Raw genomic sequence first — 124,378 nt, 5'->3', positions numbered from 1 at the left:
CCTCTCTTTTGTTTTAAAGTTTTGATCTCAACCGACCATCATAATCAATTTCTAGATGTTGGTCAAGATATGAGGCAGAATTAAAACTGTATCTATTGTATCCTTCATCTCTAGTTTGATGGGATAAATGCGTTCAACATAGTCGCCAAATTTTGAATTATTTAGTGAGAGAACATTAACTATATAGTGGAAAGTAAAGTTAAAGGATATTGCTAAATTCTTATCTTTCTGCCTTAGAAGTTCCTGTATGAAGTCAGCCTCATAATAAAAAGGGACAAGTCGACTAAAAGAGGGAATGCCAACAGTCTGTTGTAAACACGTTTTCTGACTACAATGCATGAAAATTGCACTTTCCATTTTCCAAATTCCAACTTCAGTACACTTAAAACAGTCAAAATCAGTATACCACAATAATTATACCTATCAAAAGAGTTTGTCTAGCTTGTTTCGTCCATATATAAATAAAATATTATACCAAGGAGCCTGAATCACTCATTTGTAAAAAAAAAATTGTCAATTAAAATTGTATCTTTGAAATATATATATTTCATTCCTGCTCATGAAACAAGACTGGCCTTTAAAAGCAGATACACTGGTTCATAATATTTCAATGAAACTTTAGGCTAGGTGAATTTATAGAATAAATCCTGTCTAACTAGACTTAAGTAAAGTTAATCTGGCAGCATACCACATTTATACTTCAGAGATCTATTATTTTCATAAAAAAAGACTAAGCCAATTCGAGTCAAGCTTGAAATGAAGTTAAGAAACTAAGTGAAATATTAACAAAAATAAAGGTGTCAGACTGAACTTTTCATTTTAGGTATTAAAATTGATTTAGAATGGTAATTATCTTTACACCTTTTTATTTGGTACACAAAACATATCAAAAACCTTACAAAATAAAATATAAAATCAATTTGTGCAATAAAAGTCCCACATTAATGCTTTTGTGACAGAAAAAAATATTGAATTTAGACATATACAGATTGGAATTGACAAGTAATCAACATTATTATTTACAAGTTTTATACTTTTAATCAAATTGAATTGTTAGTTCCTCAATAATGAATGATGCCCATACTATAATTTTTACATTGAATTATGCAACATAAACAATGGAAAATCTGCAGCAGACTTCATCATTGAAAGACTTTAGTAGGAACTGTGTTCTTTATTCTGCAGAAACACTTCTAATTAATTTTTATTTGCCAATTTGACAAATTCCCTGTCAGCGTAACATAAATTCAGCATGTTTAATACTATGAAATAGAGATTAAAAGGTCAATAATGGCCAGCTCACGAACCCCTTGGTGTCGACCGTACAAGGGCTGTACAGCCAGTCTAGGTCGTTAAAAACTTCCATTGTCGAACCTCTTGCTCCAACTTTTATCTATGATCATCTATTGAGTCTGGGGTGGAGGCATTTACTTCTAAGGGAAACAAAGTCACCGTTGTAGATCATATAACTAAGGAGATGTGGTATGAGTTCCAATAAGACATCTCTTCATTATATGGTGTTTTACCTAGAGGAATCTATAGGACTGGTGGTAACCACTAGAGATCGGAGTCCTCATCGTAGTCGAGCGCACCCTACCATGTGAGAGGTTGGAACTCACAACCTCTATTCGGTTGTATTGTCAAACGTTGAAGTCACAAGCTGATATTAGAGCTTTATACTGATGTTTAAAACAACTTTTAAAACCCTTGACATCATCATTTACCTGTCTTTTTTCAAGGATACTTTTTTTCGCGGGACGTCTCAATTATATTTTTTCATGTTCGTTTAGTATTGAAAGGGACATAATTCTACTTGAAAATAAACTAACGTGGGTTATCTCCCTTACGTTGTACAAAGCAGAGACATATGTCTCTGTACAAAGTAAGATGAAATTAAACGAGCATTTAAAATACGTAAAATCTGCTCTGAAAACATATGTTGACAAAACTGATTGCCCCTTATCATAAATGCATTTGAATTCTGAAGTTGTTTGTAAGGCATGTATTTAACATTTATTCTCATATAAGATCAAAATAAGTATCTGGAACCATTACACAAAAACAGAGACATATTATAAAATTGTATTATATATGTCTCTGACACAAATAAGTATTAGTCTCATTATACTTATATCCCAGTAGGTATTGAAGAACAGACCTATATATCTAAATGTGAAAACTTTGCCAAATTTAGATAAGGTGGTATGGTATTAGCGCTACTAACTTTTAACAAGGTCACCACCAGAGTTTGAATCCACGTTTTATCTAATATACAACTTAAATATTCATTTACAAATTGTCTGAATTCTGATTTCAATTTTGAGCTTGGTTTGAATAATTGTCAATTTATTAAAGATTGTGTGCTCAAACTAACAACTGTGTGAAAATGTGGGTTTGATCCCTCTTTATGGTTTTTGCTCATTTTATGTCAAGTACTCTGCATTTAAAGAACTAAGAATGTTTTGCTCAGAGTCAGAAAAATGTATTTTGGTTGGGCAAGGTGTCTTGGGATAAATACAAAACAATATTGAAGCATTAAATATTAAGGTTGGAGTCATTCCTGAATACTGTTGGACCATTTCAGTTATTATAAAAACATAAATTTTAAGCTTTAAGGTTCCCCAAAGAGTACATAAATTGGTGAAAAAAACTTAAATAATTATTAGTGATCTTTACTTTATTTTAAGTATATAATTGTAAGTCTGATAATGCCTTTAATATAATCTTTTCCTCTCAAGAAAATAAAATCTCCTAAATTTAATCCATAATAAGACACAACTCATGAACTGTAATAGCTATCATGCATAAAAGTCACTTGCTTTTCAACAGAGTATAAAATTGTTGGAGCACTTTGACCATCAGTTGCATACAAACCAACTGTCTTTCAATTTTATGAGAAACAATTGGTTTTTTTTTTATTAAGTGAGTAATTATAGAACTCATCCATAGAAAATGTTCACAGAAAAACCATCATCACCTTCAAAGCTTCTTAGAATATATTTGTGTGATTAATTTCCAGCTATTTGCAAGGCTGACTGTTCTGTTTGTCCAAACTTTGTGTATACAGATAGAATGAACAGATAGGATTGAATATTTACACTTTACACAAAATATAATGCAGTTTCCTAAACAAAACAAATTTGCTGAGACTAGTGCAATAGATGGTCTTGAATTTCAACGTCATGTGGTCTGTGGTGGAGAGTTGTCTCATTTGCAATTATTATTATACCACTTTCCTATTTTCATGTGAACGTCAAGTGTGAGCTTTTAGTAAAGGCCTTACTGTGACTTTGAACTGATTGATTAATTAGTTTTATTGATGTAATGTGTTTTCTCATTTGGAATTATACCTTTTTCTTTTTTTTTTTTCATATTAACAGTCATGTGTGAGCTTTAAGTGAAGGCCAAACTGTGACTGAAATTATTGATTGATTGGTGTTAAACACCAATTTCTGCTTTATTAGTGGTTAGTTTGTTTTGGTGCAGGAGTGCAGGGAGAGAACCACCAACCTTCAACAGGAATACAGACCATCCTAGTCAATCAAGGGAGACAACCACCAACCTTCAACAGGAATACAGACCATCCTAGTCAATCAAGGGAGACAACCACCAACCTTCAACAGGAATACAGACCATCCTAGTCAATCAAGGGAGAGAACCACCAACCTTCAACAGGAATACAGACCATCCTAGTCAATCAAGGGAGACAACCACCAACCTTCAACAGGAATACAGACCATCCTAGTCAATCAAGGGAGACAACCACCAACCTTCAACAGGAATACAGACCATCCTAGTCAATCAAGGGAGAGAACCACCAACCACAGACCATCCTAGTCAATCAAGGGAGACAACCACCAACCTTCAACAGGAATACAGACCATCCTAGTCAATCAAGGGAGACAACCACCAACCTTCAACAGGAATACAGACCATCCTAGTCAATCAAGGGAGACAACCACCAACCTTCAACAGGAATACAGACCATCCTAGTCAATCAAGGGAGACAACCACCAACCTTCAACAGGAATACAGACCATCTTAGTCAATCAAGATTAGAGTTGAATGCACCTGCTATATTCAGGATACAAATTCACAACTTCAGTGTTGACCCTCTAATGATACAGTAGTTGGATTCCTTAAACAACTCAGCCACCAAGGCCCACTTAGAATGAAGAACAACAGTATAATATCAATGTTCTTTGCTTTCTATTTTTACAAGTTTGTGTAGGGATTTTGTGTAATAAATAAATACAGGTGCAACATTTATTTTTTTCAAATAAGGACACATATACAAAGTTTGTCTCTAGTGCTTTGTGAAACACATGAAGAAGTTTCCCAATCCTTGCAATGTATACTCTCATATTAGAGTCCTAGCTTATTTATTCTTTTAGACATCTCTTATGTATACCTTTTCACTATTTCTTTTTGCTCAGGTTGTTTTTTATTCAGTCCATCTAAATTATTTGCTCTTTTTCCTGCCAAGTTATCTTAAAAATATCTTGATGTCTCATGTGTTGGAACAACATTGTCAGATAAACATCAACAATATTGTTGGACCTTTGCCAGTAATAGTCTGTTATATTTTGTAAGCCTGTATCTGTTTTCTTCAATGCAAAGATGTATTGTGATCTATATTTAGCAAAGAAGTCCACTCTAACTAGTACTTAGGAACGTTTTGAACTTGTTTTGAGTTGTGAGCTTTGCTAGATGTTAAATCTTTGTATTGTCAATAAGAGTTCTTCTTTTAAAGTTCTTCTGAGGAAGGTATTTAAATACAGCTTTGACTAGGAACCTGATGTTCAGTGGTTGTTGTTTGTTCATGTGATTCATAAGTGTTTCTCATTTTTTATAATTCCAGTAGATTTAACCATTAGTTTTCCTGTTTGAATGGTTATACCCTAGTTATTTTAGGATTCTTTACAGCTTGCTGTTCAGTGTGAGCCAAGGCTCTGTTTTGAAGACTAATGGTTATTTCTACAAATTGTGACTTGGACAGAGAGTTGTCTCATTGGCACTCATACCACATTTTCTTATATCTACATGGGTTAGCATAATATAAATGATTGATAGTTACTGCAGCAGTTATTAAAATACAAAAACAGTTTTGAAATATCCCATTTTATTTTTTGCCATTATTAATGTACATTGTTTTATTTCAACAATCTCTTACTACTCAGGACCAGAACACAAAATATTTACATTTATACTTGCTAATCTTATGTTACAAAACAGCACTATATTTGCATATACATGTATAACAATGGTTATTTTTACAAATATGCGCCAAGAAATATTATTTTTTGCAATTTACAATAAATATTGCACAGACTTTGGGGGAAATTATTTCCCATCACAAATGAAATCATGTGGACTCTTTGTAAGCTTCCATTGTACACACAATGATAAATCAATGATATTTTTTTTTACAATTTCTATAAATAGCATGATGAGATTCTGAACTCATATTTTTCATAATAAAACTTTCTTGGTTGATGAAACATTCATTTGTTCACAATGGATTCAGAGGAAGTTACAAGCTTTTTTCATAATATATCAAACTAACTCAGCACTACAAAGTTTTCAATAACCAAGCACACATATTTCACAACCATCTGAGATGAAGTCCAGTCTTAAGATTGAATTTTGTATAGATATCCATGTGTATAATACATTTGTGACTAAATACAGTGGATTTTTTTTTTTGGCTTGGAGAAGACAGAGTCAAAGGATGTGTTGCCTTTAACTTTTTTTACCTAAAATAAATACACAATCAAAGTAACTGTGAGCACTTAACTTAAGGATAAAGATTGCTTCTATTTTATAATTTCATGAATTTAAAATAAAACATTAAATTGTAATTAGATATGAAAATAATAAATTCAAGTTGGAGTTATCTTCCTTTGTTCGTAATTGTACATTTGAAGTTTTATAACATAAATTACTTATGCAATTTTTAATGAAGAAAAGTCTTCTTGCCTAACCCTAAGAATAACAGGTCGTTAATGAATTGTATGACATTAAGTGGATCAGATCTAAAGAATGATCATTTCACTGCACTATTTTGTTTGAAATATCAAAGGTAGTGATTAACCTTGGAAGATGCACTATTTTGTTTGAAATATCAAAGGTAGTGATTAACCTTGGAAGATGCACTATTTTGTTTGAAATATCAAAGGTAGTGATTAACCTTGGAAGATTTAGATATCAAGTCAGTACCATACTATTTTGATAGCATTTCATGCAAATCTTTTTATGAAAAAATTTGTAAGGGTTCCGCGGAACCCAGTGTCTCGCCTACTTTTGCTGTTAATCACACACTCATGAAAAATGATGAAAAAAATCAATAAAATTATTCCTCTCGATACTATCTTTTGATTGTCAGAAGCTTCTGTCCAAGTTTGGTAAAAATCCAGGCTAGTTTAAGAATCTTAAAAATGTTTTAAATACTTCAACTGCAGACTGTATGTAATGTTAACTGGAAGAAAAACTAAGTCCATTTATAAGTAAAATACGAGAAAAACGGAATTTTATTTTTACAAAATTTACATCTGGATACTATCTTCTGATCATAAACAAGCTTCTGGCCAAGTTTCTTACAATTCCAGGATAGTTTAAGAAAGTTATTAAAACTTTAAAAACTTCAACCACAGAGTGAATGTAATGTTTCCTGGCAGAAAAACTAAGTCCATTTATAAGTAAAATACGGAAAAAATGGAATTTTATTTTTACAAAATTTACTTCTGGATACTATCTCCTGATCATAAACAAGCTTCTGGCCAAGTTTTGTACATTTCCAGGATAGTTTAAGAAAGTTATCAAAATTTTAAAAACTTTAACCACAGAGTGAATGTAATGTTTCCTGGCAGAAAAAACTAAGTCCATTTATAAGTAAAATACGGAAAAAATGGAATTTTATTTTTACAAAATTTACTTCTGGATACTATCTCCTGATCATAAACAAGCTTCTGTCAAAGTTTCGTACAATTCAAGGATAGTTTAAGAAAGTTATTAAAATTTCAAAAACTTTAACCACAGAGTGAATATTTGTGGACGCCGCCGACGACGACGATGACACCGAAATGTAGGATCGCTATGTCTCGCTTTTTCGACTAAAGTCGAAGGCTCGACAAAAAGGAATTCTTAATTAAGTCAAAAATAACACAACAAATAAACAAACAAACATAAAAGATGAAATTGAACAGAGCAATTTTTGTGATTGATAAAAGTTCCATATACTTATGACCTTGGAAACATATGTTCTATCTGAAGACTGGACTCTTTACAATCATCATTACATACACAAAATCATAACTTTTACAACTTAATAGTGTTTATCATTCTCAAAATTACGACCAACACTACGTATGCAAAGTTGTTATTCAGTCCTCCACAAAATTGGTTATATATATTCCAACAATAAAGCTTCACTCTATTCCTTATCATAGGAATATTCAGTGAATGATTAATCTGACATTAAATTTCGATTTATCAAATGTTCATTGCACTTTAATATATATGCTCACACTAAGCAACTCCGAACACATTAAAATACTATAAATAGCACTTATGCAATGGCAGTTCTAATATGATGGATATGTTTGAATGAGATTTTAGTAATTTATATCTGAATTATCCACAGATGTTAAAAATCAAAATGATAGTACTTTTTATCTGAGATCCAGACAATGGCTAACGAAAATCTAAATTTTACAATGATATATATCAATATTCTGACATATGTTGAGTAAATGTTTAAAAAAAACCAATTACAGTAATAATCTAGTGTTTGAAAATCATCTGGTGAATGAATATCACTGCTATAGCACCTCATTCAAGACATGATTGGTGACATATGTTTGAAAGCACACAGATAAGCTCACAAAATCTTAATTCTAACATTCAGCACACATATAAATTATAAGTACACACTTATAGTACACACTTATTACTTGAGGTACATTATCTGAAAGCCCACATTTATATATAGCTGATTATTATCTTCAACTAAGGAATATTAAAACCTGGACTTCCTAACAAGCAAATTAGACTTTACAGATGTTTTCTTAAAATTATACTGTATTACTAAATAAAGTCAAGTTTGGTTTTCTTAATAAAATAGTCAGTATTTCAGCTTTTGTATGATGAACATACTTAAGATGCATATATTATAACACGATATAATTATGCCATTGGTTTAATTGTCATTTTTTTCAGCTGAACTTAACATGAACTAGTCTTAAATTCTGCGATTTCTGTTGTTAAGATTGTGGATCTCAATGGTCCAATCATTCCATTATGATTTTGTTGAGAAACACTGCGTAGCTGAGATAAAGCAGTCATCAGTTTGGCATTAGCATTGTCCAGAGTTTGTATTCTCCTCTCCTGTGCCTCAATGACACGTTGTTTCTGACGAACCAATGATTGCATCTCCTCTTGATCAGCCTTTAGTTCCTTTTCAACAGTCATTAATCTGGAAATTAAAGATCCCAACAATAAGTATAAGTAAACATCAATTTTAATTTATATTGTGTAAATTGTTTATTTTACTTTGATGAAACAATGTAATAACTAAATGATCAACAGTTTAATCGCCTCCTATATGGATAATTATAACAAACCTATTTTTAACTTGTTGTTTTGTGTCTAAGTTTCTGTCTCACTGACATTTACATGTATATACATCCCTCCTTTCCTCCACATTTGTTTTTTTTTACTTTTTTCTTTTAGCATGAAAAGATTTTTCTTGCAGTTTTTAATATTTATCCTTTACGGTTATATCATAGCTAACTAAAACCACAAATAATATTTTTTTCCCTTCAAATTTACATTATTGTCAAATGCTCTTACTTTGATGAAGTAACAAAAGATTTAATAGTTTCTGATTATATATGTCATTTTTTTAAAATGACACTAACTACAAATGCTATTAAAAAAAAGCAACAACATCGAACAATTAACCTTGATACAAACAAAATACAGCACTTGTTTTGTTCTTGGTCCTCTTTTTTTTTTTTTTTTTTTTATCTTATCTTAATAACAGTTATTAATCTGTATACTGATTACATATAGACAATCGAAAATAAAATACATGTAATTCCTAATCCAAATGTTCTTGTTACACAGAAAGCAAATATAAGTGTTCAGCATAATATTTACAATAAATAGTTTTAGTGATACATGTAGTAATTTAAGGATATAAAACTAGGTGACAATATTAACAAGAATCTACATATAGTATTTATGAGTTTTGTAAATAATGGTCAAAACATTCTATTTAATATTTAAAGAAGGGATTATTTTATCAATGAATATAGGTGCATTTTCAAGACCTCTCACAGATAAAAGAAAATCTTTCCTTTACAGCAGAAATAGTGGGGACAAATTCTATAAACAAGGAGAACATGTAAAGTACTATTTCTTTATTTAAACATATTTCACTCCAAAAAAAATCATAACTTATTAAAGTTTAAGGATGGACTACTGGAAGAAATGATTTGTGCTATCTCTATTTGCTAATATATTCTAAGTAGATGTAACTACATTGTACATGTATCTGTGCATCATACTGTAGGTATTACATTCAGGATTTAGGAGTATAAAGTTCAGGAATGAAAGAAATCTTACATAAGGAATTCATATATTTTAATATATTTTTACTTCTAATTTCATCTTTTTTATTTAAAAAAAATCAATCTTTAATAATTTAATATAATAAACTATCCAAGATAAATTGTTTTGAATATGAAACGTATAAATTTAAATGCTCCAAACTGCAAAAGACATACTTTTAAGATATTTAATTTAAAAAGTAATTCAATTAAAGTTCCTAACAATAAGATATGTATGTGTTAATATTATTGTTGAATATTTCTCTTTATATTAAAGGCATTTTTTTCTGATTACTATAACCCAAAAGTATTACAAGGAAGCATCAGAAAGCTTATATTAAATAAGCATGCTAACCAGGGGAAACTGTGCTTTGAGTCTTCTAGAATATTGCTAAATTTTAGAACCTTACATCCAAATAACTATTTTAATAAATATTATTTAACAATGAAACTATGTGGTTCTTTTTATCTTTTCACATTTGCTAAATATGATAAATTAAAATAAACACAAACAAAATTCAAAATCAAAATATTTGGAAAATCAAGTTATTAAAAAAAATCAAGAAAAAAAGTTCCTGCCAAAAAATTGAAAAAAAAAAAAATAACAAAATATACATAAGAAACTTTAAAGTTCCATGCAGAAATTACTCCATGCCTGAAGAGTTGACAAGTAGTGTTCAAAGAAATAACTAATGATTCAGTTCATGCTTAATTACAACTTAATTAGAAAATTACCATTTTATATACTCGATACAACTGAAATAATATAATGATAATCATTTTATTTACAATTCTCATTGGTACATTTAGGAATTTTGGGTGTCTTTGGATTATCTCCCTTAGCATAGTTTTGTATCAACATGTTTTCTATCTTCAAGAACGTATGCATTCTTTCGTTAAAACTTATTATAAAACCATGCACAGTGTAAATCAAAAAAGGGGTTTCAGTATATTTATCAATATGCTTTATATTCCTTACATCGACAATGAATATAATGAGTAAAACTTAGGAATGGTCCTGAAGTATCATTCTCCTAACCAAACAACCTAGTGCCCTTATGCTCATTAAAATATGTAATATTTTATGCTGCTATTACAAAGCAACAAATTTTGGAACAAAAAGCATTGTGCAAGAAAAAAAAAGACATCTACAGAAAATACTACAGTGGTTCTACTTAAGCCAGGCATGAATTCCAAAAAATGAATTTTCACCACAGATAAATGACGTCGTTGTAATTCCATGCTGAGTCATCTAACCTTTGTATAATCTGTTTCATCTGATCGTCCTTTTGTACTTGTTGTTTACGAAGTCTTTCTTCACTTTCCGACAGTCTATATTGCCAATCATCAACTAACTGTGCTGTTCCTGTTTCGTGTTCCTTCAACCTGTCCTCCGCTTGCTGAAGCCGATCTTGTGCTTCGTTCAATTGTTGTCGTAATGTTTCAACTTCACTCTCATACTGTGAAAATAATTATACAACTTGAGTTTTAATTCCTATTACATTACTGTTTTAATATGTTAGATTATATAAACAGTGACCTATAGCTGTAAGAGAATTGTCTCATTGGCAATCATACAACATCTTCTTTTTTACCGGTATATCTTTTTTTAATTTCTAGAAATACAATCAAATCATTTTTTACATTTGATAAGAGAAATTATCCACATTCATGGCATTAGGAAAATAAAATGTATCACAAGTTGAAATGAATGAAATAATAATGGCACAAGAAGGGCCATGTTTCTTTTTGAATTATTTGACCTAATATACAAATACAACTAAGCAAACCATTTAAATAAATAATATAGAAAGAATGTCCATCATGTTCTACAGATATAATGATTACTTCTTCAGCTGTCAAAATTAATATAAACCTCTATAACATTAATAATGAACTGCTTAATATGAGGGTATTATTTTACTGAAATTGGGTTGAATTCCATAGCAAAAAAACCCAAATGCATTTGGTATACAAGAATAATCATGATAATGTAATGAATAATATTGGTAACTATTGCAGTATTTAGATATTACACAATTGAATGTAATCAAGTTATATATACCTCCTGTTTTGTTTTTTCTTGCTCCTGTATTTTCCTTTGTACAGACTTAATTCCCATATGTACAGCATTATTAGGAGAGAGTTTCTGTGAACCTCGATCAGAATCTTCTGTGTAAGATCTATCGCCAAAAGAGTATTTCCGTGAACCTTTGTCAGAATTGTCTGTGTAATATTTATCACTATATTTACTACCATGACTAGAATTACTAGTAATATCACTATTACTATAAGCATGACTTGGTCCATATTTGATATGAGACGAAATGTGTGAATCTGTAGCAGTCCTACGAATTGGATCATTATATCTTTGTCTCATGTGCGAAAAATCCATACTGCCAGTATGTGAGAGTTCTTTAGGCCTGGATGGAGCCCGACTCAATGAGTAATGATTACTAGTATTATTTGATGGAGTAACATTGCTATTGCGAACATCATCACTATTTTGAGATGACACAGATGAATGTAAATCTAATGAAAATTTCACTGGATCATTTGATGACTGTACAGAATTCGATCGTGTACATCTAGATGAATCAGCTGTTGACATTGCCGAACTAGAACGAGTCATTTTATACAATTCTTGTTCTAAAGATTCACTACTACTTGAACTGGATAATTTAGGGGCAAGATTGCGTAATGGATCATTACGCTGGGGACTAAATAAATCTCTGTCTGAGGATTTCACAGGACTTCTATGTTTAACAGTGTCCTCTTCACTACTAGCGGACCCAGAACTGGATCCCTGTCTGATGACATTAGGACTAGACATTGAATGCTTTGCACTATTGAACTGGTGTCTATACACTGGATTTGAGAATGATAACGGTTGGAGAGGAGCCTGAGATGAATGAGATTTAGTAAAGTCCTGTGTAGTGTTAGGATCAATAGGTGAACTGGATTGACTATATCCGAAAGACTGGTAACCAGAAGATGCTATAGTAGATATTTGACTTATAGATATTTCACTCCCATTCATATTATGATCCGAGTCCATTGATGAATTATGTACATCCTCATCAGCGAAATGTAACAAATCAATATAGTCTCCTTGATGGCTTTCTGCCACGTTAACAATTTCACTCCAAGATTCATTCACTCTTTGTTCATTTGATACACTTTTCACTGATACATTCGACACATCAAACTTAGAATTTTTATAAAATCCAAAATCATCTTCTGTCTCTACATTATTTTCGGAATCAAACACACCCAATCTGGATCCTCTCCTCCCACTTAACACAGGAATATCCTCCTCTCCACAAAGTTTTAACATTTCCCGTACAATTTCTGTCGGTGAGGTGCTAGCTTGAGGAGGCATATTGACTAGATTGTCATATATTTGGGATTTCCTGTTCTGTTTTGGTGGTGGAATTACCATACCAACATCTGGATTTTCCAAGGCAGTTTTCAATTTACTTAAAATGCTTGGCAGTTTTCCTAAGCTGGCTACGGATTCCTGAAACAGACAAGAAAAAAATATATACTTGTATCATATATGGCGACAATTTAATCCTATATAATAAGAACCCTTATTGAAGCATATGTCAATCTGATTTTGAATTACCAGGTACTAAAAGAACAATAAAACACATTGAGTCATGTACATTTATACCAAGTCAGGAATATGACAGTTGTTATCCATTTGTTTGGTGTGTTTGAGGTTTGGATTTTGCCATTTTATCAGTTTTTTTTTTTGTTTTGACACCTCCTCTGAGTTGAGTATTTATCTGGTTATTTTACTTTTCGTCAGCATTAAGTTTTATCCCTATAAATACCTTTATTAAAGCAAATGTCAATCTAATGTTAAACACTACAAGGAACTAAGGTAACAATAAAACACATTATGTCATGCACATTTAGTTGTGATGGTCTTAATAAACAGGTGAAGATATCTTACCTGAGGGCACTTTTCTAGAGATTCTGTTAATAGACTGTGTAAAACAGACAATTGTTTACCCAGGTCAATGTACCCATCAAACTCTAGAAACTGGTTTCCTCCATTGGTATCTGTTGACTAAAATAAAACCAAAACATATCATTTATCAAATCATCTAGGTTTTGTATGTCACATGTATTTAAATGTGATGATGCTGTGCCTTTTTTTTCTCTCCCAGTTTTTTGTTTGTCATACTACTTTTTATTGTCATCAAGCAAACCTAATTACATGTATTGTATGGCTTCAATACTTCAAGTTTCATAAAATATTGGGTCATGTGTTGGAGAATTCCATAGCGAAATAAGGAATGTACACTGAATACACTTGTATTGGTCATAAAATGAAGACAAGAGGACTTTTTTCATCTTGTTATCCGTAGCAAATCAATAGAAAATATCCATCATATTTTGTATTGGAATAACTGGTTTAAATTAACCATAAAAACTAGCGATAACCACCTACATTCCTAATTAATATATCTAAATCTTTATTGCAGAAAATAAGCAGATATGGAATTATTGCCACTGAGAAATCTATACACAAGAGTCAAAAGGACGAGAATATAAAGAATAATAGGCCATTATACAACCTTCGACCATGATCAAAAATCAATACTGTATAATAAGTCATCTAATGCCAACATGACAAATGTGAAACAATTCAAAAGAGAAAACTAAGCACTAAATTTACACTAAAAACAAAGAGCAAACAGCAACCCCCCAATAGTATAAAAAACTTACTGATATCTGTTGGAGGAACTGATTCATACTTTCACTATGCCGTTCAATAAAATCATTCATAAATGTCATATATTCTTCTTTGGCTCCGAATCTGAAATTTATAAAGAGAAAATTATACAAGTAATCAGACTTAATAAATAACTCTCATCTCAGAATTTGGATGATCAATCATGTACTTCATCCCTATATCTAATGTCATTACTCTGTATACATATTACTAATTAGCAAATAATATTGCTAATAAAATATATTACAAGAAAAAAACAGTCAATAAAATACTTGAGTACTTACTTGGTAAAATTGGCAAGAGTTTGGATTGTCTTGGCGAGTAGAACAAGATTCCTGGCAGCTTTATCTGGAGGGTATTCTGAAATACAAAACATTTCATAAGTCTATCATCTTCCTGTAATCAAAATTAAATGCATTAACGTAAACTTTTGTTCTTATCTTTTGTATAATTATATTTGGTTTTTATTTCTCCCCTTTTAAACCCCTGTTTACATGTTTACAAATGTCAAATTAATTTTGAAAATATAAATCATTTATAACTCAACAATCATTTATATTTTTTTGTTACAAAAACTGCTATACATGCAGTCAAATTATGTTAATATCATTTATAAATATGAAATATTAAATGTAGTCACGATCTATATAAAGTCATGTTTTTGGCATAAACAGGATGTTTGAAAATAATATTGTAATAATATTACCAATAACACAATCCCTGAATTCTTAATTCATCGCAGGTACTTCTCCTTAAAAAAATATCTTTAATGTTTCTTTCTGACATTATGACATAATAATACCGAAAATAACCATAATTTTCTAATTTATCAATTTTATTTGTAATAGGCAGGAAACTAGAGAAAAGTGCCATGTTTCTCATTTCTATTTATAAGACTAATCTAGTACAGACAAATTTATTCAATAATTAGTGTGAATGTTTATTATTTATTTCTTGTTATTCAAGATTGAGGGGGATCAGAGGGGTCCTGATCCCGAAATCCTGGGCTTAAAAACATGAAATCCTGAGGTCTCAAATTTGAAGAAATTTAAATCTGGACATCCTGAAAATTTGAAAAAAGAATTCCTGGATCCCAAAAGGCTCAATCCTGAAATCCCAAGCTTAAAAACACTTGATCCCGAAGTCCTGAAAAAAATTTCTATCTCCCTCAATATTGAGAAGATGAATGTTGATAACTTGAATTACCTTGTATTAAATTAAATAAACTAGGGGACATTATAGCTGGACACAGGAATCTCAGAAATAATGAGGCACTAATTAAATTCTCTGCTGTATTCTCTCTCTCCATCTCTAAACAACGAGTTTGAAAACTGGTGAAAACATCTCTCAGTTCACTGTCAAAATAATACATATTATATTTAACACCAATATTTCTTATTTCAATCATTATAAAATTCAACAATACATGTATGTATTCAACACCAACATTACTTATTCTTATCATCTCTAACTTAATAATACATATATATTATACATATCTAACACTAAAATTTCTTATTCAAGTAAATCTCAAAGACTTTATTTTCATTCTTTTGTCGATAACAAAAAGAAAACAAAATTTTTTTTTTTTTTTTGATAATACTGTTGTTATCATACAAATGGATATACTCTTAGGGTTTAATAGGTCTATGAGTTCAAAAATTTCCAGAAAAATGTAGAAATATAGATAAAACAATATTAAATAAAACTGGACTCAAAGAATTCCCCATAAAATTGCATTGAGGTGAGTGTTTTATGGATCTGTGTTGAAGGCCTCACTGTGATTTTAAAATGAAGAACAGCAATAAAAGTGCTGTTCCAATTGTTTTTTGTGTGTTATTATGTTGTGCAAGTTCTGATTTTGTGTCATGTATAGATGCCCCCTATTTTTTTTTTTTTGTATCAATCATGATTGAACAGGAAAGATATCCTATTGACGTACCTTGGGAAATAGCAGTGTGAATTGATAATTTTGGCGAAGACCATTTCACTGTACATGTCCAGTATACTTTGATTACTCTGTAGGAACTGTGGAGCCACTTTAGTGGGATCTACCTCACAATCATCTCCTGATTCTATCAAAGACTTCACAAACTCTGTCATCGTATTTTGTAAATACTAAGAAAAAAACAAATCAATTAAATTTATTCTTTAGAATGTTAAATAAATCTATTTTCTCTCCTATTAATCATTTCAAATATTACTTCATATTGTGTGTTAAACTGGAATTTGTTCATTTTTATTATTTTTGTAGCTATCAAGACTTTCGTTGATACTGATTATTTCTAATTACGGTACTAACCTTTTCACCAACAAGTTTCATGTAAGCCTCCATTGCTTTAGTTCCAATAGAGTTTCCTCTCATTGTTAAGTGCTTATTATCTGGAGAGAAGAAAAAAGATTTAATTGATTGGTCTTAACCAACTATAAATAGGAATAAATTACATATATCTTGTAAAAATGTAAATATTTCTTCTAATTCAGCTAAAAATTTTAATTGTTGATTTTACTTTCAGTAACATTTTCAATAAGTTAGTAAGCATTCAAACAACATCATTTAATATCTCCAGTAATGATATCCAAAGTACTCTTACCAAGTCTTGATACTTCTGCCATTATTATGTCCGTAAGGAAATCCTTAGCTTTACCAAGTTTCTGTAGGACATGAGCTAAACAAGTAGCTATATCTTCTTTATCTTTTACACTTATCACAGGTTCTAATACTTCACATAACTGACAATAATCTGTACTCAAATACTGGAAGAAAAACAACACATAATTTAAATAATCAACATGTCAAAAAATATCTGAGTTATCTCCCATTGATAGGTAAATGTATATTATTTCATCCTGATATTTGAAACACAGTAATACCTGCAAGAATTATTCATGATATACATCTCTATGGACATAATATACTTGATGTGATATATATTATGAAAATAAATCAGTTAATAACTGTAATATTCTGTTTATGACTATGATCACTTATGATTTAAAAGATGTTCTTTTGTTCTAATTTTTTAATGGTTATGGCCTTCTGCTTATGGACCAACCCCGCCAGGGCTGTATAGTTGGTCATGGTCGTATAAAACTTCCATCATAATCTGCTTATAGACCAACCCTGCCAGGACCGTATAGTCAGTTATGGTCATATAAAACTTCCATCATAATCTGCTTATAGACCAACCCTGCCAGGGCTGTATAGTTGGTCATGGTCATATAAAACTTCCATCATAATCTGCTTATAGACCAACCCCGCCAGGGCTGTATAGTTGGTCATGGTCGTATAAAACTTCCATCATAATCTGCTTATAGACCAACCCTGCCAGGGCCGTATAGTCAGTTATGGTCATATAAAACTTCCATCATAATCTGCTTATAGACCAACCCTGCCAGGGCTGTATAGTCAGTCATGGTCGTATAAAACTTCCATCATAATCTACTTATAGACCAACCCTGCCAGGGCTGTATAGTCAGTTATGGTCGTATAAAACTTCCATCATAATCTGCTTATAGACCAACCCTGCCAGGGCTGTATAGTCAGTTATGGTCGTATAAAACGTCCATCATCATCTGCTTATGGTGATATTTTCAGAGCAAAACATATGACCATCTAAAAACATCAAAATATGAAATTTTATATAAGAAAATAACATTTTTTTACCTGAGAGAAGTCTTTATACATATCAACAGGTAATATCTGTACGGTGTGATATCTAGCTTTTATTCTTATTAAAGGATTTTCACTTTTGTTTTCTTTCCCAACTCGTCCTACAGTTCCTGATGTTGAGTTGAACCATTTCTCAACATATGTACGGCCTGTAATTTCTGAGGCTGGGATGTTTACATAACCTTCAAATAAAACAGTTCTAAATTTACTTTTTATATGAATTCATTCTAATTACAACATAAGATTTCATATTTCTGTTTGAGAAAATTCATTTTCTATAATTATTAAATGTGGTTTTGACGTCCTACAGTGCATTAAAAAAAAGATGAAAAACATTGATTAATTGATGCATCTTTCATCAATTTTAAATGTATATCAAAGTTATTATTACGTGTCTTTTTTTCTTAGCAAGCCATTTTAATGACAAGTTTCCATGATGTTTTGAATTAAATGATAAATTGTAGCTGAAGGCAAGTTTAAATAAAACGTAATATCTAATTATAACCACAAGTGTACTAGATTAACTAAAGGGACATAACTATATATGTCAAGTATTTTTGTGTTGTCATTGTCTATTTTTTAATGCTATACATATTTTGATTTCACGACAGGTATTTCTTTGTACCTAGCAGGATAAAATCTATCTAACCTATAGTTATCAAAAGTACCAGGATTATAATTTTATACGCCAGACGCGCGTTTCGTCTACATAAGACTCATCAGTGACGCTCAGATAAAAATAGTTAAAAAGCCAAACAAATACAAAGTTGAAGAGCATTGAAGACCCAAAATTCCAAAAATTTGTGCCAAATACGGCTAAGGTAATCTACTCCTGGGGTAAGAAAATCCTTAGTTTTTTGAAAAATTCACATTTTTGTAAACAGAAAATTTATAAAAATGACCATATAATTGATATTCATGTCAACACCGAAGTGCTGACTACTGGGCTGGTGATACCCTCGGGGACGAAACGTCCACCAGCAGTGGCATCGACCCAGTGGTGTAAATAGTTATCAAAAGTACCAGGATTATAATTTTATACGCCAGACGTATATAAGGAATTTGTGTATGTATTTATCAGGAAAAAAATATCTGTCTAAACTATATTGGGATCTTGTGTATATTCTAGCATGACAAAATGTCTGTCTAACCTAGATGGGGGATCTTGTGTATGTTCTAGCATGAAAAATATCTGTCTATCTATATTGGGATTTTGTGTATGTATAGTGGGACAAAATGTCTGTCTATCTATATTGGGATTTTGTGTATGTATAGTGGGACAAAATGTCTGTCTATCTATATTGGGATTTTGTTTATGTATAGTGGGACAAAATATCTGTCTATCTATATTGGGATTTTGTGTATGTATAGTGGGACAAAATGTCTGTCTATCTATATTGGGATTTTGTGTATGTATAGTGGGACAAAATATCTATCTATATTGGGATTTTGTGTATGTATAGTGGGACAAAATATCTGTCTATCTATACTGGGATTTTGTGTATGTATAGTGGGACAAAATATCTATCTATATTGGGATTTTGTTTATGTATAGTGGGACAAAATATCTGTCTATCTATATTGGGATTTTGTTTATGTATAGTGGGACAAAATGTCTGTCTATCTATATTGGGATTTTGTTTATGTATAGTGGGACAAAATATCTGTCTATCTATATTGGGATTTTGTTTATGTATAGTGGGACAAAATATCTGTCTATCTATATTGGGATTTTGTTTAGTATAGTGGGACAAAATGTCTGTCTATCTATATTGGGATTTTGTGTATGTATAGTGGGACAAAATATCTGTCTTACTCTATATTAGGACAAATATGTATTACCTATAAACTGATTTTTGTCTTTCTTTTTCTTTTTGTCAGCTTCTCTGTACAAGTTTACTGTAACAATCTGTGTGTCCCTCAAATTACTGGGGAAAAAAATTTAAAAAGTTTATTAACACAAAAAATTCAAGTTAACTTATTAGATCAAACCTTCAGAAATCAACATTAACAAATCACTATAGTTTGAACAAATCCACCAGAAAAAAAAGGTCCAGACGTGTAGCACCCTGACACTTTTGATGTGAGTGTTTAGTGTGCCAATAAGCTTTTATTGTGGGTGTTTGTATGTCAAGTGAAGTTCTACATACAGTGAGTGTAACAAAATGATTTTGGCGATGTACCAACCAACATTACAAGTATCTGTAACAGTTTACACTCTTTATAGTATATAACTATCAAGTTACACATTATTAGTGCTTTGCAATCCTTTCATTCATAGCTACACAAGATGGTCTATTACTGGGTTTATATTAATTTATAAAGGAAGCCAATATATCTTAATACATTGCCCAACATCATATTGTCGAAGATTTAATTTTTAAATAAGCACCAGAATGGAATGGATAGGGCCAAACCTCGTCTTTGTAACCATATGTCATCATATTATTTTGCAAATATATAATAGGTATATGTATAAACATGACAAATGTTCTATTTTTATATATAGTCTTCTTGTATAGTCATTGACCTACTCCATATTTATCTAGTTCTATAATTATCCATATGTAAATACCTTGCTTTATTAAGACTTTTACATCATGTTTATATTGGTTCCCCATGCTTGGAATCACAATGAGTGATCTATCTATGTATATATCAACAATCTCTCTATTCTTGTTTACCTTGCTAAGTTATCTATTGCAACATTTTAATCCTATTTCATACATGAAGTTCAAATCTTGTGACATAACCAAAGTTATGTAAAGAGGGTTCATTTAAATAATATTTGATACCTTGATATATATCTTCAGAAATGATAATGGCTATCAATATAATAATTATTCTTCTATTACAGCATATTGATTCAGAATAATGTACCAGGATTTGTGGAGTGTACTGTAAATAAGATCTCAGACATGCATCCTTCAGTTATATCATATACACTTTACATTAATGAGCCTCTAATAGCCTTCTTGAAAGAGGCAATTTGTTTACAGAAATAGTTGCATCACTTACAAACTATATTTTTTTCTTCCTTGGCAACATGATGTGAACTGTATAGACAGAATATTTTGCTCATTTTCACTTTGTTGTACATGGTGTGTGTGGATTGGCATGTTTAAAGGTTACCAGTCTATCTCTGTTTATCCACAACACAGGATGTGGATTCTTTTTCATTGTACTGTGGATTCAGAATTTGGGCGAAAATCATTCAAAAATACATTTTCTCTCTATCCACAAAAATTTGTGATTAGGAAAATAAATGAATCCACAGGATTTCTTTTCACACTGTATACTTACTTAAATTCAAAGTGTTCTCCCCAAAACAACATTTCAGATTTCATTTTACTGGAAGTTTTGGCATACAATGTTCTATCTAAACATATTTCACAGAAATACCTAAAAAAAAAAAAAAAAAAAGTTACGATATATTCAAATATAATTAATTAATTTTTACTGGGAAATTGCTGTACATGTACTATTTTGTTTTCAATCAATGTCTTTGAAAGGTCTCAAATTGGTAGCATCATCCTCAGGAGTGTATTCTTTTTTCTCGTTATAAAATATTTTCAAGTCTGTTTTTTAGTTTCCCAGGTGAATCATGCCTTCTAGCAAAACATTATCAAATTGCCATTTCTGACAGCTGTAAAAACTGACCAGAACATGTGGTTTAACCTTAATCTTAGCTTTGATCTGACATACACAATATCTAGTTGATACTATTTTATTAGAAATGTGTTCCTTTTTTTTAAAAGGCTTCATTTTTTTCTCTAACATTTGAAAGGTTCAAAAAAATTCCTTTTTATTTATTTATAAAATGACATTTTAATAACCTTTATCAAATAATTTTTATTTGAACCAATAAAAGTAATCTAGATTAACAATGATTAAGAATAATTGTAATTTATATGTCATTTTCAATTTATTTTTTGCTACTGTTTTATTTCTTAGATGTAAAAGCAGATGTCAGTATCACAACAGGTTGGAATACTTCATTTATCAAACATTTTCTCTGAAGTTTTCTCTGATAAGTAAGCAAAGGATAATCATAAAATGTAAACATCCTGTAAAACCATTAAAATAATTTTGTCATTTCTTTGAATACAAGCCAGATTTCGGGATCTTCCTTTCCATTTTTTAGCAATTAGCCAACTTTATAGTCAATCATTTTAAAGAAACCTGCATCAACTTTCAATAATGTTACTTTAAATATTTCAAAAGCAGAATTATTTACTAAAATAGTTTTATCTTCATTTTTTTTACTGACAAAAAAAACTAAGAATAAGTGAAACTTTTCAAAACTTGTTCTGTAAGGCCGAAAAATCTTCTGCAAAATTTTCATTTTTTAAATTTTCAAAAGTAATGAGATGATTTTTTTATGCACAGAAATAGTCAGTAAATCTGACAGGTTCACATATCTGATGTTAGTACGCTTAGGGTAACCCTGAAAAAAAGATTTATTGTTACAAAGGTAAAAGTTAAACTAAGTAGTTATTTTGCCAACTATGTGAAAGGTTACATTGTAGGGGGGTCATTTCTCATGTTTAAATTGACAGGTCATAAATCGGATGGACGCAGGTCACTTTGCACCACCCTATAATAGTCCTAAAAGATTACATTTCATGTCATTTTGATGAAAACTAATCTTCTTTTTGTACCTACTGATATTAAATCCATACAAAGAAACAGCTTGCTGCTCAGCTGAGTTTGGTATCCACATAGGACTTAAAGTCAAACATTAGAGATAGTTTGACATTGACAACAATACTAAACCACAGCAAGTTATCATTGCTGCTATGTATGGTATAATGAGATACTACCCAGCCAAAGATATGTGATCTCACAAAAAGTATTCCATTAATGTTTTTAAAATATCTTTTTTTAAATTCCTAGTTAAAGTAAACTCAATCTGAGAACAGAGTACTTTTTTCATATTTTTTGTCATTGTAAATTGTATGCTTTCTTCTTATCACTTATAAATTTGTCATACTATGTTTTGTTTATTTCGTCCCAAATCATGTGACCTGAGTTATAATATGTCAATACAATTTTGAAGTTGAAGTTAATTTTATAAATTTATAAAGCCTGTACTTCCGTTTCAGTATATACAGCAAGATTTAATCTCAATATGAAATTCTGAAGTCATCAGCAATTTAAAAGTGGGCTGTTTTCAACAAAACAGTCATATACTCTTTAACCTAAGATTTTTTATAAACAACACCAGTTAATAGGTACATCAAAGGAAATTGCTGATTATTTATCAGAGTACTTGTTATAAGTATACTGGTGTAAAGGTCATAAAGAGTATATGTTGTACATGATAACAGAGATGTTATAAGTATACTGGTGTAAAGGTCATAAAGAGTATATGTTGTGCATGATAACAGGAATGTTATACAGTACACAGAACTATGTAAACCATGTACTACATGTTTTCTGTGATAAGTACATACAAGAAAATATCACATGGATTTAGCATTATCTTATCTTTCGCAAGACATACCAATCTGAACAATAGTTATGCTATTGTTCAGATTGGTATGTCTTGCGAAAGATAAGATAATGCTAAATCCATGTGATATTTTCTTGTATGTACTTATCACAGAAAACATGTAGTACATGGTTTACATAGTTCTGTGTACTGTATAACATTCCTGTTATCATGCACAACATATACTCTTTATGACCTTTACACCAGTATACTTATAACATCTCTGTTATCATGTACATATAATGCCTACTATTGACTAACTTTCGCTGGCTATTAGCACAGCCATCTTGAATGCGGGTTGAAATTTTTAAATGTTCATTAAAAAATCATCTTTCAACAGAATATTATGAACAAAATGTACGGTTCATGAAATTATTCTAACATGTTTTATTTCAATATTATTATGATACACAAGACATGCCTGTACACAATTTTCCTAATTACTAAACCTGAATTATGATAATATATATATTTGTTTATAAATGATTTCATCTTGACTCTTGCCATAAAGCTTAAGATACCAATACTCACTTCTTTTTAGATGGTACATTTTTAGCTTCCTTAATCCATAGTTTTAGAGAGTTGTCTGTTCTCCGTATATGTTCCTGGTTTGGATGGACTGATTTCCTCAAGCTAAAATTGAAATAAATGATTTAAAAAAAAACAAATTATACCATTCTATATTTCACTATGTAATGCAAAAGTTTCATATATTGATAAAGTTCGTTGGGATAAGGCATAAAAAATAGTTGTATAAATAGGTAAAAGCAAACATCATTGCTAAAAAAAATCTTTATACAGAGAAATCTGACTAAACCGATTCCTGTATAAACAGAAAACCTGTATAAACCAAACATTGTTGTTAGCACCATCATATCAAATTATGTGTGTTGTGAACCTGATAAAACCGAACATCGGCCAAAACCAAACAAAATCTTAAGTCCAGAAGAGGTTCAGTTTAAACAGGTTTCACTGTATCCAGTTGCATTGACATGGAGTAAGAATCAGTTTCCCATGATTTGGAGATCTTACAATATCAGTGTGGAATGTTGAGAAAATGTGTGTGAAGTAACTCAGAGCGCATTTGTTTCTAACCTAAACGATGTAAACGATTACGCGCGTAGTCGTTTAATTCATTTGTTTCTTACATTTTTTGGTCAACGTTGACATCGTTCACGTAAACGATGTACGCGCAAAATAGTTGCGTAGTCGTTGATCGTTTATCGTTGAGACGTGTAAACGATATATTTGTTTCTGCATCTGTCGTTTAAATAATTACGAGCACGTGTTGTTTTCGCAAAGTCCTGGTTATTTATTTCCCGGACTTTTACCTGTTTGTTTACAGTGCGTGAGTGTAATCTATTTCTGTCTGACTACGCGGGGTCGATAAAGTGTATTAAACGATGTATTTGTTTCTAGCAGCTCAACGTTTACTAAACGATAGTCATCGATGACAAAATTTCGGGTTAGAAACAAATGCACTCTCAGTATTAAAGTTTTCCTTTGTGTTTAAAATCACAAAATATCAACAAATTTTCAAGCCAAACAACCAACTACTCTCTTTTTTCAGCATTTATTGGCTTTAATAAGCAATAAACTAGGTCCATGACCATGTTAATGTGCTTTCTCATGACAAATTTACTTTAATATTTTTAATTAAAGTTATCATTAGTAATGGTGTTGCAACAATCATGTTTCCTGTATCTCTACATTTTATAAACAAAGAAAGATATAGACCAATTTCACAGAAATATCATTTGATCATGTTGATAAGTCAAATGTTACTGACCATGTACATAGTATCAGATTTCTGATAAAGATCTGATCTACTGGACACACAACATATGGTCTGCAGATAAGTACCATAATAACAAACACAAAGGCTAAATGATAAATTTTATTTGTAATTGAGGACCTATTATTGGCAAAGTTAAGTCCTCCTCTAGGCTGTTGCATATGAACACCCAAATACAGGAGTCACCAAGGGCAGGTGCTTAAAGAACACTCCAGCAATGAATATTTAAGCACTTTACAATGCATTTGAACAACTTAATTTATGTCTTGTCTTAATTCTCGGTTAATGACTGCTTCTAAAACTTTATCCTAGCTATAGAAACCTCCACAGTGGAAGTGAAGAAACTTCAAAAGTTTAAAATTCTACTTTATTTCACTTAAGTTTGACCAATGAAAAAACTTGATAATTATGGTTCCATAAAGTCTAAGGGTGTATTTTCATTTTCAAGTAAAACAAAACAAAAGTGTCAATTCACAATGATAATTAATTTGTTTTGTGTTTTATGGTCAATGGTGTGTCAGTGGGGGAGTATAAAAATGTCTTAAAACCAATAACATCCCCATCAGCATGTTCACATTGTGGTTTTCTTCAGTATTGTTGTCACAAAAAAACAAATCTGTGTTTATCTCAAATATCATAACATTATATATTCTGAATTTTATAACTGCTGCAGGGTTAAGTCGAGTTAAACATGTCCTCTAACAGTAAATAAATGTCTTACGATAATGTCTTACGATACGCCAACACTCATCAGATTTACACGATCAAGCGACTGTCAACTTGTCAAGTACATTTTCGTAACAGTACGAAATGTGAACATACAACTATATCATTGTTTCAGTACTGCAAAACAGGAAATATTAAAACAAGGAAATTTTTGAATTTGCATTTTACAATATGACCAACTTTTGTATAACTTTGTGTGCAAGGTAACCTATGGTCAGTTGCAAAGGTACACACACAAGTTTTGGAAACTACTCAACATCACAGAAAAAATTAAGAATCATCTGCAGATTAATATACCAATTATTTTACAATAGACAATCTGATAATTAACAGTTTTGAGGGTTTCAATTTTCTTGTTTTGTGAAAATTGTTGTTTCAATTATCAATTTGAGGTTCTAAATTTTTAGATGTATTGGTGGAACCGTACATTTTGTAGTTGAAAGGAACCAAAAAATCTACCCTTATTAGATCCACTTGAACAATTTTACTCTAGTTCTTTAAAAAAAAAAGATGCCTCATGATTGACTCTATCAGATACAGAGTCTACTCATCAAAAGTGTATTACAGGGGTACAAAAAAGAATTGTTATCTGAATTTGAACCTTTTTCACCTTATTTCATTTACCATTCATAGACTTACTACATGAATTAAGACATTGTTTTCACTTATGTTAAGTGCTACTGATATGCAGACCAATAAATGATAGTTTATAGAACTATCTTAGCAAAAAATATACTTATGGAGAATTCTGCTGGTCAATATCTAAATAATGATATATGGACTCAGCATATTTTTTAATATTTCAAATTCTGACATGTGCTCTCGCTTTTCAGAAAGATTAAAAATGTACATATCAGACTGGATTACCAACATCTTATCAAAAGGTATAAAAGTAAACAAATAAAATATAAATCCTTGGTTATAGAATCATTTTGACGTCTAGATAATAATAAATTGACACATACCTTCCTATCCATTTCTCACGTTCCTCTGCAGTCCGGCAGGAGATGTATTTACTTCCGTTCGCTGTCGAGACTTGGAAACAATGATCCTGACCAAGAATGCTGGAGTGTAGAGGTTGAATTTCTAGATCCGAGGCCGTCAGGTCGATGGCGTGCATGTTGACGTGGCTTGTTAGGAGGGACTCATGGGATCGAGACGATCTGATCCGTGAGTTGATCAGGTTCCTGAAAGGATAAGTTACAATGTCAAACCAGTCTTCCACTTTGTCATGAAAACTTGCTGGGAGACTCAGCAATCGATTAAATCCTGGCAACATTTTCCTCTTTTTTATTTTCATCAGATCAAATACAAAGCTACATTTCTAATCATACAAATTTAATGCCTATTGTTGCACTAATTTGATTTCCTATGATGCCAACAGATTATCAATATTGTCTGTTGTAATTCTAGTTACATTCCAAGCACACTACAATTATATAACTAAGCCAATTTTTGTCAACATCCAACAAGAAAATTTCTGATGAATGTCCATGTCTATGAATTCATTATAATTATCCAAATTCTTGTATATCTACAAATTTACATTCAGTTTATTCATATGAAGGATATACATAATTGAGGTCCAGTTCACAAAGAAATGACCAATATCACATATCAATGAATGTTTTATCACATTCCAATGTAAAGGAACATAATATAAGAAAATAGGAAATCATCGAGTCAATAATTATCATTTAGTGGCCATTAAAACACAATCCCAATGTATTTCCAGGTGTTGATTTACATATATCTGTCCTGTAGGGCACACTCATTAATATGTAAGATCAACATGCATGGACCTTAAGATATGTTCATTTGCAAGTTAATCTGACAAGTTCAGCAACTTAACCATATACTGTTGAATAACAATTGAGACACTTAATATAAGTGTAGAGTACACTATTTTTCAATTGTCTTAACAGGAAAATCCAGAATTATAACTTCCTTGATCTGAAATTTGTACACGGCTACATATTTTTTCTAATCCATCAGAAAGCCCATTTATCCTTAAACTAGCAACATTAGAAAACAATTCTCCACTTAATAAGATACATATTTAGCAGAAATGTGCTAAAACGTCAAATGAGACAATTGATCATTTATCGCTATTTTTTTTCTAACGTTAATGACGTATATAACAAATATCACATATATTCCATTTATAGTAAAAACTGACACAAAATATCAACACAAACGAGAATTATTTGTCTCCATTCATCTCTATATAAATAGGATCTATCTGTATCCTAGGTCTAACTTCTAAATGAGATCTAATTAAAGAGTCTGGGTAATTGGTGCTAATCCCACCTTATATCATGATTCATAATAATAATGGTTTCCCCCAATGATTCAAACAATTCTATATTGTTTCAGCACAGAGACTTTTATGAATCAACTTTATAGCATTAATATTAAGGATAATTAGCAATTTTCAAAAGTTCAGGTAAATTTCAAACCAGGTGAGTCAAATATTGCTGTTAATTTCGCATGGTTTAATGATATATTTCCTCTAATCTTCAGTTTATGGAGAAATCTTCTGTGCAAGATAAATATTTCAGATTGTCATAAAGCAAAAACTTCGCCAATATTGATATTTCCTATTTTCTTGCTGAAATTGACATTAAATCAATTTTGTGTTCAGGTAAATTTTTAATGATGATATATTTCAATTTCCTGTCAGTTGTGTGATTTTGACATTAATTTTTCAAAAGTTTAAAAATCATTTCAAATTATGAATGAAATCTTCAATATATGTCCCAAGGCAAACTGTAAGTTATCAAATTTCTTCAATGAATAAAAATGTCAATTTAAAATTGATTATAGTACACACTCGACACTATTCATCCACAGGTACAAGATCAAAATCGAAAGAAACTTTGACTGAACTCAATATGCAGAACATTTCTAGTTACAATTACATGGGTGGATCCATCTCCTTCAAGTTAATGATCAAAAGACATTAATGCAGGTGCAATCTGTAAACATACAGATACATCAAACTATTTATAGAATCAACTAAGACACGTTTTCAAATAATTCATTTTTGTTCCTGTACAAGATGAAATGTTCATGAATGAAAATGTTACAAATAGTTTTTTTTCCTATTTGTAACTCTCAATGATCTGAAACTGATGCCAAATTTATATTTCCCTGTATTTTATCTGTTTTCACAGGGAAGAATATAAAGTCAGTTTCCATGACATCTAAAAATACAGAAACTGACATATTTCTAAAAACAATTAGATTGATTTGCACCAGAAACATTCATATTAAGGGGGTATCAAGGATATTCAGAAGTGTTTATATCTAATGACCTACAAAAAATCTACATGACAAAATTTTAGCTGGATTGCAATGTTTTACACTGCTGATACAAAAAACATGCATTTTAGTCCAAAAATAAATACAAATTTGACTTAAAGTCATCCTAATTATGCCCCATTAGTAACCTCATTTTCAGAAAAGTTAATTAAGCATAAATAATTACATTAATTGAAGCTGTTATATCAAGGTCTGTTGTGTTTATCTGATTCCCACCTTCTTACATCTGGTAAAAGTTATCTTCTCTTGTAATGGAGGTATTGACAATTAATTTACATAAATTCAGTTCAATAATAGGCAAAAAAATTTGATAAGGCCAATTAAAATTAATTGATAGATTTTCATCCCCGCCCGCCCCTCTGAAATCGTCCCGCCCCGAATTTTTTTATTTTATAAAATTTACGATTTCCGGATTTCGTTCATTCCCGTTACCGGTAACCGTTACAATTTCGTTTCATCCTCAAAGCTTCCTGTTTCAAAAATTTCGGTTTTGTACCTCAAGTTAATCTAACAAAAAGGATTAAGTCGACCTTTCCGCCGCTCTAGACTATGATGACAACATCATCTTCCGAGAGTAAAGATTGATAACGAGAATGACGTGAAATATTGGTGTTAAGAGAAACACGCTGTTTCCAAGACTGCAAATCGCGGTATGTCACAAATTTATGTGATTAGAAAACTGCGGACTTTTTAGCTCACCTGGCCCGAAGGGCCAAGTGAGCTTTTCCCATCACTTTGCGTCCGGCGTCCGTCGTCCTGCGTCCGTCGTCGTTAACTTTTACAAAAATCTTCTCCTCTGAAACTACTGGGCCAAATCAAACCAAACTTGGCCACAATCATCATTGGGGTATCTAGTTTAAAAAATGTGTGGCGTGACCCGGTCAACCAACCAAGATGGCCGCCACGGCTAAAAATAGAACATAGGGGTAAAATGCAGTTTTTGGCTTATAACTCAAAAACCAAAGCATTTAGAGCAAATCTGACAGGGGTAAAAATGTTTATCAGGTCAAGATCTATCTGCCCTGAAATTTTCAGATGAATCGGTCAATCGGTTGTTGGGTTGCTGCCCCTGAATTGGTAATTTTGAGGAAATTTTGCTGTTTTTGGTTATTATCTTGAATATTATTATAGATAGAGATAAACTGTAAACAGCAATAATGTTCAGCAAAGTAAGATCTACAAATAAGTCAACATGACCAAAATGGTCAGTTGACCCGTTTAGGAGTTATTGCCCTTATAGTCAATTTTAACCATTTTTCATAAATTAAATTAATCTTTTACAAAAATCTTCTCCTCTGAAACTACTGGGCCAAATTAATCCAAACTTGGCCACAATCATCTTTGGGGTATCTAGTTTAAAAAATGTGTGGCGTGACCTGGTCAACCAACCAAGATGGCCGCCACCGCTAAAAATAGAACATAGGGGTAAAATGCAGTTTTTGGCTTATAACTCAAAAAGCAAAGCATTTTGAGGAAATCTGACATGGGATAAAAATGTTTATCAGGTCAAGATCTATCTGCCCTGAAATTTTCAGATGAATCGGTCAATCGGTTGTTGGGTTGCTGCCCCTGAATTGGTAATTTTGAGGAAATTTTGCTGTTTTTGGTTATTATCTTGAATATTATTATAGATAGAGATAAATTGTAAACAGCAATAATGTTCAGCAAAGTAAGATCTACAAATAAGTCAACATGACCAAAATGGTCAGTTGACCCCTTTAGGAGTTATTGCCCTTTATAGTCAATCTTTAACCATTTTTCATAAATCTAAGTAATCTTTTACAAAATCTCCACTGAAACTACTAGGCCACAATCATCTTTGGGGTATCTAGTTTGAAAAATGTGTCCGATGACCTGGCCATTCAACCAAGATGGCCGCCACGGCTAAAAATAGAACATAGGGGTAAAATGCAGTTTTTGGCTTATAACTATGAATTCAAAGCATCTAGAGCAAATCTGACAAGAAGTTAAATTGTTAATCAAGTCAATATCTATCTGCCCTGAATTTTTCAGATGAATTGGACAACTGGTTGTTGGGTTGCTGCCCTCCAATTGGTAATTTTTAAAGAAATTTTGCCGTTTTTGGTTATCTTGAATACTATTATAGATAGCGATAAACTGTAAACAGCAATAATGTTCAGCAAAGTAAGATCTACAAATAAGTCAACATGACCTAAATGGTCAATTGACCCCTTAAGGAGTTATTGCCCTTTATAGTCAATTTTTAACAATTTTCATTAATTTGGTAAATATATGTAAATTTTTACCAAATATAGTTCTCTGTTACTAATGGGCAAAGTTCATTATAGATATAATTGTAAGAAGCAAAATCGTTCAGTAAAGTAAGAACTTCAAACACATCACCATCACCAAAATACAATTTTGTCATGAATCCATTTGTGTCCTTTGTTTAATATGCACATAGACCAAGGTGAGCGACACAGGCTCTTTAGAGCCTCTAGTTTATTTATGCAATGACTTTGTCTCAGGAAATTTAAACTGTAAATGATACCCAAAAGCGCAAGATTCGTGGAAACCATTGATACAGAAAACATGACTGGATTATAGATATTGAAATACAAGCACGAACTTGTCAGATTTATGACCGTTTATTGAAATTAAAAAGTCGACTAACATATGCATTTTATTTATGCAAGCCCTTTGATTTTACCAATGGCTGTCTTTTTATGTTGACAAACAGCAAATGTCCCAATACACCCAAAAAGAGTCATTAAACAACAACTTTTTTTTATTATTAAGTTCATGTTTTACATGATAATTATATTTTCATCTTGCATATAAAGTACCAACCCTATTATTTTCAACACTCTCTGAGTTTTCATTTTATTCTGTACTCATAATAATTGTGTTGCATACCAATGCATTTGCTTCATTTCATGGGAATACAAGCCATTGTTTAGAAACCCAAATACATTTGGTGTAGGTAGTCAAACTGAAGAGAGTATTTCTCACACGTTTTTGTTGTTAAGTTTTTAAAGCCGCAATTAGATATATTTATTTAAGGATTTGAAAAATTATGTAAGATTCCTCATACTTGTGTATATAAAAAAGAAGATGTGGTATGATTGCCAATGAGACAACTATATATATATATATATATATATATATATATATATATCCACAAAAGACCAAAATGACACAGACATTAACAACTATAGGTCACTGTACGGCCTTAACAATACATGATTTAAGCTTATTATTACACTTACATATCATATATGAAGAACTCGTCACAAAACATGCAAAAGGGTTTCATATGAAATAAAATTTAAAAAATAAAATCCTCCCACCCGCCCCATTTTTTTCAAAAATTTGGATGAAAATCTACTAATTAATTTTAGTTGGCCTAATACCCAATTTTTGAAAAAGCATCACTGCTGCTTAGCTTTGAATAATGAAACATTAATAATAATAAAATCTGGGGATATCAAAACATAATAAATTTCATCAAATTAAACAATGGTCAATAAAAATTGCAAAGGCATATACCTCAGTTATTTGACACAGGAAAAAGGAAATATTCAGCATCCATATCAACTTCCTGTACGATTACGAAGGACAGATACGCAGGAAATATTTCACAGAATTATGTATTTAAAAGCAAATTTATCCTGTGTGACTGCAGTTCACTCAAACCATGTATCAATGGTCAGATTGACTTAAAAAAAGATCAGCCAGGGGGTCAGACTTCAAATACTGAAATAATTACCCTCCCCATTCAAAATCATAACAATGAAATTTTTTAACCTGATGACTAATGTTTGATTGTAATCTATCAGATTGGAACTTCAATACAATAGACTTAATTCTAGGGTTATTATAAACAAAGGAAAATAATAGGGGTACATTGCCAGTTAATTAGGCCTGTCATCAAACCGCACATTGTCATTTAGTGCACTCATAGAATTCAAGTGGCCACTGAATAAATGGAGGCAGATGTCAAAATCCATATGGAAAATGTCACAACATCAAGTTTCAACATCTGTATTATGTTGTCAAGGATTATGGAGGACAGAATATATCAAAGGATATCTTGATCATATGATGTACTTAAAGACTAAGCTATACAGCAATGTATGCTCTAAGCTGCTGTCAGAGCAAGGCATGGGTTCCCATAGACAGGTTGTGGAAGATCCTCTTTATTGAGTTATCTTCATTATGTTAATTATACACTAAAAGAGGCATCACTTTTCAGTGCTAACAACATAAACTTGGGATTTCCAGATATTTGCTGTCATATAGTGCAAACTGCCAGATAAATAAGAATATTTTGCCCAAAGACACCATGACTAAAATACCATCTGGATAAAAATTAAAAGTCTTCGAAAAATCATAATTTTTGGAGGTCATTTTCTTTGAATTCAGTACACATTTGAGCTGTGGTCTTATTGATAAATTTGTTACAATTTATACAGATCTTTTTAAGACATTAACAGCCATTATAAAAATTACATAATCGATGTAAATGAAATCAAATTTTGAGTATACTATTTACATGTAAATGAAGATCTTCCCCAACCTGACTGAGGGATAGAATAATAAATTGATTTTTTTCTACACAAACACAATAATAGTACATCAACATTTGAATAATTTAAAATTTTACTTACAGAACTCTGGAGACAGGCTGTGTCAGTTCCGTCAAGATCATTTTACAATGAATATAGTACAAACAATAATATTCAAAGGTAATTCAGTTCAATTGTCTTAATTTGTTCCTCAAAGAAGTGGCTCTGAAGAATTCAAACTTATAAAATTATAAGTACACATAAGTGTATACTTGATCTAGAGCCATATCAGTCATCGCAATATATATTCTGTCTAGTGAAGGTGTCACTGTTTCAATATGCAGCAAATTTAAATAAACTGATTTAAATTCTGATAAAAGCAGGAAATGTTTCGGTCATTTCAATAATACACAAAAACATGGCTTCCAAAGTCCATGAACTTTATATGTGTCCCTACAAGGTTGAATTTCTAGTTGTAATTGTCCTAGGAATTGTGATAGCTTTACAGATCTTTACAATCCAACTATGAAAAATACTTAATAGGGGGAAATGTTGTTAATAAATTCAAATATCCAGACATCATGTCCACTGAAACTGGAGAAAAATAATGAATTTCCTGTATAAAAAGACACAGTGGCTACATGAATTCATTCAAAAGAAAAGATATAAAATGCACTGTGCTTTGTTCCTATAAATTCCAACTTGTCAAATCAAACAGAGCAGATAGTCCAAGTATAACAAAATCTATGTGCACAAATTTGACTATTCTTAAAATGTTCTATTTTACATACAATGTGAATGATACTGTATCTATGATTAAATTATCCATGAAATCCTAAATTGTATTAACACTCTACAACTTGATCCTTGATCCTGGAAAGAGATTCCTAGAATTAATCCCCTTCACAATAGTAGTGACCAGTAATCAAAGTTTTCACACATTTTCTTCAGACACCAACTGGTGACAATTATTTGATGAAATGTGGTCTATAAACTGTCAGAAACATTACTGGACTGAGTCAGTGAACACTATGTAACAAAACTGTAAGTGTTTACCTGTGTTTGTCGAACAACTACCTGTCTTATTCTTCATATGTCACCATGTATGTGCCTTTAACAGATTTAATGCAAACAACCACTATGGTCTTTTTAAAATTCATAGTCAAACAATAATTGCTTAAACATATATTTGTAACAGATTAAAAGTCCATTATTGAATTTATCAATTATTTTTTTATTCTTCACATAAAAAAACACCTGCATAATCAGGTGTGAATTCAGAACTAATTATTGAATAATTATATGTGCAGTGTGTTATATACCCCAAAGGGAAATGTTCTTATCAATCAAATAAATAGACCAAACTTTTTTTTAAAACATGTATTTATACCCTGTAGAAACAGTCGTCCCAAATACATGTATGTCTAGAACATGTGACCTATTCTTAGTTCATTTTCTAAAATTACAATCTTTAAAACTTTAATATTTTTGTAAATTAAATATAGATAAGTTTCTTATGTCATACATCATATGGTTAACCATTATAAATTACTTATAGCTTATATGGGGTAAAAATTAGGTCCAGGTAATACTAATTTACTTCAAATGCACATTTATACCTAAAAATTTTAGTTGATAGAAATTTGGTACAGCTATTGGCTACATCTATGGAAACCTGAATTTTCTATCAAAATGTTTATGGCAATATTGTTTATAAAGGTCATAAATTTAGATTAAATCCAAGGGAATGATCAGTCTATAGAAACTATTTCATTTAAGTTATCACTATACGATGCTTATGCTGATTTTGGCAGAGCACAATGACATACTTTTTTGTATACTGTCTTTATCTTGAATCTGTTTGGAGGTATACAGATTGATATCAAAGCTTCAGATAATATGATTGTTAAGGAGATTTGATATTATTGCCAATGATACTACTCTCCACCAGAGACAGGAGGACAATGATATTAACAACCACAGAACACTATAAGGCTTTCAACAATGAGCTAAACCCATTCAACTTAACTATAAAGGACACCATTAAGTTATTTGAATGCCAGGATTATTTTGTTCTTTTAGTAGCACTCATGAACATAGAACAGTCCTGCACTTCTCACTGTATTTGTCGTAAATATTTTTTATTTACATTCCATTAATAATATTCAAATTGAGTCTTTTTTATTAGGTTTCAGAAAAGGCTTACTGGGGAGCATTTGAATGTTCCTCATACTATAGTTACTTAGCTTCAATGAAGTAACAAAGATACCAACATATACATCAAGTTGTCTCTTTAGATTACAATCATAGCTGTTATATCCTGGTCACAGTATTTATTTCCCCCTTGTACTTTCATCACATTTTTAATTTTACCAAAGGTCTTCAAAAGCAAAACCAAAATACTAAAAAAAAAAACAATAAACTTTATAATCTGTAAATTTAACTGCTTACCTATATATGTACTTAAATAACATTTCATACAAGAGAAACATTAGTTCAGCTTCAGTTTCTAAGACCACATTGTAAGTACCTCAGGGAATAAATTATATAAACTTTACTGTCACTATGTCAAAACAAATTTAGGGAAATTACTACCTACACCTTTAACGACCAATGATTAGAGAGACATATATCATTTATATCAGTGTGAAGCAGGTCTTCCCTGTAAAGCTTAAACAAAACACATACATTTGTGGAACAAAGACAGCCATTTATCTTCTCAAATGTACCTGTAGGGGGATATTTCTTGGCTACTGTTTCAGATTAATAAAGTCCAATGTGACATTATACATGATTATAAACAAAGTTTTTCATTGAAAAAAAAAGAAAAGTCATTTCATGACCTCAAACAACCTGTAAGTTTTAAAACAAAAGCCCCATTGGGAAATATCAAATGTTATAAGCAGTATACAAACATATAAGCTACTACATGTTGATCCACTGGAGTAAATCAAATGTTTGCAACCAGACTGAGGACAGAAAACAAAATAATTTATAAGGCATAATAATTTAATAATTTAATATAATTTATAAACTGTGATGTTGAAGCACAACCTCTGTCAATGTGCACTTTCCAACCATGGTTGATCATGCTTTATCCATATTATCAACAACCATGGTCAACCATGCATTATCCACTTTATCAACAACCATGGTCAACCATGCATTATCCACTTTATCAACAACCATGGTCAACCATGCATTATCCACTTTATCAACAACCATGGTTAACCATGCTTCCTACTATGGTCTATACACTATGCATTCCAAATCTTCTATGTAGAAAAGACACCCTTACATCTAATTTTGGAGAAAAATGTTTTATACTTGTAGGTGGACATTTATTTGGAGTCGTTTTATTCTGATGACCAGCATTATGACATGTTCTCTTGTAAATCAAGTCAAAAAGTCCATGAACTTTAAGACAATTATGGAGCCTGAATTGATATCTACAGTTAATACCTGTATGTGTAACCTATACCAGACCTTCAGGTAAAATAATGGCTATATTCAAAGCTGTCAAAACATGGGTATACTTTATCTTGAATGTTATCTGGAAAAGCTTGCCAAAGATAACCATGTTTACTTCCGATTTCCCCCTTGTAAGATACAAACAATGTAAACTAAGCCATAAACCATCGCCAGACAATGACCACTAAGTTTAGAGGTGACCGGAGCCTAGCAAAAGGTGATGACCAATCGCTGAGTTATTATGTTTAGATAATACGACAATAGGATGTTTAACTCCGCATTGTTTACATTGTGTATAAATACTTAAATAGGATTATCAAGTGCTTTAGTTCTCTCGGTCAACGATTATTTTGGTCAGTAAATCTTATTATAAACTGTGGTCAAGAACTAAGTGGTCATTATTTTGTTTACTTATGTCCTTTAACATGTTATATTTGTTTTCTACATAGATACACAAATACAATATAATCGGTTAATGGTATTATTGCCATAACTATCGATACAGACATAATCACATGAAAAAGACTTAACTATGTTTCTTCAAAATGAACCATGGTGTGACATATTTAAAATATCTTTATATTACTTAGCTCTCAGCCTCTGTTAAATACAATGAGGTAATTGAGATCATTAGATGGCATTATTATTATGGGGATTGAAAATTTTAACATATTTTATGCATAATTGAGAAAAGACATTGAAATATGCTACAATATATTGACAATGCAGGGGGGGATTTGCACAAATAATAGAGACTGTGTCAATAAGAAAACCTGTTTAAAGAAGACAATTCTTTTTATACTTTCAGCTCCACACAATGTCAATGTCAATAAGACAATCTGTGATTTGTAACCAATCTTTAGTGTCTGAATGCACAATCTAACATATGATAAACATTTATTAGTTTGCGAAAAAATATAATGACAAACTTACTTTTTAACTGGCAATGCAGAGAAATTTCATTAAAAATCCATGTTATATTCATATCACATGCTTCTAAAAGTTACTGTCAAGGCTGTCCAAAAGACCTGAATTCCATTACAGGAATTTATACATTATTTTCATTGATCCAAAACAAGATCAAAAATAAACATACTTGTGAGCCTGATTTAATCACTATTGACCAGCTGATGACACAGTAATGACCAATGAAATCAAGTGTAACATAGAAGAAAACCAATCAAATGTAGCCACTTTAGGACACCTGCTTCATTAAGCACAGTGGACATAAAGAAAACAAATATTTAATGTTAATGTAAGATATTTAAATACCAGCTGACAAATGTTAATTTCAAAAGAAAACCTATTATTAATGGGTGATCATATTACATGAAATGTCAACATTACATGATGTTTTCTAATTCCAATTTGACCCCCTTAAGGAAATCATATTTGGAATAGTGTAACTGTAGTATTTGAACCGAAATCCTAAGATTTAATAATCATATGAACATAACAAATTTGTAATTTCAATCCAACAGTAGGAGTGGAGTGCACCTTTTTACCAATGCAGAAAAATCCAAATAAGCCTGTTCTAAGTAGAAGTATTAGACATACCCTGAGGGGACTTTCATAGTGATTTTATCTTTTATGCAAAATGATTGCATAATTGAGTAATTATAAGATCTTTGCATAGTGACTTTATGTTGAGTGACTAGAATAAAGTATAAAAAAATATATACTATAATATTAACATTAGGAGTGGGAAAAAATGTTCAAGTATTAAACTTTGGAAACTTTCTCTAAATAAAGGCAAACTTAAAAATAATGCCCCTCCCCCCCCCCCCCAAAAAAAAAATATAATGGTGTACCAGAAACTTCAACAAAATTTGGAACTTCTTTTGACATTGCACATTTCTGACCTTGGAAGAAAAAAACATTTTCTATCTACATGGAAGAATTATCTGTAATGAGTTGAGTTGGAAGGAACTGATGTATTTGAAGGGTGTTAATTATACTAGAACATTTTCATGATGTAATATATCTAACCAGACATTCACCTGGAGGAACATATGTTTACTTTAAATTGTTTTCTAATAATCAACCAATTTGTCTGTTTGCTTCATCATGCTTTCTGACATGTTTTAAAAATGTTTTTATACTTGCAAAAAGCAATGTGCAAACATGGTAAAAGAATCTTTTTTTTTTCTTCAAAAAAATGAAAACACATCAAAAGGGCCATCATGCTTTCTCACTGTTTGATTTTTTTATACTTGCAAAAAGCAATATGCAAACATTGTAAGACTTTTTTTTCCATCAAAAAAGTGAAAACACATCAAAAGGTTGCTGTCAAATCATTATCAAATTACCAACGTTTCCTACAATTATAAGAAAGTATGATGTCTGTATATTGAAAATGTTCTTTGTAAACCTACATCCATGGTCATTACCTTCTAAATAACCTTCAGTTCACATGAATGCAAAATATGTTAATGAAACTGTGAAGAACATCGACATTTACAGATCATATTTACAAGAGTCAAGACCAATAAAAAATTCAGATTTCAAGTTAATTTTTGTACTCTATCCTTGAAATAAAAAGCCACTGAGCAATGTACCATTATTATTTGTCTAAGGACATTATACTGCATCATTGCAACCATAATGATTCCAATATCATATTTATATTGGCAAAATGTTCTATCAAATATGCATATAATCTATGAAGAATGTAGACAGATAATGTTCTGACATGTACTATTTTTAAACATATCTGATATTGAATGCTTTCCATGGTATTCAATCCCCATTTCACTATCTGAAGATTTTTTGAAAAAGATAATTATAGCACACAGGCAATAAAAGGCTATGCCATAGGTAGCATGATACAACAATGTAATATCATCACAGGAAAGGTTAACAAAATGTGATCAGAAACGTAGGCAAACCTTAATGTGAAACAGATTAAAACAAATTGAAATTCCATTTTTCATCATTTCAATCCACAACCACACTCAAAATAATTTGCAATTTGCAGTGTTGTATCAAGAACTTCAATAAAGGGGGAGGGGGAAGCTTGATGGACATGGGCAATAAAAAATAAAAAAAATGTACTGAAAACAAAAACAAAATTAGTCAAGAAGGGGCTTTTAATCTCCTTCAATTTGGAATTTAACTAATTGATTTATATGTGTTGATGTATATTTTTCAATTAAGCAATTATTATAAGAAAACAAGTATTAAAGGTAAATGACTGGTTAGATGTACAGATGCATTAAGCTTTTTTCTGGATTTTTCTGAACTTTTTAAAGATGCAGAAACGATAATAGGTTATGTTTAAGTCTTATAGAATATCATTCTAGAACCACAATGAAGCAGATTCTACCATTTTAAATTGTCCAGGTATTTTCATTCTAATTTTGGTTTAAATATCACCATATTTCCATACACATTTTCTTGGAGGTTTCCAAATAAATATTTCTATTTTGACATATTTTTAACCCTCATTGAAGCTATCTATATAACTTCATTTTTAACCCTTCCAGAATAAATTTAGAATACATAAAAATATTCACAATATCTCAATATTTATAACAAATGTTTCAATAAAGACTCAGATGAAAATTGAAGAAAAAAAATTTATCTCAGTTTCATCAAAAGTCAACAAGAAATTCAGTAATAAAATGCTGAAATTTTGCTCGAAAAAATTGTTTTCCTGTATTGTTTAATGTCCTATTTTTTACTTTTTTTAAACCAAGACTTTATTTTTCATTAAAATCAAACATGGGTCTTACCTATATAGTCTGGAGAGGTATTCCTCAGTGTCCATTTCAGAAATCGACATTTTAAAAATGTATAATATCCAATCTAAATATCCATCAATAAAACAATTAAAATTGACTGCTTTGCTTTTTGAACATTTGTTGAAGCGAAACCTGTTGTTTCTTATTCTTATCAAGCTTACAGTAATTTAAAACGCTTCGGTAGAAATGCGCCAAAACATTTAGCGATTGGTAAACTGCTATCTAATCTAATTCCGTATTTTGATAAATAATTTTTTTAAAAGAGAATGAAGAGTTCTTTTCCTATGATATTTCAAGTCCGACAGAAAATTCTACTTTGATAAGATACTCAAGTATATTATGCAGTATCAATTATATCCTATAATAACACAATTATCTTTCTTCCTAGTGATATAGCACAAATGTTTTAGGTATGTAGATCATTTATTCTTGGGTCTCATCCATTCTTCTCTTCAAAGCATGCTTTATCATTGTAATTTTTGTTTTCTAATCCCTTCTCTAGATAAAATGTAAGTTTGAATTGACAGCTCACAAAAGAAATTCTCTGGCAAAACTTCCTCCTAATCATTTAGGGCATGGCTACAGCCATGGTGAACCTTATCCATCATATTTTCTCTTTTATCTACACACACATAATGACAAGGTTAGAGGACTCTGTAGTCAGCATAATAAATACTTGACCTCCAACCAAATAATAAAGCAATTATTCATTTGTTCTTATACATAATGGCCAATCTTTCTCATATTTCATTGTAACATGATCAACTGAGATGAATATCAGATAGAACTGAGAGAAAATAATTCATATTCTATATTCTATATTTGATCCTTTGACATTTTTTCTAAGTAGTATTTTAGAAGTATTCAAGTACAATTTAAACTGTCTGTACCCAAATTTACCACTGAAGAGGTCTCAAAGAGGTAGTAAAAGTCAACAATAATTATAGGGACAAATAAACAAACAGTACTGCTAGTGAACGACCAAAAAATGACCTCTCGAGCAAATATATAAGTGAAACTCTTTGTTTTTTGTTGTTTTTTTTTCAACTTGTCAGTTCAATGAGGTCAAAAACAGAACAAAGAAAAAAAGGTAGAACCAGATCATAAAGGATGAGACAGGTCATTTGTCAAGACCCAAATTAAAACGGATACATACCTAATCTTTAGAAATCAATACAAATCCACACTATATCATGGTTCCAATAGGCCCTTTGTTAATGTTTATATACTGCTAATCTTAACTAATATTTCCCTCCCTTATTTCTTAAACTACGCCATCTGCATCCTATTTATTAATCACTTTTATCAGATCATAGAATTTTGAAATAATTGGAAACAGTCAAAAACCACACTTTTCCCCCCAACTTGAATTTCACTGTTTTCAATTGCCTATTTCCATAACCCAATTAGTTTCAATTTTCCTCATTTAAAAATAATAACTGTAATAAGCCATGACAAATTATATTAAGTTTAATTTGGAATGACCCCAACTGTTAATAATAATAAACCTACTTAAAAACATCACAATTGATTTATACTGACTAGCTCTTTAGTCTTGAATGACTTAAAGAATGTACATTATATATATTATAATTGTGGGTTAAATATATAGTTGACTGCTAAATATTTTCAGAATAAGATTATGTTAGAGGAATGTGGTCTGTTTATTAAAGAATAGAAACAAACTACATGGAGTTTTGTACCCAGTGCTAGATGACTAGCTAAACACACATTGTTGTCTACAATGGCAATTAAAATTATCCTAAAATAGTAAAAACCTTTTTCAAGAATAGGATTAATAGATTGACAGAATTGTAAATTTTCTCTTGAACTAAATGTCTATATAGAAATAAAACATAATTCATTGGTTTAATATTTATAAAACTCATTCTTATTTCAGTACACACAAGATAACTCATCTTTAAGAAAAGAGCTGAATAATAGTGACCCAAGTCAGTGGATATGTGTGACAAGAAGAATTTGCATGACTATCCCCCTCCCCCCCCCCCCCACCACCAAAAAAAAAAAAATGTATTATTGTTAACCAAAAAATTAAAATCGAAACAAATGAAACAAAATTTGGTTTGAAGTCCACAGTATTCTAGATAAGTGAGGAACAATGAAGCCTCTGTAAAATACCTTTAATTCACACCAGTCCAGTTATAAGGACATCACCAAAGAGGTGCCAAATAGTCAAAAGTATTAGAATCTAATCAAAACACACTCTGGCAATAAGAGTTGTAACCACTAAAGCAGTATCAATTGCTTCAACAGGTGCTTCAATGTTTATCTCTATTCTCTCAGCAGGACCCTATTCCTCATCAAATTCTCATCTGATCTTCAATCAAGAATAAAACTCTCAAATGACCACTAAATAATCAGCATCACTACAAAGCTTTACATCATGCTGACACATCAATCATTTCATGCTTGATTTGCAGGAACAGTTAATTGATTATTTTCTATAAAAATAAAACATCCTAGAGATTGGTTTTCTATTTCAATAAACTTTACTGTTTTCTTTGGCTTCCAAAGATTCCATAAAAAATAAAGTCTTGCATGCAAGAAAACAATTATAGGAGCAAGGCAAACAACATAGAATGAAAACACACTAAAATATGCATGGTAACAGCTTGTCTGAGGTATTTATATGATTCAAAGGAATTAAATGTATCTATCATGGTTAAAACCACACCTTGAAGAAATTTTAATACAATTGTACCTATACAACAATCTACCATTTTAGACAATACTAGTGACCCCTTGACCCAATTATTCCTCCCCTCAAACAAACACAAAAACAACAAAGACCCCCCCAAACACACAATAAAAAACATATTTTTCTTAGACTTCCATTTTCAAAGTTGCTAAAGTATGCTTCTTTATTTTTATTTTACCTGCAATTCCAAATTGTAGCACTTATGTCTGTCCATACTTAGTGGTTTATTGACCTTGCTTAGGGTTTATAGTTACTGGTCAAAAGGTGATTTATCACTGATGTTTATTGACAGTTAGTAGATATACTGATAATCTGTTCAACAGTCAGTCAACACCATACTCATCTTAACATAAATCTTTCTATTGACTTTACAGTCTTAGCCTCCCTTAGCCAAATGGACTTCGATTCTGTCAGATATGCCCAAGAAATGTCTGACTTGCAGGTTGGAGAACCCAGTTCCCTTCGGCAAAAACCACTGACCTTGATCTGTCTGGTGTTAAATAAAACAGCATCTTGTATATGACTTACACTCACTGCAGACATACAACATGTTCAAGTTTAATTATTACTATTTCAAACTGGGGGGTAAAAAATTTAACCTGTTACTAAAGCAATATACAATGGAGATCATCATCTAGTTAAAAATGAAATGAGAAAAAAACCAATAAATATAAATCAACTATACAATCTTCTAATAATATTAGCATATTGAAAAGATCTCAAGCAAATTTACAAATTGTACAAGCATGTTCATATTGACATCATCACAATTATTACAGAAATTACAGACTGACCTGAGAAAAGACTATTCTTTAACGAAATCCTAGAATGACTAGTTATCCAAAAATCCTTTTCCGAGAGCCATAGATCAACATAAGATCAGTCAATAATCTTAGTTATCAATACAGCTGCTACCATGTTTACTAAGGAAAATGTCACATGTCTCTATTGATTTTTACATTAAATCCATAATAAAAACATTTCCCTGGAGAAAAGAAAAAACCAAAACAAAACAGAACAGAACAGAACAGAATGTGGTTTCTGAGACTTGGTAATTCCTGATAACTTTCCAATTCAATGTGTCAGATATGCCATGGATAATGTCACATGAGGATCTTTTGTAAGACAAATAAACATCATATAACTTGTAAATTCGTTAAGGACATGGGGTGAACCTAAATGAGACAGCATCATTACAACACAAGATAAACAAAATAGCTTACTTAGACAAAATTCAAAGTTTAGATATATAATTAAACTGTTTGATTTGATATTGAAGACTGACAATATATATTTGACAGGACAGGCCCTTATAATCATACTGAAGAGTTACATATAACAGACTGAGATGCAAGAATTGACTTGGAAAAAGAGAAAGAGAGAGAAAAAAATAGGGAATAAAAGCATAAGTCCATTATAAAATTGTTACAAAGCTATATTATTTGAAACTTAAATAAGTTAGTTTATCCTCTCAACTTTTGTGATCAACAATCCTATCTTTTTAAATCAATATCTTTTAACTTTTGGATTATTTACCCTAGTCACTCAAAGGTAAAATGTAAGATGCAGCAACAGGGGCGGATCCAGCCATTTAAAAAAAAGGGGGTGTCCCAATGCAGGACAAAAGAGGGGGGGTTCCAACTATATTTCCCCATTCAAATGCATTGATCGTCCCAAAAAAGGGGGTTTCCAACCCCCGGAACCCTCCCCTGGATCTGCCAATGAGTAACCAAATTTTGATACACAACATTTAATATATTTAGCAGGACTGAAATGCTGAAAAAAATTCAGCATTTTGCTGTTTCAATAACTGGACAGTTTTATGACCAAAGAAATAATTTCAGAATTTACTTTCTATTTTATGTATAAATAGAAACAAATTAAGTTCCCCAAAGGGAATCTTTTTCAAAAAGTATTTCTCCATCTTTAATGAATATGCAGGTAAACTGAATTTGAATTGTTTATCTGTTAGATGAGTCATCTTGAATTAAAAGCTCTACACTCAACAGAACTACTGGAATTACAATCATAAAACATAAAACTCTAAGGAATAACTAATTGTTTTTCAAACTAAGTGACTCACATTGTAATCAGACTTCGTTCAATATTTATCATACATATTGTTTTTGTTTACGAAATAATTGTTTTTTTTAGAAGAAAAGGTTTTATAAACAATTGTTTTTACAAATTAACTTAAGACAGCTTACAAAACGTATAACAACATAAAAACAAAACAATATTCTAAATAGTATTCTTTTACTGTCCAAGTAAGTCTATTGTCAATTTTTATCTATTTTAAAATTTAATTTGAAACCTAGCTTGCTATAATGACTTATGTTTTACCTTATTCTTCTAACACACTGTGTTGGCATAACTTTAACAATGAGTACTTATGGTCTTTTATCATCTAAACAATACTTCATTATACTGAAGACAATTTTAAAAACTTTAATTATATATATTCTTTACAATATGAATCATAACAAAATCCATGATTTCCTCCAAAAACAGAAATGATGACATTTTTCACATGATGTAAAATATAATTAGATAATAACTACGAATTACGTTCACTTTTAGTGTACTCATTGACCCTAAGATGAAGTAGTTGAACCTTCTCAGGGTATAAACTGACAATGCAACATCATTTCCTTCCATAGTAATCATGGTCATAAGTTCATACATTAGTACATCAGATATACTCGCCAAGTTATAATATGGTACCGGTAGTTGATCTTCTATCCCTATTATTATTCCCTGTTTAGTAGTACATATATTATATCCACACTTTAGTTTGGATACAAGATACTTTTATACTTTATATACAACAAAAATGATTATGTTTGAAAAAGTATCCCCAAAAAAATTCAAAATTTTGCAAAATATTGTACTATCTGAACTTTCAAGTCATTTATAATCACCAGTTTTCTAGATAAAATTGTTGGTATCCATAAAACAAGACATCTTAAAGACAAACCTCTGAATTATCCTCAGAAGACTATCATTACATTTGAACTTACCAAAAATTGATAACATTTATTCCAGGTAAAACTGCCAAAAAATTAGAACCATTCCCGTTAGAATCCATTATATTTACTTAAAGATGCACTCTATACACACCCAACTTTTTTTTATTAAATAGAAGCAGCACTTTTGTTCTTATCTACCTCATAGCTATACAGATCTGTGGTGACACTATTATAACATATCAGATGTCATATTCTTATATCATAATATATTAGCATATATTACTGTATAAATTGTCATGAAATTTGACTCCTGAAAAAGATACTTTTTAAGTATACACCACATGGTACACAAGTATTTTAGTACATATTCATTTCATATCTTATTATGTATAAATGTGTCATCTTTCACAATTAACTTTAGTCCTCATACAGCATTTTATCATTTTTTTAGCATTTAAAAAGTTCATATTACCTGTACTGTAAATTGACCCCCCACCCGACATCTTTTAATCAGGGGAGACTAGTCATGAAAATGTATTGCACCTTACAATCACCAATGTAATTTTGAACCAAAGTGGGCACAGTGCACACATTAAAAATTCAAAGATGACATCTATGGTGGTAACTTTTTAGAATCCAATGGTGAGGAACCTGATGGTCAGTAGTTGTTGTTTGTTAATGTGGCAGGTTCATAGGTGTTTATCTTTTCGCGTTTTATACATAGATAAGACTGTTGGTTTTCCTGTTTGAATGGTTTTAACAGTCATGTTTTGGGCCCTTTATAGCTTGTTGTCTGGTGTGAGCCAATGCTTCGTGTTGAGGACCGTATTTTAACCTATAATGGTTTACTTTTATAAAATGTGACTTGGATTGAGAGTTGTCCCGTTGGCACTCATATCACATCTTCTAATATCTAGATCTGTGTTAATGATTACACCTTAAAACTCATCATGCAAAATGCCAATTTTCAAATCAATGAGAGGTATAGTTGCAGATAATCTATTGCAATACAGCAGATGTTGTTATCCAGAATCTTGGCTTGTAAAAGACATGAAAATACAATTAACACCTTTAATTCCTCAATATAATGCTTATTCCAATACAGTGACCTTTAACATGTTTAATATAATTCACCAATCATGGACTATAAAATGGGTATTCCAATATATTGGTGCCAAAAAAATGAATTTGACCAAAGTTGGTTAAATAGATTGTGTTCAAAATCAAATTAAATTTCAGAATGGTGAGTCTATGATGTTTAATAAAACAGTGCCATTTTATTATGGAACATTTGGTCTTCATTGGTAACACAACCATCAATTTTTTTTTCCTTCATTAAAATGGTGGATCTGCCAGACATTGTGACCATTCAACTCACAGATGCCAAGAAATTATACAGAGCACAACCCTTGCCAAAAACATTTTCACACAGGAAGTGCCTACCTTCTGACAAAAAAAATCTTGATATCAATGGTAGCTAAAATCTTTCTTTTTTGGTCAAGAAGGCTAAAAACTTTGATTTCTGTATGCAGATATCGTCACCAATTCCAATTATGGAAAACAAACATTAAAACTAAAAAAGAGACCAAAAACTCTGTCCTTTTTAATTTCTTTGGATTTCCCAAAACAAATCTGTCTTAGTCCAAGATTTGATTGATTTTAATTGTTCCGTTTAAAATTTTACTTAAAAGAAATCATTTTTTTCACCCAATTTTAACGAGAATTAAAATATTACCTGTAAAGTGTGCTGAAAGTCATGATTCCTGCTGATTAAGCTTGCACCAACATGATGTAACAGTATCATCATTAGGTGATGTGAAGTAAGGTTAGTATGAAAAACACATGTGAAACTATGACTTCAGCATAGGATAGGTGGTAATAACTCATATTTTGTCTCTCTACAAAACTATTAGCACAACTAGTCAATTATCATTAAAACTGCAGAACTTGGAGGGTTTTACTTCTTTCTATATATCACTTGACATGAACGATCTTGAAAAGAGGGGCTGGGGATAGCTGCATAAGATAATCCCATATCCCATCAAACTTAATAGTTAAACATCTAGTCTTTTTTATTAAAAAAATTAAGGTTTTTATTGGTGGCGTGGGGGGGATTGTTGTAATCTAAAGTCTTAAAAATGTTTAAATTACATACAGGATAGGCTCTATGATCATGGTGCAAAGTATAAATGCAATCACTTATTTCCTACTTTTCTAAAATCGTGCAACTCATCACATAACACAGGAAGAGGGAAAAAATGTCAACACAGGATACGAGCATGTTAAGACGAATAATTATATATAAACAACAACAATACAACACACCATTTCCTTAATATGACGCAACATCAACATTCTCCATGAGAATCTTTCTTTAATTAAATACATCAAGCAGAGACCAATGTTTGTGAAATGATGTAGCCAATTAAAACTACTGAATGTCAAATCATCTTCCACTATATATATATATATATATATATATATATATTTCTCAAATTGAGATTATTTAGAATTGAACAGTCGTGAGAGCAAAATTAATTCTTCTTTTCTAACGATCTGTTCTTTAAATGTGATGTCATCAAGCATAGTTGCCTTTTTTAGTGATGTCTTAATTTAGAAATTCTGAGGATTCACGAAAGCAAGAAAATTTGACACCATAATTGAATTGTGACCAATGAGGAACTTATATCAACTAACCACAGGTTGACTAACAAGAAATAATCAACAGGTCAGAAAAAGGATAAATTGGCTAAGATATATATCTATTTATAAACTTGAAGAAAATACATGTACATGCACATGAATTTTAAGCTGAATTATATACCATTATTTCTAATAAATTTAAACACCATCAATGGTATTAAAATTCTATAAAAATGCCACATACCTCATTTCAGCTGATGAATTTATTCCCCTAAAAACACTTTCTCTGACAGAAGCTTTTAGCATTATTAAAACGCTATCTTGGAAAAACTCCAAACTAAAATCTAGCTCTACATGCCAACAGTGAAAGACACTTGCAGAAAATTAGTATACATCTTGAGTTGTTGCATGTGGAATTTCACCATGGAAAGAGTAAACAATGTTTAAAGACTGATTTATTGTTTAGATGTGATATAATTACTGAGAATATACAAACCAAAGCCTTTAAAGCGGACATCTGTTAAACAAACAGGATACAACATCTTATTTCTCATCAATACTACTGGCCATCTTGACTATATCCACAAGTTAATCTTTTGTGATTAAAACCTTGGACATATTACAAATGGCTATTTTTTTTTTCACATATCCTTCAAATTGTTTGCCTTATCTGTCTGACCATACATATTTTCTCTTGACATCTTACACAAGCCTCCTAGATGAGGCATCTACATTTTCTGATTTGGCCTCAGTGAACTACCAACAAAAAGTCTAACAGTTAAGTATACATCGGAATGTTTTATAGAATATAGTCTTCCTGGCATATATGAAACAACAAGGTTTCCCATGCATATTGAAGGCTCATTTAGAAGAAGATGAGGTACATTACTTTCAAATAACTATACTCTATATACAAAGTCACTTTGGTTATTCCATTGTTGTAATCGATTCATAATGTTTTAACCGCTGTGAGACAATATCTATTGAAAACTAATATTACGTAAATTTCTGGACAGTACAACAAACCACAACCACCAACACCAAACTGCTATTAAAAAAACAAACCTAAAGAACAAACAGCTTAGGGTACAGTAATTAATAATTTAGTTAAAACACAGATAACTACACAAACTTGCTGTTACACTACAAAAGCATGGAATAAAGTATGGAAGGTGCTAAAATACAGAAAATACAGAAATAAGGGGGGAAATCAACCGGAATATATATTAGGGCAAAAATGTTGAAATCTGAAAATCTTAAGAATTTCTGAAATATTGAATAAAGCATATGATACTGGAAAAAATAAAAACATGAACTACTTACAATTTTGGTGAGGAACTTCGCAGCTCCTCTGATGTAGGATTTTGACGATTACGTTTGCGATTTAACCTTCCAAGACTCATTGTCCTCTTCAAGGATCCCACAAAAGTGTTTCTATAAAGTGAAAAAAACAACAAAAAGGGTGTCAATACAATACGTGCAAACATAAAATACACCAAAAAGCAAGTGAAATTAAAATATGCAAAATATTCACATCTATTTCAAGGGTCTTTACTTAAGCCATGAGGTACAAGTAGAAATATAAGCTAACACCAAAGAAAAAGTCTACATCAAAAATAATTATAATTTTTTTTTTTTTACAGTTACAAATATATTTTCAATGTTCCATCTCTATGATTGATTTGTTTCAATCTTCTGGGCTATAACTTTTGGGAGAGATTTATTCCTTGTTATAAACTTTACTTGTACCTCAGAGGCCCTAAGTTAAAGCACCACTTGATAAAAATTTACAACAAAAATACCGGAAAACCCTCAGTCACTACATCTACAAAAGGTCATTGTTTTCTTCCCAACAATTAGAAGTAAAGATAGATTTTAATTTACTACTGTTTTTATGAAAATCAGTCCCCTTATGAAACTGAATTGTTTGCCACAAACTTGCAGCAGACTTGCTGCAAGCTTGCTGCAAACAAAAAATTTGCAGGAACACAGAAAATAGTGTTTGCAGATGTTTGCCCCTAGCTGCAAACTTCCGGCAAACATTGCTGCAAGCTTGTGGCAAGTTTGCAGAAACATCAATGTTTGCCGTAAGATTGCCAGAAAGTTTGAAATAATAAAGAATGTTTGCCGCAAGATTGCAGAAAACTTTGAACATTCTATCTATTTGCCGCAAGATTGCAGAAAACTTTGACCATTCTATATGTTTGCCAGAACATTGCAGGAATTACACAATATTGACTGGGCATGCCAAGTTAGAACTTCCTGGATGCTAACAATTTGAAATTGTGGCTAGGTCAATGTTGGTTGTGTTTGGAAATGCATTTCACATGTAAGAGATCAAGGAGGCATTTTGGTTCAATAATATGGGATAATCAGTATGTAATTTTGTAAGTACAAATGATTAATAGAACTTCATGCTTTAATAAAATAATTAATGTTATCATCATACACAATTGAGTAAGCAACTATATATTCATGTATGTGTGATTGAAAAACTTAAGCTATTATAAGTTTTAATTTGTAACTGATGTACTGCACCATCATGATCATGTTTATTAAGATTAAGTTAAATTCTGTAATGCAATTATTACCTAGCTTTATAGTCTCAAAACACATTTGAGATTTTACCTTGATCATTTTTTAATACAGGTATATTATGTCATTTGAGAATGACTCCTGCCCCTTTTTCAAAATTCAAATGCATGTATGTATTTCCTTAAATCTCATGAGTTTGCAAGAATTCTTTCAATGACTGTTTGTATAAAGACAGGAATTGACTTTGTAAAAATGTTGATGTGTAATTTGAAAGAGATAAATTGAATGTGTCTTCACACATGACATTAGTATATGTGTAGTTCCTGCAAGTTTGCCACAAGTTTGCAACAAACATTTGCCGCAAGCTTGCAGCAAATAATTGCTGCAAGCTTGCGGCAAATCTAATTTGCATAATTATGTTTGCAGCAAGCTTGCCGCAAACTTCATTTGCATGGTAAAATGGTTGCGGCAAGTTTGCAGCAAACGTTTGTTGCAAGCTTGCGGCAATGTTTGCTGCAAACTTGCTGCAAATGTTTGACGCAGGGCTTTTTTTTTCGATAAGGGGATCTTTCAGTGAAATAAGATTAAACTACATATAAATCTATATTTCTATTCATATTATCTTATCTATCCTTAAACACAACACTTTTTCCCAAACTTTGACACCTTTCTTCTGATAACTCAAGGTTAGTTTGTTCTTAAGTTTATAAATTATGAAGACTGTTTAGAAACTAATCTCATTTACCATGTCTATTGTATTAAAAATATTCTGACTGCTAGTACAAAGCTTTGAAGTTTCTATCCTTTTATCATTTTTACTCATCATACCAGTCTTTTATCTTTATACAGATAAAGAAAACCTCATTTGAATACCCTATCTAAGTTTTTATGTCCCTTGTTAACATGATAGTATCTAAAGTACAGTATATATAGATAACATAACTACTGTCAAGATTGCTATATAAGTTAATACACAATTCATAGACTATCTTTTTAGGTTAACATAACTTTCTTTATAATTTACCCTGCCCAATAAGTACACAGATATTTTTAGACTGGTTCAGTGCAATGACAGAGGTTCCTAGATGACAACTGTTTTACTGGTTTCTACTCATATTACTTTCAAACTTGTCATTACTTGATGTTACAGCATGAGCATTTGATTAAATAAATGTTTAAGCTTAGTTTGTTAATTATATCTTTGTGCTATGAGTGGTGTGTTTTAAATTACACTTCAAGATTTTTAAATTTAGTACTTTTTGTGAGCTATGAGTCTAAGTCTTCACAGTAATATTATATTTGTGACCTGAGTCAAAGTCATCACAGCAGTAGTACTTTTTGTGAGCTGTGAGTCTGTTTTAGTCTTCACAGTTATAGTACTTTTTTTAAGTCTAAGTCATCACAGCAGAAGTACTTTTTGTGCCCTGTGAGTCAAAGTCTTCACAGCAATAGTCCTTTTTGTGCACTGTGAGTAAGTCTTCACAGTAATAGTACTTTTTTTGTGCTGTGAGTCTAAGTCATCACAGCAATAGTACTTTTTGTGCATTGTGAGTCTAAGTCTTCACAGCAGTAGTACTTTTTGTGTTCTGTGAGTCTAAGTCTTTACAGCAACAGTACTGTTCTATGAGGAGATTCGACAATGGTTGTTAAAACACAAGCCGGCACAAATGTTCAACCATGGAACCCAGTAACATAAAAAAGAGACATTTATACATATGGTCTTCACACAACAGACAAGTGTATGTGCCAAGCTTGTACTTAACCTTCATTCTACTGGATTTTTTTCATTATTAATTTGTGAAGACACAAATAAAGGATTCAGCCAAATTCTCAACATTAGAAAAACACTTAGTCTTTTCAAATCCAATGGCACAAGAATCTGCAGGATTTTTCACTCAAATGTTACTTGCAATGCAGATGACTGATAAACTAGTTGTTCAAGTATCCATACTTCCCAAAGAAATTTGTTTGATAAATTTATAATGCTTATTAACCTTCTAATCAGATAAAAAAAAACATCCTTGTTCATCAGAGATGAAATACTGGTAAGTAAAGATAACATCAACTTTATCCTAATTCAAATACAAATAACAAATATGAAACACTTTTTATAACCTTCATTGTTCATTACTTTCTTTGCTGATATTTCCTCAATTATTCTTTATTTGAATGAATTCATGGTTAAAAGTCATCAAAAAAGAGAATCATTAAGTTTTAAGGCGCATTCTATTTTTGGCAAAACTCTCTTTGAAATAAATAAATGAAATCCAATTATATTCTCTAATACTGTTGAATAAATGAATGTCCGTAATACCTGTAGCCTAGGTAGTAGGAATTAAAGATATCAAAGAGCTTTAATTAAATAATAAAATTTGTAAAAAAATTACCTTAAAATGCATTTGGACTGTCTGCAAAGAAATGCCTCTGACTTTGATTGGCGAAGTGACATCTCCCAAATATTTAATTGCTATGACAGATAATGATTTGATGAGACAGGGTCTATAATCTATATATGTGTATATACAGGAAAGAGGAAACCTAACTGTATCCGTTAGATAACGTCTCTACTTCAACTTGTTCTTAATTTTATTACACCCAAAATTTTAAGGATATTTCATAGATATTATCCATTCGTTTGCTGTGTTTGAGCTTTTGATTTTGCCATTTGATTAGGGTCTTCCCGTATTGAATTTTCAATATTTTTTGTTGTTTTACTTTTTCAAATGCACAAACTACTCTTCTGGTCAACAAATCCAGTAATGACTACAATTAATATTCTAATAATAAAGTCTAGATCTTTGGCCTTTAATCTTATTTTATATACTGTAAGTTTCAGATGGGTGCTTTATTAAGATTTACTCCTATATCTCAATGCTGCAACACAAAAATGTATAGGTGAATTTATGACTAATTTGGAGAAAACTTGCCTCTGGTTTTAGAACCATGGCAATTCAATAAGAAGGTCCGAATAATTGTCTATTAGGTATCTTCTTAAAACAATCATTAACAATTTTACAGATATAACAAGAAAAAGAAACAACAATGTGCAAAGATCATCACAATATCACAACTATAAAATGGCTTCATTACACATGTTACATGTACAAAGGATGTTTGCCAATATGCAACGAATAAAAAACATGGATAATGTCACTATTAGATATGTTCTCTTGGTAGCCAATGGATGTTTAACAATCATCTAACACCAAAACAGATGTATATGATTGAGAATAGAACAGGAAATTATTTACAGTGACATGAAATATTTGGTAGAAACATCTGGTAGACTTATCTTCACCTGGCATGATTCCATGGCATAAAAAGGGACATAACTCTAAATCAATTTACTTAGAAAATCTGAAGAATAAATTTGCAATTTTATAGCTATTTTACAATTTTACTTTTTCTATCACTGCAGATGTGGCCAACAGATAAAGTAGAGGAGTGATGACTAAAATTTAACATAAAGCATTAGCATACAAATGCATTTTTTTCATGACAACTATTGTGCAATACAAACTCATAACTTAAGGATTTTAATCATTTGCAACATCTGCTGAGCACTTCAAATTTCATATCCAACAATAAAAATGTATCCTTTATTTGGTCTTTCTACATCTGAACTAGGCAAATGACTCTGCTCTCTTGGTAACAAAGCAATATATTATACAAAAGACAACATAAATGAGAAATGTATGTGTGAGAGTGCTTACAATGTTGATTTTCCACAATTCTTACATTTCCCAGGGAACAAGTCCCAATAGACATGTCATTTTGGAACCCTTTATAGCCTTGCTGTTTGGTATGAGCCTTCTAAGGCCAAACTTTCACCAATAATTGTTAACTTTTTATACATTTTGACTTGTACGGGAGAGTTGTCTCACTGGCACTCATACCACATCTTATTTATAGTGAGAGGAGGGAAGCATTCTATCAACCAGGTGCTCCGCAGGGTGCAGCTTTATACGACTGCAGAGGTCGAACCCTGAACAAGTTGGGGCAAGTATGGACACAACATTCAAGCTTGATACAGCTCTGAATTTAGATTGTAATCAAATTTTTGGCATAATATGAGTTTCTGACACAAAACAAATGTCAAGATCTTACAAATCTATTGCGCAATATTGTGCAATTAAAGATTTCTTCTTCAAACTTTTCAAAAATTTGGAAAAAAAAAAAAAACTAATACCACCCCCCTTTTTTTGCCTATTAGTCCAAAACCTGACATTTCTTTATACATAATTTATAAGTAGTGTAAAGGAGGTAAATGCAAAACATACACAACATTGTATGTTGCATGTTTTTGAGTTACCTCCTTTACATTGCTTTTAAATTGTCTTAATTGTCCATTGGCCATAAAAACCTAGTTTGTCCCCCTTTTCTGCCCCTAAATTCAAAACATTTTGAGCCATAACCATCCCCTCCCCCCCACCCCAAGTCAATACTAACCATCCCTTCATAGTATGGAAACTTGTGGTATAATTTCAGAGAGATTCATACACTTAAACACAAGTTATTGTTTGAAAATTACAGAAATGCTTATTTTGGGCCCCTTTTTTGGCCCCTAGTTCCTAAACTATTGGGACCATAACTCATAAAATCAATTATAAGCTTCCTTTAGTGGTATTGAACGTTCTGGTAAAAATTTATAGAAATCTATTCACTAAAACTTAAGTTATTGTCCGGAAACTAAATGTGTCTTCGGACGACGACACCGCAGGCAACAATTATTAAATACCAAAATTCTAAGAAAATCTGTCCACGTGGAGACTTTTTCACAGGACACTATTATGTCTGACACAATGACGACATGATAGCATTATAGGACGCAAAAAACTTTTTGCGGTCGTATAAAAAAGGAAGACATTTTTTGTGCAATTCTATTTTTTTTTTAGCAAAAGCTGTCCTTTTGTTAACAATATTTATATCAGAGTTTGGGCAATTGCACCATTTAACCATTTTAATTTATGAAATGTCAGTAACATAATAAATACTGACTATGTAGTATGGGCTTAACTCATTGTTGAAGGCCTTACAGTGACCTATGGTTGTAAATTGGCAATCATACCACATCTTCTTTTTTATAATAAGTGTATTATCAGTAAAAATATCCCTGCAGTTGTGTACAATTATTCCTTACACATTTCAACTTAGACTAAGACTCACGGGAATACTAGTGTGTCAGGATTTTAGGATTTTCAGGAAGCTCTGATTTGTAGATCTTGAGAACAATTTCAAGTGACAGATAGACTCATGGACAGAGGTTACCAGTTTAATACCCCTAGTGAAGACCATGGGTATAAATATACCACAGTATATTCATGAATGACCTAAATGTATGCATTTTACTCAGTATTAGTTGGCAAGGACACAATATACTGAACAATGGTAACACAAAAATGCAGAATTCTTTGTTTCCAACTTAAATATTGATTCCATCAAGGAAGTGCATTATATTTTCAATACATCTGCAAAACTCCATTGTTTGGTTCTTGAAAGACAAGGAATATTTTAAATCCACTAGAATATAGAATATTACAACAAAGCACAAACTTACCCCACAATACATAATGGTCCTCATGACAAGTTACAGATCCATTATCATGAAAAAGTCACACACAGGTAACAGGCTTATTAATTAATTGTCATTACATGGAATCATTACTATTTGTCACTTGACCCCTGTTTTAGACCAAATGGTTGGTACCAATAGATATTTTTATACATGATGGATTAGTCCATTCATAACAAAAAGGAGTACTACCCTTATTGTGAAAAAGACACAACTAGTCCGACCTAATTTTTTAAATTTCATATTGATTTTTTGTGCCAAGACTTATCCTATTCATTTCAGAATAATAAATAGTCAAAATTATTCATTTCTTTATTGATATGACCAATAGAAATAATCGAAGTTCTGAACCAACTAAAGATTCTCAAACGATTAGCAAAAAGACGATTGAAAAAAAAATTCTATCATATTTTTTCTTATCAAAAGTTTTATGCCAATGTTATTCTTGTCCTCATTTCACAAAAATCCTCCCTAGAAAAAATACTTTTAATCATAAGTTTTTTGTGAAAAGAGCCCTTGACCTTTCACCAGTATCATCTTCCAAACCATCCATCAGTTGTAATTAACACCTAATATTATCTCTCTGCCAATATATTAAAAGTTTATTTTCCTATCATATCTCTTTTTTTATATAATTCTTAGGGGAATCCCACATTATAAATATTGGACTGAGCATCTGAGACTGGGAGAAAAAGCAAGGGGCATCGCCTGATACAAGATGTATCTAATACATTTGTACACTCTGACTCATCCTTCTAAAAATATCAAAATATATTAAAATTATTATATAAAACAAATTCATGTTTATACTCATAATTACTAGAAATTCTTACATATAACTTTCCCCCAATATTTACCTTTCCATTATTATCTTTTGTGCCCTTGTCCACATTGCAGAAGGTGGCACAGTTTGTCTATACCGGAGAGAATTTTTTCTTATCCTAATATAAGCAACAGAGCTTTTTCTCCTCTGAGAACCTGAACTTTTACGTTGATGAGTAACAGAACTTTTTCGTTGACGTGTAAAAGAGTTTTGTCTCTGTTTAATTACTGATGGTCTCCTTCCTGAAGTATCAAATCTTTCAAACTTTCCTGATTTTTTTCTCCCGATTTGAAAGCAATATGGGAATTTTTTCCTACCCATTTTCAGATGTTTTTGATGATAAAAAAAAAACAATATTTGGCCACCAGAACACAAAAATATCTATATCAAATCTCAAATAAAGCTCATGAGCAGAAATTGAAATAACTTCTCTAGCGAATACACAAAAAATGCATTCATTTAAAAGGATGTAATTTGTATATTGTTAAATCTTGAGATTAAGCTATGACAAAGATCCTGTTAGAATCCATTTATAGAATTAACTGTATGCACTTCACTGTTCCTGCCAACAGTTGTAGGGGTGTTAATCTCAAAAATATTTACTGCAAACAGGATCTAAAATTAAATTTTTCTAAAAAAAAATATGGTATATTGTTTACCACATAAATTAATTCCTTTATTTCTTGTCGTTTTCAAATGAAAAATATATACAAAACAAAAATATAAAAATTATAAGTTGGGACAACAGTATTAAATTAATTAAAACAAGGGTAAAACTATATGGCACTGACACCTTCTTTGTGGGGCCATGAAAAATAACCTCTTATTTTTTGAAGAATTTTATGATATGTAAAAAAAGATTTTAAGATAAATTGGAAAGTTTTTACATCTGACAAAGCAGTTTAGGTTTAACTCATTGTTGAAGGCCATACAATGATCTTAACTAGTTAACTTATATATCTGTATATATTTCATTTGTTCTCTGGTGAAATGTCTCATTGGCAATCATACTACATCTTTTTTTTAATTTATGAAGCCTTCATGAAAACAGTTCAGTCTTAAATTATATTAAAAAAATGTCAATATTTATGTACTAGTTTACTATAAATAAGCTTTATATCAAGTTTTTGTCACACATCAACAGATTTTTTAATTTATTTGTATTTGTGACATAAGAACTACAGGTAAGTTGTCCATCATTAAAATGACAAGAAATAGTGGTTTTCATGACTTAGTTTTATATAATATTTAAAATTATTATTCATTGTGAGGTTTATTTCATCATTACTATTCACGGTGTACTCTTCATGACTCTCGCTTTCCTCACGTTATATTCTCATTACATATTCCACGAAATTTTGCTGATAGTGTACATGAAGGCACCATCCATCATAAAATTTATTATATTTATTTTTTTCCTGACAAGATATTGCTATAATGTAAATTTGGAAAATCTTTTGACTGGATGTTATTTTCTCTTGACTGGATTAAGACAAGCTCAAAACCAACATAAACTAAAAGACAGAGCGCATATGTACTTATCACAAGTTGTCTTTAATTAGAACAAAAATATGTGTTCATACTACGTAAGGACATCATGAAAGACTTCCATATACCATGCACATGTTTAGTGGACCAAGATCTAGATCAGAATCCAAAAATTCTATATAGTTACAAGGTTCATATCATAAGAAACATGTGAACTTATTTTCAAGTTGAAATGGTTCAAACTTCATAATAAACTACCTCTACCTCATATGAGAAAACATAATGACCCCTTCTATGATGGGAGGGGGTAAACTATTTTGGTTTTACTCTCCAAATTTTGACCTGATTTAATTTTGTAGATATTCTGTGAATAATTGAAGGTTGGACAATTTTTGTGTATTGGTTCCATAATTATTTTTTTTTTTGCCACGAATGATCCATACAGCCTAAGGGAGAGAACTTTGTTTTACAAACATTATAATAAGTTGCAATGTGTTAATAAAGCCTGCATCAGAAACCATAGTGTTGTTTTCACACATCATGCAACATATACTTACGATTCATGGTCAGATAAATTTGATGCTGCTCTCTTTCTATCAATCTTTTCTAACTTTGTCACACTTTTTGTTCTTTTTAAATTCCCTTTAAATCCTTTCCGGATAAAGAAGTTCTGTAAAATAAATATCATAATAGTGTTTATCATTTAATAAACTTCCAATGGATAGATTACTCATTTGACAGACCATACATACTCTAAAGTCAAATTATCGTCAAAATCAAAAGATAGGAAAAATTTTGCACTTTTTTTAATAAATTGATGATGTATCAGCAGTTACCAAGTTATACACAAGTTAATCACTAGTTTATAATTCTATTCGAGTTATATATGGGTTAACCAATGATTTTCAAATCTGTTCGAGGTATAGAAAATAGTAAACCAAATTTTTACTTACACTTATTTTCAAATATGATGGATATTTAGACCAGAACCCTATACTTCACCCACTGATCAACATATGGACAACATTCCATCTACATAATTTTTACTTACATGAACATATTACAATATACAATTGATCAAACATAAATAAAATTTTTCTTGTTAAACAAAGTTAGCAAGGAAGAATCAATAAATCCCACTTTATTTAAATACAAGGTTTCAAATTATATCATCATTTTATAACAGACCATTAAAAAATCAATCTTAAATTTTTACTAATTAGTAGTTTGATATTTCAATATTTAACTTTCATGTTAATGGCTTTATTATAATTGCATGCATTTGTTATCTTCAACGGAACATAGAAAAAAATTATAGAATGAATATTGCATCAATCTTTAATTTTCCGTGCAAAGTTAGTTAAAATAAAGAATTTAACTAAAGTTTGATGGGTAAAGTACTAGTAGTACAAAAACTATTCACAAAAAAAAAATCGTTTGAAATTCAACCCAAGATTTTCTGATTCATTATCTATGTATGCAAAGTTTGAAATTATAGAACATTGTAGCAATGAAGAAAATGTCAACATGAGAAAGGTAATCCTGTAAGGTATAATGCAATGAACTGTTCTTGTCTAACACCAGGGTCCTTTATACAAAGTTGTTCAATTGCTGATTAATTATTATCATTAGTTTAATGTCCAGTGTCAAATATCTCATACATACTTAGTTTAAGAGTCAATAAAATAAAAGGTTCTGTAGATTGGGCTAGGCAGAATCAAGAGTACAGTTTTGAACTAATATTGTTAAAAGAGAGATAGAAATTTGTCTTTCAGCAGGGCCTATATGAGTTCTCAATTTTCTTTGGCACTTTAAAGCATGGCACTCTCCAACCAGAAGGCATCAGAAGTAATGTTAACATTCCAATTGGACATGGAATTGCAAATCCTGTCCACAGAACATTGGTCTTACTGGGGGACATATATAGTATACCCTAAGAGTCACCCTTAAGGACCATTGGATACTATAACAACAGCAGTTTCACAGGCCTAATTTTAGTCCTTAGATCATTCCACACAACACAATGGAAAAACCAAATGTACTTTCAAATATCATAAATCTGAAAATTATGATTCAATTCAGTTTTTGACAAAAGATACAATACTTTTGTTTGACCAACTTTTCTGAATCATATCCTAAAGAAAACTATTTTTAAGAAATGACGACCATGTTTAAAGATATATAAAACATTTCTAATTGAGGAATTAGGTAACCTTTAGGCAATTTATAACCCATTATTTAAAAAAAATGACACATAAAAATTTAAATATTTATTGAAATCTATAATTTTCTATAATGTGTGGCTGAAATGACTAAAAACAAACTATAACTGATCTTGAAGAATGTCAAATGACTCTTTAAATGTCTTAAATTTTAATGCAAGTTCAAGTTTTCGAAAGTTAATTCATTTACAGATTTAATTACAAATGATATTAACTTAACAAGTAACACCTGGATAAATATTAGAATATTTTAAACATATTAAAAGAAAATAAAATCCATTTCATTTGACATTTGTGGTAACAAAATCACTTATAATCAAATATCACAACAAAAAGTCAAGTCCTATGTCTTTTATATTACATTGAAAATCAATTTAATATTTGATGTGTTAACCTCTGCCATAAAAAGAAGTTTTGTTGAAAAATATTGAAAAAGTACTAAACAATACACATATCTTTTTTATTCACACAGTAAAGAACACTCCTGCATTAAAGTATATGTATTATTGAGAGTCATTTGAAAAAAAAACATAATTTTCTAGGGGCTTTTTCCAACTTTAAAAAGAAAAAATTAAAAACAGAAAATTAAAGGGGTGGTGGGAAGGGGGGAGGGGGTGTTGGACCTTTATCTTGACTCTGGGATCAGGTGTTTTTAAGCTCAGGATTTCGGGATTGATCCTTTCGGGTTCCCTGAAAATAAAATTCTAATTTCGGGATGTCAGGATTTATATATTTTTTTTTAATTCAGGACCTTTCATGTTTTTGAGCCCGGAATTTCGGGATCAGGGCCCCTCGGACTCCCCTAATTAAAGCATAAGGGGAGAAATAGACAATCGTAAAGAAAGTTTGTTAACAAGTTATAATATGTTATACCTCTATAGTGTCAATAGTGTCAATAACTTTTTTTATACTTAAATTATATGTCTGTGTAATGATAAATTAAGAGTTGTTTACTTTATATGCAGGTGCATATCAAAGACAATCTGCCCTGCCAAACATGTACCAAAATACCACTGAATGAAAGGTTTCTAGATTAAGTTTTACTACTAATGACACCTATATCATAAAAGATGATCTGATCTCTAACCTAAATTCACAAGTACAAAAGTGACATCATGACGTCATGAATTCAACAAAATATTCTGCATAACTTAAAGGTCTAATTGTGGTCCAATGGCAACATTGGTACATACATTATCATATTCTTAAATATTTATCAGTTGATATAAGATAAAACTGCTGTAAAAAATAAATAAAAAAGGACCGAATCACCACAATACATAGACAATGAATACACTTAAACTTGGAACCTTGTCAAATGGTTGAAGTAAATAAACAGTAAAGATTTAGTACTATGTAAACTTATAATCATCAAACAGTCAACATATTTGTCATGATGATTCAACTTTTTAAACATTTTTTGTCTCTAATAAAATCTTTAAAATCATAATAAAAGGGAGATAAATTATACTAACAAACCATATTCACTATAATTCAATTTAAGTTATCTCCCTTTTTCTATACTTATTTAGCCAGGATTAACTCTATCAAATGAAAATATCTTCTTTGAGCATTCTTACACATGAAAAAGAGAACTTTCACAAATAGATGTAAATATACAATTAATAAGTAAAGTCACGAATCCCGACCCCAATATTTAAATTAAATTCATTTAAAATTCCAGCTGATTTTAATAATAAGTAAATATTTATAAGGATCTACTTATAGTGTTAATGAACTTGTGTTTTAACAGCTATTTTGGTGGACACAGTAATTACAACTATTTTGGAAGATGTAGTTGATCTTAAATACTTACAGCTATTTTGGATGGTGTAGATGAACTTGTTTATTTACAGCTATTTTGGACGGTGTAGATGAACTAGTATACTTACAGCTATTTTGGATGGTGTAGATGAACTAGTATAGTTACAGCTATTTTGGATGGTGTAGATGAACTAGTATACTTACAGCTATTTTGGATGGTGTAGATGAACTTGTATACTTACAGCTATTTTGGACGGTGTAGATGAACTAGTATACTTACAGCTATTTTGGACGGTGTAGATGAACTAGTATACTTACAGCTATTTTGGACGGTGTAGATGAACTAGTATACTTACAGCTATTTTGGACGGTGTAGATGAACTAGTATCCATACTGTCTGTTTGATCTACAGCATTAACTAGTGGCACACTACCCCTGCGCTCATTGGGTATCTTTTCATAAGAAGCATCTACAAAAATACAAAATGTTTGATTTTTAATGTTTTGTTGAAAGCTTTTTTCAATTATAAAAATCTTTAAAGATGTTCATTAACATCTTTTTTAAGGTCAACTTGGAATCATTATTGTACCAATTAGCAAGTTTCATACGTGCAATATTCCTGTGTATATTCAAAGATCTGGGTTGAAAACTGAAGTGTTAATTATATACAAAATGTGTATTGTCTTTCGAGCATTTTGCTTACAATAACTCATTTCAAAAGTCTGGGGGAAAATCTTAAACAATTATATGATAGAAGCTAGGTGTACAACTTCAATATGTGTGCAATAATTCTGTGAAGGATATTGAAGGATAAATTGAAGTGATACCATCCCATAGAGTAAGCTGTTAACTCATTTGTTGGATGTTCTTTTTCAATTAAAATTAAGACTGTTTACAGCATCTTATTTTTGTATAACGATTTACAAAACTTTTTTAAATTAGAACTAAGATTGAGTGGTTTTGTGATCTTCATGAATACATTTATACCTGCAGTTTTAGTAAGCATGGTTACAGTAAAAAATCATCACTGCCATAGAAAAATTGTGTGGGGTACTAAATGCAAAATCAGCCAAAAACAGACTTGAATGGTTAACAACATTGCGAAAAATTTCTCAACATTTGGTACATGAATTCAATATCAGAGACATCTTTGTTAGCCAAGGGTTACGGTCCAGTAGCCTCCTCTCCAGAGAGATGGTAACTGGACCATAACCCTTGCCTAGCAAAGATGAATCATAGCCTGAATCTTTAACCTGGAACTCATAGGAATATTAAAGTTTTCAAAAATAAGGAATACTCATTAATGATTTTATTTTTATTGCCTTTTGTACAACTTGTGTTGCTGATCATATTGGTTGTTTACACTCTCACACTATTCACCAGTCTGAGAGTTATTGCCACAAGCTCAAACATGAGTCAAAATAATTGAATGGCAACTACTAAAAGATGTCAAATTGATTATTTCTAAATTATTGTCTTATTTTATTTTCTGATAACTTTGGCTGTTTTCAATTTCCTTGTATCTACTAAAACTTGTGGCAAAAACAAGGGGGAAAAAGATATACATGTATAAGAAATTCCAGTGAAGATATACAACTCCTACAAGGAATTGATAGATATTTTCATCAGATTGACTTGATCATTTGCATATTTTGTCATGTGCTGTTTTAGATATCTCTCTATTTATTATACCGCTAAAAGGCTTGTAAAGTCAGCAATTTATTTCTCAAAATTGAACCTTCTAGATGGGGTGAGGACTATAGAGTACAATAAGTTACACTTAAGTTATTGTCTGGAAATCAAATGTTTATTTATTCGGAGGACAACGGCGACTACAACGACATCATAGACATAGAAATCATCATCTTCGCTAGCCAAGGGTTACGATCCACTCCCGCTCTCTTCAGTGAAGAGAGCGGGAGTGGATCGTAACCCTTGGCTAGCGAAGATGAGAAATCATACGAACCCAGAAAAAAAATTTGCGGTCATATAAAAATTTGGAATATCAACGTTTGAGATTAAATAAAAAAAATTACACTTAGATTACACTTATGGTTACTGGCATTGTAACTTATCTGTCATGGTTATTGACATTGTATATAAACAACAAAAGGATATGGTCAAGCATTTATACTATAAAAAAAATCTATATAATACAAAATATATCTTAATATATTTTTTCACAAAAGAGGCACAATTTATAGTCAAATCTGTGAAAAATTCAAATCAAACCTGTATGTTTTTGGTCAATGACCTTTTGTAATAAACAGTTGGAACATGAGTACATTTGTGTTTGTCCTGTTTGCTTTGACCAGTAGCTTAAAAAATTATAAAATGAAAGTAACATTTTATAAATCAAATGCATCCATAGGGTTTCTATGCGTTAGACTTCATCAAGAATGCTCAAACCAAAAAAATTGAAAACAATCATGTACCAGTAGAATGAATTAAAAACATTTAGAGCAATATTGTAAATTTGTATACCCTTCTCCTCCCAAAATGTGTATTAGATTGTATAATGAAAACCTGAATAAAAGTTAATAAATATATGTGGAAAAGAAGCACGATTCAAGAGAACTTGTTTTCTTAAATATCCCAAAGTTATAAAAATCAAAAAGGAGCTCTTTAGCATATATTTATATCTAAATATTGTTTTTACTTGACATTAAAAAATTAATCTAGACTGTCCAATTGTTAACTCAACAGTCAGACAATGATATACATGTACCACATAATACCTTTTATTGTTGACAAGCATAATCTATAAAGTAATGGTGGAGCCAAAAGTTGACAACAATAGAATAAAAAGATGGTTTACTTTATACCAAGACTGTCACACGTAGGATTAGGATTAAGAAAGGAACTATCCATTTATCAATCTATGAAACTGTCACACAGGAGTATTGAAATAAGCATCAAATTTGTTACCCATAAACTTCATCTCTGTATACACCTTGAAAGTCAGTTAACTTTTGTCATAAAAATAGTTTTTTTCTTAATCTTGACTTACAAGTTACAACACTATAAAATAGGATTACTCCTACTTAATAAAAGTACCGGTAATTATTAATGTGGGCTGATCAAATTACAAAAATGTATTTAAATAATTAATAACTGTCACTTAAAAAAGTATACAACACAAACCAGTTTGTATATAGAGTGGAGAAAGTGTCCAAGATGCTGTTTTCCGTTTCAGGTATATATCTGGTAGGTATATATCATGGACTTCATCTAATTTCAGTCGTTTAGATGGAATTCCTTTTGAATTTCTTTTGAAGCATTTGTTGAAACAATTCATTTTGAATTACCACTCTTCCAATGTTAAAAATCCACACAATAAGTTATATCTTCATTCTATTCCTGAATTAGCACACCTAAATTTCAGCCCTTCATTTTTTCAAGACATGCAATGCATTTTAAAATCAAACTTTAATGTGGTGTACATTAGTAGACCGTTTTGATGTCGTAAGATACACGATTGTCATCATTAATCACATTCTGTCCTCACACCTTTTAAATTTTTAAAATTTGACCACAAAAATATCCATTAAATTTAATTTCCTTAATTTTTTTTTATAACTCTTACTTTGATTTAAATGTAAAGTTATCTATAATCGATTTTACAGTTTTATCCATCCATAAACATTTGTATAGACAATCTGGTCTCCAGACATCACATTTTCACTTTTTTTTTTCTAAATATGTCTTTTTTTGTATCCTTATGAGACACCCATTTCCTGATTAATTTCAATATGCAAATCTTTTTTTAAAACTGAACAACTTCTAACTTAAGTATCCTTTTTATATTGATAAGTCCTGTTTAGTATATCGTCCATATTAACTAATCCAAATAATCTAATATTCCCTCATATACCAAATGAAGAATTAAAAATAATGCAAACTTCCTTAAAAAAATATTCACTGTGAAAGGTACATATGAAATTTGGTATAACTAGTTGCATGTTTGTATAAATAGCACAATGAAATCCACCTTAATTCAGTTACGATTTATGGCCTCAAAAGCAAACATTAGACTATCCCCAATTAGTGATTTACGAAATTACAGGTATTAAATGCATATAACTGCAGTGGTATGTTACGGATAAATAAACAAATATATCGGTGTCAAATATCGCATATTTTCCATGGACTGCAATGAAAGATTATGAATTCTGGGTATTGATCCTTGCTTGGATGACATCAGCCTCCTAAACTGTCCGCTGAAAGTTTTTGTTTTTTTTAAATTGAATTTACTTGAAGAATTTGAAACAAAACAATAGGAAAACGTTTAGAATAATTTGGAAAAAAATGGAATTGAGTGAATAATTGGATCAATAGAGCTATGTAAGGTCAATGTCTATAACATGTATAAGGATATTGTTCACCCACTACTGAAATATTTATATAATCCTATTGTGTATAATAAAACTGCATATAAATGGTTTACATTCATTTATATTGGTTTGGTATTTATATAATGGTCATGAATTCTGACGTGATCAGTTTTTTCATTTAACCAGTCAGCTGCTGCTTACAGATGAAATGGAATACTAGAGTGGGGTGCTCATTTTTGCCATATCTTTCCATGTTTTCTTTGGTTTATGTTCAGGTCTATATGTTTTTGAAGTATACTGATATGTTTGTTTTGAGAAAAATCATCTGAAAAGTTGGATTAAAGGGTGTTTGAAATTTCCTAATGTTTTGTCAACGGGGGACACATATTCACCGTTTTTACACATCTAATTTAAACCAAATAATTGCAGCTTTAAAAAATATTTATCAAATAAATTTCATTATAGATAAATAGCAGACATTTGAATGGTGTAAAAAAACTGAAGTTTAGGGCAACAAGTCACAGAATTACTAAGAAATACTTCTTTTAAATCGTATTTTTCATTCAGGAAATTGGCTGAAAATCGTTGTCAATTTTTCGGTCCTTTGCAGTAAGTGCCGAAATTTAGTCTCATTTTCAAAAATAATCATATTTGTTATAAAAATATAATTTACCGGCATATTTCTTCCATTTCAACCATCCTTTGAAGTTTTTACACCTCAAAATCGTAAAACGGCAAAATTGTGTCCATGGCGAATGAGCGCCCCACTCTAGTACTACTAGTAGAAAAACATGCATGTCAACAGCTTTGACATAGAAGATATTTATACTTTAATAGTTATTCTACACAACTCATTTGAAGTATTTAAAGTTCAGGCCTTTTAGTCATAAAACTTTACTCAGTACATGGGAGTATAAAATGTGTGCCCTAAACACAAAATACCGTATTTTGATTGGTTGATTATTGAGCCTGTTTCAAAACCTTACCACAAAGTTTTATGACTGTAAGCCCAGATCTCAGAAGCAAACACAATAAGGGAATTCACCTAGAAAAAGGGAGATAACTCATAAAGGGCAAAATAAAGGGGATTAACTTAGAAAAAGGGAGATAATTCATAAAAGACACATGGGGTTCGTGTTGTTTATTCTTTAGTTTTCTATGTTGTGTCATGTGTACTATTGTTTTTCTGTTTGTCTTTTTCATTTTTAGCCATGGCGTTGTCAGTTTGTTTTAGATTTATGAGTTTGACTGTCCCTTTGGTATCTTTCGTCCCTCTCTTAAGGGGATTCACCTAGAATAATCTTTTAGAGAAGACATTACTAAGTTAAAAACTTGTGTATAATCCATTTGTCATTTTTGAGCAATAAAATACATTTAAACTAATCTTGAATAAGGGAGATACTTTATAAAAGCCACATTAAGGGGATTCACCTAGAATAAGGGAGATAATTCATGAAAGCCACTGGTACTTTGTGTCAAACACTTTCATAAATATAACCTGTAATTTTTTTTAAGTAATATAGATTTTAATTCTGCATAAGATAAATGCTTCAAAGCATTAATGACATGGCTGTTATAAGAATCCTGATTTGGAAAGTTATTCCCCATTACAAATGGTACATCTTTAACTCTGATTGTATGTATACATTATACATTATACAACCTATATATTTCTCTCTTTTTATTCCAAGAAGACAATTTTTCTTGTTTTAATAAAAACAGTCACTTTCCCTGATAATTAATTATCTTACTTTTTTCCTATGATTTGTCCAGATATCAATATCCTATCTATGTTTAATTACCAAAACCTTCAAATTTCTAGATTTAAGATTAAAGTCAACTATTGAATAACAAGAGATTCAAATGCAGCAGCTGGGAAGCAGTGTATTAACTAACTGATCTGTTAAGAATTAGAGCAGGTAAAATACATACAACACCTTTAGGTAAAACTACATTGTATTATAGATTATAAATTCATCCACTACTAAACATTATTATACAAAACCTTGAAAAGGTGTTGAAATTTAGACCCTAACACAATCTTAGCACCAAGACTTTTAGACTTTTGCCTTCTGTATAATATCTTTTATGGCACCTCAGATAAATTTAGACATTACGATTGGTTGAACACTGTCAGATGGTGACCCCCTATGGATAGTAGTTTAAATATGGGGTTGATGACGTCATGCAAACTTTTAATGGTGATGTCATCTATTAATGTTTTTGTGTTTCATTGCTTATTTTTATACATAACTTAGCCAGAAAAGTCCCATGTGTGATAAATTAGTTATATGGCCTCGACCTCTATGGATCCATAGCATTGATAGGGGGTTATTAGCAAACCATATAACTTTTGATACCAACTATGAGTAAAAATCCTTTCCAAAAAGAACCTCATTGCATGTAGACTTAATAAATAGCGGTATGCTTTCTATACCTACCTTTATTGAATAATCCCTTTAAAAACCTTATAAGCCACATGATGCTGTATTACTGATCGTAGAAAAATTGTCAATGTAAGTTTAGGGTACTCCTGTATTTGGAATACACATCTTGAATGATAACCACATCTTAAGAGTGTAACTTATAGCCAATGCAATAGTCAAAATCAACAATTATAATAGTCCTCCAAATAGAATGAACACTGATGCTAATTTTTTTTCTAAACAAAACCTAATCTTCACATTCTAATATTCCTCCTCATTTTATAATTAATTTTATTTTTCAGGACCTGACCAGTGATTTCAGTCACTATACTAATAACTTTTTGGCTGGTCTCCTATTTACAAGTTATCTTTCACTATTTCATCTCTTTCTTGTATCCATTATCAAGATTTTCTTGTTTTTGTTACATTATGATGAAAACAATTAAATCCAACATGTTTGCTCATTTAGTAAAAGAAATCTGTTATTCTGTGGTAATGATGAGGTGTCAATAATTCCCACTTCCAATACATAAACACAGTTAGCATATCTTATGTCAAAACAATTCTCAATGATAAGGAGAAGGTATTAGAACAAATCCACTCATTTGTTTCCAAAGCAAATATCCATATTATTTTTGGCTTTTTAGCTGTTATTAATTTGCTGATTAAATACTCAGGTGTCTTTTATAACCTTAAGCTAGAGAGTTAAAGAGGTAGCTTACTTGTAGCTTACAAAGAAGGGAACACAGTCAATTTCCAGGCCTCTGTCCTGAACACAGTTTGAAAACAGTAAAAAAGTAAAAGTTCATTGAACTTGGAGCATCACATAAATACACCTCTAGCTATATGTGTTGTTTTTTTTTACAAAAATAATACCAATCCTTAAAAAGAAATGGTATCTAGTTTACAACCTGGTTCCAATAATATAACTTTATCATCCACTTATTTCTCATTTAATTTGATGCTTGGATTATTTCTAAGCTTTTCCAATTCAACAGCAGAGTGTACATCAGCTTGTGGAAATTGAACAAATATCTCTTTACCCTAACAAGTCTATAAATGTCCTTGAATGTAATGTCAAAGATCATATCATTGTAAGTTCAGAGGGAAGCCACATTATAACATGGCAACAATGCCGAATGCAAGAAAATCAAACCTCTTTTTCTCTTCCTTTTATTCATCACCTAGAAATGGTAGATTAGGTCCTGAATCCTAGACAATTGCAAATCTCAAAATCAAAAGTAGTTAAGAATGATAAGTTTGATGATATATTGCTCCTCAATGTCATACATGTAACTTATCAACCATTCCCAAGATACAAGACTTTTGGCAAACAAAATAATTATTTGTGCATTAAGACATCAATTTCCTGATTCATAGTTTATGAATATTCATTCATATCTTTCACTGCCAAACATTCAATATTCTCTATTGCTGAAAGCGATTAGTATGGGTGCCAGAGATTGGTGATTGTCAATTCTATTCCAAATATTCCTTCATTTATAATACCAAGGTAAAAAACACTTTAATCGATAACAAACTGATATGCAGCATGTCTGCAAGGCTTCTAGCTTATTTTTGCCAATCTATGGTCATGTCCTCACTATCTTTTGATTGCAGCAAAGATGACTGCAAGGCTTCTAGCTTATTTTTACCAATCTATGAACAAGTCATGTCCTCACTATCTTTTGATTGCAGCAAAGACTAAGCAATCACAGAAAAATTATCCTTTCCAGCAGTTTTAGTCACCATTTTCCTTAGATCAATCTGTTCTTTTCATAAAAACTATAACGGCACACTATTCAACTTTTTTTAAATTAAGACTCATGTATTTGGAACTGTAACTGACCAGATTTGACACTTTTTTTTTAATCCCACCCCCAAAATTGTACTTGTACAGAATCATTATATCTAAAAACTGACAATGTTGATATATTCATCAAACTGCTAGAATACAGTCTCCATTATAATACATTAAGTGAATGTTCAGATAAAACAATTGGTTTTACATGTTCCAATGTCACGGTACTTTGATGTGCTGCTTCGGGAACAAACACTGAGTCATATGAAAAACACAACACTTGGATTTATGCAATTATCAAATCCAGTTAGGCTGAGAACTGTCAATCAGATCATACTAAAATCCTATTAGAATATTAATATTGCAAAAGTTTGTCACAAATTGATAACAGAACGTCTCCAAAATTTGATTATGATTTTTCAAGGTCCAAAGTAGCAATTTGAGTTTGTTAATATTGTGTGGTAAGTAAAGTTTTATATCTCCCAATGGAAAACACCTCCGAAATATTAATTTTTCTACATTGTACAAAATAGTCTATTTGAAACATGATTGGCAATTACTATACTAGTGAATATTGTTTGTTTCAAGAACAGCATATTGTTATTGATAATTCTTAATCATAGGGAGTATCAGTTTTCCATATGCACATAGATAGTAGGGAGCAATATTCTAATTAGGCTTTAAGACCTTTGAACTATAAATAGTGATAATGTATGCCAAATGGAATTACTTTTGATTAATTGTTGCATACTGCTTATTGATTATATGGGGAAAAGTCAAATGATATAATTTTCCATTGACAGTGTGACACTGATATGGACAAATAAAAATTGCATCTTGTTGGATACTTTTGTATGTGGCTGTGCTCTTCAACCAATTGATAGAAAATATTTTCTTATAAAAACTATTAAGTATTTAATTGTTCTATCATAACACCATAATACACAGCTTTGTTAATAGCAGATGGGTCTGTCCCCATAGGCCAACAAAACACATTAATGGGTAATAACTCCAATAAGTTGTCTGACAATTTCCTCCTTATTCTCTTAATTGTTGTATCTTGTCTTGTCTTGCTGATTGTTTTTGCAATTTAAATTTTCTCTGTATATATTATAATTTCCAAGATAATAGGCATGAGTAAAAACAAAATTTATGATAACATTTGTTAAAGGGCAATAACTCCTATAAAAAGTCCTCTGACATTTATTTTAGATGTAAATGTACAATTGGTAGAGCAATCATTCTAAACAATGCTGCTTCAGAGTTTCTCTTTATACAAAAGTTTAAAAAAGTAATAGACAAAACTCGCATTGTAGCCCTATGTTCTATTTTGTGCGATGTATGTTTGCGGTCTTGGTTGGCAGATGGGATCTTTGAACACTTTTTTCAAACTAGATACTCAAATGATGATTGTGCTTAAAGTTTGGTTAAATTTTGTCCAGTAGTCAAAGAAGATACAGAAAATACAACCAAAATCATATGGAAAGCTGGAGACACAGATCAGAAAATGTGATGTCTCTACTCTCATAGGCAAAGCTGTCAAGGTATATGTGTTCCGCCTAACAGAAGTTTCAATGGAAACTTTGTTATAAACATTGTCATAATATCTATTCCTGTTGGAACAAATATTTTATACCATTTATTCCGTTAGGAACATATACTGTAATATTTATTCCTGTGGAAATAATATCCCAGAATATTTTTTTCCTTTTGGAACTTATATTATGAAGGAACTTCTATTCCATGACAAAGCATCAAACAGATTTTGGAGAGTAGATAAATCCCTCACAATCACTTTCAGCTGTTTTTCTTGTTTGAAGCAATGATTATGAGTAATGGTCAGTATTTTCAGTCAGTTGTTATTATTATCTACATCTGGTCAGTATTTGTGGTCAGTTGTTATTATGATCTACATGTTTATACCCTGGTCAGTGCCCCCTGTTAGTAATCATTATCCCATTATAACCCAGCTGAGAACAACTATCACCTCTGATCTTCCTGTTAATGATAATCAACCAAAACATTGAGACAAGGTGTTGATAGCTCCTATAGGCCAAACCAGGCAATTAGATGGTTTAACTTCATTCCCCTTTTGCCTGTGTGGATCCATCATGAGTCTGAATTTTACTCCTTCTAGCTGTACTTCTGATTTCTAGAAGTACAGCCAATTTAATTAACTCAGTTCATTATTTAAACATTTCAATTTGCTATTCATGCCAAAAACAATGAAAATCAAATTTTGATTGGAGAAAACGCACAAGTCTTTAGTGATAATTATTCACTGTGTATCAAGTTTATAAGACTTAACCACTGATAAAACTTAACAACTGATTTTTCTGTATTTTCGCAGGGAAACACTAACTTATGGTAGATTTCAAAAACTCTCATAACTTTTCCCTTGTGGATAATCATTGATAAACAATTATATATAATTGGAGCACAATTACCCCCTGAAGGCCTGGAACTTTTAAGAATAGGTGTTCCCTTAATGTATTTAGTTTTACGATTTTTTACTTACAAAATTAGCCTTAACCATTCCTTTAAGATCGTGACTTGTGGATATTTAACTCTTGTACTCTTAGCGTCCTTCTTCCAACAAAATTAGATTAAAGTAAGCTTCTTTCCCATGATTCTTTTAGACACTGTGACATATAAAACAGTTAGCTTTCTTTTAGAAAGTAATCCTGTTAGATTTCTTTTATAAAGGCTTATTACCGATTTGAGAATCTGCGTAACAAATCAGCCAAACAAATTTTGAACACTGCACTTCAATTATGTGAGATTTGCTAGTTGCATAACTTCCAGTGAAAATAGTTATATTTACTAGAAAATAGTATTAATTAACTTTCTATCATTTAAACTGTTTAAGAAGCACTTTTGTGTATTTCTGTAAGTGCATACACCCTGTGTTTCTAGGGGTAGTCCAAGTGCCAAATACAATTTTCCAGTAGACCTAATTTCCAGACTTACAAAATTAGTTTCTTTTCTTTTCTTAATGGTTGAACTATACGCCACTGGATGTCAATCAATCAATCAGCAAACAATGAACAAGGATTTTTTACAATATTTCATCAAAATCTTTAAAAAGGTAACTTTTGATTACAATTTTGTGTCATCCTGTTGAAATACCTAGCCAGTTAGCTAGTCAATTGCTACTATTGGCCTAACTATCAATAATTGGCTTATAACATGTTGGTTAACATACTTATCCACTTATAAACTGTTAACCCTAGGGAGAAAGTGAGTCTTAATAGTAGTGGTCAATATAAGGTCAAGCATGGAAACAGGGATCAATATCAATTCTCTGAGGACCACGATTGTAAACAAACTCTCCATCAACATGCTCATCATCTTAAGGTTTTATCATTATATTTTCTTATGATTAAAAGAAAATAATGATAAGGAATAACTTTTGTTTTGTATTTTTCTAAAGGAATCATTTGTGATTTACAATATCTTTCTGTCATTTTTCGTAATATAAAATATTGTCCTCCCCACTATCTACAAACGATAATGTGGTTTTTTATTATATTTAGTTTCTATTTATTTATCACTGGCTTAAAGCTAGACTTGTGGTTTGAGTTTAGCTTGGTGTACTCTTATACTACAGATCAATAAGTGCATTTTATCCTTTCCGATTAGCCCTAATCTATCATGCCAAGTCTCAAAAAGTACTCTTAATTTCAATGTCCCAGGAACATCAAATTGGTTAAATGATTAAAACAAATTATGGCTTCAATAATAAACAAGAATGTGTCCATAGTACACGGATGCCCCACTCCCACTATCATTTTCTATGTTCAGTGGACCGTGAAATTGGGGTCAAAACTTTAATTTGGAATTAAAATTAGAAAGATCATATCATAGGGAACATGTGTACTAAGTTTCAAGTTGATGTAACTTTAACTTCATCAAAAACTACCTTGACCAAAAACTTTAACCTGAACTTTGCACTATCATTTTCTATGTTCAGTGGACCATGAAATTGGGGTCAAAACTATAATTTGGCATTAAAATTAGAAAGATCATATCATGGGGAACATGTGTATTAAGTTTCAAGTTGATTGGACTTCAGCTTCATCAAAAACTACCTCGACCAAAAACTTTAACCGGACGGAGGAACGGAGGCACAGACGGAGGGACGGACGAACGGAGGCACAGACCAGAAAACATAATACCCCTCTACTATCGTAGGTGGGGCATAAAAATCTACTTTTATCTGTTAGTAAACTACAAATTCTATTAAATTAATATCAAACTAATAATTAGAACATTAATGTACTTTTCCACTTTTCCATTTCACTTTTGATTCTGGCATAGAAAATTTTCTAATGTCACATTCAATTATAAAAGCAAGCAAACAAGGCAAGTAGAAGACAACTTCATTTGTGAATTGCATAAATTATTATTTCCTGTGCTGACCAAACCTCAAAATACCTGTGCAGCCACACTCCCTTTCTCAAGGTATTTACCAATGAAAGGGAGATAAACCAACCAAACAACACGTGTATCAGACTGTGCCTACATCAACAATTTCATCTATTGTGAAGACAAACTTATACATGGATAAAACAAAGTACTTACGCTTTGAGCCAGGCCATATATCTTCAGAAATAAATTAAATTTCAATTTTTATGAAAAATTACAAAATATTGAATTCATAACTCTATTTTAACACTTTATCCACAAAAATATTCAACACATGCAAGACAAATATAAGAACAAAATCAATAGTCAAACGATTTATTTGTGGCATATTTCCAAATATAATAAAGTGTCGTTTTTGTATGTAAATTAACTAGCAACATTTGCAAAAGATTACAAATATTCCCTCCAGATAGAATTATAGCTACTTGGGATTGTAGCAAGGGAAAAATAATCAACTGACAAAATTAGATTGTATTGGTAAAGGAACTATATAAATTGTTTTTAGTATTTGAACAAATTTCTCACTAGTGTTTTATCCAAATGTCAGATGCACAGAAAAAATGTCGTTGTCCTCATGTGCACATAGAAGTGTCTCCTTTTACTCCTACATGGACAGACATTTTCCTATTTATTTTCATCCATAAGGTCCTATGAAAATCTGGCACATTCACATCAATGATGTATGTTTAATCTAATGGCTACTTAAATATTGAGTTCTAATACTTACACTTTTTTTCATAATTAAAATGATAAAACAATTTTTTGCTCCTGTCCCAATTCAGGAGCCTCCGACCTTTGTTAGTTTTGTATGCTTTTTAATTTTAGTTCATTTATGTTTTGGAGTTTAGTACGACATCAATTTACATTGAACTAGTACACATTTTTATTTACGGGCCTGCTAAAGTTAAGGTGAAGGATTTTCACACTGCATATAAGACCTATTGGTGGCCTTCAGCTGTTATCTACTCTTTGGTTGGGTTATTGTCTCTTTTAAATATTCCCCTATTCCATTCTCAATTTTATCGAATTTTTGTCATTATGTTTTTTGTGAAGAGCCTCTTTCATTTGCATTAGACACCATAAAACCAATGTTGAAACAAAATCCTTGACAAAAAGACTATACTGTCAAATTAAAATGGTCTCCATTTCACCATTTACAGTAAAATTGTAAGTGAACAATAAAAGGCCTGAAGGTTTCCTGTATAGTGTGTGGGAGGATAACATTAGATTTAATACCTTTGACATAAAACACCATCACTTTATACTTAATTAAATGTGTTTTTAAGTCTAAACTTGAACTTTGTTTGAAATTATATTTTTTTTACCTGTAAATTATTTGGCCTCTGACAATAGTTGATATGGTTAAATTTTATCAAGAATACTTTTATCAATAAAAACCTTAATTTTCACCTATAATTTAACAAAACAGAAAGTTTACCTAATCTTAAGAACTTGTGTTGATGTAGAAAGCCTAGAAACAAAAGTTTTCTTTGTTATAATTTGAAATAATTTTGATCCTTTTTCTGATGAATTTCTCAAAAGTTATTTCTTATCCTGTTTCATTGTAATATTTTTAAAAGTACCTTTTGCCCTTAACTTTGAAGAGAGTGAATATAATGTAGTAAGACAAGACAGCAACAGAACAACACCAAATAGATATACAACAAATATTTAAACCATATGTCAAGTTCTAAATGGTAATACCGGTAAGTAGACAAGTAGATAATAAAATCCACAGTAAATACAAAGATCCACAATTCATCAATAATTCCTAAGGGTCCAAAAACTTAAAGGTTTATTTAAAGACAACAGATATGGTTGAATTTTCTTGTTCAATATGAACTTTCTTGCCAAATATGGATGTTAGGCAACAAGTAATCAATCAATCTTGTCCAAAAATTGTTCCAGCTAGTGGGTTATGTTTTGCCTAAAATTATTTTGTAGACATCAGTACTTTTAAAAGATTGGAAGATTGCTGACCAATTTTTGGATGAATTGATTTGAATACTTGCGTGCAGGATTTTAAGTTCCACAGAATTTTATAAACCCAATTATCTTCAAATTTTTACAGCGAAAGTAAAATTCTTTCAAAAATAGACTTTACTAATAGGCTTAAAGCACACAATTTATTATTTAAAACAAAATGCTGATTTAACCATGTAATTCAAGAAGTCTGTACTTTACCTTTTTAACGATTGATTTGTTATTAAATCTTTTCGGTTCCTTTGACTAAAGTAAATTTTCCAGAATACCAAAATATACCACCCATACTTAGGAACAATACTTTCTTTTGATTCATAACAACATGCAAATCAGCTATTTTTGTGTGGTCTTTATTTCAATTAACTACTCATAATGTATTGAAAGTGGGAAAAATTGTATAGAAAATGTGTGATGATAAACATATTTATAACGGATAATTATTCTAAATCGATTAAATATGAAACAGTTTGTTTTGTAAACATATTTATACAGGATAAAATAAGATTTAGGTCTTTTAGCATGCAATTGTGAAAATCAGCCAAAAAAATAAAATTGATCTAAACAGGTTATTTACAAAATACAAAAGAAGGCAATTCAGTCCTACATCTAAGAATTATCAAATGTGTTTCAACATATGTACATGTATTAGCCCTGCATTTTTTGAAAAAAAAAGAGCAGAAATTCAAATAACAGATTTTATTGCTGAACTTCAAAAATATATTTTTTAGAGACACAGAAATAAACTTTTCTATATATATATATGTCCTTTGTATCAACTTAGCAAAACGCTGGATTAAAAATCACACTTGTTTATTTTCTGGAATATGTCCTTCCTTATAGATTAGCTGAAAAAGGATTGAATTAAATAGAAATATTTAAAGTATTCTTCCTTTTTCCATCTTATTGGTGACAAGTGTGCAGATACATTTAGTGATATGGATAATAACTATTTTGATATTTTATCAAAAATTCAGGAGGTGTTAAATGGCACATGTTCACCTATGTAGGAATGAATCCAACTAAAATGTTCGTTAAATTGAGCTTCAGTCTTGTGGATTCAAAAGTTTATCGTGAAGACTGAACATATAAAAGAAGTACTCAAGAGATAGAACATTCTATGTTTTCTAAGTTAAATACATACTTAAAATTCTTTTGATCAGCACATGTCCTCTTTGGTCAGAATGATGGTTGATCCTACTCAAGTCTGAAAAAATAAAAAAATAAATGTAATAAATTAAGATGAAATACCAGAAACATTTCAGATAATTGCCATTTTAATATGGTTACAAATAGTCTGATCGGTATAAATACATCTAAAACAATTCTGAATAGATATAATAAGATGTGGTATGAGTGCCAATGAGACAACTCTCCAACCAAGTCACAACTACACTTACCAAAAGCTGAACTTCTTTTCTTCACTTAAATCTTTAACCAATAAACCCTTTCTGTCAAAAGTTCAGTTAGGCAATAATGGATGGAATATATTTAAACATAAAACGTACCACTAACTTTATATGGACAGAAAACATTTTCAAATATATCTTTTTCTTTGCATCAATGGTAACAAAGAAATCCAAATTATTGTCCTCAATTCATTTATTTTTACAGTAAGATTGGAGAAACAATTTTTAGTATGTCCACAGGTGAACTATTTTTTCAACAATTATTTTCAATATAGAATTCTTTTATTAAAGAACATTTATGAGTATACTTGTTGTGGAAATAATAGGTCTAATATATATGAACCTAATGACATCCTATTTCCAATGTGTACTAAAAACTGGCAAAAACAGCATGTCAATGAAATATTTTGATGATGGTTCCTTTCTTTATATATCTAACAATTGTTGTGCTTGTCTCAAATCTGTCCATGTAAATAAAAATTCATGTACATATATAATAAGTAGAATTGAGGCTGGAAACGGGGAATGTGTCAGAGGGACAACAACCAGACCAAACTGCAGAACACAGTCCAAAGAATTTCTATAATGTGAAGTGACTTTTTCTATTTCCTCTAATAAAGGGCCTAAATTTAACAATTTGACAAATATTTTTGGAATATATAATGTTTTCTTATAATATATAAATTAAGCGACCATAATCTGGTAAACAGGGAATAAATTTTAGTACAATAAGACAGCAACAGAACAACAAGAACTTAAAACATCTCAAAAGTTTTGACACACAGTCTTCAAATACAGACCAAGCACTAAAACCATAATGTCATGTTCCAAATTGTAAAGAGTAAAAGACAAGAAGAGAATGAAAGATAGAAAACAAATTTTTAGTATGTCCACAGGTGAACTATTTTTTCAACAATTATTTTCAATATAGAATTCTTTTATTAAAGGACATTTATAAGTATACTTGTTGTGGAAATAATAGGTCTAATATATATGAACCTAATGATATCCTATTTCCAATGTGTACTAAAAACTGGCAAAAACAGCATGTGAATAAAATATTTTGATGATTGTTTCTTTTCTTTTATTTTTAACATTTTTTGTGCTTGTATCAAATCTCTCCACGTAAAACAATATTTAAAAACTGAGTATTAGATTTTTTTTCTATTTCCTATAACATAGAGGCCTTAATCTCAACAATTTGACAACTATTCTTCAAATACTGTGGATTCATTCATTTTTAGCAATTTTTCATTTGTAAAGGGGCATAACTCTAGAACCGTAAAAGTGACGTCACCAAAAATCAAACTTGATCTGTATTTTGGGATAATAAGCATTGTGTATATGTTTCATAACATTTGGTTGAAACAAGTGAAACTGCGAGCTACTGCTCACTGATGATACCCCCGCCGCAAGTGGATAATATTAATAGTGTAAAAATATGCAAGTGTTCGGTAAACAGGAAGTTGTCGAGTGATGAATCTGAAAATGCATCACACGGTATAGCTGACTTATAAAAATCCTGAAACCAAATTTCAGAAATCCTTGTATTGTAGTTCCTGAGAAAAATGTGACGAAAATTTTTAACTTGGTTATCATGTGTAAAATCATACAAGTGTTCGGTAAACAGGAAGTAGTCGAGTGATGAATCTGAAAACGCATCACACGGTATAGCTGACTTATATAAATCCTGAAACCAAATTTCAGAAATCCTTGTATTGTAGTTCCTGAGAAAAATGTGACGAAAATTTTCAACTTGGCTATCATGTGTAAAATCATACAAGTGTTCGGTAAACAGGAAGTTGTCGAGTGATGAATCTGAAAACGCATCACACGGTATAGCTGACTTATACAAATCCTGAAACCAAATTTCAGAAATCCTTGTATTGTAGTTCCTGAGAAAAATGTGACGAAAATTTTCAACTTGGCTATCATGTGTAAAATCAGACAAGTGTTCGGTAAACAGGAAATTGTCAAGTGATGAATCTGAAAACGCATCACACGGTATGGCTGACATATATAAATGTTTATACCAAATTACAGAAAGGGTGGATGTGTAGTTCCTGAGAAAAATGTGACGAAAGTTTCATGGGACGGACTGACTGACTGACTGACGGACGGACTGATGGACGGACTGATGGACGGACGGACTGACAGACAGAGGTAAAACAGTATACCCCCCTTTTTTAAAGCGGGGTATAATTAAAGGGGGGGTATAATTAAAGAACAGAAAGCGATTTTGGGACGTACTATGTATGTATGTACAATGGACAATTTTGAAACTTAATGCTCCCTCTGCTACAGTGGGGACATAAAAATATAAATCTGTAAGATAGAACCTTATGCAGTAGTCTCTTCATAAAACACTTACCTTCAATATGGGAGGTATCGGGTTCATTCCCAAAACAGTTCAAACAAAATACTTTAAAATAAATTATTGAAAAAACTTCCAAAACATGCTGCATTTATATTACAGTAACGATTCCTCTGCTTAAAGTAAGAATAAAGTGGTGACATTTCAAACAGCTGTAAAGCTACCATGTTCAATTTCATTCCATTTCAAAACAATGTTCACTTCACATTAATGTTTTCCACCTGAACATTTTACAAAAATATCCACTAGAAGTTAATCCTTTTTCAATTCTATTTGAACTTAATATTTCTGTTGACAATAGTTTCAGAATTTGACAGTGTTATCCTTTTGAACATTTGAACCACACAATTTTATATATACTGATTATCGTTTAGAGTGTTTTTGAACATTTGAACCACACAATTTTATATATACTGATACAGTTTTACAAGTTGATTAAATAAAAAAAAAGTTGTATGCCTGATGGTGGGAGTAGTGAAAGCTGTTTCCAAGTTCATTAATAAATGGAAAGAAATATTTTTTGTTACATTTAGATTCAGAGCTTACCGTATATACTTGTAACATGTGCAGTGTACAAATTCAAAAAGATTTTCCAGTTAAGAGAGTACAGAGTAATTTTCACACAATCGATCTTTCCATCATGTATTTTCATTCCATCTTAAGTTTGCAATCAATATCCAAAAGATGAGACAAAAGTGAACCTTAACAATTATGTAATCTGTCGGAGTTATATCATAGAAATAATGAATGTCAAATGAATCACACAACAAAGGATCCATCAAATTCTCTGGAAAATTGCATCTGTATAGCATCTGCTAACAAATACCAAAAATATAAATACTTCTTAATCAAATATCATGACCTTTCATAACATTCAGCATTGTTATAAGAATCCTTAAATCTTCAATAAAGAAATTTTTGTCATGACAAGACTCAACCAATTGATTTTAATTTACAATATTACAATTGTAAATATGAAAATTACGTTTCGGTACTTGAAAAAAAAATAAATTATGAAAATAACAATTTGGTACTTGAAAAAAACAAACAATAATAAATATAACAATTCTGTACTTGAACAAGAGTGCACACGCTGAAATGTCTCGCCTTCTATACTAATCATTGATATTATGTTGATAGTCCTAAGTATAAAGCTTTATTACAACTGTCTCATAAACTTAACATTAACCTAGATAACTAAACAAAGACCAATGAACCATGAAAATGAGGTCAAGGTCAGATGAACCATGCCAGGCAGACATGTACAGCTAACAATGCTTCTATACAACATATATAGTTGACCTATTACTTATAGTTTAAGAAAAATAGACCAAAACACAAAAAATTAACACTGTGCAATGAACCGTGAAAATGAGGTCATGGCCAAAAGAAACCTGCGCTACTGACATAAAGATCATAAAATATTTCCATACACCAATTATAGTTGACCTATGGCATATAGTATTAGATAAATAGACCAAAACTCAAAAACTTAACTTTGACCACTGAACCATGAAAATGAGGTCAAGGTCACATGACATCTGCCCGCTAGACATGTACACCTTACAATCATTCCAAACAACAAATACAGTAGACCTATTGCATATAGTATGAAAAAAACAGACCAAAACACAAAAATTTAACTATAACCACTGAACCATGAAAATGAGGTCAAGGTCACATGACATCTGCCCGCTAGACATGTACACCTTACAATCATTCCATACAACAAATACAGTAGACCTATTACATATAGTATGAAAAAAACAGACCAAAACACAAAAATTTAACTATAACCACTGAACCATGAAAATGAGGTCAAGGTCAGATGACACCTGCCAGTTGGACATGTACACCTTACAGTCCTTCCATACACTGAATATACAAGCCCTATTGCTTATAGTATCTGAGATACGGACTTGACCACCAAAACTTAACCTTGTTCACTGATCCATGAAATGAGGTTGAGGTCAAGTGACAACTGTCTGACAGACATGAGGACCTTGCAAGGTACGCACATATCAAATATAGTTATCCTATTTCTTATAATAAGAGAGAATTCAACATTACAAAAAATCTGAACTTTTTTTTCAAGTGGTCACTGAACCATGAAAATGAGGTCAAGGACATTGGACATGTGACTGACGGAAACTTCGTAACATGAAGCATCTATATACAAAGTATGAAGCATCCAGGTCTTCCACCTTCTAAAATATAAAGCTTTTAAGAAGTTAGCTAACGCCGCCGCCGCCGCCGCCAGATCACTATCCCTATGTCGAGCTTTCTGCAACAAAAGTTGCAGGCTCGACAAAAATTGTAATTAAAAGTTTTCAGCAATAAGAGATTTGTTTTTAACTATTACAAATGATAAACCTTTGACAAAAATTAGATTTTTTCTCTTCAAGTGTGAAATTTCGCCTTCCTGTCAGGAGACTTGACTCAGATGAAAATTTCCAACATTTTTTTTTTTAACGATTGGGGCTGAGGAATTTACACCTATGATTAAAATTGAACCAATGCACACAAAATAATTGCACAGCCAGGCATAAAACTTATCTTTCTTCCACTAATAGAGTTATCTTTGATCTTGGTAGACATATGCTGTAGTTCAGAAAAAATCTCTTAAGCCCTAAGAAGTCTCATTTAAAGTATTTTCCAAGTAAGTATGCATATTATAAGGCAATTTATGTATGTATAAGACCGTCATCTGACCGTCATCTCATGACTTTTAATATGCCCTTTTCCCTGTTCCCAAGTAAATTCAGTGGCGGATCCAGAAATTTTCTTAAGGGGGTCCACTAACTGCCCTATGAGGGGGCCCACTCCAGTTCTGCTTTAGTGATTTCATATACAATCAATCAAACTTTTCCCACCTTTTTATAGATCTTCATATATAATTAATGCATCTAGTTTTTACAATTACCCTCTCATAGTTGTCTTGTTGGGCCCTTTCTTTTTCAAATTCTGGACATCAAGTATTTAATACTTTCTTATTACAGTTATCACATTCCTTTTGTAAAAAGACTTTCCAGTTATTTAGACCTACATGTAAGAATGAACATGCTCCTCCATTGACAGTTTACTGTGCTTGTTGTCACATACTATGCATTCTGATTCAGTATATATGATTCATTTCTATTTGTAACCTATTCATTGTCAACAAGGTTAAAATATAACATACCTAACATTAAAAAAGACATGAGGGTACCAAGACAGGGGCGGATCCAGCCATTTCAAAAAGGGGGGTTCCCAACCCAGGAAAAAGGGGGAGGGGAGGGGTTTCTAACCACATGTCCCCATTCAAATGCATTGATTGTCCAAAAAAAAGGGGGAGTTCCAATGCCCCGGAACCCCCCCCCCCCCCCCAAGTTCCTGGATTTGCCACTGCAAGAGACTTCTCTACTGGTTTAATATCCAAAAGCAAGTAAGAAAAAAACATTGGTTATTTTCTTGTAAGTCTATATTTTTTATGGTCTTTTAAAAAAAATAAAAATATAAAGATCAACTATATGTCCCTCTTTAAAGTAATGTTTTGTTTTGCATTTTGCAAGTGGTAAAAAACAACTTAAAAATTTAATAGAAAAAAGCAAAGACAAAAATGAATACGGAAATATGCACAACCAGAAAATCTAAATCATAACTACGGTAGCAAAAAATGTTACTGGCATAACCCTCAACACACAATGTATAAATTAAATGATGCACTGACCTTTTAAGTACCTTTTGTACCTACAAGTTACAAGAGACTTGAATAACTTCACTACTAACCCTTTTATTCTAAAACTTTTTTTAGTTGGAAAACTTGTCCATAAAAAAAAACTTTCTGAAAAAAAACAAAGTATTTGCCTTTTTCTCTGTTAACAATACCTGACCTACCTCAGATGAATGTTATATCCGTACACAAACATGTGATATTTACACCCTAATGTTGATTCAATATTGACAAAACTGACAATGTAATTTCCTGTTAGCACATTCATACCATAGAAATATTTGAACGGTTCTTAAAGTACGGATATCATCTGTACAAATTCACTTTGTTATGTTTCCGAAATGAACTTCCTGTTCCAAATTTGAATTGCTTGGCGATTTCCCTGACTTTAACTATAAAAGCTTACTTAAACCTCATACAATTCAATTCCTGTCATTATTTTGATCTCACATGGGATGAAAATTATTTACAATAATCCAAACGAAGTTATTTTAAGTATTATCCCAATTAAATGACCCTGGTCTAAGTGGCCACTTAAAATGAAATTTATCGTCTAATTTAGCTGTTTAATTTCTATCCCTGGACATAGGTGGTCATACTGACTTAGGAACAGTGTAGCTTCAAGGCAAAGTTTACAAATTCATTTAGTAACAAGATATGACTTTGAGCATATAATCCCATGTAATTTCTACAAATTAATGTTTTCATTCAGGTAAACACACGTAATCTGATATACTCAGATGTGACAAATATTTGTGTCCAAAGATAAATAAAGATATATTTATCTAATAATCTCCAGGACTTTGATTGATGTGATAGACTAGAAAACATTTCTGTTTATGTGTATATGACCTGCTTTTGTTTTAACAAGTTAATTCAAAGGCCTTTTTTTTCTCTCTTGTATATTTATATGGCACTGTACAAATTCATATTTTATGAAGATTTTACAAAAAGTCCATGTGTGGTTTAATGTTTTTACTAGCTTCATGATTCTATAAGTACTCTTAGACCAGCACTTGTTATTCTCTATTTCTATTTCTAGTATGTCTAGTGCTGGCTGATCTGCTGAGTATAGTACCTTCCTTGTGCATACTTCTCTGCAAGCTACCAGATTTGATCAAACCAATACATTAAAAAAAAAAGGGGGGGGGCACTTCACTCACTTCAAATTCCTAAGAATATTCTTCACATCCAATTGTTTATTCTAAACAGATTAATTTTCACTGTTATATTTGTCACACCAAATTTTATGTTATTTTTTGTCATACTTTTAATCATACATATAACCACAAAACCAGTGAAAATTAATAATATTACAGATACATTGTAAAATTTACGTGTTGTGCATTTTTGTCCACTGAGGTATGATAGCTTGTGTCTTTAGGAACAATGAATATGTCAGTCTGTCTTTTCATGTACCTGAAATTTCTTGAGGCATAAATTGGATTTTTTTTTGTATTCTATTCTTTAATCTATTGCTTTCAATAATTCATATTCATTTGTAACAGTATGTTCTAATTTTCTGAACAAAATTGATATTTAATTTTTAAACTAAAAAATTCAGGATAAGATCAGCTAATGACACATTTTTTTTTAATTTTATTTGGCTTTGTGCTTCCTCATGAAATAACTTTATCACAGGAAATCTCTCATTATCAGAGAGTCCATAACATTTAATAACAATTAAATAATCCAAATCTATCAATTCTTTGTTTTGTTGTTTAAAACTTCTGTCACCATGGCCATCCCATGCAAAATTTAAAATCCACTTTATTTGAATTAATTTATTAAGAAATTGTGCAAGACATTATGCAGTTATCAAAAATATAATATTTAATATTATCATTAAAATTCACTTAAGTCTTGAGCAAGAGATGTGACCATTGTCAAAATGCATACATATTCCCAGACTACTACCATTTGTAATGAATTAGGAAAGTTGTATGTTGTAGGTCTCATAACTCTTGAATGACAAAAGTGAATATCATTATAGACAACCATCACAGCTCTTTTCTTTTAATTTGGAAAAAAATTGCTGAACAAAAATTTTAGCAAGTTCACAACATGTGCAAATTTTCTATTGTTTTAAGGATTAAAATTCCATAACTCTCAAAAACGACACAAGTTTAAATCCTAAAAAATACCACCACTCAATATTTATTATGAGACAGACAGACAGACAGACAGATGGACAAAGTGACAACCTTATACATTGTTCCATAATATACTGAGTAAAAAAAGTTTAGCAACATTTATCTTAATTATAAACTCACTTTAAATTAAATATTTCCTTAAATGTGGAAATGTATTTTTAATAATTGATCCTGTTAGGTTAACATTGCCACACTTTTATGTTATGCTTAGAATTATAATGCCATTTTGAAGTGTAAAATCTAAAATACATGTTGCCATCCCTATTTTAATCAGTATACATCATCTTTGACAAACATTTTCCTGCCTGAGGAAACATGGTTTATATATTAGTAGTGGGAATTGGGCTTTGAACTAGTTTTCAGTACTGTGTGTACTCTTAGATATGTACTTTGTTTCTTTTTTCTCTTTTTTAGTTATTTTTGTGTGAATGAATCTGGGTTTTTTAACAGTTTTTTATATTAACACCACTGTCTCAGCCTCTCAGGTAAGGGGAGGGTTGAGGGCTACAAACATGTTAAACCTGGCCACATTCTAAGGTACTAGTTATCAGCCAGGAATGTGAATTCCAGTAGTTTTCATTGGTTGCTTTTTTTTTTCTCTCTCATTGATGTATCATAAAATAGGCCTTTGTTTTTTTCTTTTTGAACTGTTTGACATTTTGAATACCAGGGCATCTTATAGAAATAGGTTATTTTTAATTTAATCATCAATGTTTTCATCAACATAGTCTCTAACATACTAAGTAGACAGATAAAGGTAAGTATTCATTGCTTGTTTCTGAATCGGACACAATCCTATTGGTCAATGTGAATTTATTTTGAATAAGATGTATCTAATTTCATAATAAAATATATTGTTAACACTAAAATATGTTAAAAACACCATTAACAAGTTTTAAACTGGAAAAAGATGAAGAATATAAGGAACACATTTTTGTTATTATACTCTTGAATAAATGTTTGATTTCAGTAGAAAAAAACAACTTACATGTGTATTATCTCAAAATATGTATGTCCAGTTTTTCATTTAAAAATATATTTCTTTTTCACAAATGTGAATGGAAAAACCTTTGTCAACATTAATTGGCAAAAATACAGAGAATGTTCAACAAAGCTACTACTACTAACCCCTGCAAAGTACAAAGGGGTGTTTACAAACAAACCTCAAAGTAAGAATGGAGCCACAGATACCTTAGACGTCAAGACCTAACAATGACTTCCCTCCTACGTCAAATTAAAGTCTTGAATAAACCAAATGTCAAAATGTCTGCCGATCTACGGCTGACTATATAAAACCATTCAAGGACTGAATTGTGAATAACATTGAAGTTATCTCGGACATCATATGAAAGAATTGCTGATAACAGTTTATTTTTCTACTAACACCACTTAATCGTGTTGGATATTGATTTTAAAGTCTACATATATTGTGGCAGATTGTACCTACAGTATACAATGTATATCAATGTATCTATTGAATGTAGACACATTTGAAAGATCAAACAACAAATATAGGTGACAATAATATGTCAAGTATTTATAAGGTAGTGTCTGTCTTAATAGGAAATCTTTTCCATACAGGTCACAATTCGATGATATGACTCATATGATATTTGTCCTGGGAAGTTCACATAGTCAAACTCTCCAGGGGACCATGTAGTCCACATTTTGAAAAGAGAGTTGACATTTTGAAAAGAGAGTTTACAGTCCACTATTAGAATTGGAATTCTGATTTTATGATTCAATTGAATCAGGAACTGAACTTTTGTTTGCAAAAAACTATATTTTTTCAAATTTATTTTATTAGAGCTTGTGTTATATGCTTAACTTTATGAAGAAACTGAAGAACTGTGTTTTCAAAACAGATGTATTTGCACTCGTACAAAAATTTGTCCATCAGTACTTCCAAAGTCAAATAAGCTCCCATAAAGTTTTGAGTCACAATTTAAAACATTGACAAAATTAAAATGGGATTGTTGCATGATGCCAGGTTTTCTAGGGTCATTTGGAGCGAATTCAGCTGAATACCCAAAAGTATAAATTCATCTATACTTTCACTTGTAAATGTATTGTTATATTTGTATTATAATTTCTTTTATAACTCAACAACTATTTTCAAGGCCTTTTACATTTATAAGCTCTAATGGTTGCAGCTTCTTGCATTTATTGATATTGAAAATTTATTAGTGATGAAAGGGAGATAATTCAAATCATTTAGTCTCACTGTTCAACAGAAATTTAAATTTCTTGATGTCAGACATAGATAAAGATCCAAAAAAGAAAGCAGACAAAAAGTCCTGAATTTGTAAACACAAATAAATATTCTTTTGTTTTAAACTATACTAAAGACCAACAGTGGTTGATATTTAAACTGATAGTCTGGTTTGAACTTGTATTGTAATGCAACACCTAGGTTAATCATAAAGTTTGATCTTCAGAGACCCAATTTATAAAAACTTGAACCTCAATGTAAATAAATGATTTTATTAAAAGAATCAAATTTCTTTATTCTTTCTTTAGCACTGTTGAAAAAATGTTTTTCACAAAGAAGTATCTTATTTATACTTATTATTTAGTCATAATGTGTGTATATATAAAGCAGAACGATTCAGATTAGATTTCATTCAAAAGATATTCCCTGTTTTTACATCCATTTAAATTTTTAATTAAACACTAAATTTGTGTTTAACTTGTTCACAAGTCTAAGCCACGTCCTTCATTGAAAGGTGATCTGCTGTATATTCATATTGCGTGCTTAAAACTGATGATGAAAGGTTTCAGATAAGGCCATTTTTTAAGCTTTAATTTCTTTTTAGATGATCAAAATCAGAAGAAGTCAGAAATTGAATTGATTTATTTGAGATATATTATAAAGAAAAATCTGGAATTTACAAAATTATTTTGAACATTTCCAACTTTGCAGTGAGTTATTGTGTAATGTTTTATTCTTAATTTACCTAGGAAACAAATAAGTTTTTGTTTGATCTGTTGATTTTATCATTCCCTTTTCATTCTAATTCTTTAACAATTACACACCTAGATTTAATCAGGTACCTCTGTTTGACCCATTGATTTCATGTCAGATCTTAGCAGTAATAGTGGTATCTGACTTAGCAGTAATAGTGGTATCTGACTTAGCAGTAATAGTGGTATCTGACTTAGCAGTTATAGTGGTATCTGACTTAGCAGTAATAGTGGTATCTGACTTAGCAGTAATAGTGGTATCTGACTTTGCACATATTTTAACACAGCAACACATAAGGTTGCACATGTACTATCAGGTTTAATTCATATTTATAAAATAGTTTTGTATGGGACACACCAAGTCTTTTTTGTTATAATTATGCATTTCTTATACAATCCTGAATACAAATAAAACTTTTATATTGCTGTTTTAACATTTTATTTGATTTATTCAATTAATATTTAAAGTAGTGCTATTCATTTAATGCATCATACATAAACTAATTATCCGATAACTTAGTCATAATTTACATATTACTCCAAAATCTTTCCATTATCCATAAATCTCTTACCTGGTAAGCTTTCATTACAGTTATCCAGAAGTCTTGATCTAAACATCCTTTCTGGTGTCACTGTAATTAACAAACCACACTAATTAGACAAATTATATATAAATATGCATAAATTAGTAAACTTATTATTAAAGATGCACTTTAAAAGTAAACCTGGCTTCACTTGGTCGTCAATAATTAACTGTTGTTCTCGTTCTATTGTTTTTATTGTTGGTTGAAGATCTTTAGATTAAAACAAAGTTCTCACTTTACATTTGTAAACTCTCGATTTCAATGACTTTTAAACTTAAGTACTATAAATTATCTGTCTTCAAAGAACTTGTTTATTAGATCTTCACTAAATTTTAAAACATGTTAACTTTACAGGTATCATAAAATATTTCCAAGCGAGGTCATGTATACTTAGTAAAATCTCTAAAACTTTTGTTTTAATCTAAATTTTGAAGTTTGAAAATTCCCTGATGAATAATTATTCTTTGAAATATCATTTGATTCTGCATACAATTCTGTGTTTCTAAAAACTGCTCTCCTTAATCTTCTCTGTGTGTTTTACTATTTGATGGATTTGTGTGATAACAAAATTTTGACTTTTATTTCTCAGTTCACCATAGCATGGGAGATAACTCAAGCTTAATTAAAAGTTACGAATAGTTTATCAGAATCATTGCCAATCACTTGAACAATTTTGTGGGTATTTACAGATTTATTAATTACTTCTAAAGACTAAAATCTGTTGGAAGAATGTTAAACTATCTTTGCTTCTCATTTGACAAATACCCATTCATTCAAAGTTACTACTATGCTAACTACATGCTATCATAGAGCTCACTTATTATGCAAAATGATACCTCAAGCATAAATTCCTGCTTTCAATACGACTTTATTCAAACATTTTCATATATTATTATAATCATGACCTTTTAGTTCACTCATCTATATCATGTTGTTATAATCTTACACCTCTTTAAACCTTTTGTTGATGATTTTCAAGCATACTTTTCAACAGGCATCAAATTATCATCTTATCGGAGGGTATGTCTTGAACATATCATTTAATGATCTTTTAATCTTACATCTCGAGAGACAAGAGACTGTCTTTACAAATATCTTTACAATTTTTTTGTGGAGCTTGATTTTTTCTTTAGACCGGAAATTTTTGTTTTAAATGTTCAATTTTTAAACCATCACAATTTTCTAACCAATAATTGTCTTTGATCTAATTAAAGATTTAACAACCTTCAGCTGTAATCTTTCAACAGAATAAACAATTTTGTAGCCTTACATCCGAATTTGCAAAAACTGTTATTACAGATACTGGTTATGATAATGCATATAGAGCATATCAATATAAATCACAAAGTTTATACAATAACCAAACATACATCACATGAAATTACAATTACAGACTGAAAACAAACAAAAAATTGTTTCCCATGTTGTCATTCCTGGGCCTTTAATATCAATATATAAGGTATAAGTTTTTGCTCATGGTTTAAAGGCCTTGTATTCCCCTTAGTTGTTTACATCATCATCCTTTGGTCTTTGGTGGATAGCTGTCTCTCTGGTATCCATACCTAGCTATCTCCTTAGTTTTATATGATCAATGATTTCACCTTGTTTTTTGGGGTTTTTTTTAGTTGGTTCTTATGATTTTCATTTGTTATACCTTTGAATCAATTAATGCATGGATGCAGTCCTTTAAAATATTGTATTTGAATTTTGAAGGGAAAAACTAAAAAGCCAAAATTTAGTATAATCTCCAAGTTTGCTGAATTTGCAGAATTCAAAATACAAATGTACTATATTCTCACACAGAAAAATCAAATTAATATGTATGTTGGTTCATTATGTTAAATGGTCCTTAAATATCAATATCTGACAAATAGTTTGGTCCTTAAACATCAATATTGGACAGAGAGGTGGGCACAAATGAGGAAAAGATGGAAATTCTCATCAGTAAATTGTAAATGAAGTCAATTAGGCTGAAATAAATGTTTATAGTCTGTTTACTAGAATTCATGTCCCAGTCTTGATAGTGAAGGTCAAAAGTTTTTTAAGTTTTTATCTATAAAACCTATAGAAATGACCACTTTATCAATATTGAAGGCCATCATGAACCATCTGTAAACTTTGAGCAGAGAATGCATTCATTCTCACTTTGTGATCCTTTGTGGATCCCAGGTAGTCCTAAATTACAAAATCAAAGACTTTAAGGTACACTGAAGAAAATGCAGCTAGTTTGATCCAATTATTGGTCCAGTAAATTTTCAGAGGCTGGGAAAAATAAGTCAGTCAGTGATTCTTTTACTTGAATATAAATAAGTGAAGAAAATTCCCAGTATAAAAAAAAATGTCAACCTATAATTAGGAACACTTAAACTGATATAATGACAAAGCCTTGAATTTAAAACTTCAAATAAATAATCTCATTTTACAGTCTGGATGGGTACAACACAATCACACAAAATGAAATCAAGTATTTGTAAATAAAATGGAAAAGTGTTTGTTATGACTAATGTAATTTATAGCTTTCAGGTAGAGATGAGATTTTGCCTAAACTACTGTGGATGTACAAAAGACAAAATATGAAAGTTGATAAATTTTAAAATACATTAATCTTTGTTTTTTTTTTCTATCAAGATAAGTAGCCCTTTCCATTTTTCTGTTAAAAGACCTTTCGATTTTGGTCTGATTATAAAAAAAAATCTTTTTCCTTTTTAAAAATACTATCTTATTATATGTGTTAAGAAAGGACAAGGTGACCTAAATCCAATGATTAGTAACTGTGGTATATGAGGTAATCTCCTTCCTATGAAGGTCAACTTTGATGTTATAAACAAAATGCATTTAGTCTTTTGACTTTTTGTTTCATTGGGTCTAACTGACAATATACCCCACATCTCCTTTAATTCATATCATATCTAAACCTTTTTAAAAAATCTTGAGTAATTCAGGATATTTGCTGGAAGGATTGACATGATATTCATGTTAAAAAATATGATTTGAATCTTTCACCTTTATTTTGTACCAAACATTACAAATATTTATCTGTCCTGATACAATTAACTTCAGACTTTTTTTAAGAATGTTTCCTTGTTCATTGTTGTTATAGAAAAATAAACCTTTTTTATAAATTTGTTTACTTATGAACAAAAACCGTATTGATTTTCATTTCAAAATACAACAAAATAAAGGGCATTGCCTAACTTGGTTTGGCATGACATCTGCCAGCAATAGTGAGGAATGTTCATCCACGGATATAGATAAATCTTAAAAGAAATTACCTACAACTTAAAGTTTTACCATCTTTCTAAACAAATATATTGGAAAAAAGTTTTTCTCTCTTCATTAGCGTTTTACTTTGTACAAAACCAGCTGTTCAGTAGTAAATTATAAAGAAGTGTCAAACAATTAACAAAATAAATTGATCTAAATTCTCATTTTAGTATTCTAATTGCATGCACTTACATAATTATACATGCATTATCTTTTTGATATAAAATAAGGAGATGTGATCTGATTGACAATTAGACACCTACCACAGGTCCAAATGACATGAATTTAACATCTTTAGAATTTCATCAATGAGAAAAACCCATACATGACAAAATGTGAAACTACCCTGCCCCCCCCCCCCCCCCAAAAAAAAAAATTAAAAAACCAACAACATTACTTTTACCCTTATTTGCTAAATACAACTAACATGTTTTTGTAAAATACAGAAAAATTCTAAAAATTCGACCATAAACAAATCATGGTATTGAAGTAATTGTCCTTTTTATCCAGAATGTCTATCAATTGTAGATTTAAAGACTAATTTGCAAAGATGAAAAAGAAAAGTCTATAAATGATACAAATTTTAGTAAAAATGTGTATCAACTAGCTACTATACTAGAAAGAATTTATTCACCTTTTCTTTTTAAAGATTTTATCAATCAGTTAATATCTAAATCCTATAAAAATATTTTTTGTATGAACAATGATATGCTTTTGTAGTATAACATCTGTGTTACTAATTTATGTAACAATAGTACTAATATACCAGTATAATACCACTCTAGTTTCTATTACATACAATGATATGTTTTTGTATTATTGCATCTGTGTTACTGATTTATGTAACAATAGTACTAATATACCACTCTACTTTCCATAAGTCTTGCTTGACATACTTAAGTGTATAATGATATAGAAACAGATTTAATACTAATGGACATGATAGAAGGTGACCTTAAATGGATTTTGCTTATGATTTAATTTATGTCCGTTTTTAACATATCTCTTCACATGTCTTATGATTTAATTTATGTCCGTTTTTAACATATCTCTTCACATGTCTTATGATTTAATTTATCTCCGGTTTGAACATATCTCTTCACATGTCTTATGATTTAATTTATGTCTGTTTTGAACATATCTCTTCACATGTCTTATGATTTAATTTATGTCTGTTTTGAACATATCTCTTCACATGTCTTATGATTTAATTTAGGTCCGTTTTGAACATATCTCTTCACATATCTAGTCTAAAACATCATTTGCTTTCAATTTTTCAGGTTTAAGTACAAGACATTGCCAACGAAACAACTCTCTACAAGAGACCAAATGACAACAAAATTAACAACTGTAAATCATTGTACTGCCTTCAACAATGAGCAACACCATATTGCATAGTCAGCAAGGTTCCTGATAACCCTAAATCCAGAAAAGCCATTTGAATGCACTAAATTTATAGTGTTACTTTCATTCACATACTACAATCTCCTGTGACACTATGTCTACAACTGTCACATACTACAATCTCCTGTGACACTATGTCTACCACTGTCACATATTACCATCTCCTGTGACACTATGTCTACAACTGTCACATACTACCATCTCCTGTGACACTATGTCTACAACTGTCACATACTACCATCTCCTGTGACATTTGTCTACCACTGTCACATACTACAATCCCCTGTGACACTATGTCTACCACTGTCACATACTACAATCTCCTGTGACACTATGTCTACCACTGTCACATACTACAATCTCCTGTGACACTATGTCTACCACTGTCACATACTACAATCTCCTGTGACACTATGTCTACCACTGTCACATACTACAATCTCCTGTGACACTATGTCTACAACTGTCACATACTACAATCTCCTGTGACACTATGTCTACCACTGTCACATACTACAATCTCCTGTGACACTATGTCTACCACTGTCACATACTACAATCTCCTGTGACACTATGTCTACCACTGTCAAATACTACAATCTCCTGTGACACTATGTCTACGACTGTCACATACTACAATCTCATGTGACACTATGTCTACAACTGTCACATACTACAATCTCATGTGACACTATGTCTACAACTGTTTAACTGCATAACATAGGTTAAACTTTCAAAGAAAATAAGTTATCAAAATCTCCATCAATAATCTTTTTGACCAAGTCAGAAATTTGGAGAAAGATTAATCAACATTTATAGATATATAATTCATTCCTCTTATATGATCTGTTTGAGAAATACATTGTACCAGGTCAAAAAGACATACATATTTTTTTAATAACAGGTTCATAAGTGTTGCTTTTGTTAATATAGATTAGACCGTTGGTTTTCCTGTTTTATTGGTTTTACACTAGTCATTTTTTGGGGCCCTTCATAGCTTTCTGTTCTGCATGAGCCAATGTTCTGTGTTGAAGACCGTACTTGGACCTATAATTGTTATCTTTTTACACATTGTGACTTGGATGGAGAGTTGTCTCATTGGCACCCATACCACATCTTCTTATTTCTATTACATATTTTTTAACAGCACATATTTTTTTCTAATTTTCTTCTATTACATAAGATTATTGCAAACCATTTAATTGCAAGTTGATAAGTTGATAAGCTGCTTTGTATTTAACTTTTCATATCATGGCAACAAAATTATAATTAATTATCAAACAGTAGCATATCAATAGGTATATAATTTTTATCTTCCACAGATTGTTTTTACATTTCTACGTAATTACAACAGAAAAACAACTGTGTTTGAGAGATAACAGATCATTACCAATAGATGTTAACATTGTTGCATCATTCACAAATGTTTTTTAAGCTTTCCCTCAAAAACATTGTTTCTTAATATAAGTCTTCATATAAGACTGGCTAATACCAATCAAAAATTTAAAACTGAAGAATTTTAGGTTGCTTCAAAATTCTACCGTGCAATTTTTATGCCCCCGCTGTAGCAGAAGGAGCATTAAGTTTTACCCTTGTTTTTCTTTAATAGCCATAATATAAGCTATCAAAACTGCAAAGAATATAGCTTAAATTCTATATTTTAGAATATCTATCATATCTGATAAAATTTTAAAGGATTAAGCATCTATGGATTATCTAAAGAATCCTTAAACTGAATTGTCAAAGGATTTACTTTTTATACGACACAAAAATAGAAAATTTTTTGGTCGTATATTGGTATCATGTTGGCATCATCGCAGTCTGCACTAAAAACTTTTTCAACTACTAGTCTGAAGACCAATATTCTGACATTCTTCTTATTAGTCCAAACAAAGTTTTGCAAAAACTTACTAGTCTGAATGAAATTTTACTAGTCTGGGGCATCGGACTAGTGGCTAACCGTGCAGACTGGTCATCATCTTCCAAAGACATTTGGTTTTTGCACTCTAACTTTAGTAAAAGTAAATAGAAATCTATGAAATTTAAACACAAGGTTTATGACCATAAAAGGAAGGTTGGGACTGATTTTGGGGGTTTTGGTTCCAATAGTTTAGGAATTAGGGGCCAAAAATGGCCCAAATAAGCATTTTTCTTGGTTTTCGCACAATAACTTTAAAATAAGTAAACAGAAATCTATGAAATTTTAACATAAGGTCTATGACCACAAAAGAAAGGTTGGGATTGATTTTGGGAGTTTAAGTCCCAACAGTTTAGGAATTAGGGGCCAAAAACAGGTCCCAAAATAAGCATTTTTCTTGGTTTTGCACAAAAACTTTAGTATAACTTAATAGAAATCTATGAAATTTTAACACAAGGTTCATGACCACAAAAGAAAGGTTTGGATTGATTTTGGGAGTTTTGGTCCTAACGAATTAGGGGTCAAAAGGGTCAAAAAATTAAACTTTGTTTGATTTCATCAAAAATTGAACTATTGGGGTTCTTTAATATACCGAATCTAACCGTGTATTTAGATTCTTAATTTTTGTCCCGTTTTCAAATTGGTCTACATTAAGGTCCAAAGGGTCCAAAATTAAACTTAGTTTGATTTTAACAAAAATTGAATTCTTGAGGTTCTTTGATATGCTGAATCTAAACATGTATTAAGTTTTTTTATTATGGGCCCAGTTTTCAAGTTGGTCCAAATCGGAGTCCAAAATTAAACTTTGTTTGATTTCAACAAAAATTGTATACATGGGGTTCTTCAATATGCTGAATCTAACCATGGAAGTATTATATAATACTTCCATGATCTAACCATGTATTTAGATTTTTAATATTTAGAACCGGTTATCAAATTGGTCCACATTGAGGTCTAAAGGGTCCAAAATTGAACTTTATTTGATTTCATCAAAAATTGAATACTTGGGGTTCTTTGATATGATGAATCTAACCATGTATTTAGATTTTGGATATTGGAATACCACAAAGGGATGGTAAGAATTGTCTTTGGGAGTTATGGCTCAAACCGATAAGGAATTAGGTGCAAAAAAGGGAGGAAAAGGGTGACCAGTGTAAAGTTGGTAATTGAAACTCATTTTAATAGCTCACCTAAACTGCTCTTAAATTATGTATATTGGAAATTTGCCAAAAACTTTGTTATTAATAAATTCCATTGGAAATTTGCCAAAAACTTTAGTTTAATGAACTTCATTGGAAATTTGCCAATATAAAATGTTGCATTGGAGTTATCTTTCTTTGTCCAGAATAGTAGTCAAATCAACTTAAATCATGACTGTATGACATCTTATATTTTATGATGTATTAAAATAAGTAGTTATTGTTGAAAACTCCATTAGAAATTGGAATTGAATTGAGATCATTTTTGGAATAAGGGAAATGGGGAGGTGAACAAAAATTGGTGGGGTTCAATTTTTCTTATTTCAGATTTCAGAAATGAAAAAGAAAATTTTTTCAAATATCAAAGGATTAATATTCAACAGCATAGTGAATTGCTCAAAAGCAAAAAAAAACATTTTAAGTTCATTAGACTACATTCATTCTGTGTCAGAAACCTATGCTGTGTCAACTATTTAATCACAATCCAAATTCAGAGCTGTATCCAGTTTGAATGTTGTGTCCATTCTAGCCCCAACCGTTCAGGGTTCAACCTCTGAGGTTGTATAAAGCTGCGCCCAGCAGAGCATCTGGTGTACTTTTCAAAAAATGTGATAGATGGCAAACAAGTCAAGTATTGCCAGTTCTTATATCATGGATATTATATTCATTCATGATCGTTAAACACCTAGCAATTAAATTAATTATTATGAATTTTTATGACAATAGAGAAACATGCTAAATTAATTAATCAATCAATTTACAGCAAACATTACAAAAGAGAAGCTTGTAAATACTGTCAAAGTATAACTCATCAGCCTATTTGTAAAAATCTATTGAATAGGATTGATACTGTAAATTCAGAAATTATTGCGAGGTTTTTATTATTGCGAATAATGCGTCTGAGTTGTAAACGCAATAATTAAAACTCGCATTTTGTAATATTTTAACTGAATTAAGCATGACTTTTCTCAAAATCGTAAAAAATTAAAATCGCATTCAAGTGTAAATTGACAGAATCGCAATAATAAATGCACGCAATAATTTCTGAATTTACAGTAGTTGGATTTATTGTAAACCGAATGTGTTTAGCTCGTTAAAGTTTTTATGGTAAATGTAGTTTAAATTTTCAATCAAGCGGATCAAATACAAAGACAAACTCACTGTGTACATAATGTGGTAACTTAAGATTAGGTAACTTAAGATTAGTGTCATTGTATGTCATCCATTTACTTTTGTGTAGTAGTGTTATATTAATACACCAGATTGAACAGGGATTGCAAAAATATTATAAACATGGAGCTGCTTTCATTACTTTGTACCGCTGTAACCTTCGTTCTGGAAATTGTTGTTGCTTCAGGCTCGAACAATATATACAAGGATGTATTTCAAAATTATGCAAAGGAATTAGTTCCAACGTGGAATGTACCAACGCCTCTTAAACTTAGCTTTAATGCTGCACCATCAACCATTGTGTCGTTTACGGAACTGGAAGAGAAACTAACACTGACAATGAGTGTAACAGTAAATTGGACTGACCATAGGTTAGGGTGGAATCCAACGTTATATAACAATACATATACACTAACAATTCCACCACATGATATCTGGCTCCCATATCTGTACCTTGCTAATAGTGTGAACGATGTCAAACCAATAGGAGAGGAGGCAGACTTCTATGTGATACTGGTAGCAGATGGGACGGTTTACTGGACCCCTGGTGGTGTTTTTGAGGCACAATGTACACCTGATGTATCTAAATTTCCGTTCGATACACAAATTTGTTTATTTCTTTTCACTATGTGGGGTATCCTTCCTGGAGATGTGGAATTTAGTGTTTATTCTAAAATTCCAAATCTAAGTTATTTTGCTGCGAATTCTGACTGGACTGTTATCGATACATTTCAGAATGCTTCTCTAATTGGAGCAGACTCCTCTGCATTTGTTGTGGGGATTTCTATCAAACGTAAACCTGTTTATTATGTGGTAACCGTCATACTACCTACATTATTGTTTTGTCTGATGAATCCACTTATATTCTGTCTCCCTGTAGAATCAGGAGAACGAATTTCTTTGGGTATGACAATTTTACTAGCTTACGCTATATTTCTCACGATAGTATCGGCTTCTATCCCAGCAAAGTCGGACCCGTTGTGCACTATTCTTTTAGCTCTGGTTTGTATCATGATGGTTAGTGGTGTTATAGTAATGTTGACTATAATTAGCGCTTACTATTACTATATGGAAGATGTCAGTCATGCGAATCCATGTTTAAGACATTTGACATTGCAATTTAATAGAAAACAGAAGGACAAAACGAATTTGGAGGAAAACAAAGACACAAATTCTAATTCTCTTTCTGGTAGTAATTTAACTGGAAAAGACTTGTCTAACACACTTGACATTATATTTTGTGTTATTTCTTTTGTAATATTTATTGGAATATTATTTGCGTATTTTCTATATATCTTGATATCATAGCAAACTATATTTTAATCATTATATTCTTGAGAAAGATTTTCTTATTTCTGTATAAATTGTCTTCAAATTTGTAAGCATCAATGTAAATTTATCGCTGATAGGAGTAAAATGTTTGGTGGAAACAAATGAAGCCTGAAAAATAATAAATTGTACAAAACAAATTTGATATTGTCAATATTATACTTGTAAATTGTTCGTATTTCGTTTAGGTATATAAACAAATATTTAAACAAACATACGAAGAGGGTTACATCAAGCAAAGGGTTGAGTTCTCATAGAATTACGTAAAACCTAGCTCATTGACATATCTAGCCCTGTCATATATAAAGACAATAACTGTTTAGTGTCTTTAAATATCACCTGTATTTGTACGAGGCTAGAAAACAAGGTGTATGCAAGCTTTTAGCGAGCTACTACACCTGTTTCGAGCCAAGTACAAATACAGCTGATATTTCAAGACACTAAACAGTTATTGTCTTTATCCTGCAATTAATTCTATATGTTATTTGTGTTTTGAAAGACTAAAAAACACATGTTTTGCATTTATTTTCGATTTGAAATCCCCTGAGACCCGTGTAGTAATACGATACACAGTAATCACACATTCAGCTGAAGACGGGTTCGCAAAAAAAGAATCTTGAATGGTCAACAATAATATATATCTTAAGGTGTGAATAATTATCTATTTTAAGATAACAACTAATTTCAACAGTAAAAACAAATAACAAAACAATGTCCAATTTGAAACAGGAGTGTACGCTTCAGACTCAACATTCATTAAACATGCATGCTGAAATTGACATGGTTGTTTTTGTTAAACAATCAATGATCAATACACATTCAAGTTTTAACATCGATAGTTGTCACCGTAGAAAAGACTGTTCATGTGTGTATGTTATCAGCAAATTGGTGTGATTCTTATTGCTCTAAAGAAATGTTTGAAAACAAACAGAACGTATAAAATTAATCGTTAATTCACAATTAATATGTCATTGGAATGCAACTGCAATACACATTCTGAGGTCACGCAGGTTCATACAATACTTAGTCCGGCAGTGGGCGAAGCTTTAAAGCGATATCTGTATAGTATACAGATACAGCATAGCAATATATGTAGGGCTGTATCTGTATAGTAGAACACCCAATTGCTGGATAAATATACTATTGGAATTACTTTTTATTTCGTTTCTGTTTTGTTTTTCTGTAATTGGATCATTGGTTGATGCTTACTTTTCCCTCTCTCTTCATGTTCATAACTTCAGCCATTCACTGTAGGTCCATGACAAATTGTTTGAGACAGCGTTTTACGTTTTCTGGAAATTGGCATTACTTTTCCGCAATTTTAAGAAAAATGCGTTTCCCAGGGGAAAAAGTCTACCTTTCCGCAAATGAATACCTTTGAGATTGACAATATAGGAATATGCATACTTTTTTATACGACCGCAAATTTGAAAATTTTTTGGTGTAAACAAGTATTTGGCGTAAACAAGTATTTGGATTTTTGATTATAGGCCCAGTTTTCAAGTTGGTCCAAATTGGGGTCCAAAATTAAACTTTGTTTGAATTCAACAAAAATTGTATATATGGGGTTCTTTGATATATGTTTAATCTAACCATGTATTTAGATTTTTGATGTTTGGGCCCGGTTATCAAATTGGTCCACATTGAGGTTTAAAGGGTCCAAAATTGAACTTTGTTTGATTTCATCAAAAATTGAATAATTGGGGTTCTTTGATATGCTGAATCTAACCATGTATTTTGATTTTGGATATTGGACCAGAATAGGTAATGTCCAATTTAAAATTTAAAGTTTTTTAAGTTTAAGTTCTTAGACCACATTCATTATGTGTCAGAAACCTGTGTTGGGTCAACTATTTAATCATAATCCAAATTCAGAGCTGTATCAAGCTTGAATGTTGTGTCCATACTTGCCCCAATGTTTAGGGTTCGAACTCTGCGGTCGTATTAAGCTGCACCCTGCGGAGCATCTGGTTTCTATCCTTGTAACAGGGTCATTGTCAAAAAAATAACTTTGAGAAAACAATATTTCTATGCTAATTTAAAGCAAAATACATTAAGAAACGCAGAATAAATCAGTACTTTTCCCTGTAGGAATTTCATAAGCCTAAAATTATTCTGAACACTGCTTTTATAGTTTTTCATTCAAGATATGATCAGATATGGCAAGATTGTCAATAAAAGATCTATCTAACACACAGAAAATATCTATATGGGTCACACAAAGCTTCAACTGTCTCTGGAAAAGGAAGGTAAAAATATGTACATGTATATCAAATATGCATGTATGCATTTTATTCCAACAAATATAAGCCATAGTATTTTGAAACTTAATATTCTATTTTCAACTTTATAACTGGTTCTACTCAAAAAAGGAAATATAATACATCATAGTTTTTATCTTTCAATGGAACTTAAACAAACTTTGTAATGTTTGTTTTAAGATCAACTTCATGTTACAATCAATAAGTTATGAATGCTATGTCGTAATACTTCAGAGAATATTACAGAGGTTTTAGAGCTAAAAAATATTCAGAAAACAAACTTCTAAAATACAATTCTCTGAAAAGTTATACCGGAACAAGGATGTTTTATAAAATTGTGATGTTGTTAAGGCTTTAAATTGGTTAAAGTATGCTATCATTATCATATTTTACATCAAACTTTGTCATATTTTAAACGCATTTTAAAACTTAATGATGCATTTATAAATTTCCATATGCAATTTTTTTGAAAACATTTTCATTAAAAGTTCAGAAAACAAACTGGCTAATTCATCAGCTTTATATTACATATAGCGACTGGCAATGCTGTAATCAATGTTTTGTCCTCATTTTTTATCAAAGATTAAATGTAATGTATCTGACCACAAGAATGAATCAACTGTCAATCGTAACATAAACATCATGTGACCCCATTTAAATGTGATAACAAAAAACATTATTCAAGAAAATAGATAACAATCTCACCAATACTATCTAAATGGTCCATACTCCTACTTCGTCTATTGTACTTCTTTACAGAACTTGTCTTGCTCCGAAAACAATGCATTTTAGATGGTAAATTTCCAACTTAAAATATCACATCTGATGGTTTGTAACTTTAAAATACACCATTTACTAAAATTTTAAGCTGGATAACCTATTTTAAAAGTTTATGTTCGGTAAGATATTTGTGATTTTGTCATGCTACACTGCTCAAGGAGAAAAATATATACATGTACCTGCATAAGAATATACTATCAGCATGTAAACAACCTTTACCATCATAAGAACCAATAAAAACTATTTGTGGAGGGCCATTTAGTATGTTTTACATACATTTCAACATTTCAAGGACTATATCATTCAATAAATTTTGAGATGCAAACAGTAAACAGTATGAAATCAAACTAAGAATGGTATTAAATTGTTCATCTAGTACATATTCATGAATTTATATTGAACTATCCTTTTGTACTGAAAATGAAAAGGTTCAGAAAGGACAATCTACAATCCCACAGTCACAGCAGCAATCAGTAGATTAAAGAGTGAAAATTGTTTAAAAACCTACAATCCCAAATAAGGGTTAGTATTAGTTCTTGCTAGCTAGTCTGGGGTCAGTCAAATGCATTTGAAACATCACAGGAGCAGAAGTTATTTAACCGATAGTAGGACCAAAATAAGAGAACAAAAATAGTTAACAATTTGCTTCCATTTAAGTTATAAAAGCAAACTCTTCAACAAACTTAAACAACAACCAGTCTACAATGTTTTAGACTGACCTACAACATAGTTGAACAATATCATAACATCCAAAAGCTGCTGAAAATACCAAGACTGTAGCAAGATCTTTGATGATCGAAAAAAATTACTTGATCCATTCTCATTTGAGTCTTAATGTTTGAACATTTAGGAAACATATTGTATCAACCTATCAAATAAGCAGTTTATCAAAGATGGCATCCGCTATTAATGCCAAGATTATCAGTGTCATCAACCTTTATACCACATCATGCATTTACAGTAGGAGATTTGGTTTTAAAATAACAATATGATGACCTCAAGGATATGTTAAGTTAATTCTATACAAATCATTGATCAGCTGTACTAATGTTTGGACTAAAAATATTTGTTAGATTGAAAATGAATGTGGCACTAGTACTGGTTAACAAATATTTGGATCAGCATTTAAATAATTATTTCTTATACAGCAATATCATCAAGGATTTCTTCTCAAGATAAAGGTTCACTTGAGGTTGAATTTATTCTGAGATTTATACTGTAATTTTAAAATTTATGGCATTGTAATATTTCAAACCAAATTTCTGATGCAGATACAGGTATGATGAAAATAATGTTTGCTCTGTTTTAAAAACAGTGCTCAGATATTTTAAGGGGAATTACTATTCTTATTAACCATGCCTAATGCCATTATTTTCAACTTCATTTACTCATATTTTTGCAACATTTTTTTTGTAAATACCAATGACTGATATTTGAAAATGACATCTTAAATGGTGTAGATCATCACCATTTGAAAAATATAATAATGAATTGAGAACCTCCGTAATATCATTTAAAGTTTTATCTGTCAAGTGAATTCATTTTAAATTGCTTTTAAATGTCAAAGCTTGATATTCACTTTTACAATTTACTACTAAATAAAAACGCCTTTACTTCCCTATTAAATATTGTATACATTTCTTACAAAAATTAATCTATTATGAAGTATTGGCACAAAGAAGACTATAAACCTTGAATCTTTTGGAAATTACATCATTGCCGTAACTGGGTGAAAATATATAAACCCATTATTTTAAGCCCAGTTCTATAGTTACAACAGTACATCTTTTATAAGTCAAATGCAAGCCTGAAACATTTGAAAAGGAATTCCTATGAACTTCTTGTAGATCTCATTCATTAAATCACTATTCAATTAAATTTGACACAATAAATCATTATAACTTATGATGAATTTTAGTTTTAAAATTTTTGGTATTTGAGGACATGTAATTTTTCATACCCTTAATTATGAAAGTCCATAATCTCATAATGTACAGTCAAATGATCTTAGAACTCTTTTTAAGCACGGTACAGCAAATCTTTCCATATCCTATTTTACATGTACTTTGAAAGTCCACAGCAGTGGTGTTTCCAGCAATTTAAAATGAGGGTTCCGACCCAGAAAAAAGGGGGTTCCAAAATATTTTCCCATTCAAAAGCATTGAATGTCAAAACAAGGAGGGTTCCAATTCCTGAAATATACCTTGAATCCACCACTGCACAGTATTTTTTTTAGATTAGGTGTTTGATCAGTTGTTTCAAAGACTTCACAAGTCTGTGGTAAATTTAGAAGCTAAAGAACTGACAATACATTCTAATGTTAAATTTATCTTTAACCTCATCAAATAAAAATCTTTTTAAAGTCTTAAAATACAAAAATGTACTATTAAATACATTAACTTTGTGATACTTTAACATTAGATTTGATCAGAGCAATTACGTCTTAATAAATCTATGATCTTACCTAAACTGTACTTCTTAGATTTATGGAAAAACATTTTCACTTTATATCTGAACCTTCCTAGAAGAAAATATCCATTTCTGTTACAAATCTAAATAGAGAATTCCAATACAACCAATAATGGTGTAATCCGTCCACTTTATTTGCTTTCTTCAATTAACACTTTGTTCAAATACCCGCGGAAAAATTGTAAATCACACACGTTACATGCCTGAGTACCCTTAATACCCGGTTATTCTTTAACAATCCCAAGTGATAGTATTACATCTCAATATAAAGAAGTTACGCACAGTAAAGTCTGCAGTGTTTAATAGTCAATTTCCCCTCCTACCACTTGCACTGAGAATTGGCAAGATGCTTTGCAGTGGAGAACCATTACTTTCACTGTTATAACTTACAAAATTCAATTACTATAGTATAGACACTTAAGCCTACAATGGAATCATTTGATGATAAAATCTGTAAACTATATTACACCAGTTCTGTACTGTATAATGTAAAAATCAAGCTTTTTTGTAAAATTTCCTTGTTATTCATCAAGAAAAAATATATTTCTTCCTTTCTATTGTTTTATTTTAAACTTTAATAAATATGACGGATCTTAAATCTTTATTATTGTGTGAACCTAACACAGGGTGACACTAACTACTTAACCAAAAAAAAAAGAGTATGGTACATTTACATGAAAACCAATTTAATTTCATTTCTTCCTTAATAAGTTTAAAACCTAAAGATTACTTTTCTTTATTCTTTTTTTAAAGCATATAAAATTTTAACTATATCTATGCATGTAAACATTGTCAGATCTTAGAGAGGACCTTATAATTGTTAGAAATTTTCTCTACAAAGCATGCTTAATGAATAATCTATTGAAGTAATCATGGTGTTTAGATAGATTATTTTTTCAAAGAGATAAAAAAAAAGTCAAAAACTGCTGTCAAATTTCCATCATTTTAGCCTGTCTGTGTAGAAAACAGCATGGTCAGCAAAAAGGGATTTATATGTCAATCATTTCACCTGAGAAATTTCTAGCATCAAGCTGAGATCATCAGTCTGCAAACCGACTTTAATGGCTTCTCCTTACATCATCAAATTTTACCAATTCCTAGACAAATTACTCTAATGATTTTCTGTCAGTAGTATTTACATATAGACATAAGAACAAATTTGAATAAATGTATTACCAAATAAAGAGTTACAACTTTCCCAAATTTGAAATAAAAAATCAGCTTTCCTAATGATTTTATGCCACTTTCCCCAAATGCATTTGATGTTGAGCAGAAAATGTTTTCAGGTCTCATAACTCTGGAATATTGCCTGTTCTTATGATGTAACATCATTTCTGCAAATGTATTTGCTGTTGCATAAACAATCCTTACTCTTTCAAATTTTGCAAGCTATCTTTTATTCAGATGTAATGATTTTTCTGTTATTATTTGATCTGAAGCATAGAAGGAAATGTCAAAATATCATACTCTTTACTGAAGTGCATAATATCTCAGCTCATTTTATAATTTTATAATATTAGATGTATGCAACTATAAAGGATTGATTTTGAAACTTCTTGTGGGAGTTGTTAACCATGAAATAAGTTTTTTTCAAAGCTAAATGCATAATTTTTTTTTAAGGATTATGTAAGGGAATACAAAGTGATGTGAACAGAAAGAAAATTAGCATATAGAATTTCCAAACTGGAGGTCATGTGAGCAAGCCTTACAAAATAATATTCCAGTCCTTGTCGAAATTAATGATTTGCTGAGGAAAACCTAATTTTGTTTTTTTCAAAAACAGAACTTTAGGTTCCACTCTGTCACTCAACTTGGTCTATATGCATATTTAATAAAGGACTCTCCAATATTGTAGACCAGAATAGAATAATTGACAAAAATCTCTGTTCAGTTTCTCTCTATGTTATAAAGTATTTGCTCAAAACATGAAAGAGGATAAAAAAAAAAAATCTTCATTTGATAGCAATCACTTCTATAAAGAGCGACAGCCTACTGACTATATCAGCAAAATTTGACTTGTTAGTAGATCTTGCCATGCTGATCATATTTTGATTTAAAGTGTCTATTTAACTATTGTAATTTTTATCATATAAGGCAAAATGCAAATAAAATGGTAAAAATCATCATTCAAGGGCAATAAGGAGTCTAAATTGCTGATCACTTTGCAATTTTAAGTTTATCTGTGTCTATCATAGTTTTCAAGATATTAGATCATTCAAGGGCAATAACGCCTATATGTTCTATTTCTAGCCATGTCTGTCATCTTGGTTAGCAAGCAGGGTCATCAAACATATTTTTTAAACTCAATACCCCAAAGATGATGGTGGCCAAGTTTGGTAAAATTTGGCTCAGTTGTTTCAGAGGAGAAGATTTTTTAGTAAAAGATAAAGACAACGGACCAGGGATGCCAGGTGAAAAGAAAAGCTCACTTGGTCAGGAAAATAAATAAAACTTCATAATGGGTGGTGAACAACATCAATAAGATTACAAAATTTCTATGAAGTTCCTTAGATCTTGCTAAATAATAACCAGAGATCTAAAGATCCTATGTCAATAACCTTGATCTACAGAATGAGAACAGAAAATGGGGAATGTGTCTAAGAGACAACAACCCCACTTAAAAGCCAAAGGCCACAAATGGGGTATGCAAAATAAATCTTGTCTTGATGATAATTTTTCAAATTAAAGTTTCTTTCTAATTTATAATACTTTTCTAGATAAAAGGCTTAAATGTCAAAAAATTGTAAAAATGTAAAAGTCCAAAAGGAGCTGTTTGATAATTTCAACCATGCTGACTTATTAGCAGATTTCCACTTGCTGATCACGTTTGCCACTATTGTTCTCATCAAAACTATAATAGGTTTGACTGCATATGAATTGTAGAAGAAATAGTGTAGTTAACTGTATTTTGGTAATGCAAACTAAGCTGTAGTTTGAAGGCCAAAGGGAGCTAACTCAAACAATTTTTTTTCTTTCATTTTTGTTGAAGAATTTCACAATAGTCATCCTTTCATACAAAAATTTCTGAAATATCTGAAGAAAATTCTGCCAGGTTTAATTTTCAATCTTTAAACGTAAAATAGAATATACTTATAAGTAGCTGTACATATATTTTTCCTGTGGTCGATATAACAAGAATTTGATCATGTGCTGTTGCAATAATGGATGCTAGACAAATTTTTAATTGATTTTTCCAAAATTCATTCATAAAATTGACTTAAAACACAAAAGTAATAAACTACAACTTCTGTAAATTCTTCAAATATCACAGAACAAGCAGTTGCATGCAATGCTGTGCAAAGGATATCCCCCTCACTAATATATATTCAGAGAATATCCCATGCGTAGTAGGTATAATAAAATTTTAAAAATGCTTTTAAAGAGAGAGCAACATGCCCTTCAGATAAAAAAAAAAAGTGTATACCAATCATGTCACCATTATTTGGTTCAAGAACAAATATCCAATCATTCTCTAATTTCTGTGCTTAGTCTGTATACTAAACATTCACAATATTGGCAAACAAGCAGCCAAAAATACATATGATGGAAAAATATCGATAAAACTTCTGTTTCCAGTAGCTCAAATGACTTCTTTTGTCAGAGCCATAGGTTACAGCTAATGATAGGGGAAATAATAACTGCCCTTAATGAAGAAATTTGGATTTTATTTATTTTAAATTAAATATAACTTAAAAACAAAATTTAGAATGGAAATGGGGAATGTGTTAAAGAGACAACAACTTGACCATAGAGCAGACAACAGACGAAGGCCACCAATGGGTCTTCAATGCAGCGAGAAACTCCTGCACCCTGATGTATGAAAATGTATACAAGATTAAAATTACAATTAATTCTTAATTTATACAATTGAACATAAAAAAAACATCCTTTAAACATGAATAAGTTGATATATTTTCAATTCTGCCCCATTATATAAGTGGTTACTTAAAAAGTCCTAATCACAATCAAGATATATTCTCCTGTCCATGTAGAAAGAAATATATGTTCAAAGGAGAAAGATCTCATAATTTTGACTTTTAACATGGACATCTTTACCATTATTGCACTTTAAAACTGTTTACATATTTAGCAGCAGAGCAAAACCAACAAACAGTATTGTTTATTATAGTAGATAAGCTTCTGATGGAGTTTCTTTTAGTATATGTTTTTACTACGGTATGATGGTATTAAACCCAAATTCTTTGTTTATCTAAGCAATAACGGTAGTTTTCACATCATCATACGATTTGATCCCTTAACAGACCAAAGAGCATAAATATACAGTTTACATACATGTAACTCGTGGGCGATCATGGTCACGATTCTCTACATGTTCTTGTATACTGGATAGCTTATCATATCCATATCTTCTATCAAATTCTGATTTCCCATGATCCATTCTAACCACCATTAAATCTTGTAGTCCAGGCACATCAGAAGCATTCTGCAATCATATAAATGTTAATCATTTGTGTTTTGAAGTTGTAATTCAAATTTGCTTTGTAAATTTAGGTTCATGTATAACTAATAACCTCTTTTTGAATATTTTATCTATTTTATTCATAAATACAAGCAAAATGCTACTTATGATTATTTTCTTTGGTGATTACTTCAATGCCTTTTCATATTAAGATCAGAAACATGGAAGAGGCTTGAAACTTAAAAATACAATTGAAGACATACATGAATGTCAACAAGCTTTTTTTTTTAATGTTTAATTGCGAACTATATTTAAGTTATCTTTGTAATGTTAACTTCAAGTAAAGGTTTTTGTTCATTGTAGAAGGCATTATGGTCCCCTCTAGTTGTTTAATTGCATGCATGACAATTAAAGTTTGGGACTCTGGTGGACAGTTGTCTCATTGGCAATCATACCACACTTCCATATCTTCACAATGTGTAACATTTTTTTTCAAAATTGCTCAAAAACTAACGAACTACACCTCTATGTATTGGAGAGCTCATAGATATTTTACAGACAGTTTATCTTTCAAATACTACAAAAATATTACACCTTCTCTTCCTTATGACAGGTCAAAGTTTTTAAATCCTGACGCAGAACAACAAAAAATGGTTGCCATGGTATCACTGGCTGATTCCCATCTTCTAGCACCTTGGAAAGCAATCCTGTCTCAGCATCTAAAATTAAAAAGAAGCATCAACATATTAAAACATCAATTTAAAAGAGGTCAAATAGCTTAGACTTGAGAAACCAACCAATGGTTAACATTCAATGCTGTTTTGTAAAATGTGCAAATCAAAAAGGTAAAGTACAATTTTTGTTCCAAAAAAATTCAAACTGTTTGTTGTTGTTCTGCGGTTTGTTGTTATCCATCCATTTGATGTGTTTGAGCTTTTGATTTTGCTATTTGATTAGGGATTTTCAGTTGGAGTTCAGTATTTTTGTGATTTTATTTTTTGCATGTTGTGTCGACTATTATATTATTTGGTAAAACGTTTCTCTGTGATAAATGTTCTTGCGTGTGTTTGTGTTGTATTTCTGTCACATACATGTAGGGTTGTTATTTTTATCTAGCCATGTTTTTTAACATGGTCATATAGGAGAGGTTTAGCTAGCCATAAAAACCAGGTTCAACCAACCATTTTTTCTCAACACTCCTGTACCAAGTCAGGAATATGGCATTTGTTATCAAATAGTTCATTTCTATGTACATGTATGTTGGCGAATGTTTTTGTTACACTTTTAGTGTTCCTGTTGGTCCTTTGTTTTCCTCTTGTTGTTGATGTGTTTTTCTCGGTTTTAGTTTGCAACCCAGATTTTTTTATCTTGATCTATTTATAACTCTTCCATAGCTGCATACTCCTGATGCCATTCTTTATAAATAAATTACAAAATTACAAAACTTGTTGTTTTATTTTATTATAAAACTTGAAAAGATTAAATTGATATGGGAAGGCCGAAAAATCATGACAAGCTTGTACAACTGTTTGTATATGTACCAACCATTTATCTGATTTGTGTCTATGTTAGGGGACTGTTCATGGCAAAGGCTGCTGACTCAACATTTAACATCTATCAATCATTAATAAAAAGAGATAGATGTTGATATAGAATTTATATGCAGTGTTGATATGGTTAGAATTCCAAACAACCAGATAATTTTATAAACATATGAAAACATCACACTTGCATCATATATATATTATGTTAACTTTTATAAAACAGACAAGTCTGAGATAAATGTATTTTAATGAAGGTGCTGCAAAAAATATTTTTTCTCTTAGATGACAGTGAAATAGAACTTTATAAACATGAGTAAGCGTAAATTCAACTGTAATATATATGATTTATCTAATAGAAAAGACAGGACATGGAGTAGAAAGTTCCTCTGTAAATAAGCATAGATAGTAATAGAGCTTTTATTGCTGTTCTTCAACTTGATGTAACATGGAAGGTCCTCTATGATCCTCTATGACGAGCTATAGAACTCACATTACTGTAGCAATGTCAGGGAAAACAACTTGATGTAACATGGAAGGTCCTCTATGATCCTCTATGACGACCTATAGAACTCACATTACTGTAGCAATGTCAGGGAAAACAACTTGATGTAACATGGAAGGTCCTCTATGATCCTCTATGACGACCTATAGAACTCACATTACTGTAGCAATGTCAGGGAAAACAACTTGATGTAACATGGAAGGTCCTCTATGATCCTCTATGACGACCTATAGAACTCACATTACTGTAGCAATGTCAGGGAAAACAACTTGATGTAACATGGAAGGTCCTCTATGATCCTCTATGACGACCTATAGAACTCACATTACTGTAGCAATGTCAGGGAAAACAACTTGATGTAACATGGAAGGTCCTCTATGATCCTCTATGACGACCTATAGAACTCACATTACTGTAGCAATGTCAGGGAAAACAACTTGATGTAACATGGAAGGTCCTCTATGATCCTCTATGACGACCTATAGAACTCACATTACTGTAGCAATGTCAGGGAAAACAACTTGATGTAACATGGAAGGTCCTCTATGATCCTCTATGACGACCTATAGAACTCACATTACTGTAGCAATGTCAGGGAAAACAACTTGATGTAACATGGAAGGTCCTCTATGATCCTCTATGACGACCTATAGAACTCACATTACTGTAGCAATGTCAGGGAAAACAACTTGATGTAACATGGAAGGTCCTCTATGATCCTCTATGACGACCTATAGAACTCACATTACTGTAGCAATGTCAGGGAAAACAACTTGATGTAACATGGAAGGTCCTCTATGATCCTCTATGACGACCTATAGAACTCACATTACTGTAGCAATGTCAGGGAAAACAACTTGATGTAACATGGAAGGTCCTCTATGATCCTCTATGACGACCTATAGAACTCACATTACTGTAGCAATGTCAGGGAAAACAACTTGATGTAACATGGAAGGTCCTCTATGATCCTCTATGACGAGCTATAGAACTCACATTACTGTAGCAATGTCAGGGAAAACAACTTGATGTAACATGGAAGGTCCTCTATGATCCTCTATGACGAGCTATAGAACTCACATTACTGTAGCAATGTCAGGGAAAACAACTTGATGTAACATGGAAGGTCCTCTATGATCCTTTATGACGAGCTATAGAACTCACATTACTGTAGCAATGTCAGGGAAAACAACTTGATGTAACATGGAAGGTCCTCTATGATCCTCTATGACGAGCTATAGAACTCACATTACTGTAGCAATGTCAGGGAAAACAACTTGATGTAACATGGAAGGTCCTCTATGATCCTCTATGACGACCTATAGAACTCACATTACTGTAGCAATGTCAGGGAAAACAACTTGATGTAACATGGAAGGTCCTCTATGATTCTCTATGACGACCTATAGAACTCACATTACTGTAGCAATGTCAGGGAAAACAACTTGATGTAACATGGAAGGTCCTCTATGATCCTCTATGACGACCTATAGAACTCACATTACTGTAGCAATGTCAGGGAAAACAACTTGATGTAACATGGAAGGTCCTCTATGATCCTCTATGACGACCTATAGAACTCACATTACTGTAGCAATGTCAGGGAAAACAACTTGATGTAACATGGAAGGTCCTCTATGATCCTCTATGACGAGCTATAGAACTCACATTACTGTAGCAATGTCAGGGAAAACAACTTGATGTAACATGGAAGGTCCTCTATGATCCTTTATGACGAGCTATAGAATTCACATTACTGTAGCAATGTCAGGGAAAACAACTTGATGTAACATGGAAGGTCCTCTATGATCCTCTATGACGACCTATAGAACTCACATTACTGTAGCAATGTCAGGGAAAACAACTTGATGTAACATGGAAGGTCCTCTATGATCCTCTATGACGACCTATAGAACTCACATTACTGTAGCAATGTCAGGGAAAACAACTTGATGTAACATGGAAGGTCCTCTATGATCCTCTATGACGAGCTATAGAACTCACATTACTGTAGCAATGTCAGGGAAAACAACTTGATGTAACATGGAAGGTCCTCTATGATCCTCTATGACGACCTATAGAACTCACATTACTGTAGCAATGTCAGGGAAAACAACTTGATGTAACATGGAAGGTCCTCTATGATCCTCTATGACGACCTATAGAACTCACATTACTGTAGCAATGTCAGGGAAAACAACTTGATGTAACATGGAAGGTCCTCTATGATCCTCTATGACGACCTATAGAACTCACATTACTGTAGCAATGTCAGGGAAAACAAAGTCAAATGTATTATAATTTTGGAAAAATATTATTGTCAAAACAAAAACTGTTTTCTGAATCAAATAATTTCTGTTTTTCATATTAATCTTCTTAATATAAAGCAATGACAATGATTTTAAACTACAACTTTTTCACTTGAGAAAGGAATTTATTGAACATTTATAAACACAATGCTATAAACTTTAAATTAAACAGTAAACAAATCTATTTAAACATGGAAATATTATATTGTCACAATTATTTTAACAAATATTTACCAAGATTCATTACATATCATGCCCACTGAAGAGAAAAAAGTAGTTCTATTATACTAGGCATTGTTTGTCATACTTAAACAGATAAGTAATGTCAACTACACCTGTGACAACACATGAAACAATAATCAAAAGGATCTAACACATATATCTTCACTTTTACTATCTACATAATGCTTCCTCAGAAAATGGAAATGTTTGTATATCCTTCAACTTAGGAGCCTGTAATTTATTGGTTGTCGTTTGTTTATGGGTTACATATTTGTTTTAAATTTCGTTCGTTTTTTTTTTACATGAATTAGGCATTTGTTTTTCTTGTTTGAAATGTGTAACATTGACATATTGGGACCTTTTATAGCTGACTATGCGGTATGGGCTTTGCTAATTGTTGAAGGCTGTACTGTGTCCTATAGATGTTAATTTCTGTGACATTTGTCTATTGTGGAGATTTGTCTCATTGACAATCATAAATTAGTATGCAACACAACCTCTGACACAGATATTTAAAAAATAAAAATCCAGCACAGGCGCGGATCCAGAGCGGGGGGGGGGGGGGGGGGGGGGGGGGGGGTGGAACCCCCTCTTTTTTTTGAACGTTTAATGCATTTGAAGGGGACATGTAGTTGGAACACCCCCCCCTTTTTTGTCCTGGGTTAGGAAACCCCTCCCCCTTTTTTAAATGGCTGGATCTGCCCCTGCAGCAGTATGCAAGCCTGTTTCAGAAACTCATGTCCAAAATCCCTCATTTTACGCCTAAATAATATTTGAAGCAGGTTATTTCCCTTATCAGGAAGTAGAACTGCTTTGCAGCAATGAAGCTCAATGAAGAGTTAAAGATTAGCGGTTTTTAATCCCTGTCGATTTAAAGATCATATTTGCTTTAAAAGAAGAACATTCTATTCCAATTAAGGGCCAAAGAAGGACATAAACATTTGACAAGGCAATTAAATCTATAATTCGATGATAAAAACATCAAATAAAATTCAATAAAATAAACTGACATAGAGCTTTCTTAGTAAATATTTAAGCAGCTCAAACTTTTATTACACACATTTATATTCAACTAGTTTCTTTTTCTATCAGTTTTAGTCATTAAGTAAAATCCCCCAAACATTAATGAATGACTGGGATGAAAGGTGGAAAATTTGACCGCACTTGAAAATGGGTCAATTGGATTGGGACAGAAATTTTTAATTTCAACAGGTCTACTAAAGAACCCTCAGAGATGTTGTAAAGACTTTTAAAGTGCTGAGAATGCGGCACTTTCTATAAAAAAGGCATCTCAATTTTGACCTGATGTGGCTGTGAATTTATACATCCTGCACTAAATACACAATGTAGACACTGAACTTTGTCAAGGATTTTACTGCCAGTTGGAAGATAACCAAGAGTGACCATACATGTATGTCTATTTCCAAGTCACTCTTTGGGTGCTTTAACTATAGAAGGGAACTATCTGATCTTAATACTTTTCCCCTCATAAAAGGATATATTAGGCGAGATGGATCAATTTGATATTCCATATAACTCTTTATTAGCCCCCATCTGTCAGAATTCATAACAGTCTAAATTTCTAAAAATGTTTAGGGAAAACACTGCATGCCATATGTTTGAGTGTCAGAGGTCAAAAATATAAACTGAATTATGTAATGCATTATATTTGTCATGAAATTGATGAAGTAACTACTGAACTTATGAACTAATTTCAAGTATATAATATTCATTATATTTCATATGGAATAGGTGCATTAAATTTCATTTATTTCTGAAAAGTACTTTGTAAATTAGCATTTATTCATATTGCTACTTCTGGGAAAGATCCTGTATATATATGTATTGACTTGATACTATACATTGTAGATGAAAAAACCCTTTTATAATTATTGGTGGGGCCAAAGTCATCAAAAATAACATTGGCATTCATACAATAAGAGCTTTTTTTTACTGTTATAATTGACAATAAGACCCCTTTTCTCAAACCCTGGATCAGACCTACCTACAGAAATATTATAAAGCACTATGTGTTAAATTTGAAAATATATTTTTCATTTTATTCATTTTTATGATCTATATATTTTACTTTTTTCTTACAATTCAAAATTAGAATCATTTTTACATGTAATAACATACAATCAATTGCTGCTCCAATTCATTAGAAGATCAAATCTATTTTCTAATCAGATGAAATATTGATCATTCGCACAATTCAAACACATTTTGTTGATTTTAAAGCATATCATATGATTTAATAAAAATAAAACTTCAGCAACCTTCTACAACTGTGCGTAACAATAAATTCTATCCAATTAAAGGGATTCATTTTCATTTTTACAAAAAAAAAAACTTCCCTATTATTGATAAAATGAGTGAATTTGACATTTTGCAATCTTAAATTAATTGCCTTAAGAATGACATCATCACTAACTAACATGCATGCATGTGCATGAGTCAGAAATTGATCTCTCTGTCTATTAGGGATAATTATTTTCCTGGACTTGTTGTTATCTCTCTATCTATTAGGGATAATTATTTTCCTGGACTTGTTGTTAAGGAATTTTATACAGCTATAAAGGTTATAAATATAGTCTGGATGGTAAAGAATAAATAAGGTTGATGTTTATAACATGGCGGGTTATAAAACCTTCTCTTATCATCATTTTATTGCAGATGGAGAAAGACTTATGATTGAAAATACATACTTACATTGTTTTATGAGCAACAGCCAGTACAATAATTTTTACATGTACAAGACATTTATTACACATCTTATAACACTCAGGTGTTACCAAAAAACAATTGTACAGAGTCACCAGATAAGTGGCAGAAAACTTCATAACTCTATTACATATTTAAATAGATCAGTAAACTTTTGAAGCCATTTGACATTATTTGATCCCATTCAAACTTAAGTGAATAAAACAATCAAAACTTATAAAGTTCATTTGTAGTCATAAAAAAGTCTCCACTTTCCCTCCTACACTGTCTGTTTAATATTGACTAAACCTTGACACTTTGTGAGCCTGTAGCAGGAGAGCCCTTTTGTATATATATCAGTGGCAGATCCAGCCATTTTCAAAAGGGGGGTTCCCAACCCAGGGGGGGGGGGGGGGGTTCCAATCATATTTCCCTATTCAAATGCATTGATCGTCAAAAAAACAGGGGGGTCCAACCCCCGAGAACCCTCGCCCTGGATCCACCACTGTATATATATATATATACATCTGAAACTTTAAGACCACTAAAAGTATATAAGCTACCTTTCTGTATGAGACAGCCTACATAATAAGGAACAATGCAGTAAAATCCTAATTCATCTCTGTCTCTGCCAAAAACTATTCTATTTTCTAGTCCTATGACCAATATTTACATATATATTTTTATTTTATGGGTATTTTATTTTATGTGTATTTACAGACAGTTTTTATAAAACATATTTTAAGCACTTTTTTCTGTGTTCAAGTCCAATTTTTTAACTTTAATATTTAAACTTTTCTAACTTCTAAATTAATCAATAACCCTAAAAGGCCTAATATTCCATTCCTCAATATGGACTTTGGGTGTTCACAAACAAGGGTACAAGTAAACAAGTATAAATTGTTAATGTTAAATAAACTATAGACCAAGATAAAAGACAATTAAAATGCCATTTACCTTATCCCATCACTTTTACAAAAGTTTCTTCAATTGATTTAAAAGTCTTAGCCATCTTCTAATTGAGATTTAATAGTCCATGTGATTATGATCTATGGGGGATTATAATTTAAGGTTAAAAATGACATGGACGATAACACAGCTTACTACATACAAAACTATTTTCCCACAACTTGTGACAAGGTAGAACAGATACATATATTTTCTTTAAATCTGTAAGGTCAAATGAACATAAAGGGAGGATACATCATTCAATCAAAAAGGGGGAGTGATAGTGGAAAATGGTTCCAAAATTTATCTCCAAACATACCAAGGCAATCTTTTAGAATGATTTTTTTGTAAAACAAGGTATTTTTAAATAATCCAGAGTAAAGGGAGGACCCATGTGCCCTCTATCCCCTTTTTTTCCCCTGAATCCCTACTCCTGCATTGGAATGGTTTTTTTTTCCTACAAATATTAATCAAGTTAATGTATGTAAATTGTAAGTGACTTAAGTTTTTGTTATAATGTAAAAATAATAGCAGAAAAGCCTCATTAGTATACATCAAAGTGAATTTGAACTGCTTCCAAAAATAAAATTATCCTAAGTTCTTATCACCATGTGTATCCACCCTACCAGACTGTGCATTGAAACTAACTGTTGATGACCTTCCAGTGACAGGGAGAACAGCAAAACGACTTTTTCTTTAAAATAATGTGTTATTTTATTTAAATCTGTGGAGACCTCTCATCTGGGACTAATTTTAAAAACACCAACCCAAGATTTTCGGTCCCCAACGTTCACTGATGTTTTCACGGTTTCAAACTTAAAATCTGTAAGAAAAGATGCCAAGCTCTAGAATTGCTTCATCATCATTTGACAAAACCACTGGATACTGTTTCAAGTGAGGTTTTGGGATACTTCCACTACTCTACTTTAGTAGGGTTTAGTCCAACATCTTAGCAATAGAGATGACCATAGCTGCTACTGGGCCAAAACTCATATTATAGTATAACAACTTAAAATGCTAAAAGGTCACATCCATTATCCCCTATTTTCACAATAAAAAAAAGTTTATATAGTGCAGAGTTGTTAAAATTTAACTGACCCTTCAAGCTAGATTAAAATATAATTTACGCGTGTGTGCTTGGTTATTAAAAACATTGAATGTGCAGACGAAACTCACCCCAAACTTGAAGCCAGCCTTCATATCGACAAAACACTTTATCGTTCATATCTCTAAGTGCATATTGTAAAATGTCAAACTCTATATGAACTTTGTATATTTACACTTTTTTTAAAACTACGCGAGAATCATACTGAATCAATAAATCATGACTCTCTCCCTGTACGTAGATGGTGCAGAATTCCGTCAATCATGCGTAGGGATACACGATGATAATAGTTTTAAATGCATTTCTGAAAAGGTTATGATATTATTGTAACATTCTATAGATTATTATGTTTTTCACATTTTAATTTCTAATCATATCAGTCAATTGAAGTGCACGGGATCTGATGAAATATCAATGCGAGGGATCTATTTTGAATGTTGTAAACAGGAACCACGTGGAAGTCGGTAATGTAAACACAGGAGTCAACGTCATTTGCAAAATTTCTCAAAAGAAAAGGCATTTGTCTTTCTAAAAGGGAGAGATTTAACAATAAAGATCAAAACTTGTGAATTAAGATAGAGATTTACATTTCAAACCTTTCAGTGACTGGTAAAAATTGAATAAATCAGTATATGTGACATACAGTGTACTAAATAAAATTCTAAATGTTTATGCTGTGGTGACATATTTCAGAGACATATTTATCTATATCAAGGATTTGAATAGTAAGTATCTTACTATACAAATCCTTGTCTATATTTTATAATTTTGTAAACCACTTCGCAACCTCAAAACCAAGAAGTATATATATATATATGATCAAGAATATCTTATTTATAGAATATTTGTCAAAACCAAACCGAAGACCTAAAATAGCGGTCTTGAATGCCTCTACAGAATCTACATGCACAAAAAGTTTATCTGCGTATGGTGGCAGTTGGCTCCAGTATATGATAATTTTCTATAGCCTGGCATCCTGACCCAATCTAATACTTCGTCGATAAAATGTAAGCGTTAGCAATCAGTGAGCCAGGACCTCAGTCTAACTTTTCTATATTTGTCACGTTATCGATGTAGGTAAATCCAGAATAACACTCGGCACAGTTTTTTTACAACGCTGCATGCTGGTGGGTTATCAATACTCGAGGAACCACCTGCTAAACAATCAGAACTTCGGAACGCATAATACGTTTATAAAACATTCATTTTAAAAAAATCAGCACTTAGGATATAATGCTGTATACTGGTGGGCTATTAATAATCGAGGGTACCATCAGCTCAATAGTCAGTACTTAGATACTGATACCATTTCATGATAAAAAAAAACTTTCTCAAATTCATTGACCGTTTGTTAATCTTTAAATTATCAAGAAACTCAGTAATGTTTGAACTCCCTCAGTGGTTGTCGTTTGTTGATGTGGTTCATAAATGTTTCTCGTTTCTCGTTTTTTTATATAGATTAGACCGTTGGTTTTCCCGTTTGATGATGGATTTACACTAGTATTTTTGGGGGCCTTTTATAGCTTGCAGTTCGGTGTGAGCCAAAGCCGGCTCCATGTTGAAGACCGTACAGTACTTTGACCTATAATAATTTACTTTAACAAATTGTGACTTGGATAGAGTGTTGTCTCATTTGCATTCATACAAACTTGACTTCTTATATCTACGTGCTATTAAGTTTATGTCCTTTTTGGTCATAAAGCTCTTCAACTGTTTTTGGATCTCATACATTTCTGGCATTCAAATATTCACCTTGAGTCAGTTCCCGGTAGTAGTGGCGGATCCAGAAATTTTCATAATGGAGGCCCGCTCCAGTCACGCTTTACTGATTCCCTATATAAGCAACCAATTTTTTTTCAAAAAATGGGGGGGGGGCGGGCCCCCTGCCCCCCCCTAAATCCGCCTCTGGTAAAGTCAATCCAGAAAAGATTAGAGGACACACATACCGTTTATGAAGTGTTGTTTTCAATTCTTACAAGCACTGGGTCGATACCGATACTGATAGAATATCAGTCCCCGAGGGCTATCATCATATCAGTAGTCAGTCGGTTCCGACATGATTTATAACAAACTTTTCTTAAATTTTTCGTTTATAAATAAATTATAAAAAAAAATAAGGCCTCAACTCTCAAGCAAAAAGTAAGATAACAATTAAACTGAACTCAGAAGAAAATTTCAAAGCGGAAAGTCCCTAATCAAATGACAAAATCAACAGCTCAAACACATCAAACGGACACTACTGTCATATTCTTGACTTGGTACAGGCATTTTCATATGTAGAAAATGGTTGATAAAACCTGGTTTTATAGCTAACCAAACCTCTTACTTATATGACAGTAGCATACAATTCCATTATGATCCATTATATTGAATAAGATGAATGAACAAAACAATAAGACATAGGAGGTAAAAATGTCAAAAATGAAGGTACAGTAGTCAAGTTGAACTGAAATGGATTTGGCTATCATTTTTAGGGGTTCTATTTGGTTATATAGCTCTTCAACTGTCTTGGATCTTATACATCCTTGACTTCCATATGTTTGGCTTTAAACGTAATTACTGATGGTAAATTCGAATGCACATCATGACATTTATAAAGTATTGTTTAAACTTTTTCTCGCACTGGGTCGATAACGCTGCATGCTAGTGGGCTATTTATAGTCGAGGGTGTCACTAGCTCAATAGTCAGTACTTGGGTACCGACACCACATATAACAAACCTTTCATAAATCGGCCGTTTATAAATCTAATTATTATTTAGAAACTAATAATTTAACTTCCTCAGTCAAAGTCTCTTAGGGAGAGTTGTCTCATTGGC

The 124,378-nt window shown here is 31.2% G+C and overlaps 1 protein-coding gene across 20 annotated transcripts; it reads right to left on the bottom strand.

The window, feature by feature from the left end:
• Nucleotides 1-7,210: 7,210 nt before the first annotated feature.
• On the bottom strand, nucleotides 7,211-121,938 carry LOC139512688 (ras GTPase-activating protein nGAP-like). Of its 20 annotated transcripts, XM_071300498.1 has the most exons (24): nucleotides 121,632-121,938; nucleotides 112,822-112,946; nucleotides 112,101-112,251; nucleotides 92,002-92,061; nucleotides 79,962-80,024; nucleotides 64,205-64,317; nucleotides 60,420-60,532; nucleotides 50,768-50,878; nucleotides 27,012-27,233; nucleotides 24,057-24,158; nucleotides 21,335-21,433; nucleotides 19,874-19,959; nucleotides 18,026-18,213; nucleotides 16,953-17,115; nucleotides 16,661-16,740; nucleotides 16,301-16,476; nucleotides 15,565-15,713; nucleotides 14,643-14,718; nucleotides 14,352-14,442; nucleotides 13,573-13,689; nucleotides 11,677-13,131; nucleotides 10,869-11,071; nucleotides 10,347-10,367; nucleotides 8,259-8,473 (listed from the first exon to the last, which is right to left on the bottom strand). In XM_071300498.1, coding segments are annotated over exons 1-24 (4,014 nt in total). In that variant the 5' UTR covers nucleotides 121,681-121,938; the 3' UTR covers nucleotides 8,259-8,472. The 20 variants fall into 20 exon arrangements, with proteins under 20 accessions (XP_071156596.1, XP_071156597.1, XP_071156600.1 ...); XM_071300495.1 differs by lacking the exon at nucleotides 10,347-10,367 and having other exon boundaries at nucleotides 7,211-8,473; XM_071300497.1 differs by lacking the exon at nucleotides 10,347-10,367 and having other exon boundaries at nucleotides 8,390-8,473; nucleotides 10,824-11,071.
• Nucleotides 121,939-124,378: the final 2,440 nt, after the last annotated feature.

Source organism: Mytilus edulis, chromosome 2 (assembly GCF_963676685.1).
Source record: "Mytilus edulis chromosome 2, xbMytEdul2.2, whole genome shotgun sequence".
NCBI lineage: Eukaryota > Metazoa > Mollusca > Bivalvia > Mytilida > Mytilidae > Mytilus > Mytilus edulis.
The sequence above is the reverse complement of the archived record's forward strand: the minus strand, read 5'-3'. Positions and strand labels throughout refer to the sequence as shown.

What these genes read in the sequence shown, in the direction of transcription:
- LOC139512688 (XM_071300495.1), bottom strand. Translation starts at nt 121,680, where the DNA reads ATGAACGATAAAGTGTTTTGTCGATATGAAGGCTGGCTTCAAGTTTGG. An exon ending in CTACACCGTCCAAAATAGCT is followed by an intron (nt 60,533 to 64,204) that starts GTAAGTATACTA and finishes TTTATTTTACAG; the next exon opens with AACTTCTTTATCCGGAAAGG. An exon ending in TTTATTTAATTTAATACAAG is followed by an intron (nt 14,719 to 15,564) that starts GTAATTCAAGTT and finishes TTTGTATTTCAG; the next exon opens with AATACCCTCCAGATAAAGCT.